This window comes from Schistocerca americana, chromosome 8, assembly GCF_021461395.2.
Source record: "Schistocerca americana isolate TAMUIC-IGC-003095 chromosome 8, iqSchAmer2.1, whole genome shotgun sequence".
Lineage (NCBI taxonomy): Eukaryota > Metazoa > Arthropoda > Insecta > Orthoptera > Acrididae > Schistocerca > Schistocerca americana.
The window spans coordinates 162,095,443-162,239,621 of record NC_060126.1 but is presented as its reverse complement, the minus strand read 5'-3'; positions in this window follow the sequence as shown (position 1 = coordinate 162,239,621).

The following is a 144,179-nucleotide window of genomic DNA, read 5'->3' as shown; positions in this document are numbered from 1 at the left end:
CAGTTACTAAAAACTCCTTTCTTTAAGCGATATTCCATTCCCCCAAACCCCTTCCCTCGCCCCCCCCCCCCCCCTCCACCATACTGCCACCCCCCTCTTGACCAATTTCTAGAACCTCCGTTGCGTGACTGCGTCACCGTTTAGCTCCAATTCGGAATCATGCTGCATGAAATCAGAGGTTTGGACTGAAGGAAGAAGCTTGCACTTTGAGCCGCTAACCTAAGTAACAAGACTTACAGCTAATATTCGTACTTTGACGATTTCTTAGTATTTTTTTATTCTGGCAGCCGTTCATCATTCGGTCATAAAGTCGCAAATCAGTTGCGGGTCCCGTCCCAGGATATTTATTAACTACGTGGGACACTTACCAAATAAGTCTAAAAGAGGACACTGAACGTATACAATGAAGGACGACAGGGATGGTTGCTGGTGTGTTTCACTCAAGGGACAGCGCCACGAAAATATTGAAAAACCTCACTCGAGAGACTCTTGAAGAGAGTAACCAAATATACGTACCAAGTTTCCAGAAACAGCAAAAAGTTAAGAATCTAGAGATATTCTTCACCCCGTGAAGAATCGTCCGCGTAAAGATCTCGAGGACAAGATAAAAGCTAATTACATCACACACAGACTCGTTTAAACAGTATCCTGTCAAGTCCCCATATGTGTCTAGAAGTAGGTAGATCCATCTCCGTTTTTACGCAAGCAACTGAGGGAGATCGAGGAAACCAAATCGGACTACTTCTCCCGGATGAGAGGTCAAGCCCAATGTCTCTCGCTTCATCTTATGGACACCACACTGGTCAATCCGGCACTCACATTGTAGTTGTGCACTCATATTTCGAAGTGCCCCAAGACGTAATTCAGCATTGTCTCTGTAAGGCTGCATAAAGACACCACCTTTCTGTTTCTTGTTTAGACCAGCCATTCGTTTTTATTGCTCCTTCTGTCGTGATTCCTGGGTACTTCTGTCGCCCTTAAAACGCGTAACTTTTTATGATATTAGATGACGGTGCTGGGAACTGGTGATCGCTCTCCCGAGCGCCGTAATTCTGAGAATGGAACATTGGGCCATGTTATGTCGTCGCTATTATGCCAATAACAGCTCCTATAACAATGGCGTTACTCTGGCGACTGGGACTTCGACAATGTACACAAAATCTGGCACAATGCGGCAGCGTAATTTAATACCCGGTACCGACATGAAAGGACGAATATCAAGGATGATCGACACAGAGATAACTCCCAGCGAAACGTAATTTCGTACACGGTTTTCTTGTTGGTTTCAACTATGAAGGCATCTCATGTGCTTAAGTGCGAATATAGACGTTAAAATTGATTAGTAAAGCATATTTAAAGAGCTATTACTCATTATAATATGGTAAATAAAAAAGTATTTTTTTTTTGTGTTTCGTGTTGAACGAGCGGGCATCGGTTTGAGCTACACGGCTTCGTACAACTCTTTGGGTCTGGAACGTCGCTTCGGCGGTCAGGACCATACATTTAGCTGACGGCCAACGATGTCGAAACGATGTCACCGTTCTGCAGACATTCATTGTGATAATTATCTACACATTGTAATTGTAAAAGAGAGAGATGTGAACTTGTTCCGCCGGCCGAAGTGGCCGTGCGGTTAAAGGCGCTGCAGTCTGGAACCGCAAGACCGCTACGGTCGCAGGTTCGAATCCTGCCTCGGGCATGGATGTTTGTGATGTCCTTAGGTTAGTTAGGTTTAACTAGTTCTAAGTTCTAGGGGACTAATGACCTCAGCAGTTGAGTCCCATAGTGCTCAGAGCCATTTGAACCATTTGAACTTGTTCCAATTAACTTTTGTGATAAACAGTTCAATATCGTATCTCGTACTGGAAGGGAGTCTAAAATACTTTTAAGATGTAAACTTGTTCCAATTTAACTTCTGTGATAAACAGTTCAATATCGTATCTCGTACTGGAAAGGAGTCTAAAATACTTTTTACCATCACGTAAGACAACTGATTTGTCACAGTGCAGAAGATACTAATAAGAGATTTATTAGAGGAAAATAATAAAATAATAATGTCTTCATTCCAATAATATGTGTTAAAATTGATATTACAGTCTTTCTCACACTACGAAATACTCAGGTGATAAACATTACATTGCGGAACTACGTGCATTAATAATGTATTAGATTTACTGCCGAAAATGATATGAAGTTTATAAAAAACGTGAAGCTGATTTACAATGCGAAAGAAAAGTCTTGAGAGATGTCAACAACAACTTATATACTTGAGCACAAAAAATATAATTTAATTAATGGATTCAAAAAAATGGTTCAAATGGTTCTGAGTACTATGGGACTCAACTTCTGAGGTCATCAGTCCCCTAGAACTTAGAACTACTTAAACCTAACTAACCTATGAACATCACACACATTCATACCCTAGGCAGAATTCGAACCAGCGACCGTAATAGTCGCGCGGTTTCATACTGTAGTGCCTAGAACCGCACGGCCACTCCGGCCGGCAATTAATGGATTCCTGCATCTGAAAATTCTCTGTTGCGTCGAGTAACAAAGGTCATCCCTTCTTAAGCATATACAGATGAGAGAGAAAAAATAATGAAGGACTGATACGTTACGTCACCTTGCAAATTCCGCGATATCTAAATGCGAATACTAAAAATTCCCAGAAAGGACCTGCAAGTTAAGAGGACAGATCTAGCTACATATCGCCGGGCGCAGTGGCCGAGCGGTTACAGGCGCTACAGTCTGGAACCGCACAACCGCTACGGTCGCAGGTTCGAATTCTGCCTCGGGCATGGATGTGAGTGATGTCCTTAGGTTAGTTAGGTTTAAATAGTTCTAAGTTCTAGGGGACTTGTGACCACAGCAGTTGAGTCCCATAGTGCTCAGAGCCATTTGAACCATTTTATTCTAGCTACATATAAATATAGATCAACGTGAAATATGACGTTATCGGTACACAAGCACGCGTCCACACAGCCATGCGACTAACGGCAGGACTCAAGAAACACAGCAAAATGTACCTGAAGAAAAACATATTTCTGCCTAAGTTTCTGAAATGAAAATTAGATCACGCACTCTGGTGAGATATAATGTACTGATGGCTGACGAAAAGTTAAACCATGAGTTTTCACTTGGCGACGTCTTGTCAATGAACATTTAGGTGAAATGGAAAAGGAAATGGCAGAAGTAAGACAAACTGACATGTTCATGGCTGGTTCAGAAGGAAATTTTGAGGCTGAAAGAACATGGAGAAAGTTATGGAGAGTGAAACTTCACTCGTTAGCAGCCACATCACAAAATTTGGCACGAGGATGGTATTATATTTCAGGAATATAATGCTGGAAAAAAATTTAATTAGGCCTCATCAGTTCCAGGATTTTGTCCGACACTTGGAAAGTGTGCAGCTGTTTGTGTTTTTAGAGGCCTTTGGAGGAATAATGTCATTCATGTGGTCAGACATTCAAAAATTCGCTATTTCGACAGGCGTCATGCAAAGTGCCGAATATTTCAGAGACTCTGCAGACTTTGAGTGCACATTTTTAGCCAAATATTAGTCAGCAGCTGTCGAAGGAGAGTTATGCAAGGACGCCTTTAACCTTGAGGCTTTCCAAGTGCTTTGAAAAACACTCAAATAAAACTTGATATTGTGGTAGTTCCACACCGCAGCAAGACATTATCAGAATATTGAAGGCTAAACTACCAATCTGATTTAGAGAAATACCGATTAATCTATCCGAATCTATGTCAAAATTGTATTTGAATGACTTGATCAATGAAGATGCGAAAGCATATTATCGAAATGGTAAACAGAATAATAATATTCCTCATTGTGATAATAAAGCGAACCAAAACGAAGAAGAAAACAATAATAGTAAACCAAATGTCAATGGAGAGTACGGTGACGGTAATAATAGGAATCTAAATCATTATCATAACGAATTAACAGGGGAAAGCAAAGAAGACAGTGTCATCGATACAATACCGGCTATTTAAACAGAGATAGTGATCCACAATGGCAACATTACCCACCTTAGTATCTTACAAATAGTAACTGGCAGCGTACTAATTTTGGTAAAAACAGAATGGCACAGAATAATCAACTACATATTATGAACTAGGAAAACTAAATTCGACCTCATCTAGGCATGAATAGTTCGTCGTAGAATGGGTGGGGGCAATAAAGAGGGCGTTAGTTTGATAAGGTATGACAATGGTAGCTACATTCACGAGTAACTGTGTGCTGATACTATAAATTGTCAGAATCAGCCTCAAATTTTGTTGCAGTTAGCTGTATATGCTTGGTAGGAGACATTACTACACTATTAACTTTATAAATGGCTGCTGCAGCAATTGTAATATCAGTTGGTTTGTTTGAAATGTTGTGCTCATCTAAAGCATTACAATCGTAGGATGGTGAGGAATTTTGGCACTCGATGTCGAAATATAAAATGGAGGCTCTTCCACTGACCACAGGAGAAGTAGCAATGGCAAACATTGGACTCAATACAATAACTGAGGACTGCATAACTGTCATTGGTTTTGTTGTGACTGACAATTAGTAATTTTTCACAAACACAACTTTTATTGATGTAAGTTCACAAGATTTATGACTGAACAACAAACGAAAAGTAACAATAACGATGCCAGTAAAAGTCTCCTGATTTAGGCAAACAAAAGTTAACTTCTAATCCAACTCAGAGACGAAGACGTAATCTTCAATGGTCGCAGTAAATGAGGTCGGCAACTGGCGTGAACTGAACTTCGGGGCTACTTCTAGCCCCTAATTAACTGTCTCTAGCCAGTCAGGTTTTGGCGTAATGATACTTCCTGCAGGCCGTGGCTCGAGCTTCCGCTGCAGGAAGTGGTGCTCGGAATGTCTGTTTCCATTATCTAGTATGTAAATAGCCGGGTGTTTACCATGGTGCTTTTGGTACGACTTGGACATAAACAACCTCGTCCTCTATGGTGTAATATGGGTTGCTTGGCCCTCAGGGGCTACCTTGGCTTGAATGAGAAGAACGCAAGAATACGCCTCCCCACGGGGAAATTAACGCTCTTCGTAAATGGATGCAAGGCGGTAACTGATCTCTTAAAGACAGACCAGGAACTTAGGAAATAATGCCAGGGAATAAAAGTTGAATTTATATACAAGGAGAAAACAATTATAATTCAGGAACATTTCAAACTAATTAATGACTCGAGTGTGGAACAGCAGATTAAAATTAAATAGTTACCTGAAAATCAACGAGTGGATTTGGTAGGCATTCTGTTGCGATATATTAAGGTTTTTTGAGATAAACTTGGTGTCATCAAAGGTTACTGCTGTCATTTGAATGTCAAACCACATGATCCATTCTGTTTACTTTCTTATCCCATTCCCTGGTCATAACAGGTAACCGTTTCACAGGAGTTAAATAAATAAATGGTCAACTGGGAAGTAATTCAATCGCCTTCAAGTTAATACTGAAGCCGTTTCTTGGTTGTACCTAAAGCTGGGAAAGCTTGGGGCAATATTAGTGTAGTACTTGACACAAGAACAATAAACAAAATTATTATACCTGTTAGAACCTGGAGAGGTTGTACCTAACACAAGAGACTAAATAATTGGTCGACTGCTTTTCCCTCCTAAACTCTCAACAAAGTGCAATGCAATAGCAGTGAGCTCTCGATACTATCTCTTTGAAAACATTCGACATCTTTTCTACACTTACATGATCAGATCGGAAGGACTGAAGTTGGTCTCTTAAAAACTCATTAAGAGCATTTTTATCAGCTTTTTTAAATAGATATACTTTGCGTTTGTTTTTGATGGTTGTAGGTGTTATGGTATTCAGCCTAGCAGCAACTAACTGCCTTATGGTCGCTAATCCCTGTATTCGTCACAATACTCACTATTTGTCAAGGACTATTTGTTGCTAAAAGTCAAGTATGTTTCGCAACCATTTACGCTTCGAGTTGGCTCATGAACTAATTGTTCAAAATAATTTTCTGAGAAAGCATTCAGTACAATTTCGGATGACGTTTTATGCCTGCCGCCGGCTTTAAACGTATAGTTTTTCCAGCATATCGTGGGTAGATTGAGGTCATCACCGACTGTAATTGTATGAGCGGGATACTTATTTGAAATAAGACTCAAGTTTTCTTTGAACTGTTCAGCAACTATATCTTCTGAGTCGGGGGGTCGGTAAAACCATTCAATTAATAGTTTAGTCCGATTGCCAGGTATACCTCTACCCATACTATTTTACACGAACTATCTACTTCAGTTTCGCTACGAGGCAAACTACCTCTGACTACCCTGAACACTGTTAGATCGTTTGCAAAAATTTCGGCTGAACTTATTTCCGGCTATAGCCAGCTCTCTGTACCTACAACTTTTTGAACTTCAGTGCTTTCTATTAGGGCTTGGAGCTCTGGTTCTTTCCCAACAGAGCTATGACAATTTATAAATACAATACCAATTATTTGTACAACTGCATTACTGTCTTTTACCCTCCCATTTTTAGACGGACGTCCCTTCTGTTGTTCCCTGAGACCCTCTAACCTAAAAAACCGCCCAGTTCCTTCCACGCAGCTCCCACTACCGGTGTAGCCGGCTCCTGTGTGTAGTGGACTCCTGACCCTTTAAGTGGAACCCGGAAACCCACCACCCGGTGGCGCAAGTCAAGGAATCTGCAGCCTACACGGTCACAGAACCGCCTGAGCCTCTGATTCAGACCCTCCACTCGGCTCTGCACCTAAGGACCACCACAGTCGGTTCTATCGACGATGCTGCAGATGGTGAGCTCCGCATTAATCTTGGAAGCAAGATTGGCAGTCTTTACCATTTCCGCTAGCCGCCCGGAACCAGACAGAATCTGCTCCGATCCGAAGCGACACACGTCATTGGTACCAACATGAGCCACCACCTGCAGTTGGCTGCACCCTGTATTCTTCATGGTATCCGGAAGCACCCTTTCCACATCCAGAATGACTCCCCACGGAATGCACAAGGAATGCACACTGGCTTCCTTCCCCTCCTTGGCAGCCATGTTCCGAAGGGGCCCCATCACACGCCTAACGTTGGGGCTCCCAACTACCAGCAAACCCACGCTCTGTGAACGCCCAGACCTTGTGGGCCGAGAAGCGTCCTTTGGAACAGGGTGGATGACGGCATCTGGCTCAGAGACATCGTCAGCCACAGATAACGCCCAAAATCTGTTCGTCCAACGAACGCGAGAGGCCCTATGACAGCTTCGAAAAAGTTTTTCGCTGCCTGCCAGACTTTGGAATGATCTCCCTCCCACTCGACCACAGGTGAGAGGTCAACCTCAGTGCAGGCAGAAGGCGGTCACAGCAGTGGGCTGACCGGAGAACACGTGGGACATGCTCGACGCCCCTAAAATCCACACATTCGATGCCCCACAGTGACGCCCCTTGGCAGCAGCCTCAAGCTGTGTGATGGAAGCCAACGCTGCCTGAAGCTGTGAGCGGAGGGTCGCCAACTCAGCTCACATCTGTACCCAGCAATCACAGTTCCTATCCATTACTGCAGTCGCTCGTGTTTGAAGTATGTAAAAATGTGCAACAAACGAACGGTGTACTAGCCTTATTAGTAGCAGGAACTCGGGGTGCGCTCTCGCTGACGGTCTACGTTACTGTGATACTGTACTCCTTCGCTATGTTTGTCTTTTCAGCGGTGCATTCTCTAACTTAATTTTTATGAATAACAAAGTGCGACTGCATCGAACAACGCGGTTGGAGAAGCTCTTAAAATGAATGGACTCACCTGCACATTTCTCTGACATTTACGTGTACATGTGGGATGCGTTGGAGAAACGTATCGGAAAACGTCCACGTCCAGCAACGACCATCCCGCAGTTTTCAACCGCGCCGGTGGAGAAATGGGACGGTCTACCACAAGAACAACAACGTAGTTACCAACCTCGTGACCAGCATGGGAGCATGCAGCAGCTGATGCGTTGCTATTGAGAGTGACCACACACTCTACTAAGAACCATGTCCTGCCGTCAGTAATGCCAGTAATGCCAGGGACCACTAGGAACCGCGGTGACCTCAGTATAACTATTGTCTTTGAATAAAAATGTTATTTCTGTTTGTCTGATTGCGTGTTTCTTTCAGGTACCTTCTGTATTATACAATATCGATTCTTTCTTTGTATGGTCCAAGTTTCATCGATCTTTATTTCTTGGCAGACACACATCATTCGAAAGTTACATTCGTCGTTAAGGTCTGTATACCAGTATATGTTACCACACGGGACGTAGCTCACAGAATGCCAAGCTATTTAAGATAATGCAAATCACCATTCACAAAAAGATTCTTTGCTTACCAGCCGGCCGGTGTGGCCGAGCGGTTCTAGGCGCTTCAATCTGGAATCGCGCGACTGCTACGGTTGCAGGTTTGAATCCTGCCTCGGGCATGGATGTGTGTGATGTCCTTAGGTTAGCTAGGTTGGAGTAGTTCTAAGTTCTAGGAGCCTGATGACCTCAGATGTTAGTCCCATAGTCCTCAGAGCCATTTTTTCCTTGCTTACCTCATATTATCTCATATAACTAGGAAGATATTGCCTCCTTTCAACGTAAAACTTTTGTATACAAATGAAAATCACTCACTGAGCCATTATACATAGTTTTATTTTGCAACAATAGATGAAGTAACGATAAATTTTAATCCGCCTCTGAGGCTGCGTTCAGCCAGACCCCATAAAAATCTACACACAAAATATGACCTACTCCTATTTGTAAATTTTTCGTCCCTAGTGATGACAGATACATCACTTTTCGTAACACCCGCAATTAGCTTATAATTATCCGCACCAACGTGACTCCTGTTAATTACTGCTCCGAGCAACTCTTTCTCATCCAAAAGTATTGATTGTGATGATTTGTGGGGCGGTCAATCACGATGTCATCACCCGCACAAATTCCCAATGTCTTTACAGTTCAGTCTCGCCATTTTTTCGCGAATGATGATGAAATGAAGAGGACAACACAAATACTCAGTCCCCGGAAGAATAAAATCGCCTGCCATGCCGGGAATGGAATCCGGGACCCCTGATCCATCGGCAGCGACTCTAACCACTAGACCACGAGCTGCCGGCGCAGATATATTGGTACTGATGGATTATTTTTTTCCCACCCTATAGTGACAGGGAAGGGTCCGTTCTGCTTTTGCCAAGGGTTGTTTTCCCCCTGAAACTGTCTCTTACATTTAAGTTTGGACGGACCTGCTGTGCACTTCTCTCAGAATGTACGACTTCTGTCCACTTGTAGCAGTAGTGAGACTCCAGCGGCTGAGCCTCGTCACCTTGAGTGACAGTGGCTAAACATGGCTGCTGCCCAGCTCCATGAATTGTATTGCGCAGCTCGATTACAAACCACATAACACTCAAACCAATCGTCGGGTTTAGATTCGAACTACATTAATAAATGGCACATACTATTCCGCGTATTTTACGATCGGTTCTTAAACAACTTATCCTTATCGTCAACTTAAAAAATAGACTCAACACGAAGGAATTATCCGCATGGGACGGAAGTCAGTAGATGTGATCTAAATTGTACAGGCAAACAAATGATTAAAATTTAAGAAAATTTTGATTAATTATTCAAGAGAAAGGGTTTTACAAATTGAGCAACTCACCTCTGCCCATTATTCAAGTAGTTATTCGAGTTTAAATTGATGATAGAGTTGTTGGATGTACTCCTAAGGGATGTCGGGGAAGTTCTGTTTATCTGGTGCGTTAGTGTCAAAATCCCGAGCTGGTTGGAGGGCTCTACTCATAATGCTTGAAAGTTATCAATTTCGGAGAGACCGGGCGACGTTGCTGGTCAAGGTATGGTTTGGCAAGCACGAAGACAAGGAGTAGAAACACTCGCCCTGTACGGGCGGCCATTATCTTGCTGAACTGTAAGTCCAACATGGCTTGCCATGAAGGGTGCTCTAACGGTGCAACGGATGACAACCAATGGGTCCTGCTATGGAAAAGAGATGGCACCATAGACTATGACTCGTGTCTTTCGGACAGTACGGCGAGCGGGAATCAGGCTGATTTCCCACTGCTCGTAATTGGGGCTCAGCTCGAAGTGGGACTCATCACTGAAGACAATCCTACACTAGTCAGTTAGTTTTCACGCAAATCGGAAAGGGGCAGCGTATCGAACAATTTTAACAGTTATTTCTCGGCACGAGCTACCCTACAACACCTTCATAGGCGTCTGAGACTGTTTCTAATCACCCTGCATATGGACATGCAGGTGTGAAGAACGTTTCAACATTCCACGGAATTACAATGATTCCACTTGTCTTGGAACCCAACGGCTGTTCATCAATACTTACACGTTTGCCAGATATCAGTTTTGTTAGTGATGAACGGATTACAAATTAAGAGAATATTTCTGCAAAAATTCCGTTGTTGGATAATTCTTGTACAATTGAGCGCAGTAGCAATAATGTTTGACGTCAGCGAACAATTTCATTTCATTGAAAGTGTGCACTTTATGGATTTGTGATGGCTCTATTCATGACAAACTGCGTTTTGGCTTCTGTAAGTGGCTCTTCGGTCGACGTTTGTTTGTTGATTTTACCGACGTTTCGCCAGCACGAGTGGCTGGCATTCTTAAAGCTTCACCCTCGCCCAGCAATGGAGGATGAAGCTTTGACAATGCCAGCCACTCGTGCTGGCGAAACGTCGGTAAAACCAACAAACAAACGTCGGACGAAAAACCCGATACAGAAGCAGGCAATTTGTCAACAAGTGGCCACGAGAGCCTTAACAATTTTGTCCTATTGATGCTAGTCACTTTTAATGGATACCGATAAAATAAGATTTCAACAACACATTGTACGATGCGCAACAGAGTAAAACGTATAACTTAATGCTCAAAAAAAGTTCTAGAAATAACTTTCTTCAAACACACTCACAAGAATAAACTCACCTTTATTTGCTAAAACTAGCAGTCACACGTCTCCACATCACATCGTTCTCTTTGAGTGCTCGTAAAGAACAAATTCTCATCGTGAGTGCTCTCTAAGAACTTACTTACAACACATGTCTGTCGAAACTGGCAAAAAATTTGATCCGAAGTTCACATTACTTTTTATCGAGCTAATTTTCGATTAGTTGTTATATTTTGTTTTACCAGGGTCGTCTTCAGTTCTGTATTTAAAGGCTTTGATGTCATGAGTTTCAAACTTGTAAATATACACGGTTTTAGGGATATTAGTGCAGTTATTATGAACATTGGCACCTTAATATATACGCACATAAACGTATTGGTCGTTTTTTTCTCTGTGTGTAACACTCTTTCCAGAAACACATCACATGATTTATTAACTGATGTTTTCTGCAAGGTTCTAATGGCCGATTAAGTGAACTACCCCTATCTGTATAGTGTAGCCATTTTGCGTGTATGCGTCCACAGTTCTCTCAACTTATAATTTTTTAAATAAAAATATGGGAAAAATACAGTTGGACTAAATGTAATTGTCGTATGGCTTTGCTGTCTGGGATATACCAAGGGGTGGGTTCTGTTGCCTATCGGAAAGGCTTTCCCCTTTCCTTGCGGAAATGTGAGAGCTGTGTCATATGTATAGTTGAAGAGTGTGATGGGTGTAGTGGATGCGTGTAGAATCTAGTCTTACATTTGCGATACTTGATAATGTGTATATACACTATGTGATCAAAAGTATCTGGACACCCCCAAAATCATACTTTTTCATACTAGGTGCATTGTGCTGCACCTTCTGCCAGGCACTCCATATCAGCGACCTCAGCAGTCATTAGACATCGTGAGAGAGCAGAATGGGGCGCTCAGCGGAACTCACGAGCTTCGAACGTGATCAGGCGATTGGGTGTCATACGTCTGTACGCGAGATTTCCACACTCTTAACATCCCTAGGTTTACTGTTTCCGATGTGATAGTGAAGTGGAAATGTGAAGGGAGACGTACAGCACAAAAACGTACAGGCCGACCTCGTCTGGTGACTGACAGAGACCGCCGACGGTTGAAGAGGATCGTAATGTGTAATAGCCAGACATCTATCCAGACCATCACACAGGAGTTCCAAACTGCATCACGATCCACTGCAAGTACTATGACAGTTAGGCTGGAGGTGAGATCACTTGGATTTCATGGTCGAGCGGCTGCTCATAAGCCACACATCGCGCCGATAAATGCCACACGACGCCTCGCTTGGTGTAATGAGCGTAAACAGTGGACGATTGAACAGTGGAAAAACGTTGTGTCGAGTGATAAAGCACGGTATACAATGAGGCAATCCGATGGCAGGGTCTGGGTATGGTGAATTCCCGGTGAACTTCGTCTGCCAGAGTGTGTAGTGCCGACAGTAAAATTCGGAGGCGGTGGTGTTATGGTGTGGTCGTGTTTTTCATAGAGGGGTCTCGCAGCCCTTGTTGTTTTGCGTGGCACTACCACAGCACGAGTCTACATTGATGTCTTAAGCACCTTCTTGCGTCCCACTGTTGAAAAGCAATTCGGGGATGGCGATTGCATTTTTCAACATGATTGAGCACCGGTTCATAATGCACGGCCTGTGGCGGAGTGGTTACACACGATAACGTCCCTGTATTGGACTGGACTGCACAGAGTCCTGACCTGAATCTTATAGAACACATTTGGGATGTTTTGTAACGCCGACTTCGAGCCAGGCCTCACCGACCTACATCGATACCTCTCCTCAGTGCAGCAGTCCGTGAAGAATGGTCTGCCATCCCCAAGAAACCTTCCCGCACCTGATTGAACATATGCCTGCAAGAGTGTAATCTGTCATGCACCCTCAGGGTGGGCCAACACCAAACTGAATTCCAGCAATACCGATGGAGGGTGCCACAAACTTGAAAGTCATTTTCAGCCAGGTGTTCAGATACTTTGAATGGCATAGTGTACATAGTCCTCTCGAATAGCACCAAGGGGACTGTAAAGCTTAGCATCCTCATCCGATGGACGGACCACTATCAATTATGTCGCATTCTTTCGCTGCACCACACACTACAGAGAGTTTTGGAATTTCGTTACGTGCATGTCTGGAAGAACAGACACAGTTGACGATCTACAGCTGAACGAGATGTTTCATAGTTATTAGGTGATTATAAATTTCTTGAAATCAGCTGTAGTAGGTATAAAAAAGCTACCATCCATTAGCGCCAGATGAAACTTCTGTCGAACGAGGAATCAAACCTTGATTTCTCGCTTATCGCGAGCAGTTGTCTTAAACACTACGGCTATCTCAGCACGCTCCGTGGACCGACCCAAACCTCCATATATCAAACATTCTACATTCTTATTTGTAGTCCACTAAAATGAGCACCTAATGCTTGCAACATTACATGGATTCCCACAACAGGGAGAGTGAGTTGTTCAAACCAATGTCATTATCGTCGCTTGCCCGCCTACAGCTGTCATACAGTTAAGTAATGTTGCGAGCATTAGATGACGAATTTAGTGGAGTACAATATAAGATTGTAGACAGTGTGGCATATGGAGGATTGGATCAGTGCAGGGAGCATGCACTGATAAGCGAAGTGGTTAAGGCGGCTGCTTATGATAAGTGGGAAATCTGTGTTTGAGTCTCAGTCCGGTACAAATTTTCATACGCTGCTATTGGATAGTACTACAGTACTAAGCAGGATTCGTGTCAAAGATCTGCAGTCAGCGAATTAATTTCGAAATCTGGAATTTAACCGGGGACTGGAGCTGGAAAATTTACACAATCACCTCTGCTGTCCTTTCCAGCCAAATACTGACAATGAAAGCGTCATCCACCATCAACTGACTTCGGAGAAGACTGCCACCACAAACACGTTAACGAATTCAGCTACATGTACATCTACATCCATACTCCGCAAGCCACCTGACGGTGTGTGGCGGAGGGTACCCTGAGTACCTCTATCGGTTCTCCCTTCTATTCCAGTCTCGTATTGTTCGTGGAAAGAAGGATTGTCTGTATGCTTCTGTGTGGGCTCTAATCTCTCTGATTTTATCCTCATGGTCTCTTCGCGAGATATACGTAGGAGGGAGCAATATACTGCTGGACTCTTCGGTGAAGGTATGTTCTCGAAACTTCAACAAAAGCCCGTACCGAGCTACTGAGCGTCTCTCCTGCAGAGTCTTCCACTGGAGTTTATCTATCATCTCCGTAACGCTTTCGCGATTACTAAATGATCCTGTAACGAAGCGCGCTGCTCTCCGTTGGATCTCCTCTATCTCTTCTATCAACCCTATCTGGTACGGATCCCACACCGCTGAACAGTATTCAAGCAGTGGACGAACAAGCGTACTGTAACCTACTTCCTTTGTTTTCGGATTGCATTTCCTTAGGATTCTTCCAATGAATCTCAGTCTGGCATCTGCTTTACTGACGATCAACTTTATATGATCATTCCATTTTAAATCACTCCTAATGCGTACTCTCAGATAATTTATGGAATTACCTGCTTCCAGTTGCTGACCTGCTATTTTGTAGCTAAATGATAAGGGATCTATCTTTCTATGTATTCGCAGCACATTACACTTGTCTACATTGAGATTCAATTGCCATTCCCTGCACCATGCGTCAATTCGCTGCAGATCCTCCTGCATTTCAGTACAATTTTCCATTGTTACAACCTCTCGATACACCACAGCATCATCTGCAAAAAGACTCAGTGAACTTCCGATGTCATCCACAAGGTCATTTATGTATATTGTGAACAGCAACGGTCCCATGACACTCCCCTGTGGCACACCTGAAATCACTCTTACTTCGGAAGACTTCTCTCCATTGAGAATGACATGCTGCGTCCTGTTATCTAGGAACTCCTCAATCCAATCACACAATTGGTCTGATAGTCCATATGCTCTTACTTTGTTCATTAAACGACTGTGGGGAACTGTATCGAACGCCTTGCGAGAGTCAAGAAACACGGCATATACCTGTGAACCCGTGTCTATGGCCCTCTGAGTCTCGTGGGCGAATAGCGCGAGCTGGGTTTCACACGACCGTGTTTTTCGAAACCCATGCTGATTCCTACAGAGTAGATTTCTAGTCTCCAGGAAAGTCATTATACTCGAACATAACACGTGTTCCAAAATTCTACAACTGATCGACGTTAGAGATATAGTTCTATAGTTCTGCGCATGTATTCGACGTCCCTTCTTGAAAACGGGGATGACCTGTGCCCTTTTCCAATCCTTTGGAACACTACGCTCTTCTAGAGACCTACGGTACACCGCTGCAAGAAGGGGGGCAAGTTCCTTCGCGTACTCTGTGTAAAATAGAACTGGTATCCCATCAGGTCCAGCGGCCTTTCCTCTTTTGAGCGATTTTAATTGTTTCTCTATCCCTCTGTCGTCTATTTCGATATCTACCATTTTGTCATCTGTTCGACAGTCTAGAGAAGGAACTACAGTGCAGTCTTCCTCTGTGAAACAGCTTTGGAAAAAGACATTTAGTATTTCGGCCTTTAGTCTGTCATCCTCTGTTTCAGTACCATTTTGGTCACAGAGTGTCTGGACATTTTGTTTTGATCCACCTACCGCTTTGACATAAGACCAGAATTTCTTATGATTTTCTACCAAGTCAGTACATAGAACTTTACTTTCGAATTCACTGAACGCCTCTCGCATGGCCCTCTTCAAATTATATTTCGCTTCGCGTAATTTTTGTTTGTCTGCAATGCTTTGGCTATGTTTATGTTTACTGTGAAGTTCCCTTTGCTTCCGCAGCAGTTTTCTAACTCGGTTGTTGTACCACTGTGGCATTTTTCCATCTCTTACGATCTTGCTTGGCACATACTCATCTAACGCATATTGCACGATGGTTTTGAATTTTGTCCACTGATCCTCAACTCTATCTGTACTTGAGACAAAACTTTTGTGTTGAGCCGTCAGGTACTCTGTAATCTGCTTTTTGTCACTTTTGCTAAACAGAAAAATCTTCCTACCTTTTTTAATATTTCTATTTACGGCTGAAATCATCGATGCAGTAACCGCTTTATGACCGCTGATTCCCTGTTCTGCGTTAACTGTTTCAAATAGTTCAGGTCTGTTTGTCACCAGAAGGTCTAATATGTTATCGCCACGAGTCGGTTCTCTGTTTAACTGCTCAAGGTAGTTTTCAGATAAGGCTTTAACTATCATATGGCGACAAAGCTTGGTAGATATGTTAAAGGTTTAATGCGAAACCGATTTCTGCTGGAGAAAATTAATTTCAATTTTGGCTACCAAATGCAAATTTGGCGCTGTACAGGATCTCGTCGACGTCTCCGGTGTTCATATTGAACAAATTGTACAAGTGACGGTTAATAATAAAAACAACATTATGCCTTTCTCACTTGTTTGATCTTTTTTGGCCGCGTTCCAGTCACAATCCATTATAATGGAAATAGTTTTATGCGTCTGTCTTGCATTCATAACGTTAGATTTGTTCAAATGTCCAAATGTGTTTGAATTCATAAGGGAACAAAATACTGAGGTCATCGGTCCTTAGACTTGCACATTACTTAATCTAACTCATGGGGAGACGGAAGGCAAGTGGGCTTCAAAAATTCGATTCTTAGATTTTAGTATATTTGAAATGCCTGGTCTTTCCTGCTTGAAACGGTTTTTGTTTTATATAAATACGACAATTTTTTCATGACATATGGTGGTTTTCCTGACGCTCTGTGCAATTTGGGGACGGTGTCAGCAAGGCTTATGACCGGGTATGTGCAGAACAACCCTATGGTCCTAATGTCACAGTTTCTAAATTAGTGCATGGGGCATGTCTAGATGAGAATGAGGTCCAGGTTGAGAAGATTATTGAAAGAAAAGTAAAAAATAATATTGGAAGAGGGTAATAAGATAGTTAGTAAAGGTCGTCTGACAAATGTTGAAATAGATAGATTACAGAATTATTATGGCTTGGCCATAAGAAGAAAGGCAAGGAATTTAGGAAACATGAAAAAATCTGTATAGGCTATCTTTTTCCAGTGCACGGTCTTTTCCCGAATGATCCTGACACTTGGTGCAAGTACAGGAAAAGTGCCAGATATGACCACAAACGTTCTTTACCTGCATCAGGCATGAATGAAATTAAACCCATATTTAGAGACCTTTATAAAGATACCTTGTTCAAGAAATGTCTTCATGGGAAATCCCAAAATTTAAATGGATGTGTCAATTCTGTCATTTGGGACAGGTTACCGAAAACTGTATTTGTTCAGCTTACAACCTTCAAAATTGGTGTTTATGTTGTTATTTTATGCTTCAATGATGGTTTAATTAGAAAACTGGATGTTTTGGAATTATTGGTCAGAAAATCTAGTGCAAATACTGCAAAATTCTCGGTGCAAATAGATAAAGAGAGAATCCACAAAGCAGATACTGCTAATTTAAAATGCACAAAAGAAGCCAGACAGAAAAGAAGAGGGACCAAGAGAAGAAAAGAAGATCACTATGATTCAGATAATGCTCAGTATGGTGCAGGAAAGTATTAGTGATAATTAATTCTCATCAATAACTATACTAGAATTGCAATATTAAAGTTCAAATGGATTTTTCTCAAAACTACATTTTTTTTGCTTCCAGGTACCATTATTTCATTAACTAATGGGGTTAGAAACGTGAAATGCTGTCAATTTGTACTGCAGATGGAAACAAGTTATTACAAGTAAATCGAGAACCACCAAACAATCAGAAACTGTTTTATAATAATTAATGTACAAAAAAAGTTAAATTTCACTAGCGAAAGAATAAATTTTTTTCTTCAAAACCATGAGGGGTATAATGTTCATGTTACTTGTAAATTGAGGCAGACATGTTATATATATGCAGTAAAAATTTCATTTTTTATCACTTGTAGTTCCTTTGAAAAGTATACCTATTCAAAGGGTAAAATAGCATTGGCAGAATAGGGATAAAAATTCCCTTCCGTCTCCCCTTACGCTAAGAACAACACACACATGCCAGAGGGAGGACTCGAAACTCCGGCGGGAGGGGCCGCTCAGTCCGTGACATGGCGCCTCGAACCGCGCGGCCACTCCGCAGGCTGCCAGATTTGTACTTGGTGGTCAAAATTAGAACATTTTTTTTTCAGCGTAAATAGTATCTGCACTAATTCATTATACTAAGTAACGAGTTTTCTTTGATACTATAATTCACATTAGACCTCTGTGAGTAGCTGCATTTTAATTAGAGCAACCTAGCACAAGTAAAATTGGGTCTCTTGAACAGCAGAAGGGAATTAATAAATTCCTAGACTCTTGAAAGTCATAAATGGACTCATCGATACCCTTACATTTACTAAAATGTAAATATGATTCTGATGACAGTGCCAAGTGGCCATATTATTTCGCTGCCGGAGGCATAACGAAAAAAAAAAAAAATCTGTAGGAGAGATCGCGTGGTGATGTAAACTGAGACGTGTAAGCTATTGTCTGCTGTTGCAGGCAAACTTTCTCAGGGTGACTGCCGCAGGCAACATGCAACAGAAACCACACTGCTAGGTGTTTCATTTTACATTACTACGCAGTTTCTCACACAGCGCCATTTCCTGTTTACGTATGTAATACCGCCTGAGGTATGTGACAGCTTCACCACATCGCAGAAAGTCGCCGGAGTTTTCTTCCCAACTTCGAGTCACGGTGCGCCGTATAAGCGGGCGCAGCGCTCCCCTGGCAATATCGGGCAGCGGAATATTTCGTTGGCCGCCGAATGGGGGTCGAGATTTGGCAAATAGGGACTCCTGAAGTGGCAAACGGAAATGAGATTGGCCAGTGGCGGCCGCAGGCCCGGACGAGTGGACAAAGGGACGCCGAAGTGGGGGAGGGGTCCACCTACGCATTGGCGAGTTTATCAGCTCCGATAAGTTTTGCATCCGGACCAGCCTGCGGGCGAACCATTCAACGCAAAAATATTGCGCGCTCCACCTACAAGTACTGTCCGTATCGTATGATAGCGAAATTGTATATTTTTCATTTAGGGGAGACCAGAGCACATTTAACCAGATTTCTTTTCGGAATTATAAATACAAATGGGTTAGATTTATATTGTTTAAAATTGTTTAGTCTTACAGCGTGGTTATTAAAGAATAACTGTATATACTTGTCACTCAACGTTGTTTTTGAGAGTGCAAAATAATTCGATATAGTTTCAGGTAGAGTGTGCAAACATGCCCTGGGTATGCGACGGGATTACGCATACGGGGGCATTTTTATGCATACCACAGAACACAATAATGAGTGAACAAAACACACTATCGCCGGCCGGAGCGCCGAGCGGTACTAGGCGCTACAGTCTGGAACCGTGCGACCGCTACGGTCGCAGGTTCGAATCCTACCTCGGACATGGATGTGTGTGATGTCCTTAGGTTAGTTAGGTTTAAGTAGTTCTAAGTTCTAGGCGACCACAGAAGTTAAGTCCCATAGTGCTCACACTATCAAATTTTCAAAATATGTTTTGTCGACTGTAAATAAAACAGGCTTTGCTGGAGAGCTCCTTCCATGTAAAAATGTTTGCCCTGACAAACCGGACAAGCCTCTAAGACCAAAGCTATTATGTAGGGTGGAACGGGTAACCCGAAAAAATGGCTATAAGAACTATGAGACTTAAGATCTGAGGTCATCGGTCCCTTAGACTGAGAACTACTTAAGCCTAACTAATCTAAGGACAACACTCACATCCATGCCCGAGAAAGGATTCGAACCTCCGACCGTAGCAGCAGCACGGTTCCGGACTGAAGCGCCTAGAACGGCTCGGCTACAGCGGCTGGCGGATAATCCGAAGAATTTATGGCCCCACCTACGGATCCTAAAGTGGAGAATTGCAAACAAATAAATTTGATATGAATGGTAGATGTTAAAAAAAAACCTTGCATTAACACATTAATTTATTCACTTTAAACACGAATTAAACGGATATGACTCTGAGAGAATATCAGATCACTTTACAAATGTCCCCTATGTCAATTATACTCAGTAAATTTATTGAGTTTCAGCGATATGTGAATGAACAAGAATACATGCCCTTGGATGCAGCAGACGTTCTGAAAATTACTTGACAATTTTTATCTAAATGAATACAGTGACTGTTGGCCCGATTGAGAATCTTATGCATCTAGTGAAGCAATGCTAGAGTGGGACTGATCTGCGCAATGACTTGATCAAATACAGACCAAGATTTGTCCTCTGATGGCGGGGCTGCTAATTATGTTCACTATAGTTGATCAATATGATAGGTGTAGAAAGTGTGTGTGCGCCTCTGTAGTGAAGGACGAGTGTCGAGCATCCTTCGACACAAACACTGGACCCCGCTCGTCTGCTAAGATGCGCATTAAGTGCACATGGCTCTCCACCTCTCAAAGAACGCTACTGATGTGCGCAAAGTCTCCGCACCTTCCCATAGCCAGCAAATTTCAAGACTTTTAACCGAACCTTACAACCTGCTATTCCTTCCCGACAAAACAGGACATGCTCACCAATTGCAGAATATGAACACTCAGCAGGCCGAGGATGAGGTTCCTTTATGCACAGAAATTCCAACAGGGGAACCGCGGCAGAACAAAACGCGAATGACTTCTTGAATCGTCCTTTTTTCCCCAAAAAGCTGCTGCTTCTGCTCCGTCTCCTAGACGTGAGAAACGTTTTTACCAAATGTGTGTCTTCAAGCTCAGCAACCAGCTTCGCATCATAGGTCCTCTGAAAGTCAAAAACTGCACCCGACGCTAGTCTCTTATCTTTCTGCAAGCGATATTTATTTAAGAAAACGTAAGATCATTATCTCCAGAAGGCACTGTTCAGAACACAAGAAACAATTGGTCTCCCACTGTCTTCCCTAGCCTCTGCTCGGCCACATGCAGGACTATGTTGTAAATGCACAATAGCTGACATCTCCAGTGTTTGTCCCAGCGTGGCGACTTTCATGCAGTCAACACCAGAGGCTCCCCTTCCGTCCCGATGAAAGAGGGCTGCTTTTTTCGTCATGTAGATCACTGGCTTGCCTGTCCAGCGTGCTTCTCATTCCCACACACCACAGAAGGCATTCAGAGAACCAAGGAAGACCTGCACCACGTTAAATGTGTTTGATATGAAGTTAGATAGAAGTCAGTGCATACAGCCACTGTTCAAAATGGTTCAAATGGCTCTGAGCACTATGGGACTTAACTTCTGAGGTCATCAGTCCCCTAGAACAGAACTACTTAAACCTAACTAACCTAAGGACATCACACACATCCATGCCCGAGGCAGGATTCGAACCTGCGACCGTAGCGGCCGCGCTGTTCCAGACTATACAGCCACTGTAAAGCAGTTCACTTTTATAAAACAGTATTATTGTACTCTGCTCCTTCATTATCCTCAATTAGTGTGTTATTCTCATATCAAATGAAAGAATGAAAGAAGGCATGCAAAATGGCTTTCCACTTTCGTACTTACACAAACTACCATGGTAAAATACAAATATTTTACTGACAGTAAGTAAATCTTTTGTTTATCTTACACCTGTTAGCCTAATATAGCCTACATAGAAGGCCATGGAGGATGAAGCTTTGACAATGCCAGCCACTCGCGCTGGCGAAACGTCAGTAAAAACATCAGATGAACAGCGGCCGAAGAACCTGAGACAAAAGCCAATAGGCAGTCTGTCAACAAGTGGCCACGAAAGCCTTAACAATTTTGTTTTAAGCAAATAATGTAACAAAACGGTTGATCTTTTTTTTCAAACTTATTTTTGCATGAACAACGTTTGGGAAGTCTATGACCTGCGTCATCTGCATGGGAATTTCAGTAGACTGTTCCAGAATCTGCTGAAGAACAAAAGAAAATGACTACATCTGGTACTCGAATTATACATCTATAAGCCCCCAGCGTTGTTCTCGAATTTTAGTTACTTTAGAATATGAGACTTAGAAAGCTATACATGGGAATACTGATTTGAAGTTCCGATACAGGCACAATAGTTTTCTTACGTAATTACAAAGATCTAAAGAAGATCCAGGGGATCGAAACTGTTGGAACTATATAAAAATAATCCAACTCAGACTGAAAAATACACGATATACAGGGTGTAAACGGTAAAAGGCGCCAAAATCATACAGATGGTACATCTCGGTGTGCTTGACAAAAAAGTATAATGACATTTTCTTGTATCATATGCTTTATTTTTGTATTATTAAAACCTAGTGTTCGTAGGATAGATAGTATACGACAGTACACGGCGTACCGGGCTTATTGCCTACAATGACGGGGCGGCCAGAGAAAAGCAACGAGCCGACCAGAGGGTTGAAATCATTAGACGTGTACAACGACGTGGTGTGATAATCAGGTGGTACCGAAAAAAGGAATGCAAACTGTTTTTGGGTTGCCAAGAATGTGTAATTCGCTTTACGTGAATTGAATACAACCAGTCTGTTTCTCAACAAGTCGATAACGAAGGTCGTAGTAGTAATGACAAGCTAATATCAAACACAATGTATTTCCATTAGCACAAATTCAATGAATCACCAAGTAGATAGTTGTGCATTAGTTACAATCAACTGTTTCACGTTTTTACAGCAATGGCACAACGAATACTAAATTCACATTATTTTCCTTCTGTACAACAACATCGTAACGAAAAGAAAACCCATTACTTCGTTTCCTCTTACACCAATACTACAATAAATGTTCGAAATGACCACCATTCGCTTCTACACGTGCTTCATAACGGCGAACCCAGTTTCGTCGCACTCGTTCACACACTTGCACATTGGCCTTAATGGTATTGGCAGCATCTAAAATCTTCTGCGTCAATTCGTCCACATTATTTACTGGCTCAGCATAAACAAGTTACTTCATATGGCCCCAAAAGTAAAAATCCAGTGGATTTAAATCAGGGCTGCGTGTTGGCCATCAACGTGGACTCGAACGCCCGATCCGTCGTCCTCGAAATCCACTATCCAAAAATCTGCGTACTCTGTGACCAATGTGGGGTGGAGCACCATCGTGAAGGAACCACATGTTATGACGTATGCCTAACGGAATGTCTTCTAACAACGTTGGTAACAATGTTTCCTCTTGAAACGTTCGGTAATAGTTACTAGTCAAACGTGCAGGTAAAACATAGGGCCGAATAATGTAATTATCGAGCATACCCGCCCACACATTTACGGAAAATCGTCGCTGAAAATGTGTTGCCACTACGTGGCGAGGATTGTGTACACTCCACGTGTGCATATTATGGAAATTAGTTACTCCGTCGCGAGTAAAACACGCTTCATCTGTGACAAGTATTTTGTTGACAAAATCATGCTGCGCACTGTGCAACAAAAACCACTCTGAGAATTCACGTCGTGGAGGGAAATCTTGTTCTTCCAATGCTTGTACGCGTTGAATTTGCGATGAACGACAGTGTGCGATATACCCACGTGGCGGGCGGTGCTTCTAGTACTCTGAGAAGGATACTCCTGGATGCGGTCCAGAATTCTTCCCTCAGCTTCCAACGTGCGATCGGCGCGTTGTGGGCCTCTGCCTTCTGCGCGGGGCAGTAAAGAGCCAGTATCTCTCAATCTAAGGAAATTAAATACGTACTCGTCAGTTGTATTCTGTCATCATGTAACAAAAACGGAAAGCATATCAGAACAGAAGATACGTTTCGCATACGGATGAAAATTTACAAAGGTGCAGATAACTACTGTACTTTATTAAGATGATGATGATGATGATGATAATAATCGCATACAAGTAGAGAATTACAATGAAACAAACCTTTGGAGCACAGCAGCAAATGTCTTTCGTGCAGGAAGTTGTCGTTGTGGGAAGCGTTTTCGATAAATTCGTACAGCTGCCCTCGCAACACCTTTTGCCTCGCCATAAATTAAATGCATATCGCATAGTTCAGCTACAGTAAATCTCCTTTCCATCCTAATAGTTAATAGAGTTGCAATAACATCTGCACAGGTTACTCGCCCACTGTCGTCGCTCGGTGTATTACAATGACGCAGCTACTCAGGCCGCAGTTGCCTATGTGTTTACAATTTACGCTCGCGATGTCAATACGCGCAGCGGGCAATAACAGGAACCGATTGCTTACGTACGTGCACGGACAAGTATCTACTTTTCCAAAACCATTATCCTGAGACGAACTGTTTTTTTCTGGGACAACCGTAGGAAACACGCAAACATGTTACTAGACTTTTTTGTCAAGCATTTCGAGATGTGACATCTGTATAATTTTGGAGCCTTATACGGTTTACACCCTGTATAACATTTTTAAAAGATTAACATTCCCCCTGGGCAGCTAATGGCCACAGGAAAAATCTTTTATTTTTGTGCTTGGGGGTAGCGGATTCAAAACACACAATTGGGATGGAAACGAGTGGTCTAAGAGAGATGACATGGACGTTGGCGAAAAGAATGTTATTGACGATCTTTTAGATGAATGAGACAAAATCATATTTCCCGCACTGCACATCAGGTCGGACCTTAGAGGCTGTTTGTAAAGGCTCTTAATAAGAACAAATGCCTCAGCTTAGTACGGAAAATGTTAAAGCAGCATGCTCCCATTTTAAATTTGGTGGATGACTGTATTTGTTAGAGGTTGGCTCTGAGCACAATGGGACAACATCTGAGGTCATCAGTCTCCTAGAACTTAGAACTACTTAAACCTAACCTAAGGACATCACACACATCCATGTCCGAGGCAGGCTTCGAACCTGCGACCGTAGCAGTCGCGCGGCTCCGGACTGAAGCACTTAGAACCGTTCGGCGTATTTGTTAGAGCTTTAGGAAACTGTCAGGATGAACTTCAAGCTGGAAACTATGTACAAAAGGGTAAACGAGATGGCTAACAGTTTCACATACTTTGGGTGTAACATGAGGAAGTTAGGAGATACCAGTGAGGGCGAAGTGGAAGGTTTCACCAGGATTTTAAAACTATGGAAGAACACTACCAAATAAGATGGGATATGCAAATGATGGCAGATTATTGCTAGATTTTCCGCCCCTGGTAGCTGAGTGGCCAGCGTGACGGAAAGTCATACCTAACGGTCCGGGTTCGATTCCCGGCTGGGTCGGAGATTTTCTCTGCTCAGGGACTGGGTGTCGTGTTGTCCTTATCACCACCATTTCATCCCCATCGACACGCAAGTCGCCGAAGTGGCGTCAACCCGAAAAACTTGCACCAGGCGAAAGGTTTACACGACGGGAGGCCCTAGCTCACGGCATTTCCATTTCAATTGATTTAAAAGGACTGTTGCCAAATATGTTTAAGAATGTCACGGGACAGAAGCTCCTCACATGTTAAATGACTGGTTGGTTTCATGAGTACCTCGTTCCTTATTTTTGTGCGTAATAACATTTGTACGATATAATAATAGGAATTCCGTGACTGTGTCATGAAATGTGGTTGTGTCAAAATAAACAGAACTTCATTATACGAACTATAGTTCGAATTATTTACAATGCCGTTAAGTCGTAACGCTCACACGGAACGGATCGTGACATCGCTAAAAATTGGGACATCCTGCGAAAATCGAGACAACCGGCAACATTAGCTGAAAGACACACACATATCATTTCTGTAGTGTGCTATACTTTACGAGTAATGCACTATAGAGCAGGTAACAGGCCTTACGTTCTCCAGACAAAGCACCGAACCATGAGCGTTGCCCTTTGTTCCCCGTGCCTGTAGGAACTTGGTGAACTTCGAAAGTGTTAACAATAGCCCCAGGCCACTGCGCCAGCTCCCCACCTTCCTGTGGCACGGACGGCGGTTGCCATTAAATAGGAGCTGGCCACAATGAGTTCAGCCCGTGCTCTGTAGTCGTGTAACACGTCCGTCCACCGATAGCAGAATAAAGGCAAAAGCCGGTGAACACGTTTGCACTGTCATTACAGAAACTGTCCTATTGTTCTTACCCGGCAGTGAAATTTTCGTCTCATCCAATATGTTGCAGTGATTTTCCATAAAAATTTTGTTGCGAACACCATCTTGCGAAACATGCAGATATGCAGTAGAACAGTAGTTGCTATTGCTATCATTTCAGTTCCGACAATATTAATTTTGAGCTGTGTTCCCGGCTGTAAGTAAATGTGCGACCGTCGTCCATCGTACCGACTACAGTATCGCCGTATCATTTGGTATGATTGGGCTGTTATCACAAAATCGCTTGCCCAGAATATTACTCGATCTTTCTACAGTGCGGCACATTAAAATTGCAGCACCTTCGATACGACATGAAACACAGTGTGCCGTTATGTGAAATTTTGGAGCTGTGGTTATGTATTGGCTTTAACAGTGGGAGGTCCTTCATTACCTTAGCACCTTCATTTCATTTCTGCACTGCCGCACGGTTTGTTACTTAACAATTTAACTAAGGCCCTCTTGCCGCTCTACTGGTAACTCTGGAATAGGACAGAAGTAAACTATGTTGTCTTACAAAAGGTATGAAGCATCCAGATAGGAAAGACGAAGCGGAATTAAGCTTACGGGTTGAGAGGGTGTGTAATGTTATATCAGTGATTAAAAAATCGAGTCAGATTTACAAAGAAGTTGGTAGTATGGGCCCCTAATCGGTATCACGTGGCACCTTCTCTGGCTTGGATGCACCGATTTGGTTGCGAAGGGTGCCATAAATCCGTTGAACCCTCTACGAAGGCAAGCTGGGCCACAGCTGTTGTATCTGTTCCTTGAGACTCTGAATACTGTCACTGCGAACGAAAATTGTCTTGTAAAAGAATAGCACCACGACAGTGGCGCATGAGAGATAACACGTAAGGACGCAGGATGTCCAACACGTACCACTGTACCGCCAGTCACTACTATCCGAAGCCCGTGGTCAGGCCTTGTGGCTCTCCATACGATGTAACCAGGAAAAATACCCCCATGCCTCTCTGAAACATTGGAAGAAAGGCATCTCTCCTGAGGCCGTTACCACAGTCACCGACTGCAGCCATGCGGGGTAGTGCAGAACCGCAATTCATCACGGAATGCAATGCGACACCATTCATCAGCAGCCCATCGTTCCCAGTCACGGCACCAGTCGAAACGCAACCGTCTGTGTTGCAGTGCTGACGGCAGCCTACGCATCCGGCGGTAATTCTATGGCCCTGCTGCTGCTAGTGTCCGACCAGTGACGTGCGAAGACATACACTCCTGGAAATGGAAAAAAGAACACATTGACACCGGTGTGTCAGACCCACCATACTTGCTCCGGACACTGCGAGAGGGCTGTACAAGCAATGATCACACGCACGGCACAGCGGACACACCAGGAACCGCGGTGTTGGCCGTCGAATGGCGCTAGCTGCGCAGCATTTGTGCACCGCCGCCGTCAGTGTCAGCCAGTTTGCCGTGGCATATGGAGCTCCATCGCAGTCTTTAACACTGGTAGCATGCCGCGACAGCGTGGACGTGAACCGTATGTGCAGTTGACGGACTTTGAGCGAGGGCGTATAGTGGGCACGCGGGAGGCCGGGTGGACGTACCGCCGAATTGCTCAACACGTGGGGCGTGAGGTTTCCACAGTACATCGATGTTGTCGCCAGTGGTAGGCGGAAGGTACACGTGCCCGTCGACCTGGGACCGGACCGCAGCGACGCACGGATGCACGCCAATACCGTAGGATCCTACGCAGTGCCGTAGGGGACCGCACCGCCACTTCCCAGCAAATTAGGGACACTGTTGCTCCTGGGGTATCGGCGAGGACCATTCGCAACCGTCTCCATGAAGCTGGGCTACGGTCCCGCACACCGTTAGGCCGTATTCCGCTCACGCCCCAACATCGTGCAGCCCGCCTCCAGTGGTGTCGCGACAGGCGTGAATGGAGGGACGAATGGAGACGTGTCGTCTTCAGCGATGAGAGTCGCTTCTGCCTTGGTGCCAATGATGGTCGTATGCGTGTTTGGCGCCGTGCAGGTGAGCGCCACAATCAGGACTGCATACGACTGAGGCACACAGGGCCAACACCCGGCATCATGGTGTGGGGAGCGATCTCCTACACTGGCCGTACACCACTGGTGATCGTCGAGGGGACACTGAATAGTGCACGGTACATCCAAACCGTCATCGAACCCATCGTTCTACCATTCCTAGACCGGCAAGGGAACTTGCTGTTCCAACAGGACAATGCACGTCCGCATGTATCCCGTGCCACCCAACGTGCTCTAACAGGTGTAAGTCAACTACCCTGGCCAGCAAGATCTCCGGATCTGTCCCCCACTGAGCATGTTTGGGACTGGACGAAGCGTCGTCTCACGTGGTCTGCACGTCCAGCACGAACGCTGGTCCAACTGAGGCGCCAGGTGGAAATGGCATGGCAAGCCGTTCCACAGGACTACATCCAGCATCTCTACGATCGTCTCCATGGGAGAATAACAGCCTGCATTGCTGCGAAAGGTGGATATACACTGTACTAGTGCCGACATTGTGCATGCTCTGTTGCCTGTGTCTATGTGCCTGTGGTTCTGTCAGTGTGATCATGTGATGTATCTGACCCCAGGAATGTGTCAATAAAGTTTCCCCTTCCTGGGACAATGAATTCACGGTGTTCTTATTTCAATTTCCAGGAGTGTAGAATGTTGCGCAGGGTCCACTTTTTGTTCTCGTGTGGCAGCAGGAGATCTGAAGGGGTTACGATGTTCTTGGTGTACAAAATGGCGATCTTCCCTTGTGGTGGTCAAACGATTAGTACGCCTGGCGTCACGTTTTTATTGCATGGTCCCTCATGCCGACCAAATGGAGGTTCACGGTGAGGCTCCCTTCAAACTCTGCCATACACTAGAACACTCGAGAATGCCGTATCTCCGTGTCCATCGCAGTGAAGCAACGCTGCTCTCGCCTTTACATAGCCGGCTTGGTAACAACATTAAACACGAGCAACACTAATGCAGCCTGATAGTCGTTCTACCTGTTACAGGCATTTAGATCTCTAATCATTTACATACTCATCGATGATGTGGACGTCTAGGAAGACACATTGTCATCCTACCATGTCTTTTGCATACTTCAGTTTTTTTGGCAGGTATTGTTAAAATTATATAACATGGTCGGCACTTGGCTTTAGTCCATAGAAAACCAGAGCACTTAGTTCTGTTGTTTATCGGTTCTACATAAAAGTATAGAAATAATTTTCCTGTCCATATATTATCAGCTGACGAACTTACAAGTAATGATGACACTTTTGTTCCATGTGGCACAGTAAACATTCGTCAAGATTTAATTTAAGTAAATTTATTGCCATGTACTGACAAAACATCTTATCTATACTATTATATAAAAACTACTCGATGTTTAATTTTGTTACCAAAACTTTCAAAAGGTACTTGACCGATTTGCTTGAGATTTTCACATGATGATCTAATGATCATTTGGACGGGCATAAGCTATATATTTTTAATATTCGTATGATGTATAAATATATACGCAATATATAGATGTGAAATGTTGTTACCAAAAATCTAGGAAAGTCAGCGACCGCATTACATCAAATTTTTACACAGGATTCAAACGAATATTCGAACATACATAGGCTGTATATCTCTTAAGTATGTATATTATATAAATATGCTGCAATATATAAAGCGGAAACGTTATTATCAATAATCTCGAAATGTTCTTAACCAACTTACTTCAACTTTTTATACGATACTCTAACGATAACTGAGACAGACAGAGCATATTAATTTTTATATATATGTATATAACATATAAATATAAATGTAATATAAAAATGAGACTCATTGTTACCAAAATCTCAAAAAGCTGTTCAACCATTTACTTCAGATGTCTGCTTGACACTCTAATAAACATTCAGACATACATAGAGCATATCTTCCTTATTACGTGTATTACATAAATGTAGACATAGTATATTAGGGGAAAGCATTGTTACCATAAATCTTCAAAAACTCCTCAGCCATTTACTGCATATATTTGCTTGATGGTTTAATAAGGCTTCGGATGGGTAGGGACATGGGCCATTGGTTTTTAAATATGTGTACTACATACGTACCTATATGAATTATAAAGGAGAAATGATATTACCAAAGATTTCGAAAAGTTCGTGACCGATTTACTTCCAATACTTACATGATACTCTAACGAATATACAGAGGGACACAGGTTACGTATTTTTAATACGTATAATATGTACATATGTGTTTAATAGACAAGGGTGAAACGTTAATACCAAAAATCTCGAAAAGTACTTGAATCATTTACTACAAATTTCTACACAATACCCAAATGAACAATGAGATGAACTTCGGCTATTTATTAATGCATATAATATATAAATATATGTAAAGAGAAAATATTGTTACAACAAATCTATAGTTCTCGACCGATTTATTTCCAATTTTTACACCATTCTGTAATGAGAATAGTGATTTACATAGCCTATATATTTTTAATGTATATAATATATGAATATATATGTAATTCATATATAAAGAGGTAGGTTGTGAGGATGGTGAGAGAGGAGATGGAGAAATTCAGGGGGAGGAATAAATGGCAGAGGCAGGTGGAAGAAGGAGATTAGAGCATATACCCAGTTCCCACTCGTATTTAACAATTGCGAAACTTTGCTGAGTCCGCTAGGAATTAATAAAGCAGGTAAATAAATAGCAACAGTTTTTCTACACGTCTAATCCTAGGGTACTCATCCTTCCACAGAAATTTTAATCATCCTTGGCTGCAATCGACCAGTCGCACAGAGTACCTTCCTCTATCAGCTCTCAGCCAAGAGTAAGGTACTACATAGTGAGTTTAACAGGCTGGTATACGTATCACAATGAACTGACCCTTCCAAGCCAGGGACAATGCCAACTTTGGCCATCCGAGAACATGTCGGGATTGTAGTTTATTGTAAATTGTTTCCATCTGTTTACTTTACCATACAACTTAGCGTTAAGAGTACTACATGTCTAAATATGCAAAAGGTTAGCATTTCAGCACAATCGGAGCACGTAAGTAGCCATACTGCCACCTTCATTGTGTATGCAAGGAAAAAATTACACAGCTGCTTTCTCCTTCAGAATTCAAATTCTAATTTATCAGTTTGTGAGAAATTTGTGTTGTGGTTCGTGAAAATGGAGAAACGTCAAGCTACACGTGTCGGAAATCGGCAGTGGAAGGATGATGGCCTGTGGAGACTGTTGTTCGTCGCTCTGCGATGTTGCTGCTTGCGTTAGTGGTGATACCACGACTGTGGAATTAGAAACGGATGGGTTGGAGGACTAAAAATAACCCCATACAGGATCTCAAAGTCCCATCCTTCACCATTCTGAACTTGCACTCGCCATAGAACTATCATCCAGAATTTTCTTTCCGATTCATACAAGCGATAGACCGATCAGAAATTATCCGTGTTTATGGGTGTGATGTGTTCTCAATATTGATACTAGAAGCGGTTTCTGAGTTCGATCAGAGAACATTCAAGAGATGCCAGACGGTAATGTCGTATCTGTCATACCACAGTCGTCTTAAAATGCAGTTGTCCAGCTCCGGTTTCCTCACCTTTGCTTGTAATTACTTATAATCACTCTTTGAGGAATTATTAGCGCTGCCGTCAACTTTGCTAATGACTTTATGCATTCCTTAAGGAACCTTCCTACTGCTGTCGCTTTCAGTAAATAATTTTCCTCCACTGTATACTAAAGCTTAAAGAACCTGCAATTAGAGTCATAAACAATGAATAAGCAAATATTTAGGACTTCATTTCACATAATTTCCAGCAATTAATAGTGACACAGTACTACAGCCTCGGTTGTGTACGTTAAAAAGTTATGAGACTAACAAATTTCATCCTCACTGGCACAAAATATAACTGGAATGAATTAGTTTTCAAACATTAGATACCATGCTTAAATAACTAAAGACTTATTTAAAAAAATAGTACCGAAGAGCACTGACAATTCGAACTAGATGCCTGTTTTTAGTTTTGAGCATGTTTCTTCCAACAAAATGCATCAATAAATAAGGATTGCCTAATAGATTAACAGCTACTAAGGAAGAAAAGTAGTATAACCAACACAGGAATGATCGCACTAGCAATGAACAGTTAGTAACGAGTCATCTCTAGTGAATAAGAGAACTTGCACCAATAAGAAGGTTGTAGGCACTTAACGTCAAATAGTCGTAGAACGTACTAGATGCGACCCTAAGTCATGTGAATGAGAACTGGGGCAGAAATTAACCCTGTGGGCCAGCATCGGCGTGCAGTTGATTTTACTGGTACTACAGAAATTTCAAGACTACTTCACTAGTGTCCTAACCAGTGACTCTCCGCTTATAAAAAGTAGTCGTAGAGCTAAGGTCTTTGATTCTTTTTCGATTTTGAGAAGGCGTCTAAGAAATCCCTATCGGAAGTTTGAGATGTTGTAGTTTCACACCGCCACATCTCGTCACATAAAACACTGATTTGAGTAATGAAAGAGGCCAAGAGCCATTTATTTGCCTATGTATAATATTTAACTACGCATTGTGATGATGTATTTTCACGACTTACAAGGAGAAATGAATCCAGCGCTACTGACGCGCTAAAGAAACTATAGAAAAATTCAGCGCGCATGTAAAAACATCGATATTAAAGACAGACTCTGAAGACATTTGAATATATATATATATATATATATATATATATATATATATATATATATATATATATATAAAACAAGCGCGCAACCCATCGTCCACTGCCGGACGACATCACTCTCTTTTTATCTTCTGTATAATACGGACGTACCATTACATATGCGTCATTATAAGATTTGTAATTTGTTTATTGCAAAATACTGTTATTTTGTAGCATTTGAGACTAGTATGTGTGAAAAACACAGAGTGGTTAATGAGTGGACATTTCCACGTGACTAATAAACTTTTATGGACATAACAAACCACTCAGGCTCTGTCATTGTTTGACGTAAGTGTTGACGTGTTATATGGTTTTTAAATCCAAGCTCGTTATTATAGTGTCAGTTACTCTAAATTTGTGTTTGCTTTGGTAGGTGGACAACATTAATCATTTACTTTCTGTGCGCCAAGTTTTTTTTTTTTTACAGAGCCAACCGTGTCCGACGTGTCATTGTGTGGACAGACAAGTCGAGGCCGACGTTAACATACTACTTATATTCCCCCCTTGTCATATTCCTCAAAGTCAGTTTTAAACTGGCCCTTAGGTGACGTCCGGAAATTTCTTAGCAAACTTCACTTCTCAAATCGCACATCGCTCGCACAAAGTCTCGCTGCTCCACAATGTTCCGCGGCGCTTTCTAAACGGGAAAGGGAGCCACGCTAGTATCTGTTGCTCCCCCTTCCCAATCTGATGCTTAACAATTTTTATGTGTGCAAGAGCGTACGTCGTGAGCCACCCACATCTGACTTTTAAAGAATCTGCATTACAACACCAAATTGATATCAATCATCATATTTTAATAACAAATATCTAATAACATTTTCTTACATCAGAGGTTTCATGATTTATAGAAAAATATTTCTTTTATCAAATATTTTATGTGTTTTGTAACACATGTCTTTAATGAATATTTTTATTCGTAATTATGGACTTTGGGTATTTCCTTTCTATAAGAAGAAAATAGCTGGTGATTGGTATTAGACACAGATTTAGTGAGCTTTCCATTGATACCAGCTAAGTAAAATGGCAGTATCTCACTTACCCATAAGGAGCACTTGTTTGCAGATATCTGGAAGGGAGCGTGTTTTAATTTAATTTTCTTCCGACTTGCACAAATTATGTAGATTTCAATTAGTAAAGTAATAATAATCAAATAATGTATATCGTTCACAAAAAAATAGATACCTTATATTAATGGTGACCAGTTTCCATCTAACTTCAGGCCACAAGGCATCTATAGAATGTAACAAATTTTCTTAGAAGAGATCAGAATCTTTTAAACACATAAACAGTGTACAGAAAATGTCATATGTTATACAACAGAATATATTTATACCGTGAGGTGAGCCGAATAATTGCCACAAAGAACCGTTGTCAGCTGCTGAATAGTGCAAAAGTGCCATTACTTACAAATGCTGCACAATATCTAGTGTGTGATCAGAGAAGACACCAACGACAAGAAAATATAATGGTAACGTACTGTGTTATTTTTAATATGTATATTGCTGTGGTGCCCTCCCTTTGTACGACTGAACCGTGGTGACATAGGGAGAAATGATCAAAACGATAAAATAAGAGAAATAGATAAAATAAGAGAAATAAGGGCTCGCACGGAAAAATTTAAGTGCTCGTTTTTCCCGGGTGCCTTTAGAGAGTGGAACGATAGAGAGACAGCATGTAGGTGGTTCATTGAACCCTCTGCCAGGCACTTTATTGTGAACAGCAGAGTAATCACGTAGATGTAGATGTAGACGGCTCCTTGTCGATCCTTCTCTGTCTTCTGTAGTAGTATGTGTCTGTGGCCCCACATTTACCTCTGTGTGTCGGTTCTGGCGGTGCGTCGGCGAGGCAGAGGAACGCGGACGGAGCTAATACGACGAGGGCAAGCGAACAGCTGGGAGCGGCGGACAATGAAGACCAGCGACCCGGGCTCCCAACGGCAGCTATATTTCTCGGGTGTTTGTTTGGGTCATGGTCTTAGTGTTTCTCGCCTGCTGCAAATTTTGGGGAGACAGCCTCCTGTTGTGATTCACGCGATTCTATGGTTCAAATGGCTCTGAGCACTATGGGACTTAACATCTGAAGTCATCAGTCCCCTAGAACTTAGAACTACCTAAACCTAACTAACCTAAGGACATCACACACAACCATGCCCGAGGCAGGACTCGAACCAGTGACCGTAGCGGTCGCACGGTTTCAGACTGAAGCGCCTAGAACCGCTCGGCCATCCCGACCGGCGCGATTCTATGCTGCGTGAGACTGGAAATTTAGTGCTGCCCTAACAGTTTTCAACTTGCCTTCGCCTTTTGCACCTTTCATCCTTTCATGCACATTGGTCACACTACAAGAGCTTCTGGGTTGCCTGATCTTGGTGGCTTCCTGAGTGGCTGAATCTGATGTGATTACTGACTGATCCCCCTTTTTTATTTATTGGTATTTTTTATTAATTGTGTATTTGTGCTTCTCAGTACCTCTCTAGGGGTGGTTTTCTGCGTTATTTACTGCATGTGTAATTTGGACAGTTAAGTCTAGTTACAGCGACCAAAGCTAGTTATTTTACTAGTGTTATTCATTTATTTTGGTGATTACTTCGAGGGTTGCCTTGTTTTATTTAATTGTTGGTGACCATCTGTACCGGTCCTCGGTGGTGGTGTGTCTGCTACATTATATTTACTGCGCTAGCCAACAACACCTGCTAAAGCGACTACTATTTATCAGTGTGTCAAACCTGGGTGGGATGGCACTGATACACAGAACTGACAAGTGTATTAAAACGCGTAGCGACACCATAGAGTTCCGCAACGCCGTGTACTATATCAGCTATCTGCAAGTAGTTGTGAGGATGGAAAGTTTAACCAAATGCTTACCACTTGCACAATAGCTACCGCCCAAGATGCAACTGGACCACCACTATAGTTCAATTCATTTATCTTGGCGGCTCGCGCATGCCCGCCCAGACGCGGGAGATTGCAGCGTTGCCAGTTGTACGCGCCAAGAGAAGCAGCGCCGTAGCAGTGTAGTTCTCAAACTTACGTTTAGGGGGGAGCGCGCAGTTTATGAAGTAAAGCCACCACGGCCGCATTAAACCTTTCGCTGCTACAGAAACGTGCTCCCCGCATTCCACGCCGTGCGCGATTTTGTAACCACTGCACTGCTCGCCTGTGCAGACACATAGTGTTCCGACTGCTTTGACACACTTATCATTCGATTTCACAAAATCTATTTGGCCCAAAAATTTGATTTTGACACATCTTCTTGACTGATACCTTCCCCCCATAAATGACTTAATTTTGTTTCGATTTTCAACGCAGTTATATTGCAGCATTAAATGTAGTAAACCATTGCACGAAATTTTGAAGAGTTTGCAGAGGTAAAGTTCATAGCGTATACTCTCCGTATATTCGATTGTAGTTACCACAATGTTGAGAATGAAATGTGGACAAGATACCTAAATTTACTGTATAACAACATCTCATTTAATTTAAGTACCAGATTGGTGTCGTATGTAATATTGAGAAATATTCCGTCTTTCGCGACTGTAATAAAAGTTTTATTTACACCGGGCGCGTTTGACTTTATTTTAAAGCACTTCAATCAATCAAAAGGAAGTACACAAAATACGTTAAACAAAACTGTGGACTTACAAAAACATTAGGACTTGAATACACTGTGTATCAGTGCTCTGAGCTATGTCAAATATAATTTTTGTGTGTGGCACACACAAAAAGCATTTATTTGCTAAAACACTGATCGGCCGACACAAATGTTGAATATTGTGTTACCTCAGCACAAAACTACGAAAGGTGACTTGGCAATGGAGGAGACAAAATGCTGTCCAATGAAGATGCTTCAAAAGAGAAAAACGCGTCTGGTCTAAATAAGACGCATATTACAGTTGGAGAAGAGGAATATATTTCAATACCATTGGTAAAATTGCAACTGTGGAACAAAAACAAGAAAGAGAACATGAGTATTATTGTGTATGTGCCTTACCCTTCATTGTTGTCAATCGCTGCGATAGTCTTCTGCATCGCTGTAGTCAGTGTCGCAGTCCGAATCATCAGGTCTTAGAGTTATGACGATGGGTTCAAGCAGATTGTCAATTACAATTTCCCTGTCCATGTCCTCCTCCTGCAGCCTTCGTGCATGCCGAACACATTCAGCCCATGCTGAAGAAGTAATTCTGTCAAGTGCTTCGTGCAGAAGCCTTTCTGTATCGGCAATTTTAAATGTCACGTTTCGTTCTGCGACATACCCTTTCACTTGTGCCCAAATTAACTCTATCGGATTGTTTGGCAATGGTAAGGTGGCAAACGCAAAACTGTGTGTCCATGTTCCTGTGCAATACAATCGATTTCATAAACTTTTGTGCGAGGCTTATGAAGCACTACAAGATTCAACATTTCAGCACGAGTTTGGTTGGCAGTATGTGGAATATTTTTACTTGCAAGCTATAACATGATATCGACTTTTTTTGTACTTGTTGTGGGTGTCTTGTCAACAACAACAGAGTGATAACTCGCATTGTCCATTACAATCACCGAGTTTGCAGGCAAGTAAGGGAGAAACTGATTCCTAAACCACAATTTAAATGTCTCAGAGTTCATTTCGGAATGATAATCCCCTGAATTTCTCTTTTTTGCCCGGAACACTAATTTGCTTTCTGGAATGAATCCAGAAGCAGAACCAGCGTGAAGCACAATTATTCGTCCACCTTTACCAACTGGTACTTTTAACCCACCCGAACCATCACTCATTTTCCAACACGCTTTCCTTGTGTGATTTTGGTTCACCCATGTTTCGTCCAAGAAAAAAATGTTCTTATTCCCGGATTTTCTTACTTCAATAATACGTCTTAAAAACTGTGCCCTTGAAGCAGCGATATCACTACGTTCCATTAAAAACTTTCTTCCGTCATTTGTATGTACATATTTGAATCCAATGTTTTTAAGTATTCTATTCATTGAAGTCATGCTACCTTTAAAATTTATGGTTTCACGCATTTTCACAGTGATTTTTTTTACAGTAGGAAATTCGCCTGTGTTGTACATGTTGAGCACTTCTCGTCTTAGAACATCTTTGTCGAAATTATCTAAATTAGTTACAGTCCTCTCACGAGTGCGATATTTCCCTGGCGATCTGAAAAGTGGGCTTCCACAGGTCTCCGTAGATAACTTTCCTTCATTGGCAATCCACTGAACGGTTCTCAAGCTAACGCCTTTCGCTTCTGCAGTGCGTTCCTGAGATCTGGCGACATCCGTGATAGGTCCACCGTTTTCTGCTTCGCGCTTGAAAAAAGCGTGAATCCGGTAAATTATGTCCCTCGCCTGTTTATGGAGAGTTTGTCGCTTACCACCATTATCAGCCATGACAACTTCCAACAAATGCGATAAAAATTCACCAAAGAATAACTACAATCACATTTAACACTCGCACTCGCCAAGACATTCCCAGCAGACCGTTCAGAAAACTACTGAACACTCATTGGCTGTCAGCGGATGCGTGACGTCAGGTGCGTAGAACGAGCCTTAAATCAACCGCAGTCGTTCATGGTTCCAACTATACAGAGTGTTCATTTTAATTGGAGACATTGAAATATCCGCAAATCTACACATCGGATCAAACAAATTTATAACTAATTTTTTTTTGTCTCAGTGGGGGACATCCAATGATACCAAATTCGGCGAATTTGTAGTCAAATTTGTTATAATTGGATGTCCCCTTCCGGGAGGAACTAATTTTCATTAGGATTTCTGTTGGCTCTGTGTGTCGTTTTCAAGAGATTTCAATGTCCCCATAAAATGAACACCCTTTATAACATAAACAGTGTTTATAAATTGGGAAATATTCTATTTTTAGCAACTGTAACAAAACTTTCTTTATACCAGAGTCATTTCGCTTTTTTCTAAAACGTTCTGATTAAAACGAAGTTGGCGAAGTACACAAAACTGAATTTTGGTCATAATAAAACATAAAACTAAAATATATTGCCAGTGAGGCACAGTGCGCAAACATTTTGTTTTTGTCACAACGGACAGCGAATACTTGCCAAAACATAGATCAGTCGACGAAACCATTGAATATGATGTTGCCAAAGCAGCGAAGCAAAGAATTCCGTCAGACAATCAAATAGCTCGGCAACATACGAGCCGAAATTCTGCTCTAAATAATACTTTTAATACTGCCGCAAAAGAATATATCTCAACATGAATAGTAAAACAGCGACTGCGGAAGAGGCGATATACAAACAAAACGGATAACATGAATATTGTATGTGTGCCTTTTCGTTGTTTTTAATAGCTGTGAAAAGAAATATTGGAGGAGAAAATTACAAAAACTGAAAACTTATTATGATTATAATGAAGCACAGGAAATTTCAAAACATTACATTCAAACCAATAAAATTCATTAAGACACTTCGCTATTGTTTCTAAATAAATAAAATATTTAGTATGCAACAAGCCTTGAACTCAGAATCTTCCGATTAGCAGACCAACACCTTAACCATTACCCCAACGCAGCTACTCATTTCTGGCATTTCCTGGAGCACTCTAACCGTCTGCAAAATACCGGCAAACACTGTTGGGATGATTATGAATTACTCACGTTGCGTCGAAGTACAATAGGAAATAAACAATTACCGCTGTTCTTTATTGCGAAAAAGCGGTTCGTGAGACTGATACAAACACCTTTCCTTGCTATCGCCTGAATTAAGAGGCTTATTGTTTGTTTGGTTTAATTAATTAATAGAATATGAAGCAATTGGTGTAAAGAATGCTTTTTCCAAACTTTCTATAAAAGAAAGTCTGCTATCAAGACATTGCTTTTGTTCAATTACTTCATTTATGACTGAACGTTTCTAAAATTGAAGACACTCGTCCGTGCTCTGCACTGCAGTCGAGATCTGGCAACGTCGTTCTCTGTTCATTGGCTGACTGTGATTTGTGACGTCAAATGCGCAGAACGAACCTAAACTCGGCCGCCAATATATTTGCCCAAACGGGTTCTGTGTTTATCGGCTAGTGTTAGCTCCCGATTGAAAATTTTAGTTAACGCATCTGACCATCACAAGATTTTACAGGTTCGGCCACCAAGCTAACACCAAAAGTAATCTACTAGTCGATGGAATCAAGCAGAAACTACAAGTCTGATTAGGATGCGCTACTTAAGTCAATTAAACGCAACTCACTGCGATGTGCCACACTCACAGCAACGTGATCGGAAACCTCGCTTACGTAACCCAACGCTCCAACGCTGATACCTTGGATTTATCTTTTTCCCAGCTTGAAAACTATCCAACGTAGAGTTTAAGCGTTCCTTTTAATAGAACCCCACTGAAACAATCAATCTAGACTGAACTTTCTTAGCTACCAGTTTCAGTTAGTTTAATTTTCCTAAGAGCACGACAGCGATGTAATTTTACTTGTTGACTGAACGTTGCTAGTCAGAGATTATTAATCCTATACAGTCACTGCACTGCAGCTCTATCCTTGCTTATTTCTTTTTACGAACACACACACAATGGATAATGCTATTTAAACTCTATCAATGATAATGGTTTATGCTACAACCTTCATAGTTTATTAATTCCCCATAATTAAACTTTTCCACTTTTTACCACTTAAACAGTCAGACAAAAACCTCTTTCATGTACTCTAAGCCGAACATTACGTAATTATTGTAACAAACTCTCAGTGTGACTTATCTTTCACTTTAATATTCTTTGCCCTGCTTGTACTTTACCGTTTTGATTCACTGCGTAATCTTTAATCTTTTTATTTTTTGAGATTAAAAGATTCTGTTATCGTATTTTCAAGTTATGTTATATGGGGAAAAATGATAACACGAGACAAATTTTTCCCTTATCATGCACAGGGCAAGAGCATTATTTTATTTAGTCATTTTGTTAATTTTCAATGTCTCCACAAAGTTTCGTCAGGCGTGAGTGCTGGTGGTAAACTACTTCCCCACAAAGCGGAAGCTAGTAAAAAAAAGAAACAAAAAATCTAAGCGTCACCGCCACTTTAAAGTATCATTAATATTCACTCAAATCAAAGCAAATCTCTCCATCTTCAGGAGTTGACACACGCGGACCCTCTATACCAAATTTAAAACACTCAGCACTCACAATTTCAAAGAGACAATTATCGTCCTCTACTCAGTTAATAGGTTTTGGTTCTGTCAGTTTCGTCGGATGGAAAATTACTAATACACCAATTCGCGCGTGTCACAAAGTATCTGACACAGATTGGTTCTTCCGTTTACATTAAACAAACTAGGACGTCCGTTGTCACAATAACTACACGACAATCGCAGACCGCACTTCAATTTGAGAGTTCTTTCAGCTGGGGATTCTGTTACCTTCGGACTTCCCCACAATTACAACCAATACAATCGCACACTCACGGCAAAGCTTTAGCAAATCTTTATTGCAGAAGCGGCAACGGCACATGTATCTTTGTGCTTACCCTTGTTAAACCAATCACTCACAAAGTCTTCGCGTGAAGGCGATGCCAAATACACACAATCAATACTGAAAAGAACCTCCCCTTAGCGCGAAATACGGAACACCTAATTGCTAGTAACTCCAAGGTTAGCTCGACCAAACTTTACACTATCACTAATAACATGAAAACGCGAGAAAAACCAATCTCCTAGCCTGTCTCATAACGAGTTACTCTTTTAAATCAAACTCCAAATATCATTGCACATCTCACTACCGACTGCGAACAATAGGCCTACACGTCGCGCAATAATTACATATAACTTCCCATATAGGCCATAACCACATTATGGGTTCAACTAATAACTTTAGAAGCCCAAATCCGACATTAAATCACTCGAGCGCCAACTCCAAATAGGCTTACACTTCCCGAGTGTCACGAACTGACTGACGTTACCCCGTGACCTCAATGGCGACTAACTCCACGATGTCTGTAACTCTGTACACGAGATCTCAACAGTAACTCCTCTTGAAAAATGGGACAAAACCAAGAACAAGAGTTTTTGAACAAACAAACATGTCACGTTAATTGTCTCTTTTTCACAACTCTCATTATTAGACGTTTTCGTTCCTCTTCAATAGCGGCCAGCTGCACATCAGTCGATATCTTTGCCGTGCGCCAGGCTGCTGCTATCGTCGCGGTTGTGTGACATCTATGGCCGCGACAAGCTCCGTTGCATATGCTCTTTCTACGACATAATTTTGACAACATTTTCAGAAGCAAATACAAATAAAATTAACAACCCTCTTTTTTTGTATCGAAATTGACACTTTGATAGTAAGTTGAGGCGACTTACGTACGTAATGCCACATACGAATAACACTCACACTACTTTTCAATTTTGGGGCATTACACATCCCTCTTTTTAATACTGAAGTTTAGTCTTTTGGTATTCTGAGAACAAATTTTACATTTAACTGGGTGAGAGTTTTCTTTCAATGGTTACTGACGTTGTGATGTAACTGAAATATTCAATTAGCCATATGAACACCTGAGCCTAAAGTCAGTTAAATTTTAGTAGTCGTATTTTCTGCTTCAGGTTATTTTAGCAGCTGTCTTTTTTTATTTGGAGGGGCGGGGGGAATTGATTCGAACGTTGTACGTCTAATACATATGAAAACTGTGTAGTTAATGGGCGCGAGAACTGTTTAGTTCCAGTTCTGTACAGGTAAGCTCGTTCCTTCTTGCCTTATTGTAATATACACCAACAAACGGCTTGGAGGCTGACAGCTGTCGGCCGTATTTGTCACTGAGCTTCTCATTATAACTGTGACTAGCCAGTCGATTCAAGCTTGGGGCTGCCTTTAATCCTCATGTTCTCTTTTCTTGGAGAGAGATCTTAGTAATGAGGGTTAAAGATAAGTTGCTACTCTTTCGTACTTTCTTGTAAGAGCTTCATTTATAATTGTTAAACCGCTTCTTTGGCCCTCACTTATTTAGTGCCTTTTGTTAACAGCACTAACTTGCCTCAGCTTGCGGCCGACTTCTCTACGCATCACGGGTGCGGCGACCTACTGATGTTACGCGCCGCCTTGTTGTTTGTTAGCCTAAGCACAGTAGTTCAGGCCATCTGTTGGAAACAGCAATTTAAGTTCTCTTGTGTATTTTACGCCCTGTATTATTATTCAAAACCGTACCCATTCCCTCACAGCATCTTGCTTATTAGAATTTTAAATTTAAGTAACTGTACCGTATGAGTTTTCTCTCAACCAGTAGCGATTCATAGCTTATTTGAAGATGTTTCTTTTAACTAGCCTGAGCTGTCAATGAACTGCTTTCACCTTTTATCCTCGAGAGGCACTTTAGTGTTATTTATTTAAGAAGTACGAGGGCTATCCACGAAGTACATTACATTTTGGAATTAAAAATAAATAAAGTATTAGAAATTTTTTTATTATATACAGATGAAAGCCACACTTAAATACTACTTTTCTACAATATTGCCATTTAAATTAAGGCACTTATCGTAGCGATGGACGAGCTTGGAAATTCCTTCGTCGTAAAATTCGGCCGCCTGCGCCCTCAACCACGTGGTTACCTCTTCTTGAAGATGTGGGTCGTCATCAAAACGCTGCATAGCCAACCACTTCTTCATTGCTGGGAATAAGTGGAAGTCGCTCGGTGCCAGGTCGGAACTGCACGGCGGATGAGGAAACAATTCCCACTTAAAAGATTTGAGAACTTCACGAGTAGCATTTGCTGTGTGGGCCCGGGCGTTGTCGTGAATCAGCAAGATCTTCGAGCCCAACGTTCCCCTGCGCTGGTTTTGTATTGCTCTTCTGAGGTTGTGCAGAGTTTGGCAATACCTTTGAGAGTTTATGTAGTGCCTCTTTCCAGGAAATCCAGAAAAATCACACCTTTTCTGTCCCAAAAGAGGTAACCACGTGGTTGAAGGGGCAAGCGGCCGAATTTTACGACGGAGGAATTTCCAAGCTCGTCCATCGCTACGATAAGTGCCTTAATTTAAATGGCAACATTGTAGAAAAGTAGTATTTAAGTGTGGCTTTCATCTGTATATAATAAAAAAATTTTCCAATACTTTATTTATTTTTAATTTGAAAACGTAATGTACTTTGTGGATAGCCCTTGTATTTTTTTAATTCAAAAAGGGGTGGGGGAATAGTCTGCTTTAACAGTGTATTCGCTTCTTTTCTTGGTGTAAGGAACTGTTAATGTTACCATGAAATAAGTTGTTGCCTTTTTTGAAATTATTGATTGTACTATAATTGCAGCAGTTCCTGCGATTAAAAACATTTTTCGCTCGAGTGCAGACTGAATGTGGGAATAAGGCCGATGGCCCCATTTTTACCATTTTCTTAATGTGAATTACTACTGTTCTTTATTATGTGTATATCTCTGTTATACATTTTTAACATACTTGCCCTTTTGTTGTTTTTTTGTTAAGAGGGAATCGTTACTGCGTTGAATATTATTTGTTGTTATTTGAATAAATGTAATCAAATTACTAATGGCATTACTATTCTGGTTTGTCCTGTCACATTTCTTTATCTTTCCATCCTGTGTAAAGCGGTTATCAACGACCACATGCGGAGAGCTTGCATCAGTCATGTGGAATTTGACGCCTGTGACGTGCTGGGCTTGGGTTCGTCAACAATCTCAATAGTCCTATTTCTTTGTCTAGGGTCATTCATTTCTCGCATGATTTTAGGTTAAAACTGGGCATTACAACCATCTTCATTCCGCTTTTTTCTGCTAATATTATCGTTTCCAATGCGAAACTGATTTTCGTTGGAACGACTGCTATGATTATCGTTATAGTTAGATTGATTTACACGTCCGTTTGCTTGATCACTGTTATTCCATGTATAGTAATCGTATCTCTCTTTTGACCATTCTTATGTGGACAGCTGCCACTCTGGTTTTTGATTTTATTATAGCTGTTTGGATCTCCGTTCGCCTGCCGTTGTGGCCGAGCGGTTCTAGGCGCTTCAGTCCAGAGCCGCGCTGCTGCTACTGTCGCAGGTTCGAATCCTGCCTCGGGCATGAATGTGTGTGATGTCCTTAGGATAGTTAGGTTTAAGTAGTTCTAAGTCTAGGGGACTGATGACATCAGATGTTGTTCCATAGTGCTTAGAGCCATTTGAACCATTTTTTGGACCTCCGTTCGCTGCTTCTCATCTTCTTGGATAAGATCGAACTGGTCAGCTAGAGCCATAAACAATTCCAGGGCCTTGTCGACAACGAGGAATAGTTTCCCGTTTATAGAAATTGGTAATATACCTTTCAAAATACACTACTGGACATTAAAATTGCTACACCACGAAGATGACGCGCTACAGACGCGAAATTTATCCGACAGGAAGAAGGTGCTGTGATATGCAACTCATTAGCTTTTCAGAGCATTCACACAAGGCTGGCGCCGGTGGCGACACCTACAACGTGCTGACATGAGGAAAGTTTCCAACTGATTTCTCATACACAGACAGAAGTTTGTGACCGGCGTTGACTGATGAAACGTTGTTGTGATGCCTCGTGTACGGAGGAGAAATGCGTACCATCACGTTTCCGATTTTGATAAAGGTCGGATTGTGGCCTATCGTGATTGCGGTTTATCATATCGCGACATTGCTGCTCGCGTTGGTAGAGATCCAATGACTGTTACCAGAATATGTAATCAGTGTGTTCAGGAGGGTAATACGGAACGCCGTGCTGGACCAAAACAGCCTCGTATCACTAGCAGTCGAGATGACAGGCATCTTATCCGCATGGCTGTAACGGATCGTGCAGCCACGTCTCGATCCCTGAGTCAACAGATGGGACGTTTGCAAGACAACAACCATCTGCACGAACAGTTCGACGACGTTGGCAGCAGCATGCACTATCAGCTCGGAGACCATTGCTGCGGTTACCCTTGACGCTGCACCACAGACAGGAGCGCCTGCGATGATGTACTCAACGACGAACCTGGGTGCACTAATGGCAAAACGTTATTTTTTCGTATGAATCGAGGTTCTGTTTACAGCATCATGATGGTCGCATCCGAGTTTGGCCATACTGGCGTATCACCCGGCGTGATGGTATAGGGTGCCATAGGTTACACGTCTCGATCACCTCTTGTTCCCATTGCCGGCACTTTGAACAGTGGAGGTTACATATCAGATGTGTTACGACCCTTGGCTCTACCCTTCATTCGGTCCCTGCGAAACCCTACATTTGAGCAGGATAATGCACGACCGCATGTTGCAGGTCGTGTGTGGGCCTTTCTGGGTACAGAAAATGTTCGACTTCTGCCCTGGACAGTACATTCTTCAGATCTCTCATAAATTGAAAACGTCTGGTCAATGGTGGCCGAGCAACTAGCTCGTCACAATACGCCAGTCACTACTCTTGATGAACTGTGGTATCGTGTTGAAGCAGCATGGGCAGCTGTACATGTACACGCCATCCAAGCTCTGTTTGACTCAATGCCCAGTTGTATCAAGGCCGTTATTACTACCAGAGGTGGTTGTTCTGGGTACTGATTTCTCAGGATCTATGCACCCAAATTGCGTGAAAATGTAATCACATGTCAGCCCCAGTATAATATATCTGTCCAATGAATACCAGTTTATCATCTGCATTTCTTCTTGGTGTAGAAATTTTAATGGCCAGTACTGTACCTAACACGTCGCCCGAAGACATGAGTTCATCCGAATACCTCGTTTTGTTCATGTACTTTCACAGTATTTTCGCAGGCTTCCCTTCTTTGGGTTTTACGGCTTAGGGTTATAAACCCGGTTTTTGTGCAAACTTCGACCAGAATTGACCCAACAGTGGCTTCTGAAATTCGAGAAATGTTTTCAGCCACCAGCGATCTCCATCGCGCACAGAGCTGCTTCGCCAGTTATACATGAGATCACGAACTGAATCTTTAGCCTTTCAGTCTATGACGCAGGCACTATATTCCAGAAACTCCTAATAAATATCACGGTGTGCACAACTATCTTCCCTTCCGAGAATCTTTGGAACTGACGGTGTTTTATTAAAGATTTCTCACGTTTTACGGGTGCCAATATTCGTACAGCGGTTCCAGCGCTTTCCGCACCAACAATGCGTTCTTCGCTGTACGGGCTGTACCTAACAGCAGCATTGCGATTCAGATTCTCGCAACACGCACCATTGATTGGCCTGTCTCCATACTGATAACTCGTATGTGGAGTCTCAGCAATATGTCGATACCTACTGTCATTATTCGCATGCTCTGCCCGAGACATAAGCTACTGTACTTCATGGGTATCCTGTGGCAGTCGAGTAATATTTTCGTTTCCTCATCCCGCCGGAGGTTTGAGTCCTCCCTCTGGCATGGTTATGTGTGTGTGTTGTTCTTAACATAGTTTAAGTTAGTTTAAGTAGTGTATAAGTCTCGGGACCGATGACCTCCGCAGTTTGGCCCCTTAGAAATTCACACACTTTTGAACATTGTGTTCGGTTTCCACGCAACTCGCTGCAATATTCATACGCTCCCGAGTCGCAGTTTGAATCTCTCTATCTAACTTGATAGAGAAATCGTCTACACTCGTCGTAATCTTTTTTACGCTGTTCTTAAAGCACTTGATGCCTTTTCCTTAAGGTAGTGCCCGTGAATCTAGCTCGCTCACCGTGTTAGACAGCTCTTTGTTTTGCGTAACACGTTCTTTCACTTGGGTGCGCATTTTACCTATTTCATCTTTAACACGGCCAACGATTCGCTTATCTCCCATATCGAGGATCTTATGGAGCTGTTCTGCTAAGCTCTTGTCCCTTTCGGTTTCTCTTAGACTTTCTTTTTCTTCAGTTTCCTTCTGTTTAGCTTGTCCTTTCTCCCCACATTCCATCTCCTTAATCATTTCACTCTCTCCTCTTTTCATTTCTTTTGCTTTTTCTGTCTCCTCCCGTTCTAGCTCCTTAATGACTAGAATATCCTTTACGGAATGGATGACGTACAGAGAAAGTCATTTCTTATAGCCGTAACACATTACATGCCGCTACTGCGTGTTCGGTATAGACCTTGTCGACAACTGACCTGGCGTCTGTGTGTAGTTCTAATTTCTCCACATTAGAACCAAACATTAAGTTCCATAAGTGAGAGTCTTCGGTTTCCAGAGCTTGGAATTCCGGGATAATATCATCTGCATCAGTGCATGGTAATTCCCTGACATTCTCAATCTTCTCTAAATCTGTAATACTGTCACCTTCCGCTCTATTCTTTCTCTTCGGTCTACCAATCTTCGATGACTAAGCACAAAGTACATTCTAGATGTACAGAAATATAATAAAAAACCACAAAAATAACGTAACACTGAAAATGTTGCAATAAACTGAATAAAATTGTTTCCCCTTTACTAAACCCTTCTCTCAGAAAATCTAGTGAAAAAAAACTTTGAATTAAACTATCTCCTACAGCATTGCAGTATGTGCAGCAACAAAAAATACTTATAGAAAAAATGTACAGACACAAATCACTTATTGCATGCCCCTAGGCACTAGCTGCAAGTATCCTTGAAGCTTGGTGGGCGTACATCCGTCTCCTTACCTGGAATGTTCTGTTGTATTGTAATTTTTTTCAGAATCTGGATTAGCAATGCCTCCTCTCTCTTGTAGAATCCTTGCAAATCAGTTTCTATCTCGTGGTTGTAGTCGACGTGTCACATGAAAGAAAATATAATATCTATTACAATAAAGTACGCATATTATATAAAATAAAGGCACAAATATTTCAGGCCCCGCGTCGGGCGCCAGTCTGTTGCTTTTAATACGTATTTTGTTGTGTTCTGCTCTGTACGTCAAGTGGTATGCTTGAATTGTGCATACATTTGCAGTTCATAAACTGTGTGATTTGTGGGCACATAGACACATATTTGCACATCAAATGGCACCACACACTAAAGTGACAACTAACAGAATTTATCATAGGCAAATTATACAGTCTTTTTTTATGGAAATACTGTTTGAAGGTTTACTAGCTCGTATGTTAACGAAATATCTCAGGTTCTTTTTGCATAGCAATTTCATTGAAATTAATATTGCTTTAATGTCTCTGGTCCGCGTAGAGAAATATTGTTGTGTGGGATATTTACCACTGATCATTTCAGAGTAAATTCATTGCTTTGAATTTACGTCGCTGAGACAAAAGATAGCCGTTATTCGGTAACCACAAGAATTTAATGAAAACTGCTATTAATGTTTGTAAACAAATTAAAATGACCTTGACATGTTATACTTACGGCGCCAGGCTACACTAGAGGCAATTGGGTGAGGTCGCACTCCCCCACGCCCAGGGGAAGCACTATCCAACCTATACTACAGAGGCAATTGTATGACTTATGTTAAATGTCTCTCCTACTGCCCTCCCCCCCATACACACCTCACAAGCTTACTCCAGAAAAACTGCATTCTGCCCATATACACCCTTCTCATATTCTCTGTGCCTGGACAAACTACGTACACCCTTCTCCCACTCTCTCTTTCTGAACCAATAATATTCCAATATATAAGAAACTATCAGCCTCGATTGCGGTAATGAAACCAACCTTTACCTACATTTCAACCCAAATAGTTGAGTCATCTTCAGAAGAGATACCTGAATCTATAATTTGTCTAAGAGGGCATGGTCTAGAAATAAACCTAAAACAGTCTGAATAGGCCTAGTCACATTTTAAAAATGCGGTACATAAGTACATTTTGAGAATGTGACTACGCCTATTCAGGCTGTTTTAGTGTTATTTCTAGAGCACGCCCTCTCAGACAAATTATAGATTCAGGTATATCTTCTGAAAAAAGGCTCAATTATTTGGGCTGAAACCTATGTAAAGGTTGGTTTCATTACCACAATCGAGGTTGATAGTTTCTTATATATAAGATTATCACGATTGCTGACTGGGCTGCAGTTTTGAAAAAACAACAATAAGATTCCAGTACCACTCCCCTTCCTCATCCTTTCTAACTGGAGAAATTGTGTAGGCCTCTGCCTTCTTGTTCTGTTCTCCATAGGAACCTAGGAATGAGTACTTGTTAGAAGTTAGTATAATAAATTAGTTTTGTTAATATACCAGTTACCTGAGTTTCGTCGTTTTTGGTCTGGGCTACATAGTGGGAGGACCAAGGTGTGAGTATTTATAACAAATTACTTATGTTATTATTCAAATTATACGAGTTATGGTATTTGAGATTTGCACGCTATAGTGAGAAACCTTGAGTGTGCGTACTTATTATATATAATAAATTAGATTTCCAACTACGTGACTTTCGTACTACTCAGCGACACATTAATGACACGATATTCTCAGAAAAAAGATGGTAAATATTATGAGGTAGACACTTTGACGTTATAAAGCTATGATATCACGGCACTTTCTTTTTTGAGTCATCAGTCTTATGACTGGTTTGATGGAGCCCACAACAAATTCCCCTCCCATGTCAATCTCTTCATCCCAGAGTAGCATTTGCAACCTACGTCGTCAATTATTTGCTGGATGTATTCCAAGCTCTGTCTAAGCCTGCAGTTTTCTGCCTCAACAGCTGTCCCCAATACCATTCAAGTAATTCCCTGTTGTCTTAACAGATGTCCTACCGTCCCGTCTCTTCTCCTTGGCAGTGTTTTCCACATATTCTTTCCCTCTCCGATTCTGCGCAGAACCTCCTCATTCCTTGCCTTATCAGTCCACCTAATTTTCAACATTCGTCTGTAGCATCACATCACAAATGTTTGGATTTTCTTCTGTTCCGGTTTTCCCACAGTCCATCTTTCACTACCATACAATGCTGTGCTCCAGATGTACATTCTCAGAAATTTCTTCCTCAAATTAAGGACCTCGTTTGATACCAGTACTCTTCTCTTGGCCAGGAATGCCCCTTTTGCCAGTGCTAGTCTGATTTTGATGTCCCCCTTGCTGCGTCCGTCATTGGTTGTTTAGCTGCCTAGGTAGCAAAATGGCTCTGAGCACTATGAGACTCAACTTCTGAGGTCATTAGTCCCCTAGAACTTAGAACTAGTTAAACCTAACTAACCTAAGTACATCACACACATCCATGCCCGAGGCAGGATTCGAACCTGCGACCGTAGCGGTCTCGCGGTTACAGACTGCAGCGCCTAGAACCGCACGGCCAGTTCGGCCGGCCCTAGGTAGCAGAATTAGTTCACTTCATCTGCTTCATAACCATCAATACTGCTGGTAAGTTTTCCTCTGTTCTCATTTCTGCTACTACTCATTACTTTCATCGTTCTTCGGTTTATTCTCAGTTCCTGTTCTGTACACATTACACTGTTCATTTCATCCAGCAGATAATTAAATTCTTTTTACTTTCACTCAGGATAGCAATGTCATCAGCGATACTATCCTTGATATCCTTTCCACCTTGAATTTTAGTTCCGTTCCTGAACCTTTCTTTTATTTTCATCATTGCTTCTCCCCACGGAAAATTACCCTCTACCACGCAATAATTAATAATGGTCAACCAAATCATCCACATGTATTTACGTTTGAAAAGTATCTGAGCAGATTTTCTAGTAATATATGCGCCGACAGCTCGTCGATGCCAAGGTATTTTTCTAGTACGTTTATTCTTTGGAACAACAGAGGTACAGAAATGTATGCTCCATGGTTATTATAGAGAGAGAAAGGAACAGCTTCGGAAAGTATCGGTTGGAAGATTATCGGATTGCTAAAGGAGATTTACTTACTCTTCTTCGCGCTAAAGCGAGCTAGGAAAGTTTGTGCCGCTAGCGTGATAGGTAAATAGAAAGAAAAAACCTGTAAAAGAAAATTACATGAGACTTGGAGCCAACACGAAACGGAACATGTACGAAAATGGATTCAATATACAATTTTCCTCAGAAATAAGGTTTGTGACCATTTTATTCTAGAGTGAATGACGAATGAGTTCTCTGTCTGAATCATTGATGATTGTCTGGGCCCTGTAATTAATTGGGAAGTTTCAGCTGTGACGAAGAGAGCCTGCAATCTCTGAGTTTTTATAAATCGTCCAAAAAGGCTTCGTCCACATCTGAAATTTTATATCTGTCGTAAACTGAACGAATTGTTCAAACGATCGATTTTCCCAACTGAATGCAGCGCTTAATAATAATAACAAATGTAAAGATCTTTTCCAGCAAGCCAGCCGCTGAACATTAAGACGAAGGGCTCCACCAGAGATTCTACTAGGCTGATTTCACGTAAATAATATAGTTAAACTGTACACAGATAAAGGACAGAGAGAGAGAGAGAGGGAGCGAATGAAATTCGAGAAATTACTCAGAATCCTCCATTAGCATAATTGTTTGTCTGTCTTTTCACGGATCAGCCTAACTAGAAAACACGAAGCCCTGACTTTATTGTACCGATTTATGTGTGAGAGTGAAAGAGCGATAAAGGCGACAGATACACTTCTGTACAGACAAAACATTACACCAAGTTAGCGGCAAGCTGCATTCACATAGACTTTCATCATTAACAGAGTAGAATTCATTATACCCGGTGTACAGATTGAACAGTAGGGGCGACAGGCTACATCCTTGTCTTACACACTTTCTAATACGAGCACTTAGTTCTTGGTCGTCCACTATAATTATGCCCTCTTGGCTCTTGTACATGGCGACAAATCCTATGAACGTGTCTTGATTTTTCTCCAGTCTTCCTTCGAGTATTAGCAGCAATTTCAGAATTGCCTCTCTCGTGCCTTTACCTTTCCTAAAGCGAAACTGATCGTCGTCTAGCGCATCCTCAATTTTCTTTTTCATTCTTCTGTATATGATTCTTGTAAGCATGAGCTATTAAGCTGATTGTGCGATAACTCTCGCACTTGTCAGCTATTGCCGTCTTCGGAATTGTGTGGATAATGCTTTACGGAAGTCAGGTGGTATGTCGCCACATTCTACACATCAACGTGAATAGTCGCTTTCTTGCCACTTCCCTCAATGATTTTAGAAATCCTTATGGAATGTTATCTATCACTTCTGCCTTATTTGATCTTGCGTCCTCCAAAGCTCTTTTGAATTCTTATTCTAATACTGGATCCCCTATCTCTTCTAAATAAACTCCTGTTTCTTCTTCTATCTATAGATTTGAACACAATTTTTTGGCGTAAGATACAAAGATAGTATTGCGTGTGGCTAAATTAATATTATATATTTTATGGATCTTATGCAAAATGGCGGAAAATTTAGTCCAGTGAAGAGCTAGATTCAGTCATATTCATTAGAAAGAATCACATTGTTTCAGAATTTTATTCTTGCGAGTTTTTGGATATTTTGGCAAAAATAGCGGAAATTGTTAGTCTATCCACTCCTCTAGGCGGGTAGTGTGCGTCCATCACCTGGGTAACATTTGAATGGAGGGAACACCTAACAGTTTCTTTGAAACATGGGTAGGAGACGGGAAGGCGACTGTAGAGACGAAACTACTATCGTGTATTCTACTACACGTGGATCATACTATATTGGCAATAGCCACACCGGAAAAGATTAACAAAAAGTGCACTGATACTTTGACCTTTTGCGTTCTTATGAATGACCACATCCTTTCGTTTCTGTTAAGTGATATTTTGGATAGCTTAAGAGAGACTACCACAAAATGAAACACTCTGTCAGGTCCCTACCGCACGCGAGATTTCTCGCCCTTGCCCGTCTTTTTGTCTGCACCAATAGGAGGGCTTGATCCGTAGACCAGTCAGAATCAAGTTATTTCCATGCCACTTTAAATATAACAACTTACGGGTAGACGACGTAATTTGTCAGTCAGCACTCCCAGACAGCAAAACTTGTAACCCTACGTTCGGGCGCACGATACTTATTAAAGCCTGTACTATGGTAAGTTGACGGGTTCACCTTATACGAAAGGATTTTGGTATATATGTTGACCGCGTGTACCTGAATGGAGGCAAAATCAGACTTTCACCCACTCATTAACAACAATGATACGTCAAGCAAGTCTGAAGTGCAACTACACGTTAGGACGGACAAGAAACAACACAGCAGATGCTACCAAATTGTTAATAATACGGTCGCCAGCCTAATTAGGCATTAACTGAGTTTCTTCCCAGTACAAGTTGATGCACGTTCATACAAAACAACACGTAATAACACTGCATAATATGGTAAATTTTAGAACCAGAAAATCCTTTGAACTATTAATTTCACTTTCTGTACTAATATGGACAAGCCATAAATACACAACAATACACTATAATGTTTCCTACAAACTTCGTACTGTCTATGGATCTGATTAAACTCGGGCATAGGTTACCCTAGAAATAGCACTTTCGAAACACACATACAATGTAAATTTTGAAAAAGGTAAAACACTAATAAATTTTGGTTTTATATTGACTTTAACTTTGCTGGTCAAATCAGTTCAGTATACTTCAGAATTTAAATGAATAGTAAAGAAAAGGGGGGGGGGGGGGGGACCCTGAAACTGTTAAGATCACTGTACTGAAATTTTTGATTATCGAAATCGTTAAGCACTCAAGATTTCCAATATATGAGTTACTACTCTTTTTGTCTTATTTCTTGCTCATTTAACTACCATTATTTTTGTCTCAAATTAATTAGCCTTCATTACTAAACCAATTTCAACATTATCTTCCAACTTTGTCAGACCTATATTATTTACCTATATATTCATTAACAACAAAGTTCTTTAAACATCATTCTAACATAGATAGGTCTGCAGATAATTATTATTAACATAAACTTTAAATCTTCATCTCGGGACACTCGGATTGCACAACATGTGGAAAGGACCTGTCTAGGTTAGTGATGAGGATAATTAAATGATAGGACAGTTCTGGTAAAAGTTAAGTTGTTATTGAACAGTAAGGAACAAAAGTAACACTGGTCCACACGAATACAGTACTAAAACTTTCAACCTGTTCGTATCGATGCGGAGGTTGGCGGGCGGCGAGATGGCGAAGCGCAGAGCACACATACAATCACAGCTATGGCTCTTGATGTATCGGCACTTTACTTCTTCATAGCGTCGCAATATTTTTCCGTTTAGTGCCTATGGAATTTTGCCATGCTGTATAGTCGTCGGAAACGGCACATCCGAGGCTCAATGAAACTACGTCTTCCCGGAGAGCCTCCTCGATCCAGAGCGTGTTTCTCAGACCAATGCCCAACTCCAACTACTACTGCTGAGCCCGTTATGCCGTACAGTGCCCGTGTGCATTTTCCCGCGCTCGCCTACTATCCACCTTTTACCGCTCCTCTACAGACAGGGTATTCACCCGAGGATTTGCATTCTACATATCCTAATACATTGCCTACGTATGGACCAGGCGCACAATTACAACTTTAACATCTTACAACAGTTTCAACATTTCTTACATTTCAATTTTGTTATAATATTGCTTGCAATTTGACATAAACATTAATATTTACATCGAAAATTGTTTACAGTTTCTTTAACATAATGGCATGAAAAGAAAAGAAATGAATTCAGAACATCGATTACACTAATTTATCGAAAATCAGAAGAAAAAATTATTATATGTACAATAGTACAGCGTTGTTGTTGTTACAAACAGTACATGTAATTACAATTAATGCACCATAACACGCTATTTAAGCAAATAAACTGTTGATACACTTCTGCTCTACAGTTGTTGTTGTTGTGGTCTTCAGTAGTGAGACTGGTCTGATGCAGCTCTCCATGCTACTCTATCCTGTGCAAGCTTCTTCATCTCCCAGTACCTATTGCAACTTACATCCTTCTGAATCTGCTTAGTGTATTCATCTCCTGGTCTCCCTCTACGATTTTTACCCTCCACGCTGCCCTCCAATACTAAATTGGTGATCCCTTGATGCCTCAGAATATATCCTACCAACCGATCCCTTCTTCTGGTCAAGTTGTGCCACAAACTTCTCTTCTCCCCAATCCTATTCAATACTTCCTCATTAGTCATGTGATCTACCCATCTAATCTTCAGCATTCTTCTGTAGCACCACATTTCGAAAGCTTCTATTCTCTTCTTGTCCAAACTATTTATCGTCCATGTTTCACTTCCATACATGGCTACACTCCATACAAATACTTTCAGAAATGACTTCCTCACACTTAAATCTATACTCGATGTTAACAAATTTCTCTTCTTCAGAAACGCTTTCCTTGCCATTGCCAGTCTGCATTTTATATCCTCTCTACTTCGACCATCATCAGTTATTTTGCTCCCCAAATAGCAAAACTCTTTTACTACTTTAAGTGTCTCGTTTCCTAATCTATTTCCCTCAGCATCACCCGATTTAATTCGACTACATTCCATTATCCTCGTTTTCCTTTTGTTGATGTTCATCTTATATCCTTCTTTCAAGACACTGTCCATTCCATGCAACTGCTCTTCCAAGTCCTTTGCTATCTCTGATAGAATTACAATGTCATCGGCGAACCTCAAAGTTTTTATTTCTTCTCCATGGATTTTAATACCTACTCCGAATTTTTCTTTTGTTTCCTTTACTGCTTGCTCAATATACAGATTGAATAACATCGGGGAGAGGTTACAACCCTGTCTTACTCCCTTCCCAACCACTGCTTCCCTTTCATGTCCCTCGACCCTTATAACTGCCATCTGGTTTCCGTACAAATTGTAAATAGCCTTTCGCTCCCTGTATTTTACCCCTGCCACCTTTAAAATTTGAAATAGAGTATTCCAGTCAACATTGTCAAAAGCATTCTCTAAGTCTACAAATGCTAGAAACGTAGGTTTGCCTTTCCTTAATCTTTCTTCTAAGATAAGTCGTAAGGTCAGTATTGCCTCACGTGTTCCAGTATTTCTACGGAATCCAAACTGATCTTCCCCGAGGTCGGCTTCTACTAGAGAGGTTACAAAATTCATGGGATACTTCCTAATTTCGTGTTAGACCTCCTTTTGGTTCAAATGGCTCTGAGCACTATGGGACTTAACATCTGTGGTCATCAGCCCCCTAGACTTGGAACTACTTAAACCTAACTAACCTATCACACAAATCCATGCCAGAGACAGGATTCGAACCTACGACCATTGCAGCAGCGCGGTTCCGAACTGAAGCTCCTAGAACCTCTCGGCCACAACGGTCGGCATCCATCCTTTTGCTTGACGTAATTCAACTTGGCATAAGGTAGCTTGGCGTAAAGCAGTATGGACTCAAGAAGTCGTTGGAAGTTCGTTATTGAAATGTGGCGCTATGCTGACTCCATATCCGGCCACAATTGCGAAAATGTTGCCAGTGCAGGATTTTGTGCACGAATTGATCACTCTCTTATGTCTCTTAAATGTTCGATGTGATTCATATTGGGGGCACGAACTCACCAGAATGTTCTTCAAACCAATCGCAAAAATTGTGGTCCGGTGACATGGCGCATTGGCATCCTTAAAAATTCCATCGTTGTTTGGGGAACATGGCATCCATGAATGGCTGAAAATGATCTTCAAGAAGCCGAGCATAACTATTTCCAGCCAACGGTCGGTGCAGTGGGACCAGAGAACCCATTCCATTCGATGTAGACAGTGGTCACTCGATCGTGGAGCCACCATCAGCTTGTACTGTGTCTTGTTGACAACTTGGGTCCACGGCTTCGTGGTGTCTGCGCCACACTCGAAGCCTCCCATCAGTTCTTGTCAACTAAAATCGGGGCTTATCTGACAAGGCCACCGGTTTCCAGTCGTCTATTGTGAACATCATAGAACCGAAGAGCGAGTCTTATGTACATCATTGAAAGGTGTCTGCTGGGGCAATCTAATATGTGTGACCCGAATACTAATCTAAACTAAAATGAAACTATTATATTGTAAACGATGTATGCCTCTGATGGTCTCTATAAAGCGGATCGCTGACTTTGCACGAGCGCAGAGCCAAAGATGCTGCTTCTGATCTGAGACTGTACTGTTGGAGTTGGAGAGCGCTTGGCGCACAGCAGTGAGTGTGTATCAGTCTGAGCGAAAGAGGTTGCAGTGGGCAATTTTTTGGTGTGCTCTGTAAAGCCACCAAGTGTTAGATTATAATGTAGGAATTTTCTCATACCAATATTTTGTGTTACACCGCACGTAAAATACACTATGTGATCAAATGTATCAGTACATCTGGCTGAAAATGACTTTCAAGTTCGTGTCACCCTCCATCGGTAATGCTGCAATTCAGTATCGTGTTGGCTCACCCTTCGCCTTGATGTCAGCTTTCACTCTCGCGGGCATACGTTCAATCTGGTGTTGGAAGGTTTCTTAGGGAATGGCAGCCCATTCTTCACATAGTGCTGCACTGAGGAGAGGTATCGATGTCGGTGGGTGAGGCCTGGTACGAAGTCGGCGTTCCAAAACATCCCAAAGGTATTCTATAGGATTCAGGTCAGGACAATGTGCAGGGACGTTATTGTCGTGTAACCATTCCGCCGCAGGCCGTGCATTATGAACAGGTGCTCAATCGGGTTGAAAGATGCAGTCGCTATCCCCGAATTGGTCTTCAACAATGGGCAGCAAGAAGGTGCTTAAAACATCAAAGTGGGCCTGTGCTGTGATAGTGCCAGACAAAACAAATAGGGTTGCAAGCCCCTTCCATACACGACTACACTGTAACACCACCGCCTCCGAATTTTACTGTTGACACTACACACGCTCGCATATGGCTTTCACCGGGCATTCGCCATAACACACTCTGCCATCGGACTGCCACGTCGTGTACTGTGATTTATCACTCCACATCTAACATTCTGCGTGGTGTCTGTTTGTTCTAAGTCATGTCTCCCTGCCACTTTCGGGCAACGACGCTCTGAGAGTGTTTTTTTAGGGAATTGACTAGTCTGAACCTGGGACCTGTTGCTGGTAAGGAGACGCCAGACCACACATGACATGTCAAGTTCAGAAGAGTTAAGTGAGACTAGCGATGATATAATCAAATACTTAATGATTTCAGCGTCAGCTTCACTGCACTCCCTGTAAAAGAATCTTAATACTAACTAAATTTAGTGGAAGGGGTTCAAGGCTTTCCTAATTTTAGTTAGCTGGTAAAATAACGCCGAAAAAGCAGTTTACCATTGGAAATTTTATTCTACTCACAAAACATTGTTTATAAATTGTACTATTGATAAAAGGAAATATTTTAATACAGGATGATAAAATCCAACTGCGTTCAACAAAAATGTGAACTAATATTCCCTGAATGGGTTTGCAAGTTCTACAATGGACCTATGCCAAATCACATCTATAATCTAGATTTAACAAGGGGAGGCCTCCAATTGTGAAGTTCAGATTCGATTCATACTGCGCATAATAAAAGCTCATGGCCAGAGGTGTAATGCGGCAAAGCACCAAGATGCACTTCTCAGCCGTTGTCGATAAAATCGACAGTTAAAAGAAACCGTTGCCGTGAAATACTCTCTACGCTTAATAATTTTCTACAGCGTCGTGGCGCAGCGGTAAGCGCTCGGGTTCGTTATCCGAATGGTCGTCGGATCGAATCTCGCGCCATGCAACCTTTTTTTTAGTATTTGTTTTTTGTAATTCAAATATATATATATATATATATATATATATATATATATATATATATATATATAATTCCCGGCAATCAGTTGCAACAATTATGCATATAATAAGTTGTTGAAAGTCGGTTGTCGTGGAAAAACTGGCGACTTCGAACATCATTATGTTTTCCGCAAACAAAGGTGTATTTCACAAATGTTATTAATTGTCTTCATAATGTTAACCACGTATAGTTAACGGAAGACGTAGAAACGATATTCCGAAACGAATACGTATAGCGTAAGTCAAACGTTCGAATTAGAATAGAGACCCCACGAACACAAATTTGCTGTGGCAGGTATGAAATATAAACTCCGTTACTCGCTCGTTACACTTGAATGACAGATGTTGAATGGGCCGAAACGAGCCACCGCATAACAGCGTAGTTGCCTGCTAACTTCGAAAGAAGTTAGATGCGGTCCCTAGCGCAACTTATAACGTCGTCGAAAACCAGTGCGGACGGGAGAGCTTTGGTACACCCTGTTAAAAAAAACGGAAAAATGGAGGCGGTACAATTGGAGAGCGATCCGCCATATATATATATATATATATATATATATATATATATATATATATATATATTCGAATTACAAAAACTAATAATAAAAAAAATTGCATGGTGCGAGATTGGATCCGGCGACCTTCGGATTACGAACCCGAGCGCTTACCGCTGCGCCACGACGCTGTAAAAAATTATTAATCGTAGAGAGTATTTCACCGCAACGGTTTCTTTTAACTGTCGATTTTCTCGACAACGGCTGAGAAGTGCATCTTGGTGCTTTGCCACATTACACCTCTGGCCATGAGCTTTTATTATGCGCAGTATGAATCGAATCTGAATTTCACAATTGGCGGCCTCCCCTTGTAAGTTAAGTTTCATAAAAGAGAAAACTATCAAAGATGGTCTACAGTGACCCTCAATTATCTTTAATTACTTATTTAACTTGCCAAAATTACAGTGGCTGATGTGGCTTCTCAATAATTATATAACAGAAAAATCATCGCGTTTCAGATTTTTACTTCAAGTAGCAAATGAGAACACCATGAGTTTTAATTGACGATCGACACTAGTATTAGCCGGCCGAAGTGGACGTGCGGTTAAAGGCGCTGCAGTCTCGAACCGCGAGACCGCTACGGTCGCAGGTTCGAATCCTGCCTCGGGCATGGATGTTTGTGATGTCCTTAGGATAGTTAGGTTTAACTAGTTCTAAGTTCCAGGGGACTAATGACCTCAGCAGTTGAGTCCCATAGTGCTCAGAGCCATTTGAACCACTAGTATTAGGTAAAAAGGGGATGTAACAGATGAGACTTTTGCAGTTCTGAGTGAAGCGTTGTGCGCTCAAAAATGCGGCATCGTGTGCGTTCATTACCTTGTCGGTGTTTAGGCAGCGTCAGGGGGCGGCGGGCTTCACAGCTCCTGACATCTCGCCGTCTCGGAAGCAACTCTCTTCTAACTTCTCCTTACTAGAATTTACCGAAGTTGGTTTAAAAAAAAGCTATCTGGCTGTGTTTTCAACTGACCAATCAGGGTCTCAATTTTAACCTTAGGCTCCGCCTACAAAATTCTGTCTATCCAATGAAAAACGTTATACTTTTTGTGATGGGGCAATGTTTTTAACGTTTGCAATGAGACAGAGACGCGAAAAAGTCTCACGCTAAAACTTGCAGCTGGTGTAGTCCTTTTAGTGTTATCGTAAGATCTATACTGTTCATCTGGAGGGCTCTATCTTTTAACATGGGCTGGGTGGTGGTTTTGGCGGTCGGCTGACGACGTGGGTGTCCGTCCCTTATCGTAGGGCCTCCTAGCCTACACGATTCTGCCCTCGGCTTTTGTTCTCGTTTCTCCCCTCGGAACTGCGTCTGTTTCACGGTGGGAAGGTATGGCATGCATTTAGGCGTTCTTGTGTTAGTCTGTGGTATTCCATTTGCTCATTCGTTGATCGTATTACTTTGGTTAATTTAATGTCAGGATTTATTCTGAGCTATGTGACATACTGTCGGATTTGCTATCATGTCAGGGTTTTCATGGAAGGTGTTGGATTTGCCTGACACCTTACACGCATAACGTATTTCCACTGTTCAGTCGTCCAATATTTACCCTCCTTACAGCAAGTGAGGCGTCGTTCGGCATTTACCGGCGTGATGTGTGGCTTATGAACAGCCGCTTGACCATGAAATACCAGTTTCATCACCTCCTGCCTAACTGTCATAGTACTTACAGTTGATCTTGATGCAGTTTCGAATTCCCGTCTGATGGTCTGGATAGATGTCTACCTATTACACATTACGACCCTCTTCAACTGTCGGTGGTCTCTGTCAGTCAACAGATGAAGTCGGCCTGTATGCTTTTGTGCTGAAGGTGTCCCTTCACGTTTCCACTTCACCATCACATGAAAACAGTGGACCTAGGGATGTTTAGGAGTTTTCAAATCTCGTGTATGTGGCACCCAGTCACCTGACCACGTTCGAAGTCCGTTAGTTCCGCGGAGCGCCCCATTTTGCTCTCTCACAAATTCTAATGACTACCGCCGTCGCTGATACGGAGTACCTAGCAGTAGGTGCAGCACAATGCATCTAATGTGGAAAACATATGTTTTTGAGGGTGTCCGGATACTTTTTATCACATAGTGTAGGTAGTTAAAATGATGAGTGATTTTATAATGGAATGTAAAATAAAATGTTGAAAGGTAAATTTCATTGCGACAAGAAAGGATTACTGGATTGATATTACAAAGAAGTTTCACGAGTACATGTGTTATTGCAAATATAGATGTGAAAGCCGAAGGCTTTTCGCAGTTAAGGTAAAGAAGTCAATTTTTTATTACTTTTCTTTTGCCAGCTCGTTAGGGTAAATGAGATGGCTGATAATTAGTAACAGTGAGTAACCCCAGATCATGTATAATCAGATCTGATATATAGGCTATGTAGATATTCCCTTTTGCAAGTTTCGTAAGATTTTTTAAAGCAGGTATACGTAATTTGAAGATTTCTCTCTATGCTTTTTACTGATGTTAGACAATACTTGATGTAAAAATCTCATTGTTTGTGACTATGTCAGCAAATAAAGTTTTTCATTTAGATGCCAAACTTATCTTCGAATACAACTTCACTATTCAAAATGTTTGTGTTAGTAATTCACCCAACTCACTACCGCCGCCGGCCTCTTGTGGCCAAGCGGTTCTAGGCGCTTCAGTCTGGAACCGTGCGACCGCTACGGTCGGAGGTTCGAATCCTGCCTCGGGCATGGATGTGTGTGATGTCCTTAGGTTAGTTAGGTTTAAGTAGGTCTAAGTTTTAGGGGACTGATGACCTGAGATGTTAAGTCCCATAATGCTCAGAGCCATTTGAACCAATCACTACCGCCTCCCTGCTCAGGTCAAATGTTTTTGAAGGAATTTTTCTTCAGTGTTTTCATTTATCATCCAAAAGAATTTCATGTATATTTCTAAATATTATTGCCAGCATTGCGCACTTCTGACCCTCTAGCTAGTATATTTTATTCTTCTTCATGAGAGAGCAGAATATATTGCATCCCACTTAGAAGTAAGACAATTTTATTTATATGTAATGTGTACAGTTTTGAACAGGGCCTGGGGATTTAGTACCTAAGGGGCTGAATGTATTTTGCAGTGACTGAGTTTTTTAATGGTATTGGGAGATGCATTGCCCAGTCATTTCGTATAAAGTTTAGCTAGTAATAAGACAGAGTAAGCACACCATTTGCAGTTACAACACGCTACACGATAACTCCAGTCTTGTACGCATTCACATTTCAAGCATTCATTTCAATATTTCAATGTTTATAAAGAACGTTACATGATAATTGATGGTGATGTTACGTTGGGAGAGGAAAGAAATGAACAGAAGAGTTGAGGATGTCTTTGAGATTCTTTTCTGTAAACTCAATAAGGTTCCAAAGCAAAACTTCCGATTTCTCTAAATAGGGACTTTAGCAATGCTACGATTAGCACTAGTGTCGACTTTTATTAAAGCGCTCCAGGCGATGTCGCGCTGTTACCAAAGGCACTCGGATCGCTCGTCAGTTGCCATAGCCCACTAACACCAAATTTCACAGCACTGTCCTAACGGATCAATTCATCGCACGTCCCACATTGACTCCTGCGGTTGTTTCACGCAGTGTTGCTTTCCCGTTAGCACTGAGAACTCTACGCAGACGCTGCTGCTCTCGGTCGCTAAGTCGAGACCGTCGGCCACTGTGCTGTTTGTGATGAGAGGTTAACCCCAAAATTACGTATTCGAGGCACACTCTTGACACTGTGGATATCGGAATAAAGAATTTTCAAGTGATTTCCGAAGTGGAATGTCCCATGTTCAAAGTCTGTCAGCTCCCGTCGTGCGGCCATAACCACGTGGGAAACCATTTCACTGGTACCATCTGCATGCAAATAACAACTCCGCCAATGCACTGCCCTTATATACCTTGTGAACTCGATACTACCGCCATCTGTATATGTGCTAATCGCTATCCCATGACCTTAGTCACCTCAATGTAGCAGAGTGTAATGTCTTATCTAGACTTGCAAATAACCACAGAAAAGATCCGAAGTATATCCAAGTTCTTGCAACCCAAATGAGACTGTGCAGTGCTGATAGTGCAGGAAAAATAATCTGTTTGTACATAAAGTTATCGACTCTGTGAGACTACGGACTTCTCTGCTGGGCTTACCGCAGTACGGTAAATGCATCATTCGCACTGCGTCTGTCAGTAAGGCGAGATGACTGCAATTTGGTCCGTTCTCCGTCAGTTTTCCAAAGAAACATCCGTGAAATGCAGAACCGCACGGTTACGCACAAGGCCTGAGTTTCCCACGTCTCTCCAGTAGTTATCGATGACGCCACCTACGCTGCCTCCGCTCGATTCCGATGCCGCCACCAACTATTTCAGACACCACTGCCGCTCACAAGGGAGCCTGCAACCAGTCCTGGGAATACCACCGTAGCCACAGCGGCGTTCCTCGTGAATGTGCTCTAATCTCGGCCGCCCACTCTGGTATGTGGAACCGATGGGATTCAGCTTGTGGGCGTTGGCTGTCAGTAACAGGCAGGAAACGACCGAACGATTACTCAGAGAGGTCTTCCCCTCCAGATCGTTTTCACTGGGCGTGCAGAAAACGGTTTGGGAGACTCCATTAACAACTACCCGTTCTGTTATCATTCGCCAGTGAATGTGAATGTCGTGTGACTAGGGCCTCCCGTCGGGTAGACCGTTCGCCAGGTGCAAGTCTTTCGCTTTGACGATACTTCGGTGACTAGCGCGTCGATGGGTATGAAATGATGATGATTAGGACAACACAACACACAGTCCCCAAGCGGAGAAAATCTCCGACCCAGCCGGGAATCGAACCCGGGTCCTTAGGATTGACAGTCTGTCGAGCTGACCACTCAGCTACCAGGGGCGGTGGAAGCAGAGATCGCGGTAAAATGGCACGGACGAGACCATACTCCAGCAGAGTAGATGCTAGGTGCATTAAACACACCGTAATATTCGGTATCACACGTCACCCTGATTCTCGTACATCCATATAAATGGTTTTGTCTTGGAGGATAGCAACGCTTTGACATTGATATACATTACTTCCTATGTGTTTACTTCATCATTGCTCACTGACTTAAACTTGATGCTACTTTGCAGTTTGTAAGATTGGTGACATCAATTTGTAGCTTGCTCTTTGGAAACTATTTGCTACTAGTAGATCTTTTGTTGCCTACAAAGACGTTATAATACACTCATTAGGCACTGGTGGATAATTTTCAGGTAGCTTCTACTAAATCAGTTACGTAATGTTCGATTTGCTACCAATCGGTCGACCTACATGTAAAGTAAAACCGGAATGGCGAGCACCAGATGGGGGGTTCTTGCAGTTTTGTGTGAGGTGATCACTGTAGAGGAGACAGCACTGGCAGCAGTATGATTGAGGATGTGACCAGGTTGGGTCATAAGGGTGGCGAAAGTTGACAATCAAGGCTCCTGAGTGTGGAGACGATTCATGGAGGAGGCGAACTCTGTAAATACACCCATGAGAAAGGTAGGACCAGAGTTGTAGAAACGGCGGGCTGAATGGGTGTCGAGGGCGAGGTTGGGCATTCAGTTCCGCCAACACCTCCATGTCCATGACCACAAGGCTGGGTTTTGTGATCGTGGCAGTGACAGTGAATGATGAAGGGATTGGGGCTGATGAGGAGAGGAGGACGTAAAGAGAGGGCTGGGGGGCACATGTGGGCCAAAGGTGATGTAGGGAAGTTTCTGCAGGAGATCAGTGTGGAAAGAGAGAGGGGGGGATTTGATGAGGATAGAGTTTTTGCAGGGGATAAGTCGGGAAATGGGGGCACTAGGAATGTACTTACGTATTATGAGGGTAAGGGTGTCAGCATCTAGGTATTTAGGGTTGGTAAGGAAGAAGGTGTACGGGGTGGGGACTGGGGATGTGGGAGGAAGGGTGGTGTCCATGGGGTGATCAGAAGGATGCGGTGTGGGTGCTAATGTTTTTGAGGAGGTTGTGGAGGCCTGGTCTCACATGGGTGCTTTGGAGGACTTTTGCCGGGGATGGCCTGGGAAGATTGGGTGATGGTGGGAGGCAGGCCCCTCATGTGAGGCAGAGGGATTTTGAATGGAGGTTGGGCGACTGTGGCACAGCAGACGGTGACTCTGGTGTGGGAAGCAGGAGTGGTTGTAGCTGGGTGTCTGGAGAGGGGGAAAAATCTTCTTGATGGGTGGTAGTGGTGGGAAGGGCGGCAGGAGCAGGAGCAGGAACCTGAGGAAGAGCAGGAGCAACATACAGATGGGCATACGGGGATGGGGAGGAAGTAGAAGGGGAGGAGACTGTGAGGAGGGGTGTAGATGGGGGGAGCCCAGAGCAGGCACTCCATTAGGTAGCAGTGGATGCAGGGAAAAGAGAGGTGTAAATGTTGGTGGTAGAGGGGGTGCCCATGGTGGAAAGTACTGTCCACTGGCGACAGGTGTCGCCAAAGTGGAGAAAGAGAACAAATACGGGGGGCGGCGGCGATCACCGGCCGGCAGCGGCGAACACCAGGTGGCAGCGGCGGCGAACATCGGGCGGCAGCGGCGCGAACACCGGGCCGTGGCAGCGGACGGCAGCAGCACAAGGGCGACAGACGGCAGCAGTAGATGGCAGCAGCAGACAGCGACGGGGGGCTCTTCCAAAAACGTCGATTTTACCCTGAGAGTAGCTCAGGCGGCAGAATCTTCTGATTTGGAAGTTGTGGGACTCCAATCCACATGATATATTTGCTACAGGTAAATGAATTATTATTGACTTCTAAATACTTGCAGATACAGAACCAACATATTCCATTACAGTGGTGTAAATATCATATATAACCATTGATTCAAAAAAGTAATATTTTGCACAGTTTGTCGAGGCTTAATACCAGGTGGTTATATTTAAGCCTTCTCTGTTTTACATGTTATAACATGGAAACTAATTACGGCAGCATTAATATTCAGAGTATGGGGTGCATAATTTCCGTGTATCACAGTGCGACCGACCAATTCGAACTATGGCCATCACGTGCCATGATCAGTCATCATAATTCATAGTCTTACACACCTGACCAGTCGCAGTGGGGCTGTTTACATGTCAACATCAACTTGGACAAAAGAAGCAGGGCATTATTGGTGAAGCTCTATTATCAAAACAGCAGTAATGCTGCAGATGCGCATCGAGAATATCGCTGGCTGCAATGATTGTGGATGGGTGCTCTTTCTTCACCTGCTGTGCGAAGCATGATGAAGTAGTTTGAACCAACTGGAGAACTAGGTTGCACCACAGGTGGTTGATGAAATCGCTGTTGCTATGGAAGACAACGCTGCTTGCAATTCCCGATCGTCAGGCAGTGCGCATGCTGTGTCACCACAGTTAAACATTCTGTGTTCCACTGTTTCGAAGGTGCTTCAAACTATTCTCAATGGTATCCGTTCAAGATCCATTTCGTAAACAAGATTGCACCACTGGACGTACAACGACATGTTGACTTCGCTCTTCACTCTCTCACAAGGATTGAAGTTGTTCAGGGTTGGCCCTGAAGCATCGTATGGACAAACGAAACTCATTTTCCTGTGATGGGTGAGATGAACACACAGAAATATCGAGTGTGGGGATCTTCACCTCCAGTCACTGTGCATCAACTTCCTCTGTATGGTGAACGTGTCACCCTATGGTGTGGCTTCACTGCTGTGTTCATCATTGGCCGGTTATCTTTTGAACAGGTTGGTGTTCAAGGACTAAAGGTCTTCAGTGTGACTGGCCAGTGCGATTTGCTTCTCCAACGTCTCAGACCCGCCCTACTGGAGGGAGACACATTGAACTCAACTGGTGCAATATGGCGCCCCCTGCACACCTTTTTTAGTTAACCTCTTCTGAGAAAAACTTGGAAACGATCCAATTATCAGCCAGTCGTTTCCAAATGCCTGTCCAGGAAGATCATCTGATCTCACTCCGTGGTTGAGGGGCTACCTGAAGTACAGGTACATGTGCTGGTCTGAAGCGCAGCATATCAGGAGAGATAGCCAGCATACCTACGGACATGCTTCGTTTTGCTGTGCAGAATGCAGTCCTACGCTTTGAGACTCTTCTGAACACTGATGCGCGCCATACTGATCCCCTTTTGTAGCAATACGTAATGGGATGTTGTACTATAGCAGCACGTTAAAAGTGTTTCAGCTGAACTGATTCTGCATTATATTCCTTCCCCATGTACTTGACACTGGTGCTCATATGGTAATTAGTTTCCGTGTTGTATCGCGTTAAATAGGGAAAGTTTAATTACAACCACTCGGTATGTCTACTCACTAATGTAAAGATAAGCAGCCCTACACGAAAACTCCTAAAGAACGACTAATGAAAAGATGGGATTGAATTGCGCTCTTTGTCCACAGATATATCCTCTAACCGACGTAGTAGATATTTGTTTAGAGCAACTAGTGTCTTGTGAATCAATTAAAAATTCAGACAATACTATTGTACGTTTGTCTGACACATGATAGAATTTAAGTATTAAACATTTTAATCATTACCAACGCTGTTGTTTATATCCTTAGTGCTGCGTAACAACACCTAGCAGTACAATATTAGCCCACTATGATGCACTTCGTTAATTCACTACTGACGCTAGATGTAGTAGGCTTACGCACAACTAACAGCCATACTGGAATCAGCACTATGACAGTCTGTCCACGCTACTGGTGTGCGTTGCCAAAGCACGAAACGAAAATGGATTCTCAGAAATCTTATCGACGCTAATACGTGCATGGTTACAAGGTACCGACTTGCCTGTGTTAGGTACAAACTTCCCTACGCAAAGGTAAGTGAACACGATTCGTATTAACTGAAATAAACGATGAAGTGCGGCTTTCACCTACAAACAACTGCCACTTCAGTGTGGAAGCTCATTCAGCTCTGAGTGCTGACAGAAGTCGATTCTTATCATGGCTACCAAGATGAGTAGTCTGACCAATTCTCTGTTGCTTCTCTGAAGCTATCCTATCCTATCCTACCCCAACCTTTCTGGGTATATTGAGCAGACTGACCACGGTTCTCTTTCTCTGCCTCGTGATGACTGGGTGTTGTGTGATGTCCTTAGGTTAGTTAGGTTTAAGTAATTCTAAGTTCTAGGGGACTGATAACCATAGATGTTAAGTCCCATAGTGCTCAGAGCCATTTGAACCATTTTGAACCACCGTTCTCAGTAGGAGCCACGCTATCATGCCGCCTGTGGCTACTGGGTAGACTGACCAGAGTTTTCTCCGGGGCTTATCAGTAGGAACTTCTATCATTTATATATTTATTGCGTATTGTATCATGATAGCGTTCTGCGTGTGTGAAGAAAGCTCTGTGTTGGAAGTGATGAGCCGTTAATAAGCATCCCAGATTGGACTCTAGTGATTCTGAAAGATGACGTGTTTCCAGATTTCACGCCAATCGCAAAATACTGGCTCTTGTAGCTTCACCACGAGGAAGCAAAACAGGTTTGCTTTAAATACATGTTCTAACGGTCGTGACATTAGCTACGTTTGAGACTGGAAATAGAGAGCTGATGTTACCCAAGAATGCCTTGAGGGCGACGAAGACGCCATTATCAGCAGTTCGCCAAATTTGAACGAGGTAATGATAATAGGGCTGCGAGAAACTGCATGTTTCTTCTACGATATTGCAGAAAGACTTGGGAGGAATGTAGCCACTGTACATGGTTGCTGACAGCGGTTGTCACGATTATGTACAGTCGCAAGAAGACCGGGCTGCGAATAGCCACGTGGCACTACCGAGAGGGAAGAGCTTAGTGTTTGGTGCGTGGCTGTGGCGCATAATACTGCGTCTGTAGCAGCATTTCGAGTAGCAGTTGGCATCACAGTAACCCAACGAACTTTTACCAATCGGTGACTTTAAGGATAGATCTGAGCCAGATGCCCTGTTACTTGCATTCCACTTACCCTAAACCACCGCCATTTGCGACTTCAGTGATGTCAAGCGAGAGCTCATTTGAAGGCCCAGTGGAGGTCTGTTGTATTTCTGATGAAAGCTGGGTCTACCGCTGTGCCAGTGGTGGCAGTGTGTTGATTAGGAGGAGACCAGTTGAAGGTGTGCAGCCAACCTCTGTGCATGCTAGGCACACTGGACCTACACCTGGAGTTATGGTCTGGGGTGCAGTTTTAAATGAGAGAAGGAGAATTGTAGTTTGTATCCCATGGACCCTAACCGCTAATTTGTACGTTAATTTGATATCTCGACCTTGGAACAGCATTTTGGGGTAATTTTCCAACAGGATAAAGCTCGACAACGTATCAGAGTTGTAGCCAAAGTGTCTACAGGCTGCCTAGGCGTTCTCGATTACCAGAGCTGTCTGCAGTCTAGGACGTATGGGACATCAGTGGCTGACAGTTGCAGCGTCATCCACAACCAGCGTTATCCGTACCTGTATTGAACGACCAAGTGCAACAGGCATGGAACTAAATCCCACAAACTGACATCCGGCACCAGTACAACACAATGCATGCCCTTTTGCATGCTTGCAACCAACATTATGGCGGTTAGACCGGTTATTAATGTACCAGAATTTTACATTTGCAATGCTTCTATCGTGTTTACATTAAACCTGTCAACTTACGGCATCACTCATTTAAGAATGTCACCTAAAGAAATGTACTCCCAAAATTTTGTTACTCTAAATTAATTACTTCTTGGTGTAGCAATTTTTTCCGTCATTGTATGTGATGATTTTTTCCATGTTATTGTTGTGGCGCGTCTTTTAGTTATTGTCCAGTGATAAGGAATTTCCTTTGTGTTAGATGGGAGCGTGCAGTTACCTCTGATAAAGTACACTAGAGTATGTAATGGGCCATATTGACGCTCCAGAGGATGATGCGTATCGTAAGATAAACAATACGCCGGTATCAAAGTAGTAGGGTAACGTACTTACTTAATGACAAATGTGAGTTGTATTAAAACACAGATTTTGTGAGTCTGGTAGACAGTGTTCCAACGATGGTATTACGTGTCGTAAGATGCACAGCACGGCGGCGATGCTCGTGGCGAGGCACAAGGTAGGCATGAACGGAAAACGAATGCATGGTGTAAACATTGGCTCAGCTGTGCTGTGCTCTCGGAATCGTGTCTCTTGCAAGTTACAACTCACTTTCGAAGAATGAGATTTTCATACTCGATAAGGAATACAATATTGCAGCACAAGAACAGGTCTAATAGCGGTCACTCTGACGCTTGATTAAAAATATAAAGAAATCAACGTGACGCGAATGATGGGGAGTGGCTATAAGGCAGCTACAGTTACGTTACGACAAAGACCAAGTAAAAAGAATCTTTATCACCTGGAGATGCGTGAAACCGGTAGTAAATTTTGATAAAAAATATGTTACGACCAACGCGAATTGTTTCTTTCAAAATATTGGTGAACTGATACCGATATTTCCGAATAGGACCCCTGAGTTGGTTCCTCCCCAAATGCAAACAGGCTGTGGACAATGTACACACCCAAACGGCTGTCGATCAAGCATGCCTATTAGAAGGATGGCGGGACCGACCACCATCCAGTAGAAAATGTCGTCCATTTATTGAGCTATCATAAATTCTCTTTCACCTGATAAAGTTGGCATCACTTTCACGTTAGCAGGAGTGTGGATGAAAACCACTAACCAACGCTGCACCAAAATATTTATATGATTTGTGCAGCAAGAACTATCGACAAACGAGGTTTAACTAAGATTACTGAAAACACTCCTGCTTTTTATCTCTGTCTCACTCATTAGAGAACTGAGTGGAAGGAAACACCGATTTTTACTGCTGGTAGCATGAACAGTTCACCATAACTGAGGATTATATGGTACAAGTCAAAAGTACTAGCGACGGTCGTGTTCTGGGTAAGAAAATATGTCTGGGAAAAATGAACGCAATTCACATAGCAAGAAGGGTTACTGGTGAGAAGCACATTTACGGTTTCAGGAAAGTAATCACTTAGGTTGATTCAGTACAGGTAAGACGTTCTGATAATGGATAGGCCAAAACGTGGGAAAGTGTACTGATTTAGTAGTGGTTGTGCACTGAAGTTTCACTTCCGAATCATTTATAGGTAAAGCTCAACAGTTCCCAGCAAGTCTCCTCTTATGGAATCTCAGTTTGGATAGTAAATTAATATCAGATGTAGTGAGCGGTGACCTGCTTAGCAATAGGGGATGTCAAATTAAACCACATCAATTTTCAACCTTGTTTTATTTGGCAATCAGTTTCAGCGTTTTATTACTCCATCTTCAGGCCCTGTGTACAGACAACAATGGTACTAGTGTGAAAGAGATGACAAAAAAGGGGCATGGTTCAAATGGCTCTGAGCACTATGGGACTTAACATCTATGGTCATCAGTCCCCGAGAACTTAGAACTACTTAAACCTAACTAACCTAAAGACATCACACACCACCCAGTCATCACGAGGCAGAGAAAATCACTGAACCCGCAGGGAATCGAACCCGGGAACCCGGGCGTGGGAAGCGTGAACGCTACCGCACGACTACGAGCTGCGGACCAAGGGGGGCTTGGTGCAAGTCTTATACACAGTGGTATTATGTAATAAAATGGCATTACGAACCAGTACAAGAAGTTACATATAGTTACAGATAAATTAAAGAATAAAATAAGAGAACAGTGCACACCATATTAACTTAAATTAGTCAGCAAAATAATATCGTGTGGACTGTTCTCTTATTTCATTCACATGGATTTAGCAATGACCATCTGTTGATGTGGGCGTCGTGATTACGTTGATTTCCTCTGATAACAGCGCGTCGTATCTTATTATTAGGTAAGATACTTCTGTTTATAAATTTTAGGACATGTGTTCCAGAGCTAGATTTGCTTCCATTAGTCTGGTTTGCACACTGTCTTCCTTCACTCCGTACTCTAACTACTGAATTTGCCCCCCTCACGCGTGAACTCGTAAATGGATGATATGAGTCTATTCAAAATGTCTTTCCCTTTTTATTGCAGTTTGATCGGCATTTCGGTGATTTTTGTCATTACTGCTTGGTGTGAAATTAGTTTGGTTGTAATACACGCATCAAAAAAAGTTTTGCATCAATCCGGCTCCCAAAACTCATGAAGATAGGCGTTGACTGTGGATATTATCACAGACACAGCCTCTTTGACTGTTCAGAGATGTCACTAATCCCGCCCAAAGGTGGAACAACCATGCGTGAGCACCACCTATTAGACGAAGGGGGTCCGCCAGTTGATCAGTTACAGGCATTCCACCAGGAAGGAGTCACACGGCTCTTGTTGTATGTAGTTCAACCATTCCTAGACGTCAATACCGCGATTCGATAACGTCCGCGTTGTTATTTTGTGCCGGGAAGGGCTCTCAGCAAGGGAAGTGTCCAGGCGTCTCGGAACCAAAGTGATGTTGTTCGGACATGGAGAAGATACAGAGAGACAGGAACTGTCGAGAACAATCCTCGCTCAGGCCGCTGAAGGGCTACTACTGCAGTATATGACCGCTACCTATGGATTATGGCTCGGAGGAACCCTGACAGCAACACCACCATGATGAATAATGCTTTTCGTGCAGCAACAGGACGTTGTGTTACGACTCAAAATCTGCGTAATAGGCTGCATGATGTACAACTTCATTCTCGACGTCCATGGTGATATCCATCTTTGCAACCACGACACCATGCAGCGCGGTACAGATGGGCCCAACAACATACCGAATGGACCACTCAGGATTGCCATCACGTTCTCTTCATTGATGAGTGTGGCATATGCCAGACACTCGTCGGAAACGTGTTTTGGAGGCAACCCGGCCAGGCCGAACGCTATAGACGCACTGTCCAGCGAGTGCAGCAAGGTGGAGATTTCCTGCTGTTTCCGGGTGGCAATACATGGGGCCGACGTACGCCACTGGTGGTCATGGAAGGTGGAGTAACGGCTGTACGATACGTGGATGCCATCCTCCGATCGATAGCGCAACCACAAAGGCAGCATATTGGCCAAGCATTCATCTTCGAGGACGACAATTCGCGGCCCCGTCGTGCACATCTTGTGAATGACTTCCTCCAAGATAACGACATCGCTCGACTAGAGCGAACCCCATCCAACGTGCCTGGAATAGATTGAAGAGGGCTGTTTATGGGCGACGTGACGAACCAACTACCGTGAGGGATCTACGCAGAATCGCCGTTGAGGAGTAGGAAAATCTGGAGCAACAGTGCGTGGATGAACTTGTGGATACTATGCCACGGCGAATACAGGCATGCATCAATGCAAGAGTACGTGCTTGTGGGTATGAGAGGTACCGGTGTGTACAGCAGTCTGGACCACCACCTCTATAGATCCCGCTGTATATGTACTGTATGTTTTCACGAGCAATAAAAATTACGAAAATGATGTTAATCTCTATTCCAATTTTCTGTACAGGTTCCGGATCTCTCGGAACCGAGGTGATGGAAAACCTTTTTTGATGTGTGTATGTTCGAGGGCATCACATACGTTTTGAACCACGCAGGTCGAATATCCAATCTGACTTTTAATGTGGCAAGTTCTTGGTTGCACGACTTGCGTATGAACTGTAACATCGGGCATGGTCGAGGTAAGCAAACGCCAGCTGCCCGATGAATGTTCGCTCGCTTTCTGTACTCACGTTGGAAGGCCGTGGTGAGACCCACGAATTCTCTTAATAGAAGGAATTTATTATTTATTGTTGTATATTTTATTGCTACTAAGCTCTCATTCTTGCACTCAAGCATTGCTCGCTTTTTATAGCTTACGTAAGTGAATTTGTTTTTTTGGGTTTGGGGTATTGTTAACAGTTGGCTGTTTAATCATATTAATTATGTTTTGTCACTACTGTTAAACGATTAACCAGTTAATCACCTTTGTTTTAATTATACAGTCATTTTAGTTCGTAGATTTTTGTCGGTGTCTGGGGCAGGGTATACATATTGTGTTCCTGTGTCGGACCTTGAGAATTTCCTTAATTTGATACTCAGCCTTGTATGAATTGTATGTCTGTTCGTTTGTCCTCAGCTTCCCGAGTTGTTCGTAGCGTATTATGCACTAGCCACCGATTCACGGGGCGCTGCTAGACCACGGTGACTGTCTACGCGTGTGCGGCATGGTGTTTCGCGTCCTGTCTGCGGTAGCCACTGTGGTGGTGCAGCCGCCTCACTCGCTACGGCATCTCTCTATAAGTTAAGGTATTAATCTTTAAGGCATTCAGAGTTACGTTTAAATCAAAGTGACCGCTACCGTAAGCCTTCGTACCAAAGCCTTGCCTCCGCCAGTACGGCCTTGTCTGGTTATTGCTGCCTTAACGTTTGCTTGATCTGATGATCTTTCAACCCTTAATTGTGGATTGCTGTAAATTTTAAAATCACTGTCACCTTTCTGTTCTAAAATGGTTGGTGCCCAAAGGGTGCTCCAAAACTTTTGTCGTAATCCTGGAACTGTAAATTTTAAAATATTGTCAAATGCTGAACTTGTGAAATTTTGAAATTTGTTGCCTTCCTGTTTGAAAAGCTGCTAATGCTCAAGAGCTCCTCCAGTTTCATGGAACACTGAACCCGTAATTTTTCTAAAAAGTTAGGAGATATTCGTCGATGTCGAAACTGCTATTGCCAAAAGCGCCGTCAAGTGATTTTAATAGTAATACTGAACTTGAAAAATTTTTCTAAATAAGGACCCCCTTCCTCGTTGCAAGTTTACCGTCTAATGAGTAGTTCTCAAATTGTGATAGTAATGCTCTTTCTGTAATTGTGGAGAGGTAACATTTGCCTAGTTGAAATTTTACGGGTGCCTGAAGGACTTTCGAGCTGTATTTCTATGAATGTCGAACTTGTTATTTTAAAGAGGCATTACTTGTCCTGAAAGGGATAAGAAATGTTTACTACAATTATGGTCTCTTTGGTTTGTTGCCCTGAAATCATTCTCAAACAGGTACTCCAAATTTACATGGTATTGATGTTTTACGGCCAATGACCTTGTCGAAGCGGTAACACCGGTTCCCGTCAGATCACTGACGTTATGCACTGTCGGGATGGTCTAGCACTTGGGTGGGTGGCCATCCGGTCTGCCGAGCGCTCTTAGCAAGCGGGGAGCACTCAGCCCTTGTGAGGCAAACTGAGGAGATACTCCATTGAGAAGTAGCGGCTCCGGTCTCGGAAACTGACATACGGCCGGGAGAGCGGTGTGCTGACCACATGCCCCTCCATATCCGCATCCAGTGACGCCTGTGGGTAGAGGATGACACGGCGGCCGGTCGGTACCTTTGGGCCTTCATGGCCTGTTCTGGAGGAGTTTAGTTTAGTTTAGATGTTTTACGTCTATCTCGATAAATGAAAGAGTTCTAAATATTGTGACACAACAAACGGCGTTGTGTAAACCTGGCCTGCACCTTCCCCCGCCCATTAGGTTGTCGTATCCTGGGGCGTCCATTGAGATCTCAATCACTACAAAAATGCAAACGATCTTCTCCTTCTCCATGATAACGCAAAGCCTCACACAAGTCTACTGACCCGAGAGAAGCTCGCATAACGTCATCGCACTGTTCTTCCTCATCCACGCTACAGCCTGAATCTCACATCTTCCGAGTGTCTTGTGTTTGGTCCAATGATGGGTGCACTAAGCGGTAAGCAGTACGTGGACAGTGGAAACGTTATTGTTACAGCAAGGCGTTGGCTTCGACGTCGACCAGTACAGTGATACTATACAGGCATACAAGCCATCCCAGTAAGGTGGAATAAGGCTGTCACATTGAACTGAGATTATGTAAAAAGTTAGATTTTGTAGCCAAAAGAATGGGAAATGGTATGATGTGTTGGAAATTGAGTAAAACCAACCTACTTTCAGAGAAAAAGTGCTGACTTAGTTATTGAACACTCCTCGTGTTTCTCAACATCACTCTGCCTTTCCACCAAAATCTTATAGCTATTCTAGCATTTGCGACTCGTCATTCCCTGTTGCGTGCTTGTCTGTTGTCATTGTACTGAACTGTTACACGTTACTGCAGTTATTTAGGAACCGCTATCCTGTTCCCAGTGGGAGTCTTGTGGTACAAAATGCCATCCTCTCTAACAAAAATCTGGAAGGCAAGCATACTGGTGACATTCCACACACACTCTTCTGCGCCTCTCGAAACTCTTCAGTAAGCTCATTATCTGTCTGCACTGTTATGATTTTCCGATTTAATTCATATGCCTTCTGGAGTAGTATACCAGGTTTGTGATGTCCTTAGCAATCATACTCATGCAATTTTAGGGTCCAGTGGGTGAGGCGAATACTAGGGTCCTTCAAACTTAACATGGTCAGTGAAAGTAATGAACTGTCTACCATACAAATAACATTTAAAATAGTTCACTCTGAATGAGATTTTCACTCTGCAGCGGAGTGTGCACTGATATGAAACTTCCTGGCAGATTAAAACTGTGTGCCCGACCGAGACTCGAACTCGGGACCTCCCGAGTTCGAGTCTCGGTTGGGCACACAGTTTTAATCTGCCAGGAAGTTTCAGTTCACTCTGAACAAACTAGCCAGTAACTCTCACTGTTTTGTGCTGTAATTTGTCCCTGCCTGACTTAGTTGATGGTAAGCATAGCCAATAAACCTTTTCTTACCATTACATTAGTAACTGAAAACAGCTCTGACAATGAAGTCTGAGAAATTCTTACAGAAGATAAAAGGCTTTGAAAAATCTGGTTGTGTTAATAGTGGAGAGCTTGTCAAAATATCTTTGACCTTGTAAGTAAGCTGTTTAGGTTTTTTTTATTGGTAACGCCACCTCTGTATGAAAATCACTGGCTGTGCTGTGTGCAGTCTGTGGCTAGTTTTGCATTGTTGTCTGCCATTGTAGTGTTGGGCAGCGGCAGCTGGATGTGAACAGCGCGCACATTCTTTAAAAAAAGGAGCACTTGGAAAGGAAAGAACAATAAGAAGGCACTAGTAACAGTAACCGGACACATAATTTTCTTTTCAAGTACATGGTAATATTTTTTTTACAATAAGTTGTTGTGGTGCACCACTTTAATTACATAGACATTAAGATGTGAATATACATTTCCCTTACCTGCATTGTTGTTTTTACTGTAATATTTTTTCTGCTTGAGCTATGTCATGTTTAGGTGTAAGTTGCTGCTGTTTGCCAGGCATAGTGTTATTGAATTTGACTTTACATTATTCTGTTAAGCCAGTTTTACTAATGATTTATTTTTATTGTTTGCTGCACATTGCCTTAGATTAGTTGTAATATTACAATTGCTTTGCTAATTTCTTAATGCTGCTTGCTTCGCAAATCTGCGTTTTTTTTCATTGCTGTTTATATTAATTGTTTTATGTGATGATGCATTGCCTCGTCCCTTAGTTTAGTATCTGAGCTCAGTAGATTTAAGTTAGCTTAAGAGGGGGTAGACTATATAAGAAACTTACTATGGACAATAGGAAAAAAATGCATTGAGAAGTTATATGAAAAAGATTTGGACCAAAATGAGTATTGTGCAGTGGAGAAAAACTATTTTGAAAGAGGATGTGAACAGAATACAGACAGCAGGCTTAGATAGTACAATTGGGAATAATGATGAACAAAGGGAGATCTCCATGCAAAATACTGCAGTAAAACAAACCCTGTCCTTTCCTTTTGTGTCATCCTTCTATATGTTTGTGTACCCTTGTGTATTTGTGTTTTTCCTGTCTTTATGTGTTTATCTGATAAGAATTGTAGAATTTTTCTAGTACTAAGCTATATTCACTATGATGAGGAATACTGTTATCCTCAAATATAATTGGCATTAATAATATGTTATTTACCTTATAAATATGCTTACACATTATTTATTCTGTTTTGTTTTAATGCTCATGTGTGAAGTTGATGTTTCGAAAGTGATTCTGATCTTTTTTTTTTGTACTCATGTCATAATTCCTGTAACACTGATGTATATGTTTATTTCTATTCTTTTGTAAAACCTGTACTACAAATGTTATCTGTATTGTTATGTTTTTAATTATGTATTTTGTACGTTTGTAATTATATTTTCGTGTTATAATATTGTAATTGACACCAGTTAACCAAATTAAGTAACTTGTAAGTTCCATTTCACTGCACACGTTTCTGTTGGTCATAGTATATGGACAATATGTGAGAAGTAGGGACTGTTAGTGTTTGCACGTGTGTTGATAATTCAGCGAGGGACTGGATAACAGCATTGCTCGTTCTAAGGACAATTCCAAAAAACTTTGTGAGTGCACAAGTGGTGGTTATGGACTTGCTATATTCTCCGCAAGACTCTTCGATGGTGATTGTGCACTTGCACAGTCGCAACAGATGGCTGCTGGCCGTCTCTACATGGACTGCAGTGGGTCTGCACCCTCGATGGCCCACCAATACCGTAATCTCTACAAGGACTACAGTGGGTCTATATCTTTGATGGCCCACCAATACCATTATTTCTACAAGGACTGCAGTGGGTCTGCACCTCTGGTGGCCCACCAATACCATACTCTCTACCAGGACTACAGTGGGTCTGCTCTGTGATGACCTACCTGCCAATACTCTTCAAAATTTCGACTGACTCTGCTGTGGGTTTGCTCTGTTGTGGCCCATTACCTGTCTGCATGTCAAGAGTCAGCACTGTCTTTCCGTTGGAAGGACAACACTACTTCTTCAAGATTGCATGGAAATCCACTACTTCCGTGTGCATTTTCTTCTACTGCTCAGACTTTGAGAAAAACACTACTATTTTACCGTGATGAACGATCAGGACTGTCTTTATGGACTGTGAGAAAATTTGAGCTTTTGACCAACATTGTATCAATAAGTGTGTGCATTTGATTTCTTTGTTATTGTAATTATGAAAAAATTTTTCAAATCTGTATTGGCCACTGCCCAAACCAATTTGTAAAATTTTTTGTGGGGAGCATGGGGGTTATGTAAGTAGGCTGTTTAGGTTTTTTTTATTGGTAACGCCACCTCTGTATGAAAATCACTGGCTGTGCTGTGTGCAGTCTGTGGCTAGTTTTGCATTGTTGTCTGCCATTGTAGTGTTGGGCAGCGGCAGCTGGATGTGAACAGCGCGTAGCGTTGTGCAGTTGGAGGTGAGCCGCCAGCAGTGGTGGATGTAGGGAGAGAGATGGCGGAGTTTTGAAATTTGTCATGAACTGCTATATTTATATATGATGATATCAAGGTAAATACATTGTTTGTTCTCTATTAATATTTTTCATTTGCTAACTATCCCTATCAGTAGTTAGTGCCTTCAGTAGTTTGAATCTTTTATTTAGCTGGCAGTAGTGGCGCTCGCTGTATTGCAGTAGCTTGAGTAGCGAAGATTTTTGTGAGGTAAGTGATTTGTGAAACGTATAGGTTAATGTTAGTCAGGGCCATTCTTTCGTTGGGATTTTTTGAAAGTCAGATTGCGTTGCGCTAAAAAATATTGTGTGTCAGTTTAAGCATAGTCTTGTATAATTGTTCAAAGGGGAAGTTTCAACCTGCCTCATAGTTAACTCACACTCTTCAATCCACTCAAAAACTATAACAATTTAGGTCAATGACATTATCCGCCAAGAATCTACGGTAATAATTAGTATGAGGATATTTTGGAATTTTTTAGCGTTAGTGGTTGCCGAGATATTCTCAAATGCTTCTGTTAAAGAGGTGTCTGGATTCAACCCAGCTGAACTAATGATATGACCCAGGAACTGGACCTATGACTTTGCAAACATTTCTTTATCTTCAAACTTAACAGTGAGGAAAGCAAAACTGTAGCTGTTTGATTACCCACGAGGCTGAAACTTTCTTTCAACCGCCGTCTTGAAGTAAAATTATTGTGTTGTTTTGTTCTGAACTTTAATTCAATATTGGCATGACATCTGCAGATTGTCACTCGCCTCATAGTTCTCACCTGAGTTTTAAGAGCAGTGACACAAACACTGTTTATGACAGTTCCTTTGCTACTATAAATTGACATAGTTTATTGAGGTTTGTCTATCTACATTGTGATATTTAGCTATTACAAATACAACCTTTCTTCAGCCACTGAATGAAATGAGTTTTAACTTGTATACTACTAACTGAATGCTATTTGTTTATTAGTATGAACACAGCTTGCCATGTGCACTATCTGTTCTCTTTTTTGTGGCGTAGACCTTTATGTGGGACTTTTTATCTCCAAAACTGGTTTCTACAATTGTCTCAATAGTAACAGTTGGTTTCTTTCATTATGTGACCCAGTCGCTACGCGGCATTATATCTGCTGATTATGGTGTACTGCTCAACTTATTTCATTTGCTGAATAGTATGGTCTCAGAGTCTATTCAGACGTATCTTAATACAGTAATATATGACATTGATATTACTCTCACGTATAAGCAGCGCATTACAATAAGGTATAAAATATGTTTTTTCTATTACTTTTAAGTATCTTGTACATATCATGACAAAAAATAAATCACCCAGAAAACATGGTCGGAATTTCGTGCACGCACACACCATCAGCGGGTATGTAAATGATTTAGAGTTGTATTTCCCTGTGACAGGCAGAATGGCTACCAGAACGCAGACCTAGAAGGGTATATAAGAGACGTGAACAGCGAAAGATGTTGAATGATAACTGTGAAAGACAAGATATTTTTGTAAATGCTGCATACCCCTGTGACACGGCATTATACCACATGACGAAGTTTGAAAGTGGGCTCATTTTGGGCCTTCATTTGGCCGACTATCGAGTAGTACTACATCATTATTTGTGGAGCAGTGGAATGTGTAAGTCGTCCATGTTAAACTACAAGGGAACGTGAGTATAGGCATATTCGTCAAGATATCGGTCGAACATGCGAGACCACCACAAGAGAAGGTCGTGGTATTGTGCACCAAGCACATCGTAACTCGTTCACAACTGCACCTGCCATGCGACAACAGGAATTGTACTCCCTGCAACGTTGTGTAATCCTGAAGTTCGCTCGAAGCGTAGCAGCTGCCAAACTCAGGACGGGAAGCAACGGCTTTATGACACCCATTCGTAACTGTATCACTGCTTGCTACCAGGCAGCAGGAGTTGCTATTGGTCTTATTTATATTTGGGCTTGTACCGCCAAGTTCTCTGTAATTTTAACTCGATTTTTCAATTACTGAAACATCACATACTCTGTTAATGCAGGAAGTCTCATTTCGTTTCGTGCTCCCTTTCTAGGGTGCTTTAATCTTTATGTCATGCAGTGCAGTACATACATCGCGCTTCCGTAAGAGCGTGCAAAAATGTAGCAAAATGGCTCTGACCACTATGGGAAACGACTGAGGTCCTCAGTCCCCTAGAACTTAGAACTACTTAATCCTAAGTAACCTAAGGACAATACACACATCCATGCCCGAGGCAGGATTCGAACCTGCGACTGTAGCGTCGCACGGTTCCAGACTATAGCGCCTAGAACCGCTCGGCCACCCCGGTCGGCAAAATGCAACAGGACATAGAGGGTGCTCCACTGAACAATTCGAGGTTGGGTACCTGGGATCGAAGAAGCCATCTTAAGGAGATACGGAAGATATCTTCTCTACCGCTTTGTCTAGCATAACTGTTTTCCAGCTCATTTACAGCTAACATGCGTACAACTTTAGACGAACTGTGCTCTTTATTTACATGGACATTCCTCATTTGCTGCAAGGAAACAAGGAGGACGAGCCTGGTTAATTAGGAAGTCTGGATGACCACCTAAACTGAGGTTAGACCAAAGAGTTCTGCCTGAGTTCTTGGAGAACGTACCCTTGTCTGTTTGTGAGAGGATGTGGATGCAACGTGACGGGGCACAGCCGCACTTGAAAGTGGATGCCCGCAGCCATCTCAATGCTGTATTTTCTGGTCGCTAGATTCGAAGGGGAGATCATATTCCATGGTCAATGAGGTCATCTGACCTGAATCTCCTTCATTATTTGCTATGGAGGTACCTAAAGTCACTTGTCTATGAGAATTCCGTGGATATGCAGATGAAATTAGATGGCAGAATTGTACCTGCGTCTGATTTGATTCGAAACACACCAGGGATATTTGTCATGGTGCTTCAGAACCTTGTTCGCCGATGTCGTGGTTGGATTGAGATCGATGTCCGTCAGTTTCAGCACATTTTGTAAGATACAGTACAAATGGTGCGTTCATTAAGTAAATGATGATATTTGCAGTTAACTGCAAATAGTGTAAATAAAGCAGTGCAGAGAAATGTGGTTTTATTCCAATTACCTCCTTAAGCTGGCTGCTCCGACCCCAGGTTCCCTGCCTCAAATTGTTCAGTTTAGTATCCTCTATGTCCTGTTAAATTTTTGCACGCTCTTACGGGAACACCCTGTATAATAACAGTAACACGAGGGCTTACTGAAAAGTAATGCCACCGAATATTTTAAGCAAAAGGCCTTAAAGGTTTTAAAAAGCACAAACTTCATTGGCATTATACGTTTTTATTCTTCATTCCTACGTATTTATTTCTCAACATAGTCACCGTCGTGACTAACACGTTCCTCGCAAAGAGTTACGAGTTTATTCATAACGTCATTGTAGAATATTTGACTTTGTTTACGAAACAGCTACCGCACTTCTCCTTGCATCGCTTTATGCCATCAAAGTGGAGTCCTCCCTTAACTTCTGGAACAGATGAATCTTGGATGACGCCAACTTGCAACTGTATGAAGTGTGATCAGTGACGGTAAATCCAAGGCTTCGGATTACTGGAGATGTCGCAGCTTATAACACTCCAACAGCGTATTTACGTAGCTTATGTAATCAGATACCAAATTTGGCTTGTTACGTACTATGCCCCAACAGAACAAATCAGTCCTGTCACGGAAAAGCCACGTATAACATTCCTGTCTGCTACTGCTATACCATAACCTTAAAGCTAGAAGCAGGTCGTGAAATAAAACTATCTTGTTAAAGCAATTATGGTATAAAGCAACAGCGCAGTGTTACCCTCTGAGAGGAATTTTATTATGTTGACCGTATTGTACCTAACGGAGGTGGCTTATCGGAAGTGAAAGTCAGAATTACGTAAATATTCGAACAGTAACAAACAAAATTTTGTTTATCTGCACTGTTTAACTGATAAAGAAAACGGTCGCCAGCCTAACTAGGCAAGAGAATGATTAACATTCTCGTTCAAGAAAATAGTTATTAGTAACTTTAATAGATAAACACAACCTATACTTTGTCACACGCGAGTGCAATGAACTCTGACACATACAGAAGTTTACGGTAAGATTGAAGCTAACAACTGGAGCAGCACAAACTATTTGCAAAATTATAAGAGATACCGAAACATCCTATTACTTTCAGGCTTTAAAGAAATTATGTTTTTTTTATAATTAGTGGTCTTTCCGTTACTAATTACCCAGCATTAATACAATAGACAAACTGTGGATCCTGTTATGTTATTAATATGCACTTCCTATACACAAGAGAAACATACACTTAACGAATATGAGTATATAACGTTTCACAACTGCAGTTTTCCACTTTTACTACAGTGAAACACAATGTTGGCAAAATTGCAAGAAACTGACTCACCTTTTTGAATTTACTACAGATATCAAGGTGATCATTTGCTAAGCAAAACTTTAGAAGCCTCAGTCTTAAGAACTTTTAATTTTGCAGTTGGCAACAGCACTTTAATGAGCAGTTTTAATAGGAAAATTATTTTCAGCAAACAACATTTACTTTAACTCACTCTCTTGCCACATTAACTTTCTTTCAAGAGGCATCAATTAGCAAAACTCTAGGCTTTAATTTCTTTCAGTAAGGACACTCGGAAATCACTTTAGTTCAAAGGGAGAGGAACCTGAGAGGTGTTATGATGAGGAGAAAAATCAAGGTTGGTATATAAATTCAGATATAAATTACTTTATATTTGAACACACTAACACATCCATTAAGCTGATCCTTCACTGTACATCATTATAGCATTCCGATGCAATGATTGCGCAATGTGGTGGCAACTGCATGTTGGTAGGTGGAATTGCAGGCAGAATTGCTGGACTCTGTCATTTCTTGGTGGCGATGATAAATAAAAATTCCAGAATAGTTCCAGCTATTTATCCATCCATCCGAGGCCTTGAAAAGAAGCAGGAAAAGCCTCTCTCGGAACCAGCACAATATGCATCTTTTACATGGCAGTGCACGGACTCGTAGCTCGTCCCCGACTCGTTATCAGTTCCACCTTTTCTACCTAGGCCAACCACAATTTGCGCGCGCTACACAGTTCCGTTACCAAGACCTTTTACATACAAACTAACTAAGAACCCTAAGTGAGGATCAGCAGTTTACATAACAGCAACCAAATACATTAAATAAAACAGAACATTTACACATATTGACATCTCTACAAAAAATTATTCACACAAAATTACAATTATATACACTAAGTTTTGTTCTCTCCAAATGGGACAAAGAATATAAATTGCAGATACACTACTTTGCATTGAACCAAAACATGACGTCAAAGTTTGTACAAAGAAAGGAGTATACAATTTTGTGTTATCTATTCAATCAAACACATTTACAGATGCTCAATGATGTAACATTAAATGAAACAAAAGCAAAATAAATCAGTACAACATTAGAGCTATGGTGTTACAATCTCTCGTGTGTTGTCTGCTGATGTGGAGGATACTCCATGCGTGGACGTACTTTTAGAATTCCTGATTTCCGTTTTCTGAGGGTTTCGCGGTACATTGCACAGCTTATGATGATGCGATTAGGCATGGCTTCCAAATGCACCACACCTTCAACATCCCAGAACACTCTGAACATGGCTTTTTCTGCTGATAGTATTCTCTTCAACGTTTTTGGTGACTGTGATCCTTTATGGTGGAACTCCATTGATGCTCTCCAGTTTGCGGGGTCAAAATGGCGGATCCAGCTTTCATCACCTGTCAATGTTGTTTTTGAATCGATCACCCTCATCCTTAAAGCACAAAAAAAATTGTTCAAAAAATGCCTTTGAGCACTACGGAACTTAACATCTGAGGCCATCAGTCCCCTAGAACTTAGAACTACTTAAACCTAACTAACCTAAGGACATCACACACATCCATGCCCGAGGCAGGATTTGAACCTGCGAGTGTCGCGGACGCGCGGTTCTAGATTGCAGTGCCTAGAACCGCTCGGCAACATCGGCCGGCAAAAAAAAAATTTGTTGACAGCTGTCCAATTTCCTCTGTTTGCTGCGGTTAGAAACTCGATTACAACACAGTGTTTTTCACGCACTAACGTAGTTACTCTACAGTCCATCATCTTACTTGCTACAATTGGGAACCCTCTAGCGACAGGGGCCTACAACGTATGTCAGCGAAGCTCAAGGGTTGACCTAATAATGCGTGTAACATGTAACATCTCGACCGATGTTGACAACAACAAAAATTCAGAGACATTACTTTTCAGCACATCTTCCTAATAATAATGAAACACTAGTAGGTTTACTGGTGAAGAGTTGGCAAACATGTACTGGTCCACTGAGTGTATTTGAAGAGCGGTACAAGAATGTTATTCTAATTCGTTCACGCAGCGACGGGAACCATGTCACACTACCTCTTCATCTACAAATTCAACGAAAAAAGAAAAAAATGGAGCGTTACAGAACTGAGTAGTACCGAATGATGCTTCGACGGAGAAGTTTGTATTCAAATAAGTCATACCGTCGACATTTGCATTGTTGTGCAGATATTTTTCGTTGTAATAAAGCCACAAAGATAAATGTAAGTAAGGAACCAAACGAATTGTAATTTCTGTGTAACGAGAAACTGGAGACCACAAGTCACTTATACTCAGATAATATCATTAAACGAAGTCCGAAACCTTATCAGTGCAGTTTGAATTCACTCTTATGAGCAACCAATCCCCAGACGCATCTCACTTTGAAATTAGTTTGCCTAACTTCTGCGAAACATCAGCTTTATTTCGTATTTCCTGTAATTTATAAACGTAGAGAGTTGTGGAACAAGTAGGTATGTCGTGTTTCGTTCCCGAATTCTCGTTAGCGAATGACAAACTTCATTTGTGACTGATCGCAAGAGATTAAAACCGAATTTTAACATATTCACCAACACGAAGTCGTAATTAGTTTAAATGATTTAATGCCAATTGTCACTGACATTAGTTATACGATTGTACAAGTTTGATCTTAGATGATTATGAGGAGTCTTATAAAACGGAAGCACCATATCTACGGTGTATCAGCAATGACTTTGAAGATAGTTATAATGACAACTCTGCCAGTTTTTAAGTATTTGTGGCGGTAGGGGGGATATGTGGCGTCTTATTTTCTCAGCTAACCGTGTCACATGCAGTCTTACGCTCGCTGTGTTCCCTTCGGTGATCGACTGAGTCTCGACAAAATTTCCGGTGACTGCAAGGCAATTTCCTCTGCATACTGGGACAGGAATGTTAATGGAATTCCTTCGTTGGGAAGGCGTGCTTGTTTTGAATGTCTGCAGCTGATGAAGTCTCAAATATATCTGCACTCTCATCTGTCTTGTCTTAACCCCTGCATTCCTTACAGCTGTGAAGGGTTTGAAGTTGAGGGAGGAGTTCCTATACGTTACGGAGCATCATAAGATATAAACCGCTTAGCTTTCATACAGCATTTCTTATTGACGTCCTGTTCGTAACCAAGCATTTTACATCTGATGATTGTGCATCAGTCATTGGAAATTTGTAAATTTGTAGTAAGGCCTATGGGACCAAGCTGCTGAGGTCATCGGTTCCTAAGCTTACGCGCTACTTAATCTGACTTAAACTAACATACGCTAGGGGCAACACACACACCCATGCCCGAGGGAGAACTCGAACCTCAGACGGGGGGAGCCGTACGAACCGTGACGAGACGCCCAAGACCGCACGGGTACCCCGCGTGGCATCAGGAATTGCCAGACATGTGTTAACACAAGTGCTTTGCGATGGATATGGAAATAAATTTTTATATTACTGACAATAGTGCCGAGTTCACCATTCCAGTTAATAGAAATGGTAGAATAATGACAGACCTTGTGTAGTCTACAATAAAAGGCGATACTTAACGAAGGTAGTTTTGTTGCTATAATCTCATTTCCCCTTTAAAGGCTAAGAGAGAGTATGCACAAAATAACTGGGCGCATACCTGTGCAGATGACATGGTAGGGTGGGGAGGAGGGCGGGAATGGTAGTGGTGGCTGTTCCGTTGTATGCAGCCACCACGCGGTACGGGAGGTTCGTTTAAGCAGCTGAATCTTACTCACAAGAAGAACTTTTAAACTACAGTGATCGAGTCCGCAAACGATCGTATTAGCAAGGTGTGCCAGTACAGATCAATCTGTGACTAGTTCACCGAATCAGAAAATCAGCACATAATAATTTGAGACGGCTGCTCCGACGGAAGAAGCAAAAAGCTCAGCAGCTGAGAGCAAATCGTGGTGGCCGCCCCTTCAGGAGAAATGAATGGACTCGACCAGACCTGAGAACGATGCTGCGTTGCTGTTCAAGTGTCAAGACATTTTCGAGAGCTCCGACACTAATCCTATCGACTGTTGCTACTTTGGCAGAAGAGTGGAGCTACTAAATGAAGCTGGTGCTAACAGTATGGAACGAGGGTCGGGAAAAACTTAGGTATTTTTCAAAAATGCAACACAACGGATAACATTTGGTTTTTATGGGTTTTATTGTTTTCTTTCGTATTAACGATTAAATAGTTCAATTTAAATTCCAGTGATTAATTTATTCAAAACAGTAACGCATTCTTACAATTACTTTATTGGCGCCTCATTCCCTGCCCTGCCAGCAGTGCATCCATGGAAAGGACCTTCTTCACCTATGGGATTGTTTGGTCAAAATTAAGAAATAATTTTGGAGAGAAAAGACCTTGGATTTTTGAGGAGATATATACATTTCTGTATGCTTTCAAAAAATGACTAAATTGTACTTTAGACACATCACGATTTTACATCACCCTACATTTTTTTCTGGGTATGTAAATGCTATTCAGCTGTGTTTATTGCAAGAAAAATTAAAACAAAATACTGAAATATAGATTTTTGTGACAGTAAATAGCTGCCTTCAATAAATATAATGGCTCTTTTTAATTTGTGTAAGGCTAACTATGAAAAATTTTGTATGTCAATTAAGTTATCGTACTTGAATGTACTTGGATTTTATTGGTTTTTTGCCATTTTAGTAACTTTCTTCAAACGATTGGTTTTGTGTTGAATTTAATTACAACTCTGTGTGGAATAGTCGATTAATTAGTTGAATCTTGGTAACTCATGCCTTTAAGTGAGGAAAGAGTGCATGATAACAACCATTCAAATTTTTTGAACTTATGGCATAGTGGTTAACACACTGGATACGTATTCGGGAGGGCGATGGTTCAAACCCGCGTCCGGCCATCCTGATTCAGATTTTCCGTGATTTCCCTAAATAGCTTCACGCAAATTTCAGGATGGTTCCTATCAAATGGCATGGCCGACTTCCTTCGCCACGCTTCCCTAATCCCGATGACCTTGCTGTTTGGTCCCCTCCCCCTAAATCAACTAACGAATCAAATTTTTTGCTGCTTCCTGGTTGTAGGCAAACACTCGATTCTGACATGATACTTCATCAAGTGAAATATCGATTCTCAGAACGAAATGCAATACATCAACGGTATAAGAATAAACAAGAACCTTCGCCATCCTGGCCACAGAGAGACCAATTGCAGTCCACCAGCCACCATGGCATGCTCAACTAGTAGCGTCATTTGGATGCGGTGTGGAGGAGCATGAAGCCATCACACCCCTCTCCCGGCCGTCGTCGGCTTCCATGACCTTGGAGCCTCTAATTCACCCTCAAGTAGCTCCTCAGATGGCATCACGAGGCTGACTACATCCCGTTCCGTTCCTACCACCAAGAGTGAATTGAAATTGGGTCTTCCACTTAGCAGTCATTTACACTGACCAATCAACTATGGAGGCTGGCAGTAGTACGAATGTAAGCCATTCTAAAATCCCTGACGCTGAAGCCAGGTAAAAACACAATGAGACTGTAATTAAGTTACATGATCATGTCTCAAAAAGAAATGTTATTAGTTAATGGTATTATGGCACGTTCTAACATGGATACAAGTGTACTCAAGAACGCATTCATGTCTAGGTGTTCAGTCCAGTTGCGCCCAAGGAAGTGACTTTACTCAAAATTGGAAAACACTTCTACCTCGGCTAGCATATCGTAAGATGCGCTGGCCACTAGCAGGAGGGATTCTGATCCCTCTTCCTACACAGTTCGCACATTTCACACTTAATACTGTTTCAAGATAAGTTTTGATGGTGTTTCGTAGTCTACAGTAAGAACACTGGTTTGAGTCAGCTCTACACACTAGTCTAGTCTGTGCAAGCCTCTTCATCTGTGAATAACCACTGCAGCCTACACTCCTTTGAATCTGCTTACTGTATTTATACCTGTATTGGCTTCTACAATTTTTATCCCTCACTCCCCCCCCCCCCCCCCCCCCTTCCCACCACACTTTACCAAACTGACTATTCCTCACTTCACGGGGATGTGATCTATCAACCGTTCGCTTCCTTTAGTCAAGTTGTGTCATAAATTTCTTTTCTACCCAATTAGATTCAGTATCTCCTCAGTAGGTATACAATCTATGCACCTAATATTCGGATTTATTCCGCAGAACTACATTTCAAATGAGTCTGTTCTCGTCTGGGCCGCTTATCATTCATACTTTACTTCTGTACAGGGCTACAGTCCAGACAAATATTTTCAGAAAAGAAATCCTAACACTTATATTCATATTAGATGTTAACAAATTCCTCATTTCCAGAAATGCTTTTCTTGCCGTTACCAATCTGCCTTTAGTAGTCTGTTCGCCTGGGATATTATCAGTTATTTTCATGCCCGAATACAAATATCATCTGCTACAGAGACGGCCTAGAATTTGAGCCATGCCAGTTTCGCGTGGAACAGTGCTCAGCCTGGATGTACATTGTTCCCACCACCATGCCACGCTGTCTGATCTTGAGGAAGACTAGGCTGCTGCGAAAGGGTCACATTTAAAAGACAATGCATTCGCAATTCACAGAACTAGATATCCTATTTCATGTTGTAAACAAATTTTCATTATTATTTAATTATTTTTGGCCCGCTGTAGACATAGTATTATTTTGTCTGGTACAAACTGTCGGCATATGGACAGACACGGACAGTTTCACATTTTTTCTCACTTGAATTGCCATGTAATCGTGACTTACATAGTTTCATAATCAAAAAGTGGTCTTTCACACATGTAGCACTTTTACAACCACATTATGGAGATGTGGGAACTCTACGTGAGGAAATAAAAGTAGGCATCCTGCACAGTTTTCAAGTAAACGGAGTTGCCTTTAAATCAGGAATTACACTGCAAATCAGTCCGTTCCATCTGCTCATTCACATTGGCGCTTTCAAATGAAATGTAAAACGGTCTCGAAAACAGATGCGAGATTTATATTTGATGACGAACTACAGTTTCCAATGAAATTTATTCCTGGAATTCATGTTAACAATAATAGTTATAGATGTACTACCTAAATCTATACACAAACATTTGTGCCGGACCAGGACTCGAATCCAGATTTACCGATTATAGTGAGCAGTTACCTTCCAAGTAAGGCTATAAGAGCACGCCCTCCGGACCGTCCCAAGCTTCCGTAAGCCACGCACCTGTTTATTTCTACTCGTACGTTGCTAATTCACTTATCCAAACTCGCTCATCTTGTGATCCCCGAGCAGGCTATAGAATCAAGACAATGGGAAGTTGTAGATCATCGTTGTCATGTTCATCACAGACCCGTCATCTCCACATACATATTCAGTTTCTAATATTGAAATTTATTCCTCACAATCATCTTAACTGTAATTGGTAAAGACGCACTGCCTAGAGCAATATATGAAAGTCTGTTCTGGACAGAAACACAAACCCGGATATCCCATTAATTAAGTTAAATTTCAGGAATAAATTTTAACATTTGAAGCTGTAGTCCGTCGTGAAATATAAATATATACAAGGTGAGAACGGATTTGTGACGAAAATGTCAACGATAGTCTATGACTTGTCATTGCCTTGATTCTAAAATGTGCGAGTGTGGATGGATGAATTAATAATCTGCAAGAAGAAATAAATGGGTGACTGAGGTATGGAAGTCTGGGCTTGTCCGAGTAGCGTGCTCAGATAACCCAAGTGGTAAGGTGACCACTCACTATAAGCAGCAAATCTGGGCTCCTGCAGATATTTTCTTATATCGCTTTATGTGGTACATCTGTACATTTAAGTAGAATTCCCGGAACAAATTTCAAGATGAACGATTAGTGGTGCCTTCATAGCGTTAGAAAACTATCCCTGCAATTTTTTCAAGTCCATAACCGATTCCTCAAACCTCACGTTTTTATTAATACGAATGAGGTTAGGGAATTGTAGTGTGCCTTTGTCAGGATTTTCTGATTCTATCATGCTATTTTCTTTTTGAAAGCATTCCCATCAAACTAAAAATAAGTGATTTCTCATGTTTCAGCGTCGTACTGTGGACAGTATCCAATCATGACCATCTAAAATGCAATGTCTGCAAACCATTTTGCCCGCATCTCGTGGTCGTACGGTAGCGTTCTCGCTTCCCACGCCCGGGTTCCCGGGTTCGATTCCCGGCGGGGTCAGGGATTTTCTCTGCCTCGTGATGGCTGGGTGTTGTGTGCTGTCCTTAGGTTAGTTAGGTTTAAGTAGTTCTAAGTTCTAGGGGACTTATGACCACAGCAGTTGAGTCCCATAGTGCTCAGAGCCATTTGAACCATTTTTTTGCAAACCATTTTCGATGTTCTAATTTACGTTCCTACACTCATTTTTTCTTCATAAATTCAGCAGTACTAGGTTTTAAATAAAAAATTCTTTTAAGGCATGTCCTTAGACTTTATCAATGTACTTTGCAGTAACCAGTAACGTATAAAGTCTCCGTATTCTTTGCTCAGTTTCATCGAAAACTGTTGCAGCTGACAATAGAATAATGCATGCTACTTAAGTATTGTGCGAACAGCCACTGCAACTACAAGCATGCTTCATAACACAAAAAAGTGGCGAAGGATAAACAGAACTGACACCACGATTCTGCCACAGTGAAAAGCGTCATACTAACCGAAAAATGTTGCACCACATTACGAAATGAAACGTCCAGCTGCGCCGAGCGTTTATGAGAGGGGCCCGCATGCGTCCCACACTTCCGTCCTGCATGCAGTTTGGCACACTGTGCCCAGCCCTGATCTACTACTTTCAAGTCAATCTCTCGTCTACGATGGTTCATTTAATAAGGCTTTAACGTGGAGATATCATAAAGCACCGTACCGATCTTTTTCGGTTGAAAGAGAATGTGAGCAATTTGCTACCTTGGCTGGAAGGAGAATACTTCCCTAAATATTGGTACAAGTGATTGAGGTTCAAATGGTTCAAATGGCTCTGCGCACTATGCGACTTAACTTCTGAGGTCATCAGTTCCCTAGAACTTAGAACTAACTAAACCTAACTAACCTAAGGACATCACACACATCCATGCCCGAGGCAGGATTCGAGCCTGCGACCGTAGCGGTCGCTCGGCTCCAGACAGTAGCGCCTAGAACCGCACGGCCACTCCGGCCGGCAGTGATTGAGGAACGCCGAACATAGCAACCTAGTTAACAAACGTTTGCTATCAAGCCTATGCGACACCTCGAGCTGTTATTAAATCACAGCATCTCTGGGAACTCCTATACCAAACGACTCTGACCTGGCAGCTGCAAAGAGCTACTTTTCTGTTAAAAGGAATATTCGTGGTTTCCAAACGACAATTATACCAAGAAATTCACAAGAGAAAAACAAGCAAGGCTGTGGCGTATAAGGGAGCCTAATGGCGAACGTGAGCACATCTGTGTGAACGTTTTTGAGACAAATAATCATAAGAGTGATGAGAACAGGAATGCTTACCTGGCTGCAGGAGCGGAAAACGAACGGAGTCAGGTGGTCTTAGGCTAGTGTTGAAGGATCTATGTTCAGTAAATAACTGGGTGATCCGTAGTTTTCTGAACTTTCAGCATACTGGAACAGCTATGGGTCAGCAACTTCTATTAATCCGTGCAAAGGAAACCTCGTCCAAAGTTGCAAATTCACTGATTACTAGTTTAGGACTGAGACCCGTTTACAGATCATTGTAACAGACAGAAATGGTATTTCAGAAGACATGAAAACTCTGTCATGGCGCATACGTGTAACTGTTACTGGGCGTTGCACACATTTGACATGGGTTTCACATATTTGGAAACACCATTTTACGACGATATGGAAATGAATCTCGGCCTAAAACTAGTCATCGAGTGCATGAAAAAGTAAAATTTGAAACTTTAGATTGGTTTTTCGTTGTGTCATAGTTTTCTGTTACTGTCCCAAGTTTCCTGGCAGACCTATGAAGTACTAAAGATTTATTGAGACTTAGCAAGGTTTAGCAAGTGCTTAAGTTAAGTTACGAAGCCAGAAATTGCTCGAAATTAATCTAATGGTGTAACTTTGAGCTTGTGTCCTTATTAGTAGTCAGCCTTTCACTTCTATAGAGTTTTTCAGTTCTTTTGTGATGTCATTGCTTTCTAACGTGTACTTTAATATACATGTGAGGCAGCTGTTAGTGAACGGAAGATTTGTTCATTTAATTAGATTTATTTTAGTTCATTATAGATCGCCGGTCATTTGAACAGAAATGAACAGTTACAAGGGCTTGATAAACACAGTTGGTGAATTGCCCTTGCCTCACGCTGTCAGCAGTTTTTAGTTGGGCTGGCTGCCTAATTATTTGCAGTTATCATTCTTAGAAGACTTACTGATGTCATCGAAAAACATCAAACATCATATTTCTTCTCCTTGAATTTTAATCCCCCTCCGAAATTTGTATTTAGTTTCCTTTACTGATTGCTCGCTGTACATATTGAGTAGCATGGGGAATGGACTACAACCCTGTCTCATTCCTTTCTCAACTGGTACTTCTCTTTCTTGTCCTTTGACTCTCAAAACAGCAGTCTGGTTTCTCTACAAGTTGTGAATAACCTTTCGCTTCCTGTATTTCATCCTGCTACTTTAGGAATTTAGAAGAGTGTAATTCAGTCAGAATTGTCAATATCCTCCTCTAAATCAACAATGTTGCAATCATAGCTTTACCTTCTTCAGCATATCTCCTAAAAGAAGATGCAGGGTTAATTTTGACTCACATTTTTATACATTTCTCAGATAACAGAAACTGATTTTCCCTAAAGTCTGTTTGTAAAAGTTTTTCCATTCCTCTATAACAATTCTTGATAATATTTTCCGACAATGACTTACTAAACTGATGTTTCGATGGTATTCAAACATCTTAGTACCTACCTACTTAGGAATTGAAAATATGACATTCCTCTCGAAGTCATAAGACCTCATACATCTTACTTGGCAAATGGAATACTTTTGTCAAGACTCGCTCTGCCAGGGGTCTCAATGATTCTGAGATAATGTTATCTACTGCCGAGTGGTGTTCTGTCAAATTCTTTTCAAAGCATCATATCTCCAATCTCATAGCCATCTGCTGTCTCTTCAAATGGCTCTGAGTACTATGCGACTTAACTTCGGAGGTCATCAGTCGCCTAGAACTTAGAACTAATTAAACCTAACTAACCCAAGGACATCACACACATCCATGCCCGAGGCAGGATTCGAACCTACGACCGTAGCGGCTGCTCGACTCCAGACTGTAGCGCCTAGAACCGCATGGCCACTCCGGCCGGCCTCTTCTCTGTATATTATGTCTTCAGGTTGGTTTTCCCTGCATAGACCGTCGATACCTTCCTTCCACCTTTCAGGTTTCTTTTCTTTTTCTATGCTGGTTTCCGTCTGGTTTCCTGATATTTATACGGCTGTTTTTATTTCTCTGTTGCTTGCATCTGTATTTGCTCCGGTCATACATCTTTCTGCAGCTTTGCATTTGACCTCTAGCAGTAGTTAAGTGCGTAAGTTGAGCGCGCTAGGGATGTTTCTAACACAAAATATTTTTTTGCTAATTTTATTAAGATTTTCGGTAAGGACTAGTTTTATAAAATCTAGTAAGAAAGGTTGTTCATTAAAAACATGTTTAGTGCTCTCAACGTACCCATTTACAACTATATATTGCGTTGGAAATAGTGGACATTTTGAGTGCACTAGAATTGCTTAAAAAATAGAAAAGTTTTTCGTACCTAATTAAAATCTATATAGAATGAAATAAAATTTTGTTGAAAATAATAGGCATTTTGAATGCACTAGAATTAATTTCAAAAATTAATTTTTGGTGTATCTGATTCAGTGGTGGTAGGCGGTGCCCCATGAGATAACTGTGAAAAAATCAGACCAAAAATTCAAGGAAGTCACGTTGTGAAATTCAGATCATGAAATTCACTATCATTATTTTTAAGTTTCTTCATTCCATTATATCTCATTTCAATATTCCCTCCTGTAAAAAACTGAAAATCCCAACGACTAATTAATTTCAAATATGTGTCTGGAAAAGTAATTTTAAATTCATTATACAGTTGAAAATATGTTACCTCCATACCTAGCTCTTAGACGTTCACAGCTCCACTACTGGCCATTAAAACTGCTACACCAAGATGATAAATGGTTATTCATTGAACAAATACCGGGTGATCAAAAAGTCAGTATAAATTTGAAAACTGAATAAATCACGGAATGATGTAGATAGAGAGGTACAAATTGACACACATGCTTGGAATGACATGGGGTTTTATTAGAACCAAAGAAATACAAAAGTTCAAAAAATGTCCGACAGATGGCGCTTCATCTGATCAAAATAGCAATAATTAGCATAACAAAGTTAGACAAAGCAAAGATAATGTTCTTTACAGCAAATGTTCAATATGTCCACCATCATTCCTCAACAATAGCTGTAGTCGAGGAATAATGTTGTGACCAGCACTGTAAAGCATGTCCGGAGTTATGGTGAGGCATTGCTGACGGATGTTGTCTTTCAGCATCCCTAGACATGTCGGTCGATCACGATACACTTGCGACTTCAGGTAACCCCAATTCCAATAATCGAACGGACTGAGGTCTGGGGACCTGGGTGGCCAAGCACGACGAAAGTGGCGGCTGAGCACATGATCATCACCAAACGACGCACATCTGTCGGACATTTTGTGAACTTTGTTTTTTTTTTTTTGGTTCTAATAAAACCCCATGCCATTACAAGCATGTGTGTCAATTTTTACCTCTCTATCTACATTATTCCGTGGTTTATTAAGTTTTCAAATTTATACTGACTTTTTGATCACCCGGTATATTACACTGGAACTGACTTGTGATTACATTTTCACGCCATTTTGGGTGCATAGGTCCTGAGAAATCAGTACCCAGAACAACCACCTCAGGCCGTAATAACGGCCTTGATCCACCTGGGCATTGAGTCAAACAGAGCATGAATGGCGTGGGCAGGTACATTGGATCTCGACCAACGCGAGCAGCAGTGTAGCGATACGATAAACCGCAGTCGCTATAGGCTACAATCCGACCTTTATCAAAGTCGGAAACGTGATGGTACGCATTTCTCCTCCTTACATGAGGCATCACAACAACGTTTCATCAGGCAACGCCGCTCAACTGCTGTTTGTGTATGAGAAATCGGTTGCAAACTTTCCTCATGTCAGCACGTTGTAGGTGTCGCCACCGGCGCCAACCTTATGTGAATGTTCTGGAAAGCTAATCATTTGCATATCACAGCATCGTCTTCCTGTCGCTTAAATTTCTCATCTGTAGCACGTCATCTTCGTGGTGTAGCAATTTTAATGGCCAGTAGTGTAGTAAGATGATGTAAAAAATTTACTTGTAACTCACTAATCTTTTTAAAGAACTTATTATTGCTAGCATTGTTGAGATTCTTCAGTAAGGCTTCCAATTACATAGAACAAAAATTCATTAATAAAATTTAAAATCTGCATGGCACTGTATCATGATTTTCAAGACTTATCCTTTATCATAATGAAATGAGAACTGGTTCGTAACTTGCTTGTTCATTAAAGTTTTAGTATTTACATCTCTACTTATTTTGTTGTAAGCCAGTTATATCTTTTCTTACACTTCATTCTCAGTTAATCTTATCATATAGTCACCAATCAGCTTTTCAATATTCTTATACTTTCAAGTGAATTCCTTTATTTTCATCTCTGTATTTTTATCACTTTTCTCAAAATAATAACTTTTAGGGTCAGTTGAAGCCCAAGCAGTAATTCAGTTATTTTTTGATTAATAAGTTTATTCACCTGGCATACAACATTCTTCCACACTATTTTCACCATTATCGATATATACTATACTGTCTGTATCAAAACACAGAGTGATTATAAAGAAAGTTAAACTTTCAAACTGCTGTAGAAATAACACCACCGGCCATAATGACTTCAAATTGCAATGGAATATTATCGCACAAGGGGGAAAACGTATGGCAGAGGAAAAACGATCAGTAACAATGGCGCTGTAAGGATCATAATTTAATAGTGGTCGACCTACAAATGACAAATGAATCGTACAACAATGCCTAAAGTGTACGTTTGACGTCAAGCAAACTGTACTACTCAGCGTGAATGGGTGCAATGGTGTGATACTGTGAGCTACGTAAGCCCATCCACCACGGCAAGATCATATCAAATCGGATGGGGAAAATCGGTTTTTATTTGTCCTGAGGGCAAAAACCGCATAAAAATCAACACTCACATCGGTTTTTAATCCTTCTGAGCTCAAAAACCGCATAAAAATAATCAGTCAAATTCAAATTGGATTAGGAATTTCCATGTGACTCTCGAAAAACACGTTCAGTATGTTTTCCACCGTTTTCTGCAACAAGGAGAAATAGAAAAACAGCATGTTCCACAACTGATCGCAGAGTTTCCAGGAATGTGTTGCGCAATGCGTGCCATCAGTGGAGCTAAGTCTGCAGTCGGATCATTGAACACAAAATCTTTCAGATAGCCCCACGGCCAGAAGTCAGACGGATTAAGATCAGATGATCGGGACGGCCAGACTGTAGGGAAATGGCAGCTGATAATTCTAGCATTTCGGAAATGGCGCTTCAGCAGCTGCATAACTGGATTTGCAATGTGCCGAGGTGTGCCATCTTACATAAAAATGATCCTATCCACACGTCCACACTCTTGGAGACTTGGAAAGAGGTTGTTGCGCAAAAGACACTCGTGGCGTTTACTAGTGACAATACAGGTAACAAGTCTGCGGCATATCTTTCGTGTTAACGAAAATAATATCCCGCTTTACCTCTTCTTACATCTCAAATGAAATGAATGCCATGAGGAATGGAATATTTGTTGACTGCGTCTCTTCTTGCTTCCATCCTTACCAACATATTTCTTCATTCTCGTGGTAATCGTGACGTTCTATATGTATGCTGCAAAAGATTGCACGTGCACACATTCGACATCGAGGTGCAAAGCGTTTGATATCGTCTCCACTCGGAAGAACCGTATCGGACAATCACGACAAGCATTTCGCTAAAGAGCTGCCTCGTAAGAGAGCCGAGAATTGGCAGCGTCGTAGCAAGTATTTGTCAACACTGTGAAAGTGCATGTACTTCCGGGTGTAGGCCGGCATTACCTCGCTAAATTCACTTGACATTCGTTTTCCACATCGAAGACTCATACGATATAATCCACTGTAAGATGAGACACTTAGAAAGTATATTTAATTTCTGGAGTCCAAGAACGGCGTTCTTCACATAAGTAACACCTGTTTGTGTTTTTAAGGTTGCGTTTTGGGGCTCAGCCAACATCGCAGCGACCATAGTCCTTCTCTTTTGCCGCCAGTGTGTCGTTAGCTCAGAGGTTCCCTTGTGCATTGCGGTGATCGTACTATGTAACATAGCAATTCCAATCTCGGTGCAAACCGTTGAATAGAACCTTTTAGTTTCCATTTTAATTAATGGAGCTGCAAACTGCTAGTAAAAATTCCTTGAACGAATTCTGAAGAATGCCTTTAAACATCAATCTTCGTCCGATTTCGACTTAGTAAATTATGTTAATATCATGGATGTCTGCCTTGCAAATGCCGAGGTACTTCACTGTAAAATAGATCCTGAAAAGATTCAAACCGACGATATAAATTTGAGCTTTGTTCGTCATATACGTCTAACATGTCAGGAGGTTGTTTATGAAGTGCACATGTTGATTAATATAGTTCCTCTCTTCTAAAATTTTGCAATAGCATTTAACTGTAGACGTTTTCTGACACCAGCGTTAGCAATTCCTTTCCGTTCTCTGAAACCTCCAAAACGATAAATTTTTCTGGTTTACATCTACATCTACATCTACATTTATACTCCGCAAGCCACCCAACGGTGTGTGGCGGAGGGCACTTTACGTGCCACTGTCATTACCTCCCTTTCCTCTTCCAGTCGCGTATGGTTCGCGGGAAGAACGACTGTCTGAAAGCCTCCGTGCGCGCTCTAATCTCTCTAATTTTACATTCGTGATCTCCTCGGGAGGTATAAGTAGGGGGAAGAAATATATTCGATACCTCATCCAGAAACGCACCCTCTCGAAACCTGGCGAGCAAGGTACACCGCGATGCAGAGCGCCTCTCTTGCAGAGTCTGCCACTTGAGTTTGTTAAACATCTCCGTAACGCTATCACGGTTACCAAATAACCCTGTGACGAAACGCGCCGCTCTTCTTTGGATCTTCTCTATCTCCTCCGTCAACCCGATCTGGTACGGATCCCACACTGATGAGCAATACTCAAGTATAGGTCGAACGAGTGTTTTGTAAGCCACCTCCTTTGTTGATGGACTACATTTTCTAAGGACTCTCCCAATGAATCTCAACCTGGTACCCGCCTTACCATCAATTAATTTTATATGATCATTCCACTTCAAATCGTTCTGCACGTATACTCCCAGACATTTTGCAGAAGTAAGTGCTACCAGTGTTTGTTCCGCTATCATATAATGATACAATAAAGGATCCTTCTTTCTATGTATTCGGAATACATTACATTTGTCTATGTTAAGGGTCAGTTGCCACTCCCTGCACCAAGTGCCTATCAGTTGCAGATCTTCCTGCATTTCGCTACAATTTTGTAATGCTGCGACTTCTCTGTATACTACAGCATCATCCGCGAAAAGCCGCATGGGACTTCCGACACTATCTACTAGGTCATTTATATATATTGTGAAAAGCAATGGTCCCATAACACTCCCCTGTGGCACGCCAGAGGTTACTTTAACGTCTGTAGACGTCTCTCCATTGATAACAACATGCTGTGTTCTGTTTGCTAAAAACTCTTCAATCCAGCCACACAGCTGGTCTGGTATTCCGTAGGCTCTTACTTTGTTTATCAGGTGACAGTGCGGAACTGTATCGAACGCCTTCCGGAAGTCAAGAAAAATAGCATCTACCTGGGAGCCTGTATCTAATATTTTCTGGGTCTCATGAACAAATAAAGCGAATTGGGTCTCACACGATCGCTGTTTCCGGAATCCATGTTGATTCCTACATAGTAGAATCTGGGTTTCCAAAAACGACATGATACTCGAGCAAAAAACATGTTCTAAAATTCTACAACAGATCGACGTCAGAGACATAGATCTATAGTATTGCGCATCTGCTCGACGACCCTTCTTGAAGACTGGGACCACCTCTTTTCCAATCATTTGGAACCTTTTGTTCCTCTAGAGACTTGCGGTACACGGCTGTTAGAAGGGGGGCAAGTTCTTTCGCGTACTCTGTGTAGAATCGAATTGGTATCCTGTCAGGTCCAGTGGACTTTCCTCTGTTGAGTGATTCCAGTTGCTTTTCTATTCCTTGGACACTTATTTCGATGTCAGCCATTTTTTCGTTTGTGCGGGGATTTAGAGAAGGAACTGCAGTGCGGTCTTCCTCTGTGAAACAGCTTTGGAAAAAGGTGTTTAGTATTTCAACTTTACGCGTGTCATCCTCTGTTTCAATGCCATCATCATCCCGGAGTGTCTGGATATGCTGTTTCGAGTCACTTACTGATTTAACGTAAGACCAGAACTTCCTAGGATTTTCTGTCAAGTCGGTACTTAGAATTTTACTTTCGAATTCACTGAACGCTTCACGCATAGCCCTCCTTACGCCAACTTTGACATCGTTTAGCTTCTGTTTGTCTGAGAGGTTTTGGCTGCGTTTAAACTTAGAGTAAAGCTCTCTTTGCTTTCGCAGTAGTTTCCTAACTTTGTTGCTGTACCACGATGGGTTTTTCCCGTCCCTCACAGTTTTACTCGGCACGTACCTGTCTAAAACGCATTTTACGATTGCTTTGAACTTTTTCCATAAACGCTCAACATTGTCAGTGTCGGAACAGAAATTTTCGTTTTGATCTGTTAGGTAGTCTGAAATCTGCCTTCTATTAATCTTGCTAAACAGATAAACCTTCCTCCCTTTTTTTGTATTCCTACTAACTTCCATATTCAGGGATGCTGCAACGGCCTTATGATAACTGATTCCCTGTTCTGTACATACAGAGTCGAAAAGTTCGGGTCTGTTAGTTATCAATAGGTCCAAGATGTTATCTCCACGAGTCGGTTCTCTGTTTAATTGCTCGAGGTAATTTTCGGATAGTGCACTCGGTATAATGTCACTCGATGCTCTGTCCCTACCACCCGTCCTAAACATCTGAGTGTCCCAGTCTATATCTGGTAAAGTGAAATCTCCTCCTAAGACTATAACATGCTGAGAAAATTTATGTGAAATGTATTCCAAAATTTCTCTAAGTTGTTCTGCCACTAATGCTGCTGAGTCGGGAGGTCGGTAAAAGGAGCCAATTATTAACCTAGCTCGGTTGTTGAGTGTAACCTCCACCTATAATAATTCACAGGAACTATCCACTTCTACTTCACTACAGGATAAACTACTAATAACAGCGACGAACACTCCACCACCGGTTGCATGCAATCTATCATTTCTAAACATCGTCTGTACCTTTGTAAAAATTTCGGCAGAATTTATCTCTGGCTTCAGCCAGCTTTCTGTACCTATAACGATTTCAGCTTCGGTGCTTTCTATCAGCGCTTGAAGTTCCGGTACTTTATCAACGCAGCTTCGACAGTTTACAATTACAATACCGATTGCTGCTTGGTCCCAGCATGTCCTGACTTTGCCCCGCACCCGTTGAGGCTGTTGCTCTTTCTGTCCTTGCTCAAGGCCATCTAACCTAAAAAACCGCCCAGCCGACGCCACACAACCCCTGCTACCCGTGTAGCCGCTTGTTGCGTGTAGTGGACTCCTGACCTATCCAGCGGAACCCGAAACCCCACCACCCTATGGCGCAAGTCGAGGAATCTGCAGCCCATACGGTCGCAGAACCGTCTCAGACTCCGATTCAGACCCTCCGCTCGGCTCTGTACCAAAGGTCCGCAGTCAGTCCTGTCGACGATGCTGCAGATGGTGAGCTCTGCTTTCATCCCGCTAGCGAGACTGGCAGTCTTCACCAAATCAGATAGCCGCCGGAAGCCAGAGAGGATTTCCTCGGATCCATAGCGACACACATTATTGGTGCCGACATGAGCGACCACCTGCAGATGGGTGCACCCTGTACCCTTCATGGCATCGGGAAGGACCCTTTGCACATCTGGAATGACTCACCCCGGTATGCACACGGAGTGCACACTGGTTTTCTTCCCCTCTCTTGCTGCCGTATCCCTAAGGGGCCCAATTACGCGCCTGACGTTGGAGCTCCCAACTACCAGTAAGCCCACCCTCTGCGACCGCCCGGATCTTGCAGACTGAGGGGCAACCTCTGGAACAGGACAAGCAGCCACGTCAGGCCGAAGATCAGTATCAGCCTGAGACAGAGCCTGAAACCGGTTCGTCAGACAAATTGGAGAGGCCTTCCGTTCAGCCCTCCGGAATGTCTTTCACCCCCTGCCACACCTTGAGACGACCTCCCACTCTACCACAGGTGAGGGATCAGCCTCAATGCGGGCAGTATCCCGGGCAACCACAGTCGTAGTCCGATCGGGGGATGCGTGGGACGAGCTGGCCGTCCCCGACAAACCCCCATCCGGAACCCCACAGTTATGCCCATTGGCAACAGCCTCAAGCTGTGTGACCGAAGCCAACACTGCCTGAAGCTGGGAGCGAAGGGATGCCAACTCAGCCTGCATCCGAACACAGCAGTTGCAGTCCCTATCCATGCTAAAAACTGTTGTGCAAAGAACGTCTGAACTAATCTACAGAGAGCGCAAACAAATCGACACAAAATTTAAACAGTTATTAAAATACAAGATTGCCTAGTAAATGCAGTAATGCTGCTACTTACGCACTGCTGACACACTGCTCGGCGGCGGAAGGAGACTACGCGATTTTACACTATTCAGGTACTAAAACGCGATGCTACAACTCTTAAATACTACAATACGCCCGAAATTTATGAATTAGACAATGCAAGTACCAAAAACACGCAAAGAAATGAAGAATTAAACTATGTAACAAATGAGTGAGCTAGGAGTATACGACTTGCTGCTGCAGCTGCTTATCCAGCGGCTGCAGGGAGCACACTGATCATCTGATCATCTGATGATCTTAACTATCACTTTCGATCAAGGTTAAATACTTCATGAATACATACATGGAACTCCAAATGTGCAGTGTTCCTGCACTGCTACAGAGCATACATTGCAAGGTATTCACACAGTTTATCGCACAGACTTGCCATAAGAAATGAAACACGAACTGTAATACACTTTACACCACAGACGCTCTCTCTCGCTTGACGAAAACATCCGAACATTGACCAAAAGTTGCACAAATAATTGACTTTGAAAGGAAAAGAAACGAGGTATGAAGCATTTATAAATTCGTCGAGTGTAGTGAGCTGGTTTAATTTTGTCCGAGTGTATAAAATTAATTTCGGTCCATACTCAAGTCTTGCAGATTAATGTAATATAATACCCGCTCACTAATCACGGCGTCTGTCTCCGTTGCTTTTAAGCGTGAATTTCAATTGTAGAAATGTTCTGTGGAGCAACATTTAATAATAAAGCGTTTCAAATCATCAAAAGCGATGAGCGGTAGCAGGCGCTTTCGATAAAGAACGGGGGAGTGCAGCCCCACTGCTGTCGCCACGGCCGCTGCCGGTAGTCAGCAAATGAATCCCGGAGCTTTGCCGCATACGGCGTCCAGAGGAGGAAAGTCTGCAGGAAATCGGCGGCAAAATGGTTACTGGATAAAATTTTGATATCGGTGTGTCAGAAAGCGAAATAGATTGAATCTGCGCTACCATTACATTCACGTCTTCAGCATTCAGACAGAAGAGGCTATAAAAATATTTTATGCCAGCTGCTCTCGATCCACTGCCATTGTGAACAGAAACAACGGACGCTACCACTAGCCCACAGGCGTAATCAGCCTATGGTTTATCTATCATGAGATAAGTTTTCTTCCAGGAAGTGCCGCAGTCTACAGTGTTGCCAGATTGTGCAAATAACCGGACTTAGAGAATTAGCGAGTTGGCCAGTTTATTTGTCCCATGTCGCGATCGGCGCGGACTTAGCCTCTGAAGCGGCCTGCTGCCGGTCGAGTTTTATGTCAAAGAGTGTACGTATTCTGACACATACAGCACCAGCCATTGATCAATTTGTACGCTATTATTCTTCTTCTGCCATGCGTTTTCCTCCTTCTCTGATAATATTCCGTTCAAATTTGGCGTAATTCTGACCACTAGTGATATTTCTACAGCGTTTTGAAAATAAATAAAAACAATCTATTCCTTTAAGTGTTCCTCCAGTAAAATATTGTCTAACTACACTTTGATTTTCAAGAATTAAATCATCAAATACTACAAGTTTTATCTTGACACTGATCTAATGGTATAATTTCAGCATTGTTCTCAATCAATAGAGTAATCTTCTCATTATTTTTATCTTTAACTTCTTTACAAAAAATGGTTCCAATGGTTCTGAGCACTGTGGGACTCAACTTCTGAGGTCATTAGTCCCCTAGAACTTAGAACCAATTAAACCTAACTAACCTAAGGACATCACACACATCCATGCCCGAGGCAGGATTTGAACCTGCGACCGCAGCGGTCTTGCGGTTCCAGACTGCAGCGCCTAGAACCACACGGCCACTTCAGCCGGCTACCTTCTTTAGACATTTTTATAAATTCTTGATATTTCACCACATATAAACTAACTCTTTTTTCCTAGCCCGCTGCTGTGGTCGAGCGGTTGTAGGCGCTTCAGTCCTGAATCGCGCTACTCCTACGGTCGCACGTTCGAGTCGTGCCTCGGGCATGGATGTGTGTGATGTCCTTAGGTTGGATAGGTTTAAATAGTTCTACGTTCTAGGGAACTGATGACCTCAGATGTTAAATCCCATAGTGCTCAGAGCCATTTGAACCATTTGATTTTAATCTGACAACAACTTGTCCTACTATACCATATCAAATAGAATTAGGTAAAAGCTTACAGTGTTTGCTTGTTGATTTCTTATCTGGGTTTCTTATTTTTGGTTCGCAATCTGTTTTCATTTAATTTAATAAATTTTTATTGTTGTCAAATGAGACACCTACTTCTACTGAGTAGTAAGTCACCTGTTCTCAGAATTAACTGTGCCTGCATGAGAAAGTTATAGCAATGTAACGTTAGTTGTTATTTTTACATCATATGCAACTACAAATACAACACAAAAAATAATAATATTGGAATGGAGAATCCATAAAAATTCCTTTTGGCCAAAATAGTTCGTAAAACTTCGAACAATTTATTTATTAAAAAAAGCCGCTTCTTAACATTAAATCAGATGACATTTTAAATAGAATTATTACTGAGAGTGACATGAATAGAAAGGTAATATTGCTGGTGTGTTCAGATTTGGTGATCATACTATTGAAGCTTAATGAAAAAGCAGTCACATCTGATCTTTTTCATCAAGATACTGATATTATTGCTTCACTCAAGCCTAAAGCTGAATTTGGTGGACTAGTAATTCATGGACCACATTATCCAGTACATATTGAAATTTTTGAAACTATACGGGAATGGGAAATAGCTGTAACTGATAAGAATGATAATTTTATTGGCTTCAGTGGAGCTTGTGTGACAGTTCTTTTAGAAATAGCTTAACAGATTTTTTGTTTTTAGTAAATAATGAAACTAATAGAGAGCTATCAATTCTGCTCATTCCCTGAGAATGAGAAATCAAAAAATAATCTAAATATTCCCGACAAGGATACAGGAGATGGATGGCTTCATCCTAATCATGCTCAGTTCTACATGAGTTTCAGTATTATTGGGGCTGATGGTACCTACTATCCAACGTATGATGGTGAAATGAAATAAACATTAATTAATAATTATGTGGGAAAGCTATGTGACCTTATAACCACAAAGAAAGCATATAATGTTATGTCGAAAACAGGGCATCCTTTTATTTCCTTGTCAGTTTTGTTGTATTTGACTTCATCACTTAACAAGAAAATGAGTATGGATAGACATATAGTTCATAATGATAAAATAAACAGTAAGAAAAATGAAGTGCTTTGTCCACACAATATGCTTGGTCATTTCTCTACAGACTATAAAGAAATTTTATGGGACGTGGTTCTTACCGTAATTTTTACATGGAGCTCCAGTGCTGGAGATGACTTCGTAGATAAGCTGACTACGATGATGGTGCAGTTGGAATAAAAAATACACCTCCAAAAGGAAGTAAAACTGTAGTAGAATCTATGGAGATTCGTGCACCTATTGTTAAAAATGGACCAAATTATGAGCTTGAACTAGAAACAATATACTGAAACATATTAAAATCCCAATATCTTTCTACGAACTACAAACTGTGGAAGCTGCGGTTTTACATAAAAAGGCAAGCTAAATGTCGTAAATTGGTACAACTCATTAGAATTTGATATGCCTTATATTAATTTTGTTACATTTCATACTAATTGGCAAAATAACCAGGTGGCCGATTTTTCATAATATGATCACATAGCTGCGTAATTTATGTTTGAAAAATAGAAGAAACAAAGTTGAAGCATGGAATTTAGAATCACGATACGATTATTTCAAAGCTTATGATGCTTTTGTCGATTTCAAACGAGTTACTCAAATGAAAGGAGATCTCGATATGAATCCCTATAATTTCGTAACAAATTGTCCTATATATGTGATTAGCATAACACATATAAAAATACTGTTACAAGTCCAAAGACAACGATGATACTGGTGGATACATTCAACGATAACGTACGAAAAGACACAGTTCTCTATACAGTCACACAAAGTAAGAAAATTTTGACATGGGAGTCTCAGCACAGAATACTTACTGAGAATTTTTAAACTGGAAAACTGCGTATGAAATGATATCTAGTTTTATGCATTATTACTTTTCTGGATAACCGTTTTCATCTAGCTTATGTTAGCTTTTCAAATTTTTTCAATCGGTCAATATTTGGCTGAGAAATTAATGAAAATCGATCTATTCAGCAGGATGTGTGATATTGCTTAGCTTCTGCCTGTAGGGGGCCTCGTGCCTGACTGAAAATTTTATCGCTATGTGGAGTGGCCATAAAGTAGCGCTGCACTATCAAACCAGTTTCTTGGACGGATTTAATAGCCAAGGATGACTCAAGAAACCACAAACAAATCTCTCATTTTTGTTCTTGAATCATCTTTGTTCCTTAAATACCAACTACATATACGATTTCTGAACGTTATTTCCTTGCAGTGCAGCACATAGCTGGGTAGCTGGTGGAGGCTCTGTAATGGAGTGGGGGGTGTGCAGTTGGAGTGATATGGGACCCCAGATTTGTGTAGATACAACTCTGACAGGTGACATGTACGTAAACATCCTGTATGATCACCTGGCTGTAGCTGTATGATTGGCCCGGCCAGTCAGTAGTATTGTTATTTCATATCATAGTCCATTGTTTCAACCCGTCTGGAAGATGATGAGAACATCACCTGTTGGGAGCTCTTCTCTATACATGCTATTGTGTACTAACAAATAGGCAGCCAGAAGAAAGAAGATGGGTAGACAATGCTTAGTATCCAAGTCACAATCCAATAGCCAGTGCAACAGAAAATCCAGTAGGATGAAATAAAACAAAGAGAGTGCCACAGAAAAACGTGCAGGGTTTATTTTCAAAAGGCACCAAAAGGCTTTGCTGAAACTTTGTTGACTGAAATAACTAATTCTGAGACTCAATTACTTTTTAAAATTAATTCTAGTCCACTCAAAATGCCCATTACTTTCACCTAAAATTTCAGTTCATTCACTACTAAAGCGTCAAAAATACTAGTATAGGCATACGTATTCAAATACAGAGTTATGCAAACAGCCAGAATACGGTGTTCCCGTCAGTAGCTCCTATATAAGACAAAAAGTGTTATATCGGCTACATCTGCTACAATGGAAGGTTACCAAGATTTAAGTGAGTTTGACCGTGGTGTTACAGCTGGTGCACGAGCGATGGGACACAGCATCTCCAAGGTAGCAAGGAAGTGGGGATTTTACCGCACGACCATTTCAAGAGTGTACAGTGAATATCAGGAATCCAGTAAGACATCAAATCTCTACTGTGCGGGTGATCCCGGCGGAGATTGGAGTCCTCCCTCGGGCATGGGTGGGTGTGTTTGTCCTTAGTATAATTTAGGTTCAATAGTTTGTAAGCTTAGGGACTGATGTCCTTAGCAGTTAAGTCTCATAAGATTTCACCCACATTTGAACATTTTTCTCAAATCTCTAACATCGCTGCAGATGAAAAAGACTCTGCAAGAACGGGACCAACGACGACTGAAGAGAGTCGTTCAACGTGACAGAAGTGCAACCCTGTCGCAAACTGCTGCAGATTTCAGTGCTGGGCAATCAACAAGTGTCAGCATGCGACCATTCAATGAAACGTCATCGATACAGGCTATCGGAGCCGAAGGCCCACTCATGTATAATTGATGACTGCACGGCACAAAGCTTTACGTCTCGCCTGGGCACGTCAGCACCGACATTGGGCTGTTGATGTCTGGAAACATGTTTACTGGTCAGACGAGTCTCGTTTCAAATTATATCGAGTGGATGGACGTGTACGGATTTGGAGATAACATCTGAATCGATGGACCCTGCATGTCAGTAGGGGACTCTTCAAATTGGTGGAGGCTCTGTAATGGAGTGGGGGGTGTGCAGTTGGAGTGTTATAGAACCCCTGATTTGTGTAGATACAACTCTGACAGGTGACATGTACGTAAACATCCTGTATGATCATCTGCATCCATTTATGTCCAATGTGCAATACAGCGGACTTGAGCAATTACAGTAGGACAATGCGACACCCTATACGTCCTGAATTGCTACAGAAGGGCTCCAGGAGGGCTGAGTTTAAAAACTTCCGCTGACCGCCACACTCCCCAGACATGACCATCATTGAGCATATCCAGGATACGTTGCAACGTCTTGTTCAAAAGAGATCTCAACCCTCTCGTACACTTACGGATTTATGGACGGCCCTGTAGGATTTAGTAGTGTCAATTCCCTCCAGAACTACTTCGGACATTAGTCGAGTCCATGCCACGTCGTGTTGCGCCACTTTTGCGTGCTCGCGGTGGCCCTACACAATGTTAGGCAGGTGTACCAGTTTCTTTGGTTCTTCATAAGGAATGAAAAACTACTCCAATTTTACAATTAATTCTAGTGCGCTCAAAATGTCCATTATTTCTGACTAAATTTTATTTCATTCTAGTGCACTCAAAACTGGTTTGGATTTTTATATATAGTCGTAAGGGAGCATGTTGAGTGCACTAGCGATGTTTTCGATGCATAACCTTTTTTTACGAATTTTGCAGATATTTTTGGTACACTGTACCGAAAATATTTATAAAATTCGTAAAAAAAGATTGTGCATTAGGAACATGCTTAGTGCAATCAACGTACCCACCTATTACTTCTAGGCTTTCATGCTTATCTTTTTTGCACTTCCTTTGAAATTCATTTTTAGTCGCCTGTATATCCTTTCACCAACTTTGTTTGTTGCACTTAATACTCACATTTTCTTCCTTCATCAATTTAATTTAATATCTCCTGTATTATCAAAGGATTTCTACTACTCTTTTTGTTCTTACTTGCATAATTTTCTTTTTCCTTCAAAGTTTCATCTCTAAAAGCTACTCATTCGCCTTTCCTTTGCCATGTTTCAGTCCCATTTTGCCTAATGCACCCTGAAAAACTATCAACAATCTCTGATTATTACAATTTATCCAGGTTTAATCTCACTAAATTCCTATCTTTTTTAATTTTTTTCAGTTTTGATCAGCATTTCATAACAACTAAATCATAATCAGAGTACAAATGTGCCACCGGAAACGTTTTACTGTGTGAAATCTGGTTTCAAAATCTCTGTTTTACCATAATGTAATCGACTGAAACCTTTCGTGTTGCCATGTCTGTTCCATATACAACACAGCCTTTTTTCATGATTCCTTAACCAAACGTTAGCGATGATTAAATTGTGCTCTGTGCTGAATTCTACCAAGTTGCCTCCTCTTCTATTCCTTATTCCGTCTCTAGTCTTCCTATTATTTTTCTTTCGTTTTATTTTCCTGCTATTGCATTCTGGCATTCCACCAGAAAAACAGGCCGGAGTGGCCGAGCGGTTCTAGGCGCTTCAGTCTGGAGCCGCGAGTCCACTACTGTCGCAGGTTCGAATCCTGCCTCGGGCATGGATGTGTGTGATGTCCTTAGGTTTGTTAGGTTTAAGTAGTTCTAAGTTCTGGGGGACTGATGACCTCAGAAGTTAAGTCCCATATTGCTCAGAGCCCTTTGAACCACCAGAATTAATGTTTTGTTTCCGTAAACTAACTGAAAAATTTATTTTATCATACTCTCAGTATCTTCATCATCTACATCTACATCTACATTTATACTCCGCAAGCCACCCAACGGTGTGTGGCGGAGGGCACTTTACGTGCCACTGTCATTACCTCCCTTTCCTCTTCCAGTCGCGTATGGTTCGCGGGAAGAACGACTGTCTGAAAGCCTCCGTGCGCGCTCTAATCTCTCTAATTTTACATTCGTAATCTCCTCGGGAGGTATAAGTAGGGGGAAGCAATATATTCGATACCTCATCCAGAAACGCACCCTCTCGAAACCTGGCGAGCAAGGTACACCGCGATGAAGAGCGCCTCTCTTGCAGAGTCTGCCACTTGAGTTTATTAAACATCTCCGTAACACTATCACGGTTACCAAATAACCCTGTGACGAAACGCGCCGCTCTTCTTTGGATCTTCTCTATCTCCTCCGTCAGACCGATCTGGTACGGATCCCACACTGATGAGCAATACTCAAGTATAGGTCGAACGAGTGTTTTGTAAGCCACCTCCTTTGTTGATGGACTACATTTTCTAAGCACTCTCCCAATGAATCTCAACCTGGTACCCGCCTTACCAACAATTAATTTTATATGATCATTCCACTTCAAATCGTTCCGCACGCATACTCCCAGATATTTTACAGAAGTAACTGCTACCAATGTTTGTTCCGCTATCATATAATCATACAATAAAGGATCCTTCTTTCTATGTATTCGCAATACATTACATTTGCCTATGTTAAGGGTCAGTTGCCACTCCCTGCACCAAGTGCCTATCCGCTGCAGATCTTCCTGCATTTCGCTACAATTTTGTAATGCTGCGACTTCTCTGTATACTACAGCATCATCCGCGAAAAGCCGCATGGAACTTCCGACACTATAGAAATGGGTGGCCTATAAACTGATGCTACTGCCGTCAGTGTTGGATTCGTGCCTATATTGGCCATATCAATGCATTTGCTATGCTGTTTGTCATACCTTACACTCATTCCTATTTTGATATTCTTTATTTGGTGTAACCATGAATTACTCCTACTTTTTATGTTGGTAACACTATACTAATCTGCACAAATGTCCTGTTCTTCCTGCCCCTAAACTTCAGTAATTCTCACTATATGTAAATTCAACCTATCCATTTCCCTTTTCAAGCTCTGTAACCTCCCTGCCCAATTAAGGACCTGTATCATGATGACAACACTTTCCTGATGCATTCTCATACAGATTACAAAGAAAATCGAGCAGAGTAGATGACAATTTAAAATATTCTTCCTTTATTGTGTTTAGACCAATTGCCTTGCCAATGGTTCTCATAAGAGCACTATAGTTAAGCCCCGCGGGCTTGGCTAGTACTTAGATGGGTGACCATCCGATTTGCCGAGTAATGTTGGCAATCGGGGGGCGCTCAGCCTTTATGAGGCCAATTGAGGAGCTACTTGACTGAAAAGTAGCGGCACTGGTTACGAAAATTGACAACAGCCAGGAAAGAGCTGTGCTGAACACATGCTCCTCATATCTGCATCAGATGACGCCTGTTTGCTGAAGATAACATGGTGGTTCGCCGGTACCATTGGACCTGCGAAGCCTGGTCAGCTGGATAAGGAGAGAAGAATTATCTTTAGAGTGCCTCATCAAAATCTTATCTCCGATTCGGCGTCCAAAATGTTGATCCACAGGCAAACAATGTCTTCTATGGTAGCACATGACCAATAATTTCAATGGAGCATTCTCTACGTCCTGTTACATTTTTGCACGCTTTCACGGAAACACTCTGGATATTAATGAAAGACTTCGTCAAGGACACGATCAGTCGATGCTTTTGTTCATATAGATCAAATAATCCAGCAATCGACATTAACACATCCATCATGGGCAGAAATTTACATGACTATAGTGCTATAATTAGCAAACGATTAGATGATAGTAATGACTGAAAGCGAAGGTGAGTTACAAAGACTTGCATTCAAGTTTCAAAACTTTCTCACAAAGAACAACATAAAAGTTTTGGAAATTAGAAAAAAAGCGAATTGCTCTGATTCTTCTAGGACCTCTCACGTTGCAGACTACACAGGAGCTCTTCTGCATACTCTCCGGTACTAGCTCTCTAGGAAGGAAAGGTATCATATAGTAGTCATAGCACACAGTTCTAATCTGCCAGGACGTTTCATTGTTAATTTGAATGATCACTTCTCAATTTCAGATGAAAGTTAGGCATACAGGACAGCGATTCATATACACAGTAATCTGTAGGGTTGGACCCATCTCATGCTAAGAGAAACACCTCCAAACATAATGAAATTACCTCCACCCTGATCAACAGATATCATAAATTGCTGGTTAAACTCTTCAATGGGTCGTTGATGTACTGGACGGGGTTGCATCAATGGAATGGAGGGAAAATTCTGACTTGTCGGACCGCATTTCTGTTAGATACTGTCCAGTTCCTGTGTTTTTTGGCTCATTGATGATGTGGAGCATTGTGTGCTGTTGTGGGAAATTGCCTTTTGTGCTGTACCCAATTGAAAATGTCCAGTGCCTGCCCATACCCATCGTACTGTTACAAGAAAAGTGTACAGACGGATCTACAATGAATGACAGCGTCATTTACTTTCCCACTTAAAAGCTATTGTCTTTTATGAGAAGTGACACTTGTCACCACTCCCTGTGCTTAAGATCTTCTTACAAACATTGTTCATATGTCATGTTAGATGGCTGAGAATTATATGCCATAGTCATCGAAAAATCGAGTAACTTCATTCACTGTATGGTCATGGATATGCCCTAACACAATAGCACCCTTCCCATATTCCTTAATGTCGACACATCTTCCTGGATACTCCTGACAAACGTTTGACTGGAACAGCGGTCAATGAAATCAGAAAAAATTATTTGCTTTTATAGAGAAAACATACTTTGCAAATTTTTCTTAAAGAAACTCTCCATCCACCTTCTCCTGCCCCAATCTCTGTCTGTCCCCTCCTACCCCCTCTCTTTGCCCATCTGCTCCTCCTCCTCTGTCCATCTCCTCCCTCCCTCTCTGTATTCTCCCCTCCCTGCCTCTGTTCGTCCTCTCCCCTTTCCTTCTTCCTATCTCTGTCCATCTGCATCGTCCCCCCCCCTTCCTATACATTTGCTTCTTACCCCTCTGTCCATCTCCTCCTCCTCCTCTCCTTGCCCTTTCTAAGTTCATCTCCTCCATCCCTCTGTCTCTGTCCATCTCTTCTCCTGTATCTTTGTCCCTCTACTCTCTCTGCCCATCTCCTCTGCTCTTTCCTTCATTTCCTCTTCCCCTTCTCGATCTGTCCATCTCTCTCCATCTTATCAATCCCCACGCCATTGGAGTTTACTGGTTGTTACCCCCACGGTATTTCTTACCAATACTACGTAATATAATAGTATGTGTACCAAGATTGTTTGAAATCGATCCAGGGGCTTAGGAGGACCTATTTACCCATGGCTTTACCCTATTATTCACATGTGATTATAATTAAAGTCAAATTTCAAACCGCTGTAGAAATAACACCACTGGTCAAGTTGCAACGGAATATTATCGGAGAAGGGGGAAAACGTATGGCAGAAGAAAAACGAATAGTAACAAAATGCAGCAATAAATGGCGCTGTAAGCATCATAATTTAATAGTGGTCGACTGCAAATGTCAAATAACAAATGAATCATACAACAATGCCTAAAGTGTACGGTTGACGTAAAATAAACTCTACTACTCAGTGTGCATGGGTGTACAATGTGATAGTGTTAGTTAGGTAACCCCATCAACCATGGCAAGGTCATATCAACATCGGATGGGAAAAATCGGTTTTTAATTGTCCTGAGGCTAGAAACCGCATGCAAGGCACCCACTCACATCGATTTTTAACTGTCCTGAGGCCAAAAAACCGCATAGAAAGCATCAATCATAATCAAATCGCATTATTAATTGAAGTGTGACTGGCGTAAAATATTTTCAAAATGATGTTCACCGTTTTCTGCAACGAGAAACAGCATGTTCCATAACTGATCGAAGTATTTGCTGGGTCACGTTGTAAGGTGTCCACATTTTCTGGCCTTACATAAGCTGCATAACGACGATACCGAATAAAATCCGCAGCAGATAACGATATTATTGACATTAGGTAATAATTAGAGCCATCTCACGTATGGAATAACAAATATTCACCCTTTTAACGACAGGAGATTGAGAGTAATATAACAAAGTGAACGCAGCTTGGAGACGGACAGGGCAGGTGGCTAATGACATTAGAACGACTCAGTTAGCTTCAACAAAAGAAAGCCCAGGTGCACTGCAGAAAGAACTAAGGAAAAATCAATATAATACCTATCAGAATAAACACCGCCGAATCGCAAATAAGTGGCCAGAGTACATTAACGAGTGGAGGCCCGAGCAAGAATAATAAGAATTTACCTATAACGTGGGAGCGGTCGAATGAAGCCAGACGTGTGACGTATTAGAATCAAGGTGGGCATGATGACATATAAAAGCACTTTGAGAACTCAATTAAGACACAGAGACAGAGAGCGCGGACGCTCGCGACTAGCGGCGGGCCACAAACCTGCGTGTGGTAAAGGCGCGATTCTGAATCTACTCTACGTTTGCGAAGTGAGGACGATACGCTTCACGTATCGTGGCGACAAACGTAAAGCGATAGTTAAATTAGAAATTTGAACGTTCCATGGAACGCACAGTGTTTGAGACTGATTACTTTCAGTCAAGGTCAGAGTAGGGAAGTAGCGATTTCAGATCCAATACGGAGACAATGCCGCCGCAGTTGCCGTTTTGTAATGTACGAAGCGCTTTTGGCGAAATTAAATGTTGAGTCCAATTTTGCGAGACTTGCATACTCCAACATGCGTACGCTCTGAGCTAATTGATCTGATTGCTAACCTGCCTTCCAGTGAGTACATGAGAACAGATTAGATAAAGTCATCTTCCCCCAACTTAGTTCAAAATGTTCAACTGTGTGTGAAATCTTATGGGACTTAACTACTGAGGTCATCTTTACCTAAGCTTACACGCTACTTAACCTAAATTATCCTAAGGACGAACACACACACCCATGCCCGAGGGAGGACTCGAACCTCCGCCGGGACCAGCCGCACAGTCCATGACTGCGGCGCCTCAGACCGCTCGGCTATTCTTAGTTCATTGTACAGCTACGACGTAGGTGTAATTTTCACTGCTAAAGGTTCAATTGTTTCAATTGATAACATTTTCACATAGTCAGTGTTTAAATATTAATTGATTTATTGAGAGAAGAAGTAATTAAACTTGCTTATTTATTACAACTTGATTCTTGAGAGCTTTGGTAAATTAAATGTAATTTGGAAAAGGGAGAGACTGTGTTATCATTTTAGGTTAAATACCAACCTTGTCATTAATATCAATTTATGTATTCTTTGAATGTTACAGTACCATTTTGATTACTTTGGGATAGGACCAGAATTAATAGCTATGTGGAACGTCTGTTTACCACACTGGGCTTGAGAAGACAGTCAGAACGTTGTTCTTTGCCGCATTCAAAATTAACAAATCCAACGACACATAACAACGTTCAGAATGTGTTGCGCAATGAGTCATTCAATGCCGCCAAGATTACAATGAGAACACTGAAGAAAACATTTTTCAGACATCCCCATAGTCAGAAGTTACAAGGATTAAGATCAGGTGATCGGGAGGCCACGCTGTAGGGCAATTGTAGCTGATAATGCTTTCATTTCCGAAATGGCGCTTCAGCAGCTGATTAAGTGGATTTGCAGTGTGCGGAGGTGCACTATCTTGCATAAAAATAATCACATTCACACGTCCACGCTGTTGGAGAGCTGGAATGACGGGGTTGCGCAATGACGGCTTGTGCAAAATACTCTCATAGCGCTTACGGTACAGGTAACAGGACCGAAGCACCCATGATAAATAATGCCGTAAACCCGCACCACACAGTGACCTTTTCAGGATGAAGTGATACGATTTGCGTGTGGATTTTCCGTTGCCTATATTCGATAATGTGTATTGACATAACCTGTCGGAAGTAATTGGGCTTCGTCTGTCCACAAATTCTTCCACGGCCAACCATTGTCCACTGCCATGCGAGCAAGAAATTCTAAAGCAAGAGCCTCTCTTGCTGGCAAGTCAACAGGAAGCAACTTGGGCACATGAGTAATTTTGAACGTATAACAAGGAAGGATGTTTTGTAGGATTTTGCGCACCGTGCTCACGTGTATGTCCAATGTTCGGGCAGTTCTCTGTGCACTACACGTTAGCACTCCACCACTCGTCTCCTCCTACATTGCTGTGGCCACTGCTTCCACTGACGTCGAATCATTTCGTTTTCTTCCTCTACAAGGTTGTACGCCAAAAGAACCCGTCTTTTCGAATTTCAGAATCATTCTCTTCAGACCCACGTTAGTCACCGGACCAACGCCTGTTTCCAAACCCTTCAGTGTCCGGAACTTGTGCCGAGCGACGTGTGCACAGTCATAATTCTTGTAATACAGCTTTACAAGCAGAGCGGGATCCTGCATTGAGAGAGTCATGGCGAACGTCGCAAACGGGAAAGGAGGAAATGCCGTGTACCCGGCATGTTTATACCAACTTCAATGGATCGTGAGCATGACTGGTGTTTTCATTTACGTATTCTGAAACAGTGTCATCTACTGATCAATTTTCACATAATTTTTTTCTTCTGGCGTAAATTTTCCGCCTTCTCCGACAATATTCCGTTGCTATTTGACGTAATTCCGACCAGTGATATTATTTCTATAGCGTTTTGAAAGTTTAAGTATAATCACCTTCTATTTCACGTATGGTTAACATATTTCACACATATTTGAACGCATATCGGTATTTCAAATGTGTCTGTAGCGAATTTCGCCTTACTGTTTCGTTTTCACACAGCTAAATGTTCATGATGTCACACCTTCTGAACTGTGAGTGGTTAAATGATATAATTTTGAAGTTACATGCAGTACGAATAAAATTAGTAGCAAAGAATAATGAATTTAGTCGTGCATCAAGCGGCAGTTTTCACGCATCTCACTGTTTTTGACGTTATATCACCTGAACTATCTGTAGTGCAATGATACACTACTGGCCATTAAAATTGCTACACCACGAAGATGACGTGCTATAGACGCGAAATTTAACCGACAGGAAGTAGATGCTGTGATATGCAAGTGATTAGCTTTTCAGAGCATTCACACAAGGTTGGCGCCGGTGGCAACACCTACAACGTGTTGAATGAGGAAAGTTTACAACCGATATCTCATACACAAACAGCAGTTGACCGGCGTTGCCTGGTGAAACGTTGTTGTGATGCCTCGTGTAAGGAGGAGAAATGCATACCATCACGTTTCTGACTTTGATAAAGGTCGGATTGTTGCCTATCGCGACTGCGGTTTATCGTATCGCGACACTGCTGCTCGCATTGGTCCAGATCCAATGACTGTTAGCAGAATATGGAAACGGTGGGTTCGGGAGAGTAATACGGAATGCCGTGCTGGATCCCTCTAACAGCTGAGATGACAGGCATCTTATCCTCATGGCTATAACGGATAGTGCAGCCACGTCTCGATCCCTGAGTCAACAGATGGGGACGTTTGCAAGACAACTACCATCGTCATCGCCATACTGGCGTATCACCATGCGAGATGGTATGGTGTGCCATTGGTTACACGTCGCGGTTACCTCTTGTTCACATTGACGGCACTTTGGACAGTGGACGTTACATTTCAGATGTGTTACGACCCGTGGCTCTACCCTTTGTTAGACACCTGCGAAACCCTACGTTTCAGCAGGATAATGCACGACCGCATGTTGCAGGTCCTTATGGGCCTTTCTGGATACAGAAAATGTTCGACTGCTGTCCTGGCCAACACATTCTCCAGACCTCTCACCAATTGAAAACGCCTGGTCAATGGTGGCCGAGCAACTGGCTCGTCACAATTCGCCAGTCACTACTTTTGATGAACTGTGGTATCGTGTTGAAGCTGCGTGGGCACCTGTACCTGTAAACACCATCCAAGCTGTTTGACTCAATACCCTGGCATATCATGGCCGTTATCACGGCCAGAGGTGGTTGTTCTGGGTACTGATTTCTCCGGATCTATGCACCCAAATTGCGTGAAAATGTTATCACATGTCAGTTCTAGTACAATATATTTGTCCAATGAATACTCGTTTATCATCTGCATTTCTTCTTGGTGTAGCAATTTTAATGGCCAGTAGTATTTTTGTAGCTACAGACACCTGCGTATGTAAATACCGTCTGCAAAATGTGTTATAAATATAATCAGTAGTAAAGAAATAATAAATTAAAAAGTTACGCGTGATGCGGCCAGTTACATTGCATGAACGACAAAACTATGGTGGTAAGCAATAATTTTTTTTTTTTGTGGGTGATGCCAGAGAGAAAAAGCCTCGTAGGGATTTGAAATCATATATAAAGCTGGTTGCACAAAGTGCTCTCAATCTCAAATAATGGAGGAATACGTTCTGGCTATATCAGTGTCATGAGCTACGCCACTCTTTCACTACCGACACCGACGCCACACCTTCTGAAAGTAGGTGTTCTTAACACCACAGCGGTTCTATTCACACAGTAAGTGATATGTGTACCAATTTTTTTTAATCAACTTGTTTAGCAGAATCAAAAGATTATGACCACTGCCCACCGCGACGTTGGATTGGATGACACCTGTTGGAGTTGCAGGTACCATGACGCAGTAGAAAAAATATGTAACTACAGCTGAGACGGATGGGTGATCATTCTGTCAAAGATATACGATGCAAATAGAGAAATCCAGTGCAATAAGCGACTTTACCAAGGAGCATGTTATTACACGGAGCCTGTGAACGGGTATCTCGAAAACTGAGGAACAAGTTGAATGTTCACCTGCTACTCTCATGAGCATCCACGGAAATAGGTAGAAGTATAGTGAAACTACCACTAGCCGCTAAATGTTTGGACGTCCATGACTCTTCACAGAACGTGCGGTTTGGAGGCTTGCGTGCTCTGGAAAGTGGGATAGATGGTGATCTGTGGCATCTCCGCCGAAGGAGCACAATGCTGGTGGACGCATAATTTTTTCGGAGCGCACCGTTCATCGTACACTGTTAAACAGGGGTCTCCGTAGCAGACATACTGATCCAACGACATCGTCAATAAAGATTTCAGGGGCTACAAGACCATCGGGATTGGCCTCTGGATCAATGGAAAAGTGTAGGCTCTTCGAATAAATCACGTTTCTCGCTTTACCAGGTAGATGATCATCTCCCCAAACGCAGTCATCGAGGAGAATGGCGGTTCCAAATAAGCATCGCTCCTTGGAAGCAGGCTGGCGGGATTAGTATTAGGTTATGAGAGCCGTTCTCCTGCTTCGCGTGGGACATATGACGGTGATCGAAGACACGCTGACAGCTGTGGACCACCTGTATCTCTTCATGCTTGATGTCTTCCCTAGCGGCAATGTCGTCTTTCAGCAGGAAGCCAAAACCGAGCTAAAGTGGTTTGGGGAGCATGAATACGAACACATGTTGAAATCTTGGCCGACAGATTTCTGGGGAAGTAAGCTAGGTAAATGGTCTCCCAACATCTCTCCAAATTATGTTGATTCGCATTACCATTAAAAAGTAAGGACCAATCAGATAATCATTGACAATCCGACACCGAGGGTTAAGGCTCCAACTATGCTGGTTACGAACAGCTCTATACGTTGTGGACGGACAACCAACCAGCAATGACAGTTGTGCCTTTTTAATTCAACAGTATTTGTAAATGTGGCTTCCTCTGGGAACACCTGATATGAACACCTCATGTTCGTGTACAGCCTAGTGACAAAATGCAAGACAATCTTCGAATTTCCGAAAAGTTAGTTGTTGAGCCAGTGTGATACGGTCAGCTTGAAACCTCTGCAGCTTTGCAATTCTGAGAACTGTTGACTTTGATAATCCGTTTGAACTTTCCGTGAACTAATATGAGGATATTGCTGGAAGATTGCAAGAACGGCTACGAGGCGATTATCGTTTTCCCCATATTAACAACGACGACGTACACGATGTAAGCGTCCATCCCGAGTTTTATCAGTGAGACAGCGAATGGTGACTTCATTTCAGTGTCGTTTGTTGGGAGAACGTGTAGCGTGAAGTGCAGCCGCGTGAACGTGAACACAGTGTCACTCTCCAAAAACGTAATCATGTGTACAGTTTCATGTGGACTGTAGTCAGCCGCTCTAGCTATGCGACTCAACTAAGTAAGCCCAAAAAAATTAAAAAAGAAAAAAAAAAGAAGGCATCTCGATGGATTGGTCACTCAAATTAGCACTGAAACATGAACAGTGTTCCAGCACACGGACGTGGGTGACACCTCTCTCTAATCGTGCGAACCACGGGGTTCGAGCACTGCTACCTCACACGTTCGTCATCTCGTCTGTTCTGTCAGCGGCGATGAACAAGAGCATCTGAATAATCTGTGTGACGTTCTGCCGCAATGTGACCACGTAGTGATGATTAATAGTTACTTCATCTGATTCAAATTCAGTAAGTAAACTAGATCATTATACGCAGAAATTGTGTTACGGTACAACGCTAGCATCACACCCATTTTCATTGCCTTCTCGAGCGTGATATAGAAGAACTTCTTTGCTTTGTTCAGAAAACACATCAAATGCGCCGCATTTTTCATATCTTAACTAAATATCAGCCAGTTGTCAAAATAGGAAATTACGACAAGAGGCTAAAGCAAAGTTTTTCACCTCTCTGAACTGATACCGCAAAACCGATTGTTTGCTTTGTACCGCACCACTGCCGTACCTTAGGTCAGCGATGGACGACCATGTTACCGTCTGGTACACGATCAACTGCACTCTAATCAACGCTCTATTTTAAGAGGATGGCTAATACTGTATCCCGATGAACTGATTAACTGATCCGCGTGTGTGGCTGGCGGACCTGGTAATTGGGAACGACGACTTTTAAGTCTAACGTAGCAAACTCACAGCCAGCGATGGCTGGGACACTCGCTCAGCGTCTCTGTTGCTTCCACCCACCTGCGTGTCTTTATTTCTCTGTCTCCGCCCCCACTTCCCCATCCCTTTTCCCTTCCGTACCTCTACGCCAGCTCCACTTGGGGCAGCAATTACTCGCCGGCCTTTAGCCGAGCTGCCCGCCTCAGTGACGGCTTCTAAGGCGGTTGCGTGCGACCCGGCTCCGCCCTTCTAGGTGCAGGTCGGTGACTCCAGCACTTGCTACTGGAGCACGCAGCAGTACTGACAACGGTCGCTGTCCTGCTGCTGTATTAACTTCTTGAAACGTTCAGTAATAAGACAGTCTGTACGGAATAAGAAATTATAATATTATAATATGGCTCCAGTATATTAAGACACGTTTTTATAAAACAGATCTGAAGATGGTCTTATAGACCGAAACAAGTACTCTCATGATAAAAAAATTGTGATCGTAGACGTGAAGTAAATGAAATTTATTCTATATTCAGATGACAGTTCAGTTCGCGATGTATGTCGTAGCTTGTGAAAATATTACCCGATAATATTGCACCTAGTATGTGACAGAACTATTACATAAAACAGCGGTAATAATAGTTTCGATGGAGTGCTGTTATGCTGGAAATACCTTGCTTTAGTATGCTCCATCCCATCTGATTTCTCGATGTTCAGCACTGTTCCAGTCGTTGAAGGAATCTGCTAACTGTAAAAACTGTGCACAAAGTATATCGAGTACGTCGAACAAATACTACATACACCTGCCTAATATCGTGTAGGCCTCCCCCCGAGAGCACGCAACACGCAACACGACTTGGCATGGATTCGACTAAGGTCTGAAGTAGTGCTGGAGGGAACTGACACCATGAATCCTGCAGTGTTGTCCATAAATATGTAAGAATATGAGGGCCTGGAGATCTCTTCTGAACAGCACGTTGCAATGCATTCCAGATGTTCTCAATAATGTTCAGGTCTGGGGATTTTAGTGGTCGTCGTTTAAACTCAGAAGAGTGTTCATGGAGCCACTCTGTAGCAATTCTGGACGTGTGGGGTGGCATTGTCCATCTGTAATTGCCCAAGTCCGTCTGAATGCTCAATGGACATGAATGGATGCAGATGACCAGACAAGATGCTTACGTACGTGTCACCTATCAATCATATGTAGACGTATCAGGGGTTTTATATCACTCAATCTGCACCCTCCCCACACCGTTACACAATCTTCATTAGCTTGAATAGTCCCCTACTGACATGCATGGTCCATGGATTCATGAGGTTGTTTCCATATCCGTGCACGGCCGTCCGCTAGATACAATTTGACACCTCGTTTGATCAGTCCAATGTCGGTGTCGATGGGACCAGAACAGGTGAAAAGTTTTGTGTCATGCAGTCATCAAGGATACACAAGTGGACCTTCTGCTACAAAAGCCCACATAGATGATGTTTCGTTGAATGGTTCGCACACTCAGACTTGTTATGTTCCATAATTGAAATCTGCATTATTTTGCTGTAGAGTTGCAGTTCTGTTTCGTTGAACGATTCTCTCCATTCGTCGTTAGTCCCGTTCTTGCATGATCTTTTTCCGGCCGCAGCGATGACCAAAATTTGATGTTTTACCGGAATCCTGTTATTCACGCTACATTCGTGAAATGGTCGTGCGACAAAATCCCCACTTCATCGCAACCTCGGAGATGGTATGTCCTATCGCTCGTGCGCCGACGATAACACACGTTCAAACGCACTTAAATCTTGATAATGCTTCCATCGTAGCAGCAGTAACTGATCTGAAAACTCTGACAGACAGTTGTTGTCTTATATAGGCGTTGCCAACCGCAGCGCCTGTTTACACAGCTCTGATTTGAATATACATGCCTATACTAGATTTGTATGTGCTACAGTGTGTATGTATTGGAAACACGATCAACTGCTGCCAGCCTGCGACGTTTTCAATTTTCCTTCGAAAATGAAAACAAAGCGAAGTAAAATTAGCCTTGATTGCACGGCTAGGTGGACCAAAACAGGACCTGATCAAGGAAGCCAGGACTTAGTGAATTTGGACTACTCACATACTGATAGAAACGCGAAGTAACAACCATAGCTAAACCAAGATCAGAAATGTCGTGTATTAAGGTCTGTTGCTCTAAAAATCGCATGAAATCAGAGTAAGGAGTCACTCGTGAGTTCCAAAGTGCTACCAGTAGTCCAGCTAGTACAGTGTCTATACATAGGGAGTTAAAAAGAATAGGATACAGTGGTTGAGCAGCTCGTCGTCAGCCACACATTTCTGTAGTCACTGTTATGTGACATTTCGAGGTGGTGTAAAGAGCAACACTGCGAAGAGTGGATGACTGCAAATGAGTGATTCGGAGTGATGAACCGCGCTATACCCTGTGGCAGTGTAATGGGACAGTACGAGTTTGGCAGGTTCCCGCATATCACTACCTCCCATCATATGCAGTGTGTCAACTGTCAACTACGGAGCACGTGGCGTTACGGCATGGGAGTTTTCTGCATGGTTGGGTAAGGTGGTGAGGCCCCCGTAGTGATTTTTAGAAACCACTAAAGGCTGAGCCATACGAATACATTTTACAGCATTGTCTACGACGTACAGGAACAGTTCGGAGATGATGAATAATTGTATCAGCAAGACGATTTATTCTGCTATAGAGCAGCATCCGTGAGGCAATGGTTTACGGGCGGTAACATTCCTGAAGTGGCCTCTCCACAGACCGAACCTAAGCGAACATCACTGACTTCTCTGATATCGGCTCCTGAAAAAAATGGGCGACCATTCCTGGGCAAACATTCACTTCTGCGGAGGTGTCCTCAGCAGAGTGTGCAAGTCGTTATAAATGCGAAGGGTGTACACACCCCATGTTAAGGTCTTCTTGTTGTCGTCTTCTTCTTCCTTCTCTTCGGCCAACTGAGGACCATGGCAGTTCAACTGTCCTGTTTCCGAGTTTTGACTGCAGCCCAAGGCTCCAGCACTCGTATCCTATGTCATCCTTTTCCCTTTTGGATCCTCGCATTCCCTGTGTTCATCTTCAGTTTTTCCTGGAAACCATTGTACGTTCGTATTTTCCTATAAGTGTATCACAAGTCTGGATATATCTCAGAGATATTTTCTGTTCTTGTAGAGCTTTCACAATTTCTGTGAATCTCGTCCGTTTGGTTTTCTTATCTAGAGAGTCGGTTAGTATCCTTCCTGTGCTCATTAGTGCTCATGAAAGGCAATCCTTCTTCTCCGAATCGTGTGAAGTACGTTCTCTACGTGTTTATACTGTTCATGGTTTGTGATATGTATGCCAGTGGCGGCACCTAAAATATCCAGGTAGCAATGACTGAACAAGTTTAGCTATAGAAGATTAATCGCTGGTCTACTCTGATTTCGACTGAAACAAAACGTAAAATAAGTCTATACGATTGCAGTCTTTCTCGGCTTATTCCCATGATGAACTTCTCGGGTTACACTGTTCTACAAAAAAAAAAAAAAAAAAAAAAAACCTTTTTTTCTATTTCTGATAAAAAATATTGTGATCCTAGTTGTATTTTGAGCGCTGAATTGAAAACTATTTTTGGTTTTTTTGTGTCAGGGATAGTTTATGAGTAATCGCAATTTTATTTCTCTTTTCAGTTTCTGATATAGTGCAGCAAACGTGAGGTGAAATTCGACAGACAAATGCACGTCTTTATGATGTTATAAGTTCATCACATTAATGGAGGGTGGGATCTAACATATAACACAGTAACCTTTGTGTATACACTTTCAAGCATTTATTTGACATGAGAAATTACAGAAAATTGACAAACAATGAGCCACTGCCTTGTAATGCACATCACTTTTTTCTCTTGTATTGTGAATCTTTCTTCTCTCGAATGATATTCCAGCAATAATCTGCTAAGATAGAAGGTACCCACTTCCCTTCATAGCGCCTTTCTATGGTAGAAATGTCTTTATGGAATCTTTCCCCGTGTTCATCCGATACGTCACTACAACTCTCTGTGAAGTAGTCCAGATGAGAGTCCATCATATGTACCTTCAAAGACATATTGCACCCCAAATCCTGATATGCTTTGATCATATCCTTCACCACTGCTTTGTAGTTAGTAGCTCTTCATCTTCCGAGGAAGTTTTCCGACACCATCTTGAAACAGTCCCATGCGGTTTCTTCTTTATCAGTTAAACATGCTTCAAAATTTGCGTCTTTCTGCAGCTCCCTGATTTGTGGGCCCACAAATACACCTTGCTTTACTTTTGCAGCTGAAAGACGGGGGAATTTTGTAGCTAAATATGCAAACCCACAGCCTGTTGGATCCATGGCCTTCATGAATTGTTTCATAAGGCCAAGTTTGATGTGAAGCGGTGGAAGTAGTATATATTCAGGAGCTACCAGACTTTCACGTTGTACATTCTTTTCGCCAACTTTCCATCTGCGCCTAGGCCATTTCTTTTTCACGTAGTGAGAATTTCGGTCTCGACTATCCCACTCGCAAAGAAAACAGGCGTAATTTGTGTAGTCTTGTTGCTTTCCCAGTACCATAGCAATTACCTTGAAATCTGCACATACTTTCCATTCTCGATTAAGGCAGATCTGGGTAAACAATGTGCCTCTTCGACTTTTTGTTTGTAAAACCCTGAATTTTTGTTGGACAGAAATAACAATCAGTAACATGGTCCTTAGGCTCCCTCCGCACCATGGGAGCAGCAAACAACGCCACATTCTCTTTACCTTTCCACCACTGAATTAGTTTGCAGTAACATGTAGCACAACAGAAATGTGGTGCCCATTCTTTATATTGGTCTCCTACCTCTACTCCAAAAAAATGTTTGTATGTTTTCTTTATGACTAAAGAAATTTTCTTCCTGTTTCTGGCAAAAGTGAACTTCCCACAGATGTAGCAGAAGTTGTCCGGCTTATATCGACATCCACGACGACGCGGCATTTCTGCAAATTTAAAAATACCACTTTGGTAATACACCTGTATTAAATTAATAGTAGGGAAATAGAGGAACGCTGATGTGTAAAAACAAGCAGTCGTTTTACCTTCAGCACCAGGCTCAATCAGTTTACACACAGGAACTAAAAAATTCAACCGTACTCGGAAATATGACAGACACTTACTTGTCAGCCAAAACGCCCACTCGTTAAGACTGACAAAAATTGCGGCTAACACCACTGTTGTAAACTCGATGCACCTGCCCCTAGGAGGCGTGAAGCTTTACTGCCGAGGCAGCGACCGCCTGTCGCCGTTCGAGTTAATAAGATGTTTCAGGGGGTCTTAATGACATAGGTGTGGCGGGGGATAACCTAATGATGTCTGATTCTTCCCACCTGCTGTTGCACAAGAAATTATCACGTTCTATCACTACTGGATGCGGCAACATACCCGTATTTCTCTATAAGGTCTCTGTGTTTGCCATGAATCGTGAATATACATATATATACATATTACATAAAAAGTATCCCTCACAACGATATATTGTTTACATATTTGAATTTCCCACTGTAAAATGGTCTAGAAGCACATACTTTAATATCAGAAATAGAACCCACGTCGAACAGTGTTATCAGCCGAGTTTTGGCGTCGTCTTCTGGCGACGATGATGGGTACGAAACTTACCGAAACGTTGCGACAAGACGACGCAGCCACTCAGCTGATAACCCGAGAAGAATTCGTCATAAAATTAGTCACCCCTTGACGAAGAACAATAATAATTCTGGCAGCTGAAGGCCAGTTAGATTGTCACAGAGTTCATTAAACACACACTTTATAAAACCCAAAGGTCCTTATGGCGCTCATTGTCGAAGTACAAACTGAATGAACCAAGTTTTAAGTCCCATAGCGAGAAAAATTACCTGATTCCGGAGCTCACCCATCTGAAAGTAAATAAGAAATAGACTTACAAGTCCACAAGACTGTCACGACGACGGAGTCCTCGTCTTCTTTGGAGAGGAGGCTGCGAACACTGGCAGCTCCTGGGGTCGCAAAGTAAGACCCTGTAGGTGGCTCTCGTGTGAGAGTCTCAATTGGTGAAGTCGTCGCAGAATCGGTCCTTGGCCCAGGAATACTGAGTGAATTGGTGTGGTCTGACGTACGCGCTGCCCTGTATAACACTTAGTGCTAGTATATAGTCGGGTTTTCTATCACGTGTCTTGTGGAAGAGAATAGGTCCATGCGGCTAGCGGCCTCCAGTGATGCTTGAATTGCCTCCTCATGGACGAGCGGAGCACAGCCGTCTGTCTTCCAGAAACTGTCACCTGTGCGCTAGGCGTCTTTGAAGCGATAATATGATGTTTATTATTGACACTGCAAGAATTAGGCCTCCGTAAAGCAGCTTTTGCGTCTTGTATACTTATTTTCTTTATTATAGCCAGGTTTATTTTCAGAATATTTATTGCTTTGGACTGAAGCTTCTCCATTAAGGCACTCTAGTTCATTGGTAGGAGTCTCTGGCGCATGTCAGGGCAGTAATGTCTACAATAATGTTTAACGACATCGAGCTTTACTGCAGATGTCTTAAGTTAGTGTGCAGTCCTAAAGCATCGACTGCACACCGACCACCGCAGCACTGACCCGCACGCCAATGGAAAGAGCGGGCAGCGCCACACCTCCAGGAAGACAGTGTTCAGCGCCTCCTGTCAACGCTGACTTAACCACCCGCCCATCACTGGTCGGGTTCAGTTCGGTCCCAGACTTCGAGAGCATCAGTACTGAACAACAGGAAAACTATACGTAGCTTACGTTCTACGAGTAGTTATTGCGCATGAAACTAATTGCACAGGAAGCACATAAATCGGATCAAGCCACTTCACAACGAGAAATTAAGTTATATTTCTTTTTTTTTAGAAGTAAGTCTGCTATTAATAGGAAAGTATTACGTACAGACCATCTTGGATTTCTACCACCGGCCACCGCAACTTCTTCCTTGTTTGTGTCGGTACTGACTTCCATAGTAGCCGACACAGCAGATGACTCATTTCTACACTCCTGGAAATTGAAATAAGAACACCGTGAATTCATTTTCCCAGGAAGGGGAAACTTTATTGACACATTCCTGGGGTCAGATACATCACATGATCACACTAACAGAACCACAGGCACATAGACACAGGCAACAGAGCATGCACAATGTCGGCACTAGTACAGTGTATATCCACCTTTCGCAGCTATGCAGGCTGCTATTTTCCCATGGAGACAATCGTAGAGATGCTGGATGTAGTCCTGTGGAACGGCTTGCCATGCCATTTCCACCTGGCGCCTCAGTTGGACCAGCGTTCGTGCTGGACGTGCAGACCGCGTGAGACGACGCTTCATCCAGTCCCAAACATGCTCAATGGGGGACAGATCCGGAGATCTTGCTGGCCAGGGTAGTTGACTTACACCTTCTAGAGCACGTTGGGTGGCACGGGATACATGCGGACGTTCATTGTCCTGTTGGAACAGCAAGTTCCCTTGCCGGTCTAGGAATGGTAGAACGATGGGTTCGATGACGGTTTGGATGTACCGTGCACTATTCAGTGTCGCCTCGACGATCACCAGTGGTGTACGGCCAGTGTAGGAGATCGCTCCCCACACCATGACGCCGGGTGTTGGCCCTGTGTGCCTCGGTCGTATGCAGTCCTGATTGTGGCGCTCACCTGCACGGCGCCAAACACGCATACGACCATCATTGGCACCAAGGCAGAAGCGACTCTCATCGCTGAAGACGACACGTCTCCATTCGTCCCTCCATTCACGCCTGTCGCGACACCACTGGAGGCGGGCTGCACGATGTTGGGGCGTGAGCGGAAGACGGCCTACCGGTGTGCGGGACCGTAGCCCAGCTTCATGGAGACGGTTGCGAATGGTCCTCGCCGATACCCCAGGAGCAACAGTGTCCCTAATTTGCTGGGAAGTGGCGGTGCGGTCCCCTACGGCACTGCGTAGAATCCTACGGTCTTGGCGTGCATCCGTGCGTCGCTGCGGTCCGGTCCCAGGTCGACGGGCACGTGCACCTTCCGCCGACCACTGGCGACAACATCGATGTACTGTGGAGACCTCACGCCCCACGTGTTGAGCAATTCGGCGGTACGTCCACCCGGCCTCCCGCATGCCCACTATACGCCCTCGCTCAAAGTCCGTCAACTGCACTTACGGTTCACGTCCACGATATCGCGGCATGCTACCAGTGTTAAAGACTGCGATGGAGCTCCGTATGCCACGGCAAACTGGCTGACACTGACGGCGGCGGTGCACAAATGCTGCGCAGCTAGCGCCATTCGACAGCCAACACCGCGGTTCCTGGTGTGTCCGCTGTGCCGTGCGTGTGATCATTGCTTGTACAGCCCTCTCGCAGTGTCCGGAGCAAGTATGGTGGGTCTGACACACCGGTGTCAATGTGTTCTTTTTTCCATTTCCAGGAGTGTATTTTGTTAATACTTAACATGAAGGCTTCTTTCTCTTCTGACAGCTTATCCTCTATATAGTCACCTAGGTATTTAAACTTTTCTACTTGCTTGATTTTTACTAATCCGATCTGCACTTCTCTTGATGCTGATTTTAAGTTTGTCAGACTGTTCGTCGTCTTAAAGGAGATCTGAAGCCCAACCTTCGCTGTCTATGTCTTCAGTTGGTTATGTTTCCTGCTGCTATATCTGTAGATTCTGGAGAGATCAGTACATCATCCGCAAAGGATAGACAGTCACTTTAAGGTTCATATACAAGACGTTTAGCTTTACCCTTTACCTACAGCTGAGCTCTTCATTTCTTTCCACCATTCTCGGATGACCTTTCCTAAGCCACATTTCAAAAGCGGAGGCCGTATTCCATTTCCTTGTCTTACTCCTATCCTGATTTCAAAGTTATCAGTGATCTCTTCTGAACTTCATTTTGGAAATGTTTTTGGATCGCGTTTTCTGTATAATCACTTTCGTCTTGTTAGTTCAGGCAATCGCTTCGAAGATTTGAAATGGAGTAGTTCGATACATTGAGCCATACGTCTTCCCGATTTCCCTGTTCCTGAGATTCAGATTCATGATCTGCGCAGTTCTAAAATTCATAAATATTCCCCTATTTATGGATCGATTGTTGTTTGGCCCTTTTCTGTAGAGCTTTTGAGAGGATCTTGTAAGCTATGGGCAGGAGAGAGATATCACTGAAGATGTTCACGTCTGTTCGGTCCTCCTCCTTATGTAGCAGATGAATTATGACAAACGTCTGTACACTTTGAAGTCTTTTTTTCAGAAATCTCTTGAATACTGCAATAAGTTTACGAATAGGCTCACCTGCTTCCACAGTTCAACTATCATATCTTCACCCAGTGACTTATTGTTCATTGCTTGAATTATCTTTCTGATTTCTTCCTTTGTAGGTGGACACGAATCTAGTTGGATTGTTGGATTGTCATGTGGGACCTGGAGCCACGCAGTTAAGGTGATATTTAAAATAAGTTGTAGGAATCTGGTAATTACCTTCGTCACTGTGGATTAGTTTTCCTTTGAAATCTTTGAGCTGTACGCTCAGGGGGCTGTATTTGCTGTATTTATTCAGATTGTTCTTGAAGGGTTGATACACGTTAGGTCTCTTATTTTTTTGGAAGTCTTGCTCAAGCTGTACCAACTGATTTTTATGAAACGCACGCCTTGCACCGCGAATGCTTTTTGATGAAATTTTTCTAAAGTTGGGGAAGTTGATCCTGTTCGCCATCACTTTCTGGCAATTCCATTTTTACCAAACAAACTGTCTGAGCTGCACTGAGTATCTCTGTTAAAAGGTATCGGATACTATCGATTAGATAATGTACTTATCCATTAAGTTACGAAATAAGCGAAATCGATCCGCTTCTTTACCTGATTAACTGCTCATGTTCGGGGATCAGTAATACAGATTTTTTTAAAGGACAACACATTCCCTAATGACCGTAGAAATTAGTTTTTTCACCATTGCAGTTTTGGTCTTTGGCCCATTTTCAAGTGTTGCTGAAGCAAAATTATCATTCTAAAATCACCCAAAGGCCGACACAGCAATAGCAAAATAAATAATTTCTGAGGTCATTGGTGAATATGATATCTTTTGAAAAACTTTCTTATCTGTCATCGGTGTATGCAAGGAAAAAATCTATGCCATCTGGTGCATCAGACATCCATATATATACTCCGTAGATCACTCTATTGGACGGGACAGAGGGTACATCTAGCACTACTGCCAGCCTTGCATCCCCTCCCTTCCCCAGACCACACGCGAACACAGGTGCACGAGGAACGTCCGTTGCAGGCTTCCAGCTGAACTGCAATTCCTCTGATTTACTTGTCGCAGACATTTCGTGAGATGTAGGATGGAGAGCGACCCCGTGATGGAAAAACTTCCCTCTTGTAGATCTTCCGCTGGAGTTCGATGAACATCTGCGCAAAGCTCTCACGCCTACTAAACGAAAACGTTTCTGTTCTGTCTCCCCTGTAAATTTTATCTTGACAAGTAAGTCAGGGGTGGCCGAGTGGTTCTAGGCGCTACGGTCGCAGGATCGAATCCTGCCTCGGGCATGGATGTGTGTGATGTCCTTAGGTTAGTTAGGTTTAAGTAGTTCTAATTTCTAGGGAACTGATGACCTCAGAAGTTAAGTCCCATAGTGCTCAGAGCCATTTGAACCAAGTAAGTCACAGAATTGTGGACTCTGGGCTTTTCGTCAAACTCCACAAATCAGTTTCGCCAATGCTTTGTCTTGGTTTCATTACCGTCGTATCTGAGAGGCAGATTGCGAGTATCACGTGACAGTACGTCGCGTCCCACAAATGGGTCCTTGTGCCGCAGTGCCTAGTGACTACTTATTTGAACTCTCAGAAATATTTGGAAACAGTAACTAAAATACTACACGGGTAGCTGAAGGACTCTTCAGAAAACTGGAGCAGATTAGACACGTTCGTTTCATAGCCTTTTTTACACAGGGTCAAGAAAATAAAACTGGCCGAAAAATATTTAGAACTCTGATGCGTAATCGATCCTTGTTGATGAACATGGGGGCTGCGCATCACTCAAAATGCTGGGAACAGTGATTTCGGAGCACCGGCCACTTCTATGAGGATCGATCAAAGAGTTTCCGTATGAGGTCGTTGCTGCACCGTAAATACAATGTAGCGCGACTTCGATGCTTGTATACAAACACCGATATGTCGGCAAAGGATTAGAGTAGCGTGTACTTCAGACGTGCGTGAGGTAAAAGGGGAAGCGTGAACTACGGCGACGTTATTGCCAATTCCTTCCAAATAGGACCAACCTGCTGTTATTCTTTTCTTGGCTGCCGAAAGGCAAACTCCGGTAGCCGTCTATTGGAGAATGAAGAATGTGTGTGGGGCAGCATGTCTGTCGACAACAATTTAGTGGAACAGTGCGCCAAGGAGTGCTGCTGCTTCATGATAACGCACATCTCCTTGTCACAAATATAGCGCAGAATTTACCCGCCCTATAATCCACATCTCTCCCCATGTGATTATCAAGGTTTCGGTCCCTTAAGAAAGGCCTCGGAGGGTCGACGATTCATGTCTGATGAGGACGTGCTGCAAGAAATTATGGACGTGCTTCACGCAGCAGGACACTTTGTTTTACCAAACGGGTCTCTTCCACTCGATGCGTTGCTGGAATGATTGCTTCATTGCTCACAGCAATATTGCCTAATTGGCATACCGATTATGTGCAGTATGGTCTTCAAACGGAAACTTTTTGATCGATCCTTGTATGTTTGTATCTGTGTATTATACACTCCTGGAAATTGAAATAAGAACACCGTGAATTCATTGTCCCAGGAAGGGGAAACTTTATTGACACATTCCTGGGGTCAGATACATCACATGATCACACTGACAGAACCACAGGCACGTAGACACAGGCAACAGAGCATGCACAATGTCGGCACTAGTACAGTGTATATCCACCTTTCGCAGCAATGCAGGCTGCTATTCTCCCATGGAGACGATCGTAGAGATGCTGGATGTAGTCCTGTGGAACGGCTTGCCATGCCATTTCCGCCTGGCGCCTCAGTTGGACCAGCGTTCGTGCTGGACGTGCAGACCGCGTGAGACGACGCTTCATCCAGTCCCAAACATGCTCAATGGGGGACAGATCCGGAGATCTTGCTGGCCAGGGTAGTTGACTTACACCTTCTAGAGCACGTTGGGTGGCACGGGATACATGCGGACGTGCATTGTCCTGTTGGAACAGCAAGTTCCCTTGCCGGTCTAGGAATGGTAGAACGATGGGTTCGATGACGGTTTGGATGTACCGTGCACTATTCAGTGTCCCCTTGACGATCACCAGTGGTGTACGGCCAGTGTAGGAGATCGCTCCCCACACCATGATGCCGGGTGTTGGCCCTGTGTGCCTTGGTCGTATGCAGTCCTGATTGTGGCGCTCACCTGCACGGTGCCAAACACGCATACGACCATCATTGGCACCAAGGCAGAAGCGACTCTCATCGCTGAAGACGACACGTCTCCATTCGTCCCTCCATTCACGCCTGTCGCGACACCACTGGAGGCGGGCTGCACGATGTTGGGGCGTGAGCGGAAGACGGCCTAACGGTGTGCGGGACCGTAGCCCAGCTTCATGGAGACGGTTGCGAATGGTCCTCGCCGATACCCCAGGAGCAACAGTGTCCCTAATTTGCTGGGAAGTGGCGGTGCGGTCCCCTACGGCACTGCGTAGGATCCTACGGTCTTGGCGTGCATCCGTGCATCGCTGCGGTCCGGTTCCAGGTCGACGGGCACGTGCACCTTCCGCCGACCACTGGCGACAACATCGATGTACTGTGGAGACCTCACGCCCCACGTGTTGAGCAATTCGGCGGTACGTCCACCTGGCCTACCGCATGCCCACTATATGCCCTCGCTCAAAGTCCGTCAACTGCACATACGGCTCACGTCCACGCTGTCGCGGCATGCTACCAGTGTTAAAGACTGCGATGGAGCTCCGTATGCCACGGCAAACTGGCTGACACTGACGGCGGCGGTGCACAAATGCTGCGCAGCTAGCGCCATTCGACGGCCAACACCGCGGTTCCTGGTGTGTCCGCTGTGCCGTGCGTGTGATCATTGCTTGTACAGCCCTCTCGCAGTGTCCGGAGCAAGTATGGTGGGTCTGACACACCGGTGTCAATGTGTTCTTTTTTCCATTTCCAGGAGTGTATTATATATGCGCAAGCCACCATATGTTGTATAGCGGATGATACCTTATACCAACACCACCCAATTTCTCCTGTCTTCCGTGGTCCTACACGAAATATATGTAGTCGGCAGTAGATTCGTGCTGTGGTCTCGCAGTGCACAAAGGATGGACAACAATATGTAAACAACGCGAGAATGTATATTCAAGCATAAATGTGGATTCTGACCAACCCTGCTGCTTGGGCTGTTGTCTCTGACAACGAATGGCACCTATAGTATTTCCTCAGTGCGTTTATTGTGCTAGTTGTGATCCGAACAGTGTTCCGTGTACCTGTGAGTGCATTACATCGCGGCTAAGTGGGCAAATTTCTGGTGCTCATGTGGTGGGTACTTCCGTAACCAAAGGAGTCGAAGTGTTTGGCGTTTCAAGAGTCACTGTATGGAAGGTTTATACCGCCTACAGCGAAAGTATCAGTGATGCAAATGTCCGTAACAGAAAAACGTGGTGTCGAAGCCGTAAACCCTGGATTATGGAGTAATGGAAGACAGTCATTTATTCGAATGAGTCTTGTTGCACGCTGTTTCCAACTTTTGGCTGAGTTGATGATGAACTACACAGGACACGTGTTTACCCATTCTGAAATGACTGAGAATAGTCTAGTATGAATGCCAACGATTTACATACACTGTATTAGGCATCGTAATGTATTGTGTTTCCCATATTTTTGTCCAGCCCCTGCCTAACATGAAAATTTCGCTTGTGGTTTCTGGGTGAAATGGGTCCAGGAAACCTGAATTCTGAAGTTTCATTTCTTCAGTTGCGGCCTCGCTCGCCCTCTCAGGAAATATGATCTAACATGAAAAGCTCTATTACGTATTAGAAAATCTGCACTAGTACTGTGAGGAACTATGGAGTAGTTCCAAAATTGCTATTTGGTGCGTAATGGCTGGTGTTCGCTTAGCAACCGGAATGTCCTGAACCCGTTTAACCCATATGTGGGTCAATTCACAGAAGATGAGCGATTGTAATTACATTTTCGGCAAGGCTGAGCAATTGCACAAGCCACCTTCAAACTTTTGTCACAAGTGCATCAGATGTTCTCTGAGAGTGGACAATCAGCAGGGGCAGTGCAATCCTCTGACCATTTCGATCGTCTTTTCTCTCAGGTGTTCTCAGGTAATCACACCGGAAGAGCTACAGAAAACATTGAAAACATTGCTATCCCTCAGGCAGAGCTGTTACATCAGTTCACATGTATCAGATGAGCACAGCTGTGCATAGATGCCAATGGTCGGCATTTCCAGCATCTTTTATGATGTTCGTTTCCGTAGTCCAGTCCCGTGTCAGTATTTTCCGAGGGAGTTTCACTTTGCTCACCCTGTAGATGAAGATGTGTGATATGGCTTGTAGATACTTGTCATGTCTATGTAAATGAAAATAGTACGGACATGTCCGACAGAACAGACACCACAGACATTTGTGTGAGGCCCTAGCTGTTACCTGGAGCTGCGTTCACATATCAGTAGTTCTGTTGTGATAATTAATGGTGAGGAAATACTCTACGAATGTATAAATACATAGTTGCATAGTCTTCTAGATGTTTCTAGTACTGGTATATAGATACATAAGAATAGTATTTTCATTCTCTCATCATATGTCGAATCTTACTTAAAAAGTTCTTTCTTATCAACTATTTATTACAAGATCTTAACACATTTGTGTGAGCAATGTTTTTCGTCTTCCCCACTTTTACAAGGATCTGTAACTTTTGTGGGTTGTACACACGTGAGCGTGCCACATAGAGCTGTCCACGAGAACAACACATTTTTTGTAAATGCAAACCGACAACTTTGAGCGTCAGACCTTGGGCGTTATATCTGGTCACTGTAAAACCGACTTTTAGGGGAGAATTGCAATATTTTAAATTGATAAGGCAAATCCGTCGGTATAATGGGTATTCTTGAAATCGAGCACCTTCTCCTTCAGCTAGGCCACTAACTATAGCAGCCCTAACAGTATTTCTGCCCATATGTGTAAAAAGCAAGCGTGTACCGTTACACAATCCGTTCACATCAAGATTTCTCATTGAGAGGACAGATCCAAAGAGTTAAGAAACTGTATGGGTAACAGATGGCTTCACCAGTGTTTATAATATTACCGACAGGGATACATTCTACAATATGTCCTTGTATTTGTGACATAATTTTTTCGCTTATCTGTCCTACAAATTGATAAATCGGCGCCAAAATTGTCCTCTTACATAACCAACCTTTATTCCCCCTATTCGCTTGCACTTCAAGAAAAATTTTGGTCTTTAACTCTCCCTGTACTGTGAACAATATTACAGAATTCACGATGAAATGTGATCATGCCGTTGGCGTCTTTATCAAAACGTTCTTCGCCAATTTTCAGCAGAGCATCTGCATATTGTCCATATTGCGCGGTGTTGAGCAGTTGTATGCTCATATTTCCGACGCCTTAAACATGCATTCTCTTGATCTGCTGGTGTGGCTTTAGTTACTACAGGAAAAGTCTGTCTAACATCGCCAGGCGATAATACGTCCCTTATATGAGAGTTTGGTTGCTTTTAACATGTTACATGGTACTATTTAGTGCATCAGATGCTCTTATGGGGGACCAATGTACATTTGTCCCCAGCCAGTTGCTCACATCGCTGCAATATCCGTCCACGGTCGGTATTTCCATTGATGTTTCTTCGTGAGCAAAGTTCAATGACAGCTTAAGTACAGAAGGCATCGTTCGACCACCATCCAGTAGCGTGGCAGCTATTCCAGAGGTGGCGCCTCCAACTTCAACTCTCTTATAAACAGTTACTGTTGCAGTCGGCACTTCTGGAACATAAAGGAAAACTTCATCGATCTGAGTTAGTTAATTGTTTAATCTGTCATCTGTTCTGGACTCGATTGCGAGACATATGCATTGCGTTGCTGCTGTTACAGTGACAGAATGTCATAACTCATTTCGCGCAGTAAATCATTACTGATTTATTCAGTTGTAATTGGCCTGCTCCGTCCGAAGTCAGATGAATCTTTTCCAGTTACCATTACTATGTCGTCTTCCACCTTAATGAGAGCCCCGGTTTGGTTTAAACCATTGTGTGTAGCAGTAAGGGAATCAGATCCGCGCACTGTATCGTCTGCAATGTCATTTTGTATTTTCTCCATATTTCTTGTGGTATTAGACGCCCACAGAGTGCTGGTAATACTGCAGAAAGCTTTCTGACTTCGGTCGCTGATCTGCACTGTACGGTCTACTTCAGTGTTAGATACAAACGATTATCATTTTCTAATAACCCTTTGGCCTCATATGACAGTCTGAATGCTGAATGTTAATAACGCCTCACATGGTGTAGCATCGTCCTCAAGCAAATCATTCCATATTGCTGACATGCATCCTACAGACCCTAACTAAGGATCACCACATTTAACGCCAGGTCAACCGTGTACAGGGATTCCTTGAACTAGACGTTTCCAGTATTTTCTTGATGTGACCCAAGTACAAAATCTCGGCACCCCGTGTATACAGGAGTTTTTGCGAAAACGTCTCTTGCACAAAGATCAAAAAATGCAGTCAGTGCTGCTTTCTGGTGGTGTTGATATTCACTCACGAAAATTATTTTTATTAAGGTACACTCTTTCACCATTCAAAAAGTGAGTACTTAAGTGCGTTACTGTGCGATGTATTTCATGTAGCGGAAAACATGAAAAACGCCACACGCCTTCGTTGCTGTTGACGTAACGGCCGGACTGTGTGTACTTCATTTGTGGGTTCCGTCAGATCTTTGTTTCTGAAGTTGAAAATAGCTTAATCAGTGTCTTTGTTAATGTGTTTACAGATATATTTTATAGCACGCACTTAGCTGCAAACCTATAGATTGATACGCGCAGTAAACAATATTGACAAAATTCGAAAATAGAGGATAATCCAACTATTATCGACAGTGACGTAACTGCTGTTTCGAATCCTTGTCATTGCCGTCCGACCTCCGTTTTATGATACTCTTCACCGGTACAGATGATATCCGCTTTCATTGTGTGTGGTTTCCTTTTCAAGCGTATGTGAGAATTTTTTCGTGTGTTGTCCATCTTTCATGCAAGGAGTCACACACTGTTAGTCACATGGGCCATGACTCATATTATTTACAATAAATTCGTGTAGTGTCTTGTCAATGGTTGAAGCAGCTATTTATGCGCTGATAATGTTAAATTTGTGTTTCACCCAAAGTAAGTAAGATATGTACATATGGCAAGCAGTGCTTTAGCCGTTCAACGGAAAAAATATAACTTAGCATTGTTCCATTATCCTCTTAGTTATGACTTAAGCTTCCTTACTTTAAGACTAAAAGCTCTTGCGGTGATATCATGTGTATCAATAGCAGCCTTTGTCAACCGCTTATACAAAATGTTTTTAATAGAGGGCAAACTCGCCACAGCAGGAGCCTCAACTACACCAGACCTCATACGTTTCTTTCAGAACGTTGCTAACGGCTTGAATTCCACTTACTTTCGTAGATAACTTCATCTTTCCAGCATGCTTTAATTTGGCATCATTAACAAAGGCACTTAGCCAATAAATCGCAATTTATAGCTACATTACTCACAACCCTTGGATAAGGGTCATCTTTCAACAATACAACGACGGAAATTGTTCGGTTTTCTATTCACAACCCACTAACTGTGCTTTTCACAACCACACAATTTAACTTCGTATTCCTCTAAACTCCTAAATGAAATCTTTCACGGTAAATGATAACAGTCAAACAGTTGCAGGATAAAGATTTATTAAAATCCTTAACCACGGTTTCGGTGCATCTAAATATACCTTCATCAGAAGTAAAATACACTAAAATCACATCCTCTAGTGGAGATACATAAAACAATCGTGCTAAAGGCACCTTCTGATGAAGGTATATTTAGATATACCGAAACCGTGGTCTAGGATTTTAATAAATCTTTATTCTGTAACTGTTTGGCTGTTATCATTTACCGTGAAGAGTTTCAACAGTTGCTGTTTCAGTCCTGTTTAAAATCTTGTGCTAAATGAAATCATTTCAATCATTTTTGCATGCAGCTCCACACACTGCTGAATGGCTATCTCGAGTGACCTCTTTCCCAAACGTCCTCGATGACTATTTCGATCTTCTCGGGCAGATTTGTACTTCGAAAACAAGCAGGACAGCCTGGCAAATTTAATGCGACATCATCTGGAAATAAAAAGATAAATGTGACATTAATATAGCAATTTTTATAATGTGCTAGTCTGTGCGGGGCCACCATCAACGTCGTAACAAATTTAAGGAATCGATTCTATAATATCGATTTGTTACTAGACTGATTACAAGGATTGTCTACTAACAAGAAAGTACTAATTAGGTTTTCACACACTTTTACTTAAACATGGATGGTGGAAAGGTACCGTGAGGAGGTTGCCAGTTCGTTGGTCACAAGCGCTGGTACTCCTGAAAATGTCATCTCCATTGGAATGCAACTCATATATCTAAAAGGAAGAATACGCCTTCCTGTTAATCTAGATACAAACTGTCAAAGAAACCTAACACAGGGCTGCACAAAGTGACTTTACGAAATGCTTCGTTATAGTTGGCCTATTGGTTAGTATTTTCAGTTTTGCAGCATTACGTTATTCAAAATAGTAACCACATATTAATCAAGGTAAATGTGCAGATACAACGGACTGTTTATCTTCTTAAGGCTTTGTCAGACGGGAATGTAAACGCACCAACTTTAGCACCATTGTCTTTGTTTCCCCTATAACCGAGCATACAACACTTACGTGGCATTTCGAAAAGACACCAAGTAATACTCTGAAGCACGTTTTTCAACCACGATGTACAAAATTTCCACTCCAAATGTTATGAACGTAGCCACTACGAATCCGTGCTTTCAGACTGTCGCGTCTGTCAGAGTTCGTAGTGTTCAGCTGCGGAACGGTGACCTTACACATCTCTCAGACGTACACTCTTTGACATAAAACTTGACCGGCGGCCGGCCGCTTCAGAGGCTAAGTCCGCGCCGATCGCGACATGGGACAATAAAACTGGCCACCTCGCTATTTCTCTAAGTCCGGTAAGCTGCACAATCTGGCAACACTGTAGGCTGCGGCACTTCCTGGAGGAAAACTTGTCCCATTATGAAGAAACTATAGGCTGATTGCACCTGTGGTCTAGCGGTAGCGTGCGTTGTTTCTGTTCATAATGTCAGTGGATCGAGAGCAGCTGGCATAAAATATTTTTATAGCCTCTTCTGCCTGAATACTGAACACGTGAATGTAATAGTAGCGCAGATTCAATCTATTTCGCTTTCTGACACACCGATATCAAAATTTTGTCCAGTAACCATTTTGCGGCAGATTTCCTGCAGACTGTCCTCCTCTGGACGCCGTAATCGGCAAAGCTCCGGGATCCATTTGCTGGCTACTGGCAGCGGCCGTGGCGACAGCAGCGGCGCTGCACTCTCCCGTTCTTTATCGAAAGCGCCTGCTACCGCTCATCGCTTTTGATGATTTAAAACGCTTTATTATTAAATGTTGCTCCACAGAAAATTTCTACGATTTCCATTCACGCTCAAAAGCAACGGAGACAGACGCCCTGATTAGTAGGCGGGTATTATATTACATTAATCGGCAAGAGCTGAGTATGGCCCGAAATTAATTTTATAGACTGGGACGAAATTAAACCACCTCACTACATTCGATGAATTTATAAATGCTTCATACCTCGTTTCTTTTCCTTTCAAAGTCAATTATTTGTGCAACTTTTGGCCAATATTCGGATGTTTTCGTCAAGCCAGAGTGAGCGTCTGTGGTGTAAAGTGTATTACAGTCTTGTTTCATTCCTTATGGTAAGTCTATGTGATAAATTGTGTGAATACCTTGCAACGCATGCTCTGTAGCAGTGCAGGAACACTGCACATTTGGTGTTCCATATATGGTTTCATGAACTATTTAACGTTGATCGGAAGTGATATATGACGAACAAAGCTCAAATTCGTATCGTTGACAGTCAATTTGAATCTTTTCAGGAACCATTTTACGGTGAAGCATCTTGGCATTCGGAAAGCAGACATCCATGATATTAACATAATTTACTAAGTTGAAATTGCACGAAGATTGATGTGTAAAGGCATTGTTCAGATTTCGTATAAGGAATTTTTACTAGCAGTTTGCAACTCCATTAATTAAAATTGAAAAGTTGTACTCAGCAGCTTTCATCGAGATTGGAACTGCAATCTCATATAGCCCACGCATCGCAGCACACAAGGGAACCATTTTTTTTTTTTTTTTTTTTTTCCCACTGAGCTAACGACACACTGCCGGCAACAAGCCCACGATAGTCATTGCGATATTGCCTGAGCCTCAAAACGCAACCTTAAACCCACAAACAGGTGTTATGTATGTGAAGAACGCCGTTCTTGGAGTCCAGAAATTAAATACACTTTATAGGTGTCTCATCTTACAGTGAATTATATCGTATGAGTCTTCGATGTGGAAAACGAATGTCAAGTGAATTTAGCGAAGTAATGCCGGGCTACACCCGGAAGTAAATGCTCTATCACAGTGTTGACAAATACTTGCTACGACGGTGCCAATTCTCGCCTCTCTTACGAGGCAGCTCTTCAGCGAAATGCTTGCCGTGATTCTCCGATACCGTTCTTCAGAGGGGAGACGCGCGTGCACGTTCGGTTTTCCTGCGGCGTTCTCCCCTGACAGTTTCTGACGTCGCCTTGTGGGCTATGTATACATTTGAGGCTTTCAGTCATCATTAATCCAGAATGATACACGTTTCACCCTCCGGCGTGGAAGAAGGCTGTTGACGCTGACATATCACTTCAACGTTGGGAAAGCAAAACGGATGGTTCAGTGTTCCTCATTCAGCGTAAAGCATGTGAGATAATTTTCCGTAACGTTCGTAATCACCTCAAAATTCAATCGAAGTAAAAATACATCGGAAGCGTATTTGAACGGAATATAATGTAAGATATTAAACGCTTTGCTCCTCGATGTCGAATGTATCCACGTGCAATCTTTTGCAGCAACGTATAGAATGTCATGATTACCACGACAATGAAGAAATATGTTGGTAGGGATGGAAGCAAGAAGAGACTCAGTCAACAAATATTCGATTCCTCATGGCATTCATTTCATTTGACACGTAAGAAGAGGTAAAACGGGATATTACTTTCGTTAACGCGAAAGATATACCAGACATATGGATAACGAGAAGGTATGCGTCTTCATACGTTTCCTCCTTGAAATCTGTATGCTCTATTATATACTAAGTAGCTTGATTATTGTTTCCGTAATGTTACGCTCTTGTTTGGCCCTTAAAGATGAACAGGTTCCAAATGCGTGTCTCTGCATGAAAGTAGTTGTTTGAACCCTTCCTGTATTGTTTGTGTTTTTTGCTTGGAATTCATGAAGCAGACCACTGTGCCTTCTCCCCTCGAGGGTTAGGTCTCAAAACTAAACCGTTTTTTATCCAATGGCATAATTTATTCAGACAACATCAGCACAAGACTATCAAACAAAGTCATCCATTT